This window comes from Lepidochelys kempii, chromosome 1 (genome assembly GCF_965140265.1).
Source record: "Lepidochelys kempii isolate rLepKem1 chromosome 1, rLepKem1.hap2, whole genome shotgun sequence".
NCBI classification, from domain to species: domain Eukaryota; kingdom Metazoa; phylum Chordata; order Testudines; family Cheloniidae; genus Lepidochelys; species Lepidochelys kempii.
In genome coordinates, this window is record NC_133256.1 from 320498413 (window position 1) to 320620154 (window position 121742).

The following is a 121742-nucleotide window of genomic DNA, read 5'->3' on the forward strand; positions in this document are numbered from 1 at the left end:
GCGGAGGACACACGGGCTCGGCCCGACGCTGTGAGAGCCCCGGGCGGCAATGGAAGGAAGGGGGCGGAGGACACACGGGCTCGGCCCGACGCTGTGAGAGCCCCGGGCGGCGATGGAAGGAAGGGGGTGGAGGGCTCACGGGCTCGGCCCGACGCTGTGAGAGCCCCGGGCGGCGATGGAAGGAAGGGGGCGGAGGACACACGGGCTCGGCCCGACGCTGTGAGAGCCCCGGGCGGCGATGGAAGGAAGGGGGCGGAGGACACCCGGGCTCGGCCCGACGCTGTGAGAGCCCCGGGCGGCGCTGGGCTGCAGGGGGTGGAGGGCTCACGGGCTCGGCCTGACGCTTGGCCACAACGGGGATCGCGCGTCGCGGCCCTTGGCCCCAGCGCCGCTTAGCAGCTTTGCACCCGGGCCCGTATCTTCGCCGCCGCCAGCAGAGAGACGGCGAGGCTCCACCCTCGGCGGTGATTTCCATACGTGCTGACGCTCTCGTCCCCCTACGCTAGACAATAGCCGGATAGCGGCGAGGCCGGGCCCCGTTAGCTGCCGGCTGCCGCCATCCCGGTGCCCAGGAGCTGGGCGGCCCCTTAGGCCCGGGCTATGCGTCGCGGGGCAGGCGTGCTCCGGCCCTGAGCGCCCATGGAGCAGCCCGCGGGCGGCCGGCGGCCCCGGCTCGTCTCCTCGTTGGCCTTCGGGCAGCGCGCCTGGGAGGTCACGTTAGAGTGGGAGCCGGGGCTGCTGTCCTGGCGGGATCCGCAGCCGCCCCGGGGCCGGGACGGCGGTGAGTGATGGGGCCTGGCGGGAGGAGGGGCTGGGGGTTGTACAGGGCGGGCTTGGAGGGGTTCTGGGGGTAGGGTATAGTGCGGGGCAGACTGCAGGGGCTCTGGCAGGTGCGGGGGACTGAACGGCCATGGGGGGTGGTGTCCTTGGGGGGGAGAATGGAGGGGGTGAGGGTATAGTGGGGGACCCTGGAGAGGCTCTGGCAGGTGCAGCGTTGTATAGTGTGGGGTTTTGAGGGGCTCTGGGAGTGGGGTTATAGTGGGGGACACTGGAGGGGCTCTGGCAGTAGTGGGGGGTTGGATAATGTGGGGTTGGAGGGGCTCTGGGATTGGGGTTATAGTGGGGGACACTGGAGGGGCTCTGGCAGTAGTGGGGGGTTGGATAATGTGGGGTTGGAGGGGCTCTGGGATTGGGGTTATAGTGGGGGACACTGGAGGGGCTCTGGCAGTAGTGCAGGTTTGGAGGGGCTTTGAGATGTGAGGGGTTGTACAGTGTGTGGGGGAGGTTGGAGCGGCTCTGGAGGTTGTCATAGAGTGCACCTGTTCCTGTTCTTGTCTGCTTGTGCCCTTGGCACGTGTATCACTGAAATGTGTGTGGGAGGTAACACACATACTGTAAAGATAAGGCACCACCTTCCTATGTCCAACCAGCTCTTACGAAAAGGGACAGACCAGTTAATAGTGCAAGCTGTTGCGCACAGGTCTGCCTTCTCCTAAAGGGCGTAAAGTTCCAAAGGTTCCTGCTCTTTCTTCTCTCGTTTTGGGTCCAGAATGGGGTTGAGAAATGTTCCTCTTGTCCCAGAGGGTTCTGATTCTTTGTGGTGGTGTTTAGCCTACTGTAGTATATTTGGTGTAGTATTTACTAGAGGCTTCTCGAGTGTTGCTGCAAAATAAATTTTAAAAATGTGTGCAATACAGATTAGTTTACACACCATCAGCAACTTTTTCTTAAAGCCATATATTTAGGGCAGGACTGTGGGGTCCAGCGTTTAAAATAAATTAAACAGCTGGTGAGAATTAATAGTAGGAAAACAGCTTTGCAAACTTCTGCTCCTGGGTTCATTCACTAAGTTTCTTCATAAGTATGGGAAAGGCTGCATGCATAGACTTTGGACCACATTGACAAGCTCATAATGATTTGACAAGACACTAAGAAGTGGTTTCTCCCCCCCCCAGCCCGAAGAGCTTGTCAGCAGATATAAAGCCAAGTGTGCATAGTCCTCTTTCTGCGCACTAAACATAAATTAGTAATAGCTAGAAAAAGTACTCATTTTGAGGATCTTGCAGGTGGCTTTTAGTCACTTGGAGAGCCATTGGAGTTAGGGGTTTTAGCTGGAATATGTTACAGCAATGAGCAGATCTAAAACAAGAATATTTATTAAAATATTCAAGCCACAATGTAATTTAGTACTTTTATCATGTAATGGATGTGCCATTTGAGATTCCAGAAAAACTGCATCTGTGAAATAGTGTGTTTGCAATTGAAATTGAAACTTGCAGTGTGTTTGCAGAACTGACTGCTTAATAATTCCAGCATTTCTCAGCGTTCCTCTTAAGAGTAAAGGTTGTAGTTGCATGGTGTTAGGAGGCCTCTAAATTACTACCACAGGATAACTGAGGGTCAAGGCCTTGTTATGCCGGTGCTACTTTAAGTCTTGGGACTAAATCTTGCTCGTATATCAGTGCAGATACCACTGTGCCTATACAAATATTCTTTGGCTTCATGGTAACGGGTAAGTGTGAGAAGGAGAAAATGAGGAAGGACAAGATAACAAGTGGAACTATCGTGTTTAGTATAATCAGCAGTCACAACACACCAACTGCTTAGCCAATGTATACTCCTTGACATGGAAAGAAATGGGTCTTAAATTAGTCAGTTAAAGTAATCCTAGGGCTTGTAACTGCAAGTAAGTACACTTTTCAGACCATATGATTTGAGCATCCTTTGTATGAATGTTGACTCTTTCTGTCTACCACAAGAACACATGCCAGTCTAGCTGGAGTACAAAAACACAGGCTAATATGTTTACACTATTTTCTGAAAACATCAAAGCCTTAAGTATTGTTTTAGTAAATAGTTGTTTTTCTGTTTCATATTCAAATTAATTGCACCTGGATATAGTAGAATAACTGTTGCTTCAAAACAGTGATGAAAACATTCCTTTCCTTTTTGTTTGTTAGCTGATTTCATTATGGTCGAGGAAGCACTTTAATGTTAAGCCACTATAGCTTTGGGCACTTATTGCCTTCCAGATAAGTTTATCCTTTGAGCTGTTGCATGATCCCTCAGCTGAAAAGTGAAACTTCTTTTGCCAAGTCTTGTGAAGTCTCCTAGGTCATATGAGATATCACTGTGAGATAAGGGAAGTTATTAACATAGTTAGAAAATTGATAGTGTATCTATTTGTATGTAAAAAAGCTTAACTTCAAACTTGGGATACGTATTCAACTCACTGGAAGAGAAATGTCTGACAAATTTGAGGAAATTTGGTATTAGAAATAATGGAGTTTATCTTTTGGAAACTTCCTGCATATGAATGATATCAAATTTTCTATTAAATTTTAAATAGTGTGCTTACTTAAATAGTAAGGCTACAATTTAGTCATGGGTATTTTTAGAACAAGTCATGGGCAATAAACAAAAATTCACAGTCCGTGACCTTTACTGGGGCACCGTGGGAGCGCCGCTCCTCTGGGAGGTGGAGATCTTCTAGGGAACATCATCCTGGCCACTATGGATGTAGAAGCCCTCTCCACCAACATGCCACGCAAAGATGGATTACAAGCCATCAGAAACAGTATCTGTCAAGGTTCCTCCCCCACTCTGAACTCTAGGGTACAGATGTGGGGACCTGCATGAAAAAACCTCCTAAGCTTATCTTTACCAGCTTAGGTCAAAACTTCCCCAAGGTACAAAATATTCCCCCCGTTGTCCTTGGACTGGCCGCTACCACCACCAAACTAATACTGGTTACTGGGGAAGAGCTGTTTGGACGCGTCTTTCCCCCCAAAATACTTCCCAAAACCCTGCACCCCACTTCCTGGACAAGGTTTGGTAAAAAGCCTCACCAATTTGCATAGGTGACCACAGACCCAAACCCTTGGATCTTAAGAACAATGAACAATCCTCCCAACACTTGCACCCCCCCTTTCCTGGGAAATGTTGGATAAAAAGCCTCACCAATTTGCATAGGTGACCACAGACCCAAACCCTTGGATCTGAGAACAATGAAAAAGCAGTCAGTGTTTTACAAGAAGACTTTTAATAAAAAATAGAAGTAAATAGAAATAAAGAAATCCCCCCTGTAAAATCAGGATGGTAGATATCTTACAGGGTAATTAGATTCAAAAACATAGAGAACCCCTCTAGGCAAAACCTTAAGTTACAAAAAAGATACACAGACAGAAATAGTTATTCTATTCAGCACAATTCTTTTCTCAGCCATTTAAAGAAATCATAATCTAACACATACCTAGCTAGATTACTTACTAAAAGTCTTAAGACTCCATTCCTGGTCTATCCCCGGCCAAGACGACTACAGACAGACACAGACCCTTTGTTTCTCTCCCTCCTCCCAGCTTTTGAAAGTATCTTGTCTCCTCATTGGTCATTTTGGTCAGGTGCCAGCGAGGTTACCTTTAGCTTCTTAACCCTTTACAGGTGAGAGGAGCTTTCCCCTGGCCAGGAGGGATTTCAAAGGGGTTTACCCTTCCCTTTATATTTATGACAGTATCCCTGATAATGTCATGGCAAACCTAGTGGCTGACCTTTGTGACTTTGTCCTCACCCACAACTATTTCACATTTGGGGACAGTGTATACCTTCAAGTCAGCAGCACTGCTATGGGTACCCCCATGGCCCCACAGTATGCCAACATTTTTATGTCTGACTTAGAACAACGCTTCCTTAGCTCTCGTCCCCTAATACCCCAACTCTACTTTGATGACATCTTCATCATCTGGACCCATGGACAAGAAGCCCTTGAGGAATTCCACCATGATTTCAACAATTTCCATTCCACCATCAACCTCAGCCTGGATCAGTCCACACAAGAGATCCACTTCCTGGACACAACGGTGCTGATAAGCCATGGTCACATAAACGCCACCCTATACTCGCTTACATGCCTCCAGCTTCCATCCAGACCACACTGCACGATCCATTGTCTACAGCCAAGCTCTAAGATACAACCGCATTTGCTCCAACCCCTCAGACAGAGACAAACACCTACAAGATCTCTATCAAGCATTCTTACAACTACAATACCCACTTGCTGAGGTGAAGAAACAGATTGACAGAGCCAGAAGACTACCCAGAAGTCACCTACTACAGGACAGGCCCAACAAAGAAAGTAACAGAACGCCACTAGCTGTCACCTTCAGCCCCCAACTAAAACCTCTCCAACGCATCATCGAGGATCTACAACCTATCCTGAAGGACAACCTCTCACTCTCTCAGATCTTGGGAGACAGGCCAGTCCTTGCTTACAGACAGCCCCCCCATCCTGAAGCAAATACTCACCAGCAACCACATGCCACACAACAAAAACATGAACACAGGAACCCATCCTTGCAACAAAGCCCGTTGCCAACTGTGTCCACATATCTATTCAGGGGACACCGTCATAGGACCTAATCACATCAGCCACACTATCAGAGACTCATTCACCTGCACATCTACTAATGTAATATATGCCATCATGTGCCAACAATGCCCCTCTGCCATGTACATTGGTCCAACTGGTCAGTCTCTACCTAAAAGAAGAAATGGACACAAATCAGACGTCAAGAATTATAACATTCAAAAACCAGTTAGGGATCACTTCGACCGCCCTGGACACTCAATTTCAGACCTAAAAGTCGCAATTATTCAACAAAAACTCTTCAAAAACAGACTCCAATGAGAAACAGGAAAACTGGAATGAATCTGCAAACTGGACACCATTAAATTAGTCTTGAATAAAGACTGGGAGTGGATGAGTCATTACACTAACTAAAAACTATTTCCCCATGCTAATTTTCCCCCTACTGTTACTCACACCTTCTTGTCAACTGTTTGAAATGGGCCATCCTGATTATCACTACAAAAGTTTTTTTCTCCTGCTGATGATAACCCTCCTTAATTGATTGGTCTTGTTAAGAGTTGGTATGGCAACCCCCATTTTTTCATGTTCTCTCTCTCTGTATATCTATCTATCTATCTTCGTATGTATTTTTTACTGCATGCATCTGGTGAAGTGGGCTTTAGCCCATGAAAGCTTATGCTCAAATAAATTTGTTAGTCTCTAAGGAGCCACAAGTACTCCTCGTTCTTTCAAATTATACACTGTATGTCAACCACAGCTACTGAGAACTGCGGGTTGCCATGCTTGTGGACTGTCAATGTAAATATTGTCTCGCGGCCCGCCAGCAGATTACTCTGATGGGCCGCATTAGGCCTGTGGGCTTCATGTTGCCCACTCCTGCTGTACATACATTTCCCACTATTTTGTGCACTCATAGTATTGGCTAACTTTACATTTACTCTTACTTAACTATGTTTACTCTTAACTCTTGTGTTAATATAAATATTTTGATTTGAATTTTAATTAGTTTTTGTGTAGATGCAATGACAGATTATGGAATACAAACTAATCCTCTGCAAAAATGGTATGCCTCAGTACAAACCAGGCTGCACTCAATGTAAACTTTACCCTTGAAATAGGTTTAAATGGTGAGTAATATTTTTCGGGTATCAGCTGTGTATCTAAGATACATTTTTTGTTTTGTAAGTGTCCCTTTAAATGTCCTAATTAAGAACTATCTGCATAATCAGTCTGTTGCACACTAAGAATTTTATTGTTACCAGTTCCATGTTTGCTCATGTAAACGTCCGACATGTCAACATTTAACAAATTTCTAATGTAAACTTGGCTTTAATTGCAGGACTGAGGATTTATTATAAATTCTTAGGAAAAGAATCAGTTTCAAAGAAGGTGTCCGGCAAAGTGTATCAGACTTAATCAGTACCGGATTTACCATGGCACCAGGTCCACGGTCCAAAGGGGTCCAACCTGGCCTGCTCTTCTTCACCCCACCGCCTCCCCTGATCTCTTCTGTGGGGGCAGAAGCAAGGCAGGCTCCGCCATCAGTCAAGCTCCTCCCCCGCCTCTTCCCCGAGTGTGCTGCGTTCTGCCCCTCCCCCTTCCACTTCCATGCATTTTCTCCCACTTCCATAGAGCCAGTGGCCTGTGCTCCCCACTGCCATGCTGGAGCCTCTACATTTATTTATTGACAAATAAGTTTGCAGAATTTTTATTTTTTGGCACAGAATTCCCTCAGGAGTAAGTTTGGGAAGTCTTTATAATGAACTACCATCTAATTTGAGAATTGGGCTCTCCATCTCTAGGCTGAGTCACATGGGCAGGAACATGCGCATATGCACCTATTCTGAGGATAATTAGGCCATCAATCTCCAGGGCTGTCAGACTATTAAAATGGAATTTTGCAATTCTTAATTTTTAAAATGGGATGATCAATGAAGGTGTCTTTGGTTGGTTGGTTTTCATTTTATTGTTGTCTGGCTTTTTGTTTTTGTTGAAGCTTAACATAAAATGTAGGTTTCAGAGTAAAAACAGACACACACCCCAGCCTGGCTGCTGCCAGCTGCAGAGCCAGTGAAGTGCATCCTCGAGGCTTGTGGTGCAGTGTGCTTCAGCACCCCCCAGGATCTCTTATCCCTACCCTTGCTGCACCCCTGGAGGCAGAAATAAGGAATCCTCGGGAGGCAGTGGGGAAGTTTTAGGGCTGGCTCCCACTCACTGCCCTCACAGTGCATGCTGCCTGGGTGAATCTGCACATGCAGCCCTGGGAGGAGCGGGCGGGCATAGTGGGGACCAAGGGACAGAGAGTGGAGCAGGGACTAAAGGGCTGCCCTGCAGGGCGGGGGAGGGGCAGAGCTCCAGGCTCAGCTCTGCAACCTCCCAACATCCTGGCAGCTGCCTCCTGCCTGTCAACTTTGCTCCCTGCTCCAGGCAAGCTCCATGCAGCAGTGAGGAGCAGCAGGAGTAGGAAGGGGGAGTGCACTCAGCCAGGCAATAACGGTAGGTCTGGCCTCTGTGCTTGCTACCAGTGGCATTGCTCTTCTTCCACCAGGAATTCTGGGATATATGCAGAAGACTGCCAGTGCTGCACGCACACAGGAAAGCAGTAGGGCTTGGACCTTTGGTCCTAGCTTAACACAGGCTTGGACTCTCCAGCCCTGCAGGATCTTGGACCCTAGGTCCGAGCCCTAGGTTAGTACAATTGGTGTGTGGCTAAAAGGGGAGGTAGGCTTGAGCCTGGGCTCATATTGCTGTGTAGATATACCCTTAGTAGTTAGCTGATGCATAGGTTAGAGTGGGGCTGCTTTTGAACTGGCGGCTTCTGTGCGGATGATATACTTCCTTCAGACCAGCACTTTTCAGACAGGGGTCTGAGGCCTCCGGGGGGCCACCAAGCATGGCCAGCATTAGATTCACTGGGGCCCAGAGCAGAAAGCTGAAGCCCCACCGCCCCAAGCCCCACCACCCAGTGCTGAAGCCTGAGCAACTTAGCTTCGCAGCGCCCCCTGTGGAATGGGGCCCCAAATTTCCCTGCTTGCTACCCCCTAATGCCACCCTGGTTTTTATATGCAGAAAAACACTTGTGGCACAGCTTGTGCCGAGGAGTTTGTATTGCATGTTGGAGGGGCCTCAGAAAGAAAAAGGTTGAGAACCCCTGCTCCAGACCATGAAAGAACCACAGAACCTACTGGATGTGCTCCCAGCACGCTAGTTTCGTTCGGAACCAGTGGCTGCTTATATGCTTGTATCTGCTGTTGACTATTTTCTGCTGAGATGGGATGTGGACTGGGTAAGATGGCTGCTGCAAAGCAGATGGTATCCCCCATAATCCTTTGCAAATAGAATGTTGTCTGGTCATTGTACATGCAAAAAATTGAGGTTGGCTAAGAGCTGTGAAAAAGCACAATGAACTTGACTTTTCTTGGTATGTCTGCCGAAGCACTAGGTAGGTTGGAGAATCATGGCAGTCCCTGTTATCAAATTTGGCTGCAGTCCTGCAAAAGTCTATTTAAGACACACTGGTAAATAAAGAGTAAAAACAAGGAAATATGGAAGTGCGCTTCTGGAGGCACAGCTACACTTTATGAAGAAAATAATTCAGTATCTGAAGTGCATCCTCCTTTTAACTGCTTGATGTGTGATTTGTGGAATGTGCGGTTAGCTACTAAGGCAATATTTACTAGAGCTTCACAGGTGACTCCTGTTGGCTTTTAGGTTCTCTGTGCTCTGGAGGCCTCAGTACAGTCTTTATAAGGACTTGGGAATATGAAAGAAATGTGTGCTGCTAAAATATAAATGAACACTTTTATGAGGAGGATTGGCAAGCAACCCAAAAGTACCTGAGTGAAGAGGCAGTAATTTGGTAAAGATTGATTGCCTTTTAAAAGTTGATCCTTCATGATCAGGGCGTTACTGTGCAGTATATCTAACTATAAATTTACCTGTGCACAGCTTATAAAATTATGTATTTTTATGAGTGGTTTGCAGTTATCATGTGATCATTAAATTAAAACAATCATTGTCTCAAACTTAGCAAAGGTAGCACTTTCTTGAGGGCTGTTGACCTTCCAACTATTATCTGACCTTTTGGACTTGGGCTTATCTTTTGTGAAAGTTATTTGGTACTTCTATAAAACAGGAAAACACTGGTGGGCAGGAAACAGGAAAGGACTGCTCATAAAGAGTGTTCAAATGCCCACTTGTCTCCTTCCTACCCAAATACAGAAACTGCTAAAGAGAATTCGCTCAAACTTCCCAAAAGGGAACAGTTCGCAAGGGAGGAGAGGAGAATTCATCCTACATGCAGAGATTAAAAATAAAGCTTAATCTGAAAAACTAACAATTTAAAAGTTTTCAAATTAGGAGGATTTGTGGAAAGTCTTGAGGCTTGTATGCTCACTCTGTGAAAAATTCCTTTTGTCAGGAAAAATGTTTTGACCTTCAGTTATATATGGTATTTATAAAGACCTCTAATGAACTGTTAGATATAAAGCTCATCTATATTCATACCGTCGTATGTAGGATTTAAATCATAGGCATTACAAATGAAAAAGCCTATTAGTTTCTCCTACCCCTGCCAGTGCAGGGTTATTAACTAGAATATATTTTCAAGAGTTTTCTTCAGTTTAGTTTAAATAAGCAACACAATGAGGCTTCCACTTTCTTTGGGAGACTACTATGGTCTAATAGAGTTCAGTGTTTAGGACAAAAATTCCCTCAAGTTTACCTTAAATATCTCTTTGCTCCTCCGTTACTTCATTACACTACTTCTTCCTTGGTGTATTAATACTCTTCAAATATATAAGGTTTCTTGCCCCACAACCACACCTCAAAATCACATACATAGTCCTTAGTCATTAATTACATTTGGTTATTGAGTAGCCAAGCTTCACATTTAATATTTTATCAGTTCCTCCAGGTCTTCAATCATTGTATTTTGAAAAAAAATCGCTACAACTTGTTGATCTCTTCCTGGTTTAAATGTCTGGAATCAATTCAGCATTTAGGTGTGGCTTTGCCAGTCAATTGTAGAGATGCTATAATTTCCCTGATGTGTAGTATGTTTTTTCCTACCCCCCCACCCCAGACTTTCTTGTTAAACCCTGGATTTGTGCTGGAAATGGCCCACCTTGATTATCATCCACATTGTAAGGAGGGTGATTGCTTTAGATAATCCCTGAGGGGGGGGGGGTATAGCTCAGTGGTTTGAGCATTGGCCTGCTAAACCCAGGATTGTGAGTTCAATCCTTGAGGGGGCCATTTAGGGATCTGGGGCAAAAATTGGACACTGGTCCTGCTTTGAGCAGGGGGTTGGACTAGATGACCTCCTGAGGTCCCTTCCAGCCCTGAGATTCTATGATAAGCTATTACAAGCAGGAGAGTGGGGTGGGGGGAGAGAAAACCTTTTGTAGTGGTAAATACCCATTTTTTCATGGCTTGTGTGTATAAAAAGATCTTTTTTCAGAGTAACAGCCGTGTTAGTCTGTATTCGCAAAAAGAAAAGGAGTACTTGTGGCACCTTAGAGACTAACCAATTTATTACTTTCCACAGTATGCAGCCAATGAAGTGAGCTGTAGCTCACGAAAGCTTATGCTCAAATAAATTGGTTAGTCTCTAAGGTGCCACAAGTACTCCTTTTCTTTTTGCTGAAACCTGATATCTAATATGAAACATTTGAGTTTGGCTTACCAATATAAATGTGTAGAGCTTTTTGACTGCACTTTCATAATAGAGAGCATCTTGTAGCAAACACGGTATCAGACCAAGCGTCTGGGTTCTATTTCTGGCCGTGCCAATGACCTCTGCTATGTGACCTTGGGCACATTTCTTCACCTTTCCTTCCCGCTCCTTGTTTCTAACTGTGTTTTAGGCCCAGTCTACACTGCAGGGGATGGGGGGGAATCGATCTAAGATACGCAACTTCAGCTACGAGAATAGCGTAGGTGAAGTCGCTGTATCTTAGATCGACTTAGAATCACTTACTTTGCATCCTCGCGGCCCGGGATCGACGGCCACCTCTCCACTGTCGACTCCGCTTCCGCCTCTCGCCATGGTGGAGTTCCGGAGCCGACGACAGAGCAATCGGGGATCAATTTATCGCGTCTACACTAGATGTGATAAATCAATCCCCGATAGATCGATCACTACCCGCCGATCTGGTGGGTACTGTAGACATGGCCTTAGATTGTAAACTCTGATATCTCACCTTTTATGGTGCCATATTTGGTGGGAGCCTCTAAGATACAAAGTAATACAGATATTCAATTTGCTGTCTGGTCTGATTTCACTTCCATTGTGACACTTTCAAAGTGTATGGGACAGTAGGTCTTTAGACAAAGATTAGGTCAGCCAATAAAATTCAAATGAATTGCTAATGTTCCTATGGGGTAAGTGAAAATTATGGGGAAATGTGGCAGCAGCCCCTGTATTGTTGCCCATCACTTACATAATTGAATAATCTAAAATAAAACTTGTAGGAAGTGTGTAATGAGAAGTTCTACAAGCTGATGTTTCTGTCAATCGGAGAAATTGTCATACTACGTACTCAGTGCAATATGCATATATATTCATAGAATCCTAGAAGATTAGGGTTGGAAGAGAGCTCAGGAGGTCATCTAATCCAATCCCTTGCTCAAAGCAGGACTAACCCCAACTAAATCATCCCTGCCAGGCCTTCGTCAAGCCAGGCCTTCAAAACCTCTAAGGATGGAGATTCCATCATCTCCCTAGGTATGGCATTCCAGTGCTTCACCATCCTCCTAGTGAAATAGTTTTTCCTAATACCCAACCTACACCTCCCTCATTGCAGCTTGAGATCATTGCTCCTTGTTCTGTCATCTGTCACCACTGAGAACAGCCTAGTGCCATCCTGTTTTGAACCCCCGTTTTGGTAGTTGAAGGCCCCTCACTCTTCTGCAGACTAAATAACCGCAGGTCAGCCTCTCCTCATAAATCATGTGCCCCAGCCCCCTAATCTTTTTTGTTGCCATCTGCTGGAGTCTCTCCAATTTGTCCACATCCTTTCTGTAGTGGGGGCCCCAAAACTGGACACAGTACTCCAGATGTGGCCTCACTAGTGCTGAATAGAGGGGAATAATAAAAAATTCCTCTATCTGCTGGCAGTGCTCCTACTAATGCAGCCCAATATGCCGTTAGCCTTCTTAGCAACAAGGGCACACTGTTGATCCCATATTCAGCTTCTCACCCACTGCAATCCCTAGGTCCTTTTCTGCAGAACAACTGCTTAGCCAGTCAGTCCCCAGCCTGTAGCAGTACATGGGATTCTTCCGTCCTAAGTGCAGGACTCTTCACTTGTCCTTGTTGAACCTCATCAGATTTCTTTTGGTCCAATCCTCTAATTTGTCTAGGTCACTCTGGACCCTATCCCTACCCTCCAGCATATCTTTACCTCTCCCTCCAGTTGAGTGTCATCTGCAAACTTGCTGAGGGTGTTATCCATCACATCATCCTGGTCATTAATGAAGATGGTGAACAAAACTGGCCCCAGGACAGACCCCTGGGGCACTCCACTTGATACCGGCTGCCAACTAGACATCGAGCCGTTGATCGCTACCTAGTGAGTCCAACAATGTAGCAAGCTTTCTGTCCACCTTACAGTGGGAGAGCATATCAAAAGCTTCACTACAGTGAAGGTATATCACATCCACCGCCTTCCCCACATCAACCGAGCCAGTTATCTCATGATAAAAGCAATGAGGTTGGTCAGGATGACTTGCCCTTGGTGAATCCTTTCTCTCCTCCAAGTGCTTCAAAATGGATTGCTTTGAGGACTTGCACTGTGATTTTTCTGGGGACTGAAGTGAATATTCTTTCCTATTACTTTCATCTCTTGTATTTTTCTTAATGTGAGTACATGTGAAGTATAAAGAAATATTTTCAGAGTACAGTACTCAGTTTGAATGAAAACAGTTCCACTCTTGCTGTCGCACATTTATAGCCCTGGTAGAGCTCCTAGGTTGATATTCACCGGTCTGTTGTGTTTGGGTCCCACTTCACTGGGATTTGGGTGCTTTAAGCTGGTGAATCTGAACAGAGTCCAGGCATTGCCCCTGGCTGGGGTCTCTAGGCACACTTTTATGGTACAGGTGCTCTGTCTAGCACCCATTTCTGAGAGCTGTAACCTCACAGTTCAACTGCCTAGCCTTTGGGACAAGTGCTTGCCCCCCCCCCACCACACCCTGTCAGGCTCCCCTGTAGCTGAAGCACACCCTATCCCAGAATTCCAGCTGTGTGGGTTCTCTGGGTTGGGTTTCACTCTTAGGGGCATGTGATAGTGAAGCCAACAGACACAAAGACTTTTCACAAGATTCTAAACATTAATCTTTATTTAGATACCAAAAGAGAGATACAGATGTAGACAGAATACCCTACCTCCATTTCCTTACCACTCCAGAGCATGTTTGGCTGTAGACCAGAGCCCTCTAAGGAGTCCACTGTCTCTCCCGCCATCTGCCTGTGTGTGGTTTCTTATCCAGAACATGAAGTCTTGCTCTCCTTCTCCCTTTCTCTCTCAAATGCTGATGAGACCTTCTTTTTCAGACACAATACACTGATTCTTCCACATGGTAATGTGATCCTGACACAGCTACAAAATGGGTAATATCAAGTTAAATGCTGAAAAGGATCTGCGGGTTATAGAATCATAGAAGTGTAGAACTGGAAGGGACCTTAACAGGTCATCTAGTCCAGTCCCCTGCAGTCAAGGCAAGGCTAAGTAATAACTAGATCATTCCTGAAAGGATCATTAACTGAATGTGTGTCAACAATGTGATGCAGCTGTGAAAGGCTAATATTTTACGATATATTAACAGGACTGTCATGTAAGATGTGGGAGGTAATTGTTTTGTTCTGCTTGGCACTGGTGAGGCCTCAGCTAGAGTATAGCATCCACTTTTGTGCACAACACTTTAGGAAAGATGTAGACAAACTGGAGAGAATCCAAGGGAGAGCAACAAAAATGATATAAGGTTTAGAAAGCCTGATTTATAAGGAAAGTAGGGCTGCCAAGCGATTAAAAAAAATTGTGATCGCACGATTAATTACGCTGTTAATAATAGAATACCATTTATTTAAATACTTTTGGATATTTTCTACGTTTTCAAATATATTGATTTCAGTTATAACACAGAATACAAAGTGTACCGTGCTCACTTTATATTTATTTTTATTACAAGTATTTGCACTGTAAAAAAAAACAAAAGAAATAATATTTTTCAGTTCACCTAATATAAGTACTGTACTGCAATCTCTTTATCATGAAAGCTGAATGTACAAATGTTGAATTATGTACCCAAAAAAAAGCTGCACTCAAAAACAGAACAATGTAAAACTTCAGAGCCTACAAGTCCACTCAGTCCTACTTCTTGTTCAGCCAGTTGCTCAGACAAACAAGTTTGTTTACATTTGAAGGATGTAATGCTGCCTGCTTCTTGTTTAAAATGTCACCTGAAAGTGAGAACAGGCATTCTCATGGCACTGTTGTAGCTGACATCGCAAGATATTTACGTACCAGAGGCGCTAAAGATTCATATGTCCCTTCCTGCTTCAACCACCATTCCAGGGGACATGTGTCCATACTAGGGTGCCCAGAGTCCCGATTTTTACAGGGACAGTCCTGATATTTGGGGCTTTGTTTTATATGGGTGCCTGTTATCCCCCCACCCCATGTCCCAATTTTTCACCCTTGCTGTCTGGTCACCCGAGTCCATGCAGATGATGGGTTCTGCTCAATAACAATCCAAAGCTAATGTACTCAATGCTTTTTTTGCCTCTGTCTTCACAAACAAGGTCAGCTCCCAGACTGCTGCACTGGGCAACACAGCATGGGGAGGAGGTGACCAGCCCTCTGTGGAGAAATAAGTGGTTCGGGACTATTTAGAAAAGCTGGACGTGTACAAGTCCATGGGGCCGGATGCGTTCAATCTGAGAGTGCTAAGGAGTTGGCAGATGTGATTGCAGAGCCATTGGCCATTATCTTTGAAAACTCATGGCGATCCAGGGAAGTCCCGGACGACTGGAAAAAGGCTAATATAGTGCCCATCTTTAAAAAAGGGAAGAAGGAGGATCCTGGGAACTACAGGCCAGTCAGCCTGACCTCAGTCCCTGGAAAAATCATGGAGCAGGTCCTCAAGGAATCAATTTTGAAGCACTTAAGGGAGAGGAAAGTGATCAGGAACAGTCAGCATGGATTCACCAAGGGCAAGTCATGCCTGACTAATCTAATTGCCTTCTATGATGAGGTAACTGGCTCTGTGGATGAAGGGAAAGCCGTGGATGTGCTGTTCCTTGACTTTAGCAAAGCTTTTGACACAGTCTCCCACAGTATTCTTGCCAGCAAGTTAAAGTGGTATGGGCTGGATGAATGGACTATAAGGTGGATAGAAAGTCTACCTCTCCTCCCAGTTTAGTGTCATCTGCAAACTTGCTGAGGGTGAAATCCACACCATCCTCCAGATCATTTAGGAAGATATTGAACAAAACCGGCCCCAGGACCGACCCTTGGGGCACTCCACTTGGTACCGGCTGCCAACTAGACATGAAACCATTGATCACTACCCATTGAGCCCGACAATCTAGCCAACTTTCTATCTAGGTACCAATGGGAGATTTCTAAAGACAGCTACAGCACTTGACCCAAGTTTTAAGAATCTAAAGTGGCTTCCAAAATCTGAGAGGGATGAGGTGTGGAGCATGCTTTTAGAAGTCTTAAAAGAGCAATACACCGATGCGGAAACTACAGAACCCGAACCACGAAAAAAAGAAAATCAACCTTCTCCTGGTGGCATCTTACTCAGATAATGAAAACAAATGTATGTCAATCATAGAATATCAGGGTTGGAAGGGACCTCAGGAGGTCATCTAGTCCAACCCCGTGCTCAAAGCAAGACCAATCCCCAATTAAATCATCCCAGCCAGGCCTTTGTCAAGCCTCACCTTAAAAACGTCTAAGGAAGGAGATTCCACCACCTCCCTAGGTAATGCATTCCAGTGTTTCACCACCCTCCATGTGAAAAAGTTTTTCCTAATATCCAACCTAAACCTCCCCCACTGCAACTTGAGACCATTACTCCTTGTTCTGTCATCTGCTACCACTGAGAACAGTCTAGATCCATCCTCTTTGGAACCTCCTTTCAGGTAGTTGAAAGCAGCTATCAAATCCCCCCTCATTCTTCTCTTCTGCAGACTAAACATCCCCAGTTCCCTCAGCCTCTCCTCATCAATCATGTGTTCCAGTCCCCTAATCATTTTTGTTGCCCTCCGCTGGACTCTTTCCAATTTTTCCACATCCTTCTTGTAGTGTGGGGCCCAAAACTGGACACCGTACTCCAGATGAGGCCTCACCAATGTTGAATAGAGGGGAACGATCACGTCCCTCGATCTGCTGGCAATGCCCCTACTTATACACCCCAAAATGCCATTGGCCTTCTTGGCAACAAGGGCACACTGTTGACTCATATCCAGCTTCTCGTCCACTGTCACCCCTAAGTCCTTTTCTGCAGAATTGCTGCTTAGCCAGTCGGTCCCTAGTCTGTAGCGGTGCATGGGGTTCTTCCATCCTAAGTGCAGGACTCTGCACTTGTCCTTGTTGAACCTCATCAGATTTCTTTTGGCCCAATCCTCTAATTTGTCTAGGTCCCTCTGTTTCCTATCCCTACCCTCCAGCGTTTAGTGTCATCTGCAAACTTGCTGAGGGTGCAATCCACACCATCCTCCAGATCATTTAGGAAGATATTGAACAAAACCGGCCCCAGGACCGACCCTTGGGGCACTCCACTTGGTACCGGCTGCCAAGTAGACATGAAGCCATTGATCACTACCCATTGAGCCCGACAATCTAGCCAACTTTCATGGCAAAGAGTTTGCTACTACAGTTCTTGAATGAGATGGATTGAAAAATACTATTTCTTTTGTTTGTGATTTTTACAGTGCAAATATTTGTAATAAAAATAACACTTTGATTTAAATTTACACAGAATACAATATATATGAAAATGTAGAAAAACATCCAAAATATTTAATAAATTTCAATTGGTATTCTACTGTTTAACAGTGCAATTAAAATTGCGAATAATTGCTATTAATTTTTTTTAGTTAAGCGCGTGAGTTAACTGCGATGAATCAACAGCCCTAAAGGAAAGGTTTAAAAAAACTGGGCATGTTTAGTCTTTAGAAAAGAAACCTGAGGGGACACTTGATAAGTCTTCAAATATGTTATGGGGTGTTATAAAGAGGATAGTGATCAATTGTTTGCTATGTCCCTTTAAGCCCATTACTACAAATCCTACCTTCATCTGCACCATGGGAGCATAAGGTTAGATATTAGAAAATGTTTCCTCATTTTCCTAATTCTAAGGGTAGTTAAGGGTAATTATACAGACTTTCAATCACCATCATTTGAGGTTTATTAACAACAGTTTGGACAAACACTTGTCAGGGATGTTCTGGATTTATTTGGTCCTATCTTAGCACAGGGGGCTGGGCTTGAGGACTTCTTGAGGTCCCTTCCAGCCCTACATTTTTGTGTCTTTATAGTCTTTAAAATTGCACTTCTTGTGATTAGAATACCACACTGACCTTCCCTGTGCTTGCTTTTCTTGTGTGTTACAATAAAACATCGGTGTTCATTTTTAATTTATATATAAAGGAAAGAGAGAATCCTAAGTATTGTCACTTGCCAATGTCACATAAAATGTATATTAGCAAAGCAACAAGTAGCATACTGTATGCTGAGACTTTATTTCTTTATAGATATATCCATTTCAAGAACAATCTCAACTTCAGTTACATCAGGTAATTATCCTAACATCATTCTGAAGAGCTGATGAGGAACTAAACAGTTAGAAACACAATATTAGCCAGTGTTTGTAGCATTTTTCTGGTACTTGTGTATTTAAATGTATATGTGTCACAGTTTTCAGCCAGCTATGTTCATATTCCCCCTCTGTGGCCCAGCAAGGGCTCCCACTTCAGGTTTCCAGCTCCCAGCCATCACCTCTCTTGGGAGAGACTGGTGTCTCTCTTCCTCCTTACCAGGGATTTTAAGGCAGCGTGGCTCCCTGCCTGACATTGTGATATCCCCAGCAAGCCAAATTGCCGAAGAGGCCAGTGCCTGCACTTTGCTTTCACTCCAAGGGCTCTGAGCAATGTATTGCCCCAAGTTATAAGTTACCACTGAGTTCCTTCTGAGCAAGTACATTTATTCTTAAGGTAAAAGAATTAAAGAGAAAACACATTTAAAGGAACCTACACACATGTTTCAGAGCTTACCAGAAGTCATCCCTCAACTCCAATTTACAGTAACTCCTCACTTAAAGTCGTCCCGGTTAACGTTGTTACATTGCTGATCAATTAGGGAACATGCTTGTTTAAAGTTGTGCAATGCTCCCTTATAACGTAGTTTGGCAGCTGCCTGCTTTGTCCACTGCTTGCAGGAAGAGCAGCCCATTGCAGCTAGCTGGTGGGGGCTTGAAACCAGGGTGAAGCGGCAGCCCCCCATCAGCTCCCTGCTCCCCTAAGTTCCCTGTGCGGCAGCTGCCTAGCAGGCTACCAATTGCCGGCAGTTCAGATGTCCCTCCCCCCACTGCCATGTGCTGCTCCTGCCCTCTGCCTTGGAGCTGCTCCCTGGAGCGTCCTGCTTGCTGTGCAGGGGAGGGGGGAAGAAGGGGGCTAATGTCAAGGTGTCCCCCTCCCCCCTATGCCTGCCCCCCACTTAAACCTTCTCCATATAGAGCAGGGTGGGGACACAACAGGGCTCAGGACAGAGAGAGCTTGCTGGCCGCAGCTGCTGTCTCAACTTCCTGATCTATTTAAAAAGGCAATGTACTTAGAGTGATGTCAGTGTACTTAAAGGGGCAATGTGTATCTCTCTCTCTCCCCTCCCGCCCACACACACAGGGTTTGTGTCTCTGTCTGCCATGCTGTCTCCCCTCCCACCATTTGTGCTGCCTTGTAGAGTGTGAGGCTACATTAACAATGTGTTAACCCTTGAGGGCTCAGCTGAATGCTAGTTCATCATTTAGCAGTAAGGCATTCCCTGGGAAATATCCCACCCTCTTCCACCCTCTAACTTCACCACCTCAACCAAGCTTCACAATCATCATTGCTGTGTACAATATTAAATTGTTTGTTTAAAACTTATACTGTGTGTGTGTATATGTGTGTATTATTTCAGCCAGGACAAACTCGTAGGGCTAGTCTACAGTACCGCGCTACATCGGTGCAGCTGCACCACGTCTGGTGAAGACACGCTTCGCTGACAGGAGAGCGTGTCCTGCTTACATAGCATGGGGAGGACATGCTTTAAGTTGATGTGACTTGGGTTGGTCAGGGGGGTGATTTTTTCATACACCTGAGCAAAGTAAGTTACATCGATTTAAGCGGTAGTGTAGACAGGCCCATAATGAGCTACACTGTACATATAGGGTCTGATACTGATCTCACACATAGAATCCTCAAATATTAGGGTTGGAAGGGACCTCAGGATGTCATCTAGTCCAATCCCCTGCTCAAAGCAGGACCAACACCAACTAAATCATCCCATTACACCGGTGTAAATAGCAATGAACTCCACTAACACATTGCAGTATAGTGTAAAACTATTATGGGGTTAGTAGTTTGGGTGTGTGGATTATTTTCAAGGGGAATAATTGCTCCACAAATTCTCTGAGAGAGTTGTCCTACTATTTACTTCTGTGGGTGGTTATGATATTTCAGGCTGTTGCAGATAAAGCCATCCTGTTTGGGGATGATTTTAGTAGGGTGCCTTTTGTAGCTTGCTCTATGCATTTGTATTTGAGCACCTACTTGTGGAAACTACCCGCTCTATCGGGGAAGGAATAGACTGCGGTGGATAAGGATCCTAGGCTACTGTTCGTTGACCCTACATTTTCACACAATGTTCTATTGGCAGAGTGAAGTGAGGCCCTACATTCATCTCGATGACATTTGTCCATCTGTATGTAACGTGACAACTTTTCAGAACCATGTGGGAATGTTCTCGGTATTAGTCTCACTCTTGAGCTAGTATTTGGACTGAGATTGGAGGAGGGAGAGCTGGAAAATTTACCCCTATCATGGAGTACATTTTTCTTAACTTGCTTAAGGTTGGGGCAGTCTTCTCCTGTGAAGACAGTAGACTTGTCTGGTGTCTGTACAGTGTCTAGCACTAGTACAGTAGGGCTTTGTAAGTTAGTGTAGTCATCCTAGATGGAACTGAGATTTCTCAAACCATGGTTTGAACTAGTACTCACCACTAATGAGTAAGTAGTTTCTCTGAAGAATGTGCAAGATCCTTTTCATCACTGGTTTCAGAGTAACAGCCGTGTTAGTCTGTATTCGCAAAAAGAAAAGGAGTACTTGTGGCACCTTAGAGACTAACCAATTTATTTGAGCATAAGCTTTTGCGAGCTACAGCTCACTTCATCGGATGCATACTGTGGAAACTGCAGAAGACATTATATACACAGAGACCATGAAACAATACCTCCTCCCACCCCACTCTCCTGCTGGTAATAGCTTATCTAAAGTGATCACTCATCACACACATTGTAAGGAGATCAAATTGAGGATTTGTGCTGGAAATGGCCCAACTTGATTATCATACACATTGTAAAGAGAGTGTTCACTTTAGATAAGCTATTACCAGCAGGAGAGTGGGGTGGGAGGAGGTATTGTTTCATGGTCTCTGTGTATATAATGTCTTCTGCAGTTTCCACAGTATGCATCCGATGAAGTGAGCTGTAGCTCGCAAAAGCTTATGCTCAAATAAATTGGTTAGTCTCTAAGGTGCCACAAGTACTCCTTTTCTCTTTTCATCACTGTCATTGGTGCTGCCCAGTCGAAGTCAGATGTGAAACCCATGACTGTATTGTGAATTAAGGTTACTCCTGTCTGGGGAAGGCTGTAAGCAGAGACAGATCTAGCCCTCAGCTGCTAGAAACACTCTACAGCAGCGGTGGAGTCAAGATGCTATCCTTATACTCTTTTAAATAAAAGTTAACTTTTTAGAAAGATTAGGCAGATTAGTGCCCATCATACACTCTAGTAGGCCCCTTAAATGTTATTTAACTCACCCAAAATCTTGTATAACAATATATAGGCTTGTGTGTAGGCTGCTTGAAAGCTTTTCCTAATTCAGAATATGTCTCTTGCTTTAGGGCAGGGTTAACTAGAGAGAACTATGTGACAGTTTGAGCAATTTTTGTGTCAGCTTATGAACTCCATTTTTCTTTTGAGAATGCCAGTTGTATTAGAACCTCTGTTTTGAATGTAATCTTAAGTGTAGCTTTGAGCATTCTTTGTGTACCAGGAGTTTGATTTATTAGCACAGAGACTGTCTGGAAAGTTGTGATAGAGCAATTAAGGGGTTAACTAGGGAACCAGAACTCCCACAGCCATTTAGACTGTAGGGAGAATGAGTCTAACATCTGGAGGCTCAGGAGGACTGAGGCACTGCTTCCAGGATCTAAGTAACATCTCACTGCCCAGGAAGGGTGTCTGACACACACAATCTGCTGCACCAGGAGAGATTTCCTGAGACCCAGATTTAGGAACAGTGATCAGTCGCTACCCAGAACCAAAGAGCTTAACTACATGTGTGATTCAGCAGTTGGAGCCCATCACAACAGAATGACGTTTGTCCAGAGAGTGGTACTGGTCTAGGCTGTGACAAACATATTGTGTTTTTTGCACCACACTTGGTACTGGCTGCCAGTCAACTTCTGGTTGAGTCAGTGTTTCCAGTTAAATCTATATACAGGTCCTAGGGCTTGGATACTTCTCTGACCTGCCATGCTGCCTGCTTACCTTTCTCTAGAATGCTTAAACTAAACTCCCAAGATTAAGAACTAAGGGGATTGTTGGACAGAGTATTTTTAGTAGCAGGTGTGTCTCTGGAATTTTCTCTTGCCAGGAATACATCTGAACCTTAGCCTGGCCACGATTCAGAAGGAATCGTGAAACTTGTCGGGCTAACTTTCTACCTGCTGCTGGCTCAATTTTCTCTCATTTTTTGATTAGTGAAATTTTCTTGATGTGTCTTTAAAATGGTGTTGGTTGTGATGTAGGATTACCTTTAATCTAAACCATGTAAAAGGAGCCCGGATACTTATAAATGCTTGCAATAATATGTATTTAAAAGTTTGTATGAAATTATTGTTACCTACGGGGTTAGACCGCTTTCTTTTCTTTCTAGTGTATAGAAAATGTGTAATAAAGCAATGTGCCTTCTGTTACTTCTCCTAGCAAACATGCCAATGAGTATCCTATCCAGAATCTTCGTTTATATTTTATCTAATTGGAATCTCTCATTTTAATTTTAACATGTCCAGGAGATAGCAAAATGAACAATCATTAAAAGTTTGTTTTTTGTTAATGCAACACAGAATTGCCCTTAATATTGAAGAATATCTGAGTAACTTATACAGTTCAGTAATAGAATTAAAAACACAAACAGAGCAGAAATTATATCTTTCTCCCTTTTGTTTCTTGTCCTCCTGCTCTTGACTGCTTCATGTCTAGCCAGGTCAGGCAACTACATTTTGAAATCCCCTTACATAAATGACAGGTTTCAGAGTAGCAGCCGTGTTAGTCTGTATTCGCAAAAAGAAAAGGAGTACTTGTGGCACCACTCAAATAAATTTGTTAGTCTCTAAGGTGCCACAGGTACTCCTTTTCTTCTTACATAAAAGGTTCTATTCTTTGATTATCAAGAGAGCTGACCATTATTATAGTCTTAATCATGGTTAAACTGCAGCTAGCAATATTCAATAAATTAAGTTACATTTATGCTCTAGAGTCTGTTTAGAAACAGAAATAGCTATGGTTGGCTTGCCACACACTCCTACTCTTTTTAGCCTTGATAAATTTAACAATTATTTGTACGGTGAAATCTCATTTTTTTTTTCATGTACTTCCCACTTTTTTAATATAGTCAGGCTTCTGAAATAACAAGATCATCACGGTGTAAGGGTGATGTAGAAATTAGATACCAGTAAGCTTTTCTTCAGTACCAGGAATAGGATTGAAACAACAACAACAATTAGAATTACAAAACACTTTATTTGAAGATTTATTTGCCCTTCTGTCATGACTGGGGGAGGGTCGGGGAGAGTGATGGGCTCATGGTTGGGCCAATTTTGAGTGAGTGGTGTTGTGACCCTGTATTCCTGATTTATGTCCTTGGTTGTGCATGGCTTAGTTCAAAGCTGTTTGTCTGATATTTACCTACATAGTCTTTACATTTGATATGAAATACACATTTTACACTTCTATGTTTTGAGGCTATTTTAATGTGTTTTGTATTGTTAATGTTCAGTTTTCATGTATGGATGTTGTGTTTGTACAGGAAATTATTTTGTGCCCGCCTCAGAGATTATTGTTGTAGAAGAAACTGAAATTGACGAGAAGCAATGTAGTAGTGGAAAATGGCAAAAAATGGGAAAGCCGCATGCTTTCACAGGTAGGGAAACTACTCCTATTTTCAGAATGCTGTAGTAATCTGTAGATATTGTAAGGGGGACTTGAATCTAAGAGCTGTACAAAGAGTTTTTTATAAACAGAACTATTGGTCAAGAGCCTGGCTTTTTATTATTGTTAAAGATGTTTTAATCAAATCTTTCCTTCATGGCTCATCTCCTTCTCTTTGGTCCCACAATGGAGTCATAACCCTTACTTACTACATCTCACTGTTGCGAAGTAAATATTGTGGCATCATAGATTCTGTATTACTCCACTAGAAAATCAAATAAGAGATGCTGTCCTCACGAAAACTCCAATCATTATTAATGATCAGACTGTGTGAGAAAAGATCTTTCACACATTTTTCGACGTGTGAAGACTTTCTTTTATGTAAGCACTTATGTACAATCAAGTGAGATACAATGGTACTCTAACCTGCTTAGTGATATAATGGCAATCCTCTGTACTGCTAACTGTGGAAAGGGGACTTGAATGTACTTGTCCAAGGCTTTATGGAAGGACTAAATGTGAGAAAATAGTCTGTAATGATTTGGTGGTTCTCTTCCACCCACACACATGCTTCTCAAGAGACTGAAATTGGCTTTCAGATTCTCCCTCTTCCTTTCAGCTTCCTGCAAGCTGATGTGATATTTAAAAGGGGGTACTGAGGACTGGGTGTTTTTTCTGACATGAACTTTGCAAGCTTTATATGGCATATAAATTTTTCAAAACAAAAGAAATTCAGGCAGTATGAATGCTGCAACTCTTGTAAGCAACCATGTAATAACCTATTGTCCTTTCCTCTGGGCATGCTGAGAAGTATCTTTAAAAAATCATTCACATTTGAGCAGTTACTGTAAGCTGAAATGTGTCAGGGAGGAATTACTGTTTTTTAAATTGTGAAAAATACTTGGAATGTTGCCCTCTTACAAACACACACACAAAGTTTTCCTATTAGAATTATGAGAAATAGAAACATTCCAGAAGGGGGTAGTAGTGTCTTTTGGTTCATTAATATATTGTCTTTTAAATATGTTGCACAGATTTTTAAAACTAGGCTTCAGCACACAATTAAGTATATTTCATTGTTGCAATAAATGTAGAATACATAAATGTCTTTCTTTTTCTTTTTTTATATAGTATATTACATGAAAAGAGCACAAAAACACCGCTGGCGGTGCAGCGAAGTAACATTTTCGTGCGTTGATGAGCAACTGTGTAACCAGTGGATACAGGCACTTAAAGAACTACTTGAGTTACAGAGTAAGTTGTTCGACTAAATTACTGAAATATACAACATTATTTTCATGGCACCTACAGCAGTTTAGTTAAGTTTCTATTAATGTGGCTAACTCAGCCCTTAAGCTCAGCTCATGCCCTCCTAAGGGAGAGCAGTTGGGGATAGGAGGTGTGCTGCATTTGAACTAGCAAGTATCTGATTCTCCACTGTCACAAGGTGCAAGGCAGCATAGTCATTAATACCTGTGGAAAGTGAATGTCAAACCCTAACAGATCAGAATAGTAGGGTTCTTATTCATTTGTCCAAGTGTAAATGACTGTGAAGAGCACTGGAGAATGTGGGGCCTGCAGACTTTCCATAGTATTGTGATTTGAATGAATGAGAGGAGTTTTTGGATACATTCATGCTGACAAGGAATCCCAGACCACTGCATAAACATTTGTATGTTAGCCGGGGTAATGCTGCTACAGAATAGCCATTCCATCCATAGTATCTCCTGCACCTTCCGAAACTTCATTAGATTCAAAAACACACTGCTGCTTAAGCTCTTCTTCCCCGCACCCCACATATCACTTGTATTGATTGAAAATCCTCTGGAGCATGGACTATGGGCCTGTCTACGCTTAAAATGCTGCAGTGGCACAGCTTCAGTGGTTCACTAAAGATGCTTCCTATGCCAGCAGGAGGTGTTCTCCTGTTGGTGTAGCTAATCCACTTGCCCGAGAGGCGGTAGCTAGGTTGATGGGAAAATTCTCCTGTTGATCTAGTGATCTAGTTGATCTGGAGAGGGGTTAGATCAGTTTATTGCATCGCTCAGGGGTGTGGATTTTTCACACCCCTGACCAGCGTAGCCTTGCCAACTTTATTTCCTAGTGTAGACCAGATCTATGTGTTTGTAAAACACCTAGAATTATGGGCCTCTAACTACAAGCCCGGTATAACTATTTAGTAATAGTAAACTTCCCAGAGCCTTAAGCACTGGGAACAAACATCTGCTAATAACTTTGTTAATGTTTCTTCCAATAAAACAAGTTACAGTGCTCACACCAGTGTCAGCTACTTCAGAGTGCTTGGTAGTTGCTGGCTGCATAGTTCCTGTTATACCAGTATTGCTTTGTTTTTGAAGTACTTTGTATGCATTACTTATGAAAGGAGGAGACCAAAGAGACACAATCCTCACTCAGTTTTCCTATTCTGCACCTATTGTGACTAGGCGTTTGCCTTAACTGGGAATTGCTTGCCTTGGGTATTTGTTCAGAATCTTAATGTTGCTTAAAACTACTTTTAAAAATAAGCTAGAGGGAATTATTGTTCAATGGTTTTAATGTTATTCTGGTCCTTATCAGTGAGCTGTCCAGAAGCTTGATTATGTGAACCCTTTGGTTTCATCGATTTTGAGGTCAGAAGGGACCATTGGCTCATCTAGTCTGACCTCCTATGACACAGGACAGAGAATTTCACCTAGTTACCCCAGTGTTGAGCCCAATAGTTTGCTTAAGGCTTATGGGATCTCTGTGTATGGCCACACATATGAATATGTATGATTTGATATCGTCTGGAAAATTTCCTTACTGAGTTAAGAGGTGCAACTTTCCTCTCAGGTATAACACATACTGATAAGCTCTTCAGGATATCTTCCTCTATCTTGCCACATCTACACAGTGGTGAAATTTTGCATCTAAGACATGAAATCAGGGCCCCAATCTTGATCAGGGCCAATGGACATTGCTCTAATAAAATACTAATTTATCAGATTACATTCAATACTATGCTAGAGACGTTGAGAAAGGTGAACTTGCCCTTTTTGTGGTTGGACCAAGAGAGTGAATTATACAGTTTTAAATCTGCACTTCTGGAATAGGTGTCTGAGAGAGAAGCTAGTGTGCCTTTTCTGGTATTGAGGACAAGCACATCTGAAATCATAATTTTATCAGAATGTCTTTTGTAAAAATTGCACTTTAGGATTTCCTCGTTTGTCTAAATAATTTCTGTATTAAATGTACTCAGTTTAAAAATAAATGCTATGGTCAGCCAGCTCTGAATGTCAAGCTGGGTGCTTTTCTTCTCATGCAATATCACCATTAATAAAAGCTCTGCTGGGCAGACTGGGCTCAAAATTATTTCTGCAGCTTTGTGTTTAGATTGTGCCTTCAGCAACGTATGTGCAACTCCAACAGTTACAATGGATTTGCTCATGTGTAAGTGTCTGAAATTTAGTAAACCATGGTGATGCAGAAAAAGGAGTATAATCCAGTTTCTTTCTTTCTCTCTCTTTTTTTTTTTTTTTTAGTTTTGTCTCTGAATAATCACACAGGACATATCTTTGTGTAAAAAGGTGTTTGCATAAATATCTCTCTGGTACAGCCTGTAACACTATTCTGTGATGCTGAAGAATGAATTGAACATTAGGTTTGCAGGACTGATTCCAGGGACTAGTGAATGAGTTGCAATATACAGCCAGTGCTGGAAAAAAGTCTTGTCTATGCAATGTCCAATTTGGCTATATATGAAACCATGTTACTATAATACGGATAGCCTTGATTCTTTGCAAAGACCTAGGTGATACATTCAGTATTTATCTTATATTCCTTTCAAAGTTGTCTTAATTCAGCCAACCTGGTGCTTTTCACCATGTTCCAGTGCAGATGATATTTGTGATGAAGCTGGTCAAAATATAGGAATTTTCTGTGAATTTTTTTTTTCAAAAATTTGTTTGTGTTTTCCTCAAAGATTTAAATTTTGGAATTTTCAGTCAGTCCTGTGTTGGTTGGTTGGTTGTTTGTTTGAAACATACGAAGCTGTGAAAAGCATCTCACCTTGAGTCTCAAAATTTGGGCTAACTGGCCTTAGGTTACCAACGGTTTTAGAAAGGGACAATGTGGTTGAAGGTCTGTCATGAGATCTAGATTCTATTTCTGTTTCAATCGCAGATTTCCACTTAGCTCTTGGCCAGTTTACTAATGTCTCTTTTCGTTAATCTTACCTTTTTAAATAGGGATAATAATCAGTACCTCCATAGAAAAACTTTGAATCTTAATTAATTAATGTTATCAAAGCACAGATATATCCTAAGACCCTCTAGCAGTGGAAAGCATTCTCATTTAAGGTGTCTAGTTGAATAGCCCTGTTGTGATAGGTGTTTTTGGTTCCTTGACTCGACTGACTTTGGGGTCAAACTGAAGTCCTTTCAGCCAGACTTCAGACAGTAATGGTAGATATTCTTACATTATATTGAGTTCAGATCTTCAGAGCAGTTTCCCGCAGTTCAGAATATGCTTTTACAAAATATACTTACCACTTTTCTATCACATGAAGGATCATTCAATTGCCTGTTACAAAAGCTATTTTCTAGAATTCTATTCATAAAATACCTTCTGTACAGACATATTTCTGTATTCATCTCACCCACAGGATGCATACAGTTACTATGCTCATTTTTTCCAAGAAGAAGATAATATGCCTCTTTCCAGTTGCCACCTTAGCTTGTATCTTATTGGTAGCTCTGATGCCATTGTCATTTCATTTAGTGGAAAGGCAAGGTGAATGCAGAACTGCCTGAAAGTAATATGAACTTTCTGCTGCTCTTTCCATATAATAAGGAACCCATTTAATCCTCACACTAAGGAGTTTTAATAAAATCTTTTATTCAAATTGCCTCTGTTCACTAACAAAATATTTTATAAGAGTATGTATTTAAATGTAATAACTTAGAATTAAAAAATACATTTATCAAAACTGGCTTGTTTTTATACTCAAGTGCCTAACAATGTGGTGTGTTTGTTTCCCCTCTCCTCCCCCAGAATCTAGACCAAAGCAACTGCTAGTATATATTAATCCATATGGAGGAAAACGGCAAGGGAAGAGGATCTATGAACAAAAAGTGGCTCCATTGTTTAGTCTAGCTTCCATCTCTACAGATGTTATTAGTGAGTAATGTTAATATTTTACTTCAATCTCTCATTAAATATAAAATGAAATCTTTAAAGCAACTCTTCCTTACAGCTTAAGAAAATGTCTTTTTAGAATTCTGCTTTCTGCATTAATAAGTGCATGAAATGGAACAGTAACTGATTTCTAGCTAATTTAGCTATAGCCCTGCAATTCACAAATGAGGGTGATGTAGCAATGTACCATTTTATTTCAGTGACCATTTTGTAGGTAGTGATGCATCCAAGCTATTTAAGCTCTTAATTTATAAAACATATATCCTTCTTTTTCCACTTAAAATAAATAAATAAATAAAACTTGCCATTTAAAACTGCATAGGTAGTTACCCTGATGAAATAATTACTTTAAATGTTACAGCGACTCACAGTGAAAAATACATGTATGTGACACTTACATTTACATTTAATTTTTTTGTTTTCTCAACAAAGAATTTTCCTCGTATGTAGTACATGCATTTCTCATTTGTTTCCTTGTTGTAAAATCCATTAAAATGAAACATTTTGGTAAACCGAGACATTGTAATGGTTTTGTTTTCTGCTTGTATGTAATGTAGTTGTAGGTGTGTTGGTCTCAGGATGTTAGAGAGACAGGGTGAGTGAGGGAATATCTTTTATTGGACCAACTTTTGTTGGTGAAAGGTCCAGTAAAAGATATTCTCTCACCCACCCTGTCTCTCTATCTTTTATTGGACCTCTCACCAACAGAAGTTGGTCCAATAAAAGATATTGCCTCACTACCTTGTCTCTTGTTTTCTGCTTGACAGCCACATTCATTTGGTTTTGTTTATGGAACTTATGAAACATTACTTGATAAGTTTATGAAACTTAGCTTAATAGGAAGGCTTGAGTGAATAAGTGTGTTTGTTTGTTCTCCATAGTAACTGAACATGCTAACCATGCTAAGGATAACTTATTAGAAGTTAATATCTACAAGTATGATGGGTAAGTGATTTGATTTGATTTTTCCTGGCATATGTAGCTTAATTTCTGGAGAAGAGACTATTGTAACAAGATAGTTTATGGTAATGTGATAACTTTGATGATGAGATCATTGTAATAAACAGCATTTCAAAACAGGCGTCCGTTTCCTGCACCTGAATATGGATTTATTCTCAAAGGCAAAAATAGACTGTTTCAGGGGAGTCCAGTTAACCCCCTGAATTAATATTCTTCTTTGAATGGTGGTCCCTGTTGTATTCCATGGTGGGATTACGCATGTGCACCATGCACCCAGAGCCAGAGAATTTGGAAGTAGTGTCCGTTGGTCTGTGCATGTGCACTGGCTCACCTCATGCCTCCAACCGAGGTGTTAAAGGCGGGGTGGACTGACTTCCTCTCCACTTCCTTCTCACAGTCGTATGGTCCAGGTTGGAATCCTTCGTGTCCACAGCCTCTCATCTTAGACTATATCTTGTCTTTGAAAATGTCGGGTCTATCCATCAGCTCCTTAGGAGTTTACTTAGCAGTGGTCAGTCCATACCATCTACCTGCTTCAGGCTACTTGATTATCGTACATCCTCTAATCAATAGATTCTGGAAAGACTTAATAAGGACCTTTCTGCCTACTCAGAAGATTCCACCCCAGTGAGACCTGAATCTTGTTCCTTTAGTACTGACAAGGCCCCACTTTGAGCTTTTAGCTACTTGTTCCATGTCCCTCCTTTCCATGAAGGTTGCCTTTCTGATAGCTGTCATGTGAGTGAGAAGGGTTGGTGAACTGGGAGCAATGATGGCAGACCCTCCATGCACAGTGTTCCATAAACATCAGGTTTCTTTACATCTACACCCCAAATTCACCCCGAAGTAGTTTTGGAATTTCACTTTAACCAGACCATTCACTTACCTGTTTTTATCCTAAAACTTCACACTTCTGTAGAAGAACGAAGACTCCACTTCCTTGCTGTTTGACAAGCCTTGGCCTTTTATCTGCAGAGAACAAAACTAATCAGAAAATCCCCAAGACTGTTTGTCACCGTTGCAGAGAGGGTTAGAGAGCATGCCATGCCATCTCCACCAAGAGAATCTCCAAATAGATATCTGGCTACATTCTACTCTCCATCAACTCTTGAACACCGGGGCCTCCCAGGGGTAAGAGCTCATTCCACTAGAGCGCAAGCTACAACTAAAGTCTCTTCAGGACATACCCTTCCTGGACACCTGTAAAGTGGCCATGTGGAGTTCCATTTACACGTTTGCAAGGCATTATGCCCTGATGCAAGCCTCTGCTGCTGATGCCTCCTTTGGGATGGTGGATCTCTGCTCAACCCTACTGTCCACACCGTCCTCTTCCTTAGGTAATGCTTGTCAGTCAACTAGAGTGGTCCCTATTGTATTCCATCACTCGAAGAAGAAGAAGTGGTTAGTTACATGTAACTGAAGATTCTTCGAGATGTATGGTCCCTAGCTGTATTCCACAACCAGCCCTCCTTCCCCTCTGCTTCAGGTCTTCTATTATTTGTGGTGTAAAAGGAACTGGAAAGGTGGTCAGTCCGCCTTGCTCTTTATCAACTCAATCGGAGGCATGAGGTGTGAGCCAGGGTGCATGTGCAGACCAACGGATGCTACTTTCAAATTCTCTGGCTCCGGACACATGGTGCACATGCATAAATCCGCAGTGGAGTACAGATGTGTGGTTCCTATCTCGAAGAACCTCCAGTTACAGGTAAATAACCTCCTCTTACACTTACGTGAACTTTATATGCTAAGTTAGTCTATAGTTTTATGTACCAAATAAACACACTAAAACACTTAAATTAAGGCCCCAATTCAATTAGCACATGCTTAAGTTTTTTGTGAATCAGGGCCTAAAACCAGATACAGTCATAAGCACGTTTCAGCAGAGTTCAACCACCACTCAATATTACACTTCATTCCAAATTTCTGTACTTTGTTTTAAAAGCTAAAACTTTAAAAAGTCTGGCAATGAATAATTACAGGATCCAGTCACTTTTTCCCCATTGCCAAGTAATCCTTTACCAGTAGGTACACCTCACCTGATTTAGCCACCACTCCATTTTAATTTTGCTCCTGACTTGTTCTGTAGTTGGGGATTATGCTTTTGGATGTATACTGGTGTCCTAAATTCCCTCTAAGCTGCACAGCCACGCAGCTGCCTATTAAACACCGTGCAGGTGCTCAGGGCTGCAGTAGGAAGAGATGCTTCTCCCCAAGCCCCAGACCTGCTGCGGAACCTCTCCCACAGCCCCAACCCAGCCCAGCCCCAGACCTGAGTGGGCCAGGTGACCTGGCCCGGGGAGAGGCACCTCTCCCACTCAGCCCAGGTGCTACTGTGTGGGGAGAGCGAGAGCTGGGGGGAGTCCTCTCTTCCCACCGTAGCCCCAGGGAGCCCCACTGCACCTGAAATCCCTCATCCTCAGCCCTCACCCTCCTGCACCCCAATCCTCTGCCCCAGCCCTGAGCCCCTCATCCCCAGCCCCACCCCAGAGCCTGCACCCTCAGTCAGAGCCCTCATCCCCCCACACTGCAACCTTCTGCCACACCCCAGGGCCTGAACCCCCAGCCAGAGCCCTCAGCCCCACGCAACCACATGAATTTTATGTGCACCAATATGAAGGTGATGTGTCATATATCACCTCCATATTGGTGCACATAACAAAATTCATTCCGCACATGGGTGGGAAAAATTAGAGGGAACACTGCTGTTGACTTTGTATTAAATGTATAGAATTCAAAAGGGGTGATATTCAATTATATCAGAATTCTGTTTTCTTACAGTGTGGTGTGTTGGGGAAATGAAAATATATTTTTAAATAGAATTGGAATGATCGATCTGTTTGGTGGTATGAAATACGTGGATTATTTGGTATTATGGTTTAATGGAAATGTATTCAGACCATGCAAGAACATTGTAAAGAACATTAATATTGAATATTGGCAGCACTCCACCAAAACTTGTCCTTACGTTGCTCTTTAACAAAGTGCTGCTGTTTTTGAATTGCCCAGTTTGGCTTTTTAAATGGGTACTAAAAATTCCGCTTCAAGTAGATGCAGATGTGTATTCCACTTAGATGTGTGTGTATCCAGCGCGCTGGAGCCAGAGACTTTTGCTTAGCAGTATCTGTAGAGAGGAGGTGCTAACGGCTTGTGGTTGTGGCCACTTCCTTGGCTATGTGCTGCGGCAGCACCACCCTGACGCCCCTCAGTTCCTTCTCACCACCTGTGGCTGGAGTCTGAGCTCTGTGTGGTTGTAGTCTCACATTTAGTCTTTGTCTAGTTGATTGTATGTCTTTAGTTAGTAGTCAGTGGATAGTGGTCCCAGTGATTCCCTCACCGGGGTTTAAACATTGTCCTTTATGTGGAGGAGTGATCCCCAATAGTTACTCCCACACATAGTGCTTGCTTTGCCTTGGCAAGGCCCAACTTGAAAAGTGTTGTTCGATCTGTAGGTCATTCAAGAAGTGGACTCAGGTGACATGGGACCTCCGCCTCATGCAGCACCTACTAGTACAGGCCAGGCAGCCTGATCCGGTACTGAGGCCCTCCTCAGGCCAAAAATCACCCTTGGGCTTGGAGAGCATTGCCGCTTCTCATTCCAGGACAGGCGCATCTCCAAAGAGTCAGAGGAGCTGTTCTGTTGCCAGCACTGAGGAAGAGGTCTTATAAGACCAATCATGACTGCCCCAGATCGTGGGGCAGCTCCTCTGCCTCCCCCAGGAAAAGCATGCACTGGTTCTGGCGCACAGAATGGCATGGATACTTCTGACCCTTCCCTGGTACCAAATGCGAAGGGTAGAAACCCTGTACCATCAACTCTGGTTCAGACTCCGGGTATCTGTTGAGTCCAGTACTGATGAGGGAGATGCTGGTACCATGTCCATGTCATCAGCATACGAGGCAGCCGCAGACGACCTCTGCCTTTTGGTCTAGACCTCCCTGTTAGTCCAGGACTTTCCCAGGGCTGTGCCACGTATAGCCCCTCCGATGGAGTGAACTGCTGAACCCTCGTGTCTGTTGGCAGGCATCCAGACGTTCCCCTCCCCGTGGTGAGGATGGAGCTGGTACCAGAATTGGTACAGGGGACCTCTGCAACAGGACTGTCTTCAGCCCTGCTGCATTTGACACTGCAGATTCTCCACTGGTGGCTTTCACCATCCTTGATGTCGATTCGCTCTGGTACTGCTGTTTGCACTTGGACCTATAGGCACTGACTTTTGTTTTTGCCAGTGTGTGCTTTTGAAGAGGAGTGTGGGGCGGGGGGAGTGGAAGGGGGCACTCTGCCAGTTTTGGGGAGAGGTTATTTTCTCCATATTTATACACTTCTTCCATATTCTAGTTATTGAATGTGTCATTGATATCTTTACTATTTTAATAATTCAATTCTTATGAATTACATAAATACATTATCATAAATTACAGTATATTAAAATCATTGCAATCACTTACAAGCTGTCTTCACTAATGTCCCAGTTTAAAGACATTATGTCTCATTGTAGCTTTCTGGATGAAACTGTCAGCAATCTTATTTACATCTAATTCCCTGGTATTGTCTTGATGCACGTTAAGGACAGCTACATTATTCAGTTGTGGCTCTCCCATTGATGACTGGAGATAATTTTTAAATCTTCTGAAGTTGGAGAATGAGTTCAGGATGATACAGACATGGTGAGAAGGATTCTTATAAATTTGCAGTACTCTGGAAACATAATGTTTCCAGAGTACTGCAAATGGCTCCAAGATCTTTCTCTTGATGGATAACAGCTAATTTAGGCACCATCATTTTGTATGTATAGTTGGGATTATGTTTTGCCATGTGCATTACTTTGCATTTAACATGGAATTTCATCTGCCATTTTGTTGCCAAGTCACCCAGTTTTATGTGACTCCTTTGTAACGCTTTGCAGTCTGCTTTGGACTTAACGATCTTGAGTTATTTTGTATCATCTGCAAACTTTGCCACCTCACTGTTTACCCCTTTTTGCAGATTATTTATGAATATGTTGAATAGCACTGGGCTCAGTACAAGCTCCTGTAGGACACCACTATTTACTTTTTCTCCATTCTGAAAATGGACCATTTATTCCTGCCCTTTGTTTCCTCTCTTTTAACTGGAGTGCCTGATCATGCTTTCAGGGTCATCTAAAGATCCTTTATTTAATTTAATAACAAGCCTTTTGTTATCTTAATCACCCTGCCTCTGTTTATAAACTCCCTTCCCCAAGAGCAGAAGTTGTAGCAGCAGAGAACTCATCACATTCCACACTCAAACTCTGGCTCCTGGGTGCTGAGCACCCACTATTGTTTTTTCTGTGGGTGCTTGAGCCCCGGAGCACCCATGGAGTTGTCACCTATGTTTGGACCAACACTACCTGTGCCATCAGCATGCTTGGTACTGCCACATCAGGAGTGCTAATTTCTGCCACTTTCTAGGTGATGGATGAATCAGACTGCCGATTGGCTCCCTTTGGTGTCACTCCACCAATGTTGCTGAGATCCTGAGGCTCCGATTCAGAGTCGGAGTCATCATCCTCCCACTCCCTGTCACCTGATTAACTCTGGGGGCTGCCAGTGGACCAGTACAGCTTCCAGGGTTGGCGTGTGTGCTCTGGCCATGGTGGAGGTCCCTGTCTCAGCCCCCTATTGGCCACCAATGCCCTACCCGTTTCAGTGGCCTTGAACTCAGTGGGATGCTACTTGTTCATGGAGATCCCATTCTTCATCCCATTCAAAGCCAGTCACCCACCAGGTTGACAGTGATGGCTTTGGATCAACCGCAAGCCTGGGCATTAGAGGTCTTCCTCCCCATGGAGGTTGAGTCCTTCCTCCCTTAGTCCTCATTGCTGGATGATGCTGAGCTGCTTGGTTCATCTTCTTCTGCTCCAAAGGATTTTTAAGGTGTACAAGAACCTTTTTCACTGCGCATCCATGTAGAGTTCCTCCAAGAAAATGTCTCATATTGTTTCCTCTCCATCCTGACCTGTTCACTTAGAACCAGAGCCACACCCTCCATCCTGCAGTCAGCTCCCTGCACCTCATGGTATGGCTGTTGCATGGGTAAATGAGGAAGAATAGTGCTTGGAACCTGTCCAACAAGTGCTACTCAACAATGGGAAGTCCTCCACTAGGATGGCCTACTTAGTGAAATGGAACAGGTTCTCAGTGTGGCCCATGGGACCCACCTGACAGAGGCCTCCACCCAGTACATCTTGTGATATTTGTTACATCTTCAGAAATCTGGACTTGTGCTCAGTTCACTGAGAGCGCGTTTGGCAGCAATATCAGTATTCTATCCCCCAATTCAAGGGAAGTCAGGTTTTTTTCTAATACCATAGTGACAAGATTTCTGAAGGGGCTTGTCCACTTGCATCCTCTGGTCTGAGAACCCGTCCATTGTGGGATCTAAACATGGTTCTGGTTGCTCTGATGGGCCCTCTGTTCAAGTCCATTGTATCCTATCCTGTCTCAGAAAACCACGTTCCTGATAACCATCCTTTTGGCAAGAAGAGTGTGCGAGTTGCAGGCTGTGGTGGCTGAGTTGCTTTTCACACAGTTCTCCAAGAACAAGGTAACGCTGTGACCCACACCCAATGTTTTTATCCAAGGTGGTTTCTGTTTTATCTGAATTAGGCTGCGTATTTACCAGTGTTTTTCCCTAAGCTGCACTCTTCCCCCAGAAGATCAACACCTCCATACTTGATAACAGGCAATGTCTAGCCTTTTATATAGACATAAGAATGGCCCTACTGGGTCAGACCAAAGGTCCATCTAGCCCAGTATCCTGTCTTCCAACAGTGGCCAGTGCCAGGTGCCCCAGAGGGAATGAACAGAACAGGTAATCATCAAGTGATCCATTTCTGGTCACTCATTCCCAGCTTCTGGGAAATAGAGGCTAGGGACACCATTCCTGCGCATCCTGTTTCATAGTCATTGATGGGCCTATCCTCCATGAATTTATCTAGTTCTTTTTTGAACCCTGTTATGGTCTTGGCCTTCACAACATCCTCTGGCAAGGAGTTTCACAGGTTGACTGTGTGTTGTTTGAAGAAATACTTCCTTTATTTGTTTTAAACCTGCTGACTATTAATTTCATTTGGTGACCCCTAGTTCTTGTGTTATGAGAAGTAGTAAACAACACTTCCTTCTGTACACCGGTCATGATTTTATAGACCTCAATCGTATCTCCCCTTAGCCGTCTCTTTTCCAAGCTGAAAAGTCCCAGTCTTTTCAATCTCTCCTCATACGGAAGCTGTTCCATACCCCTAATTATTTTAGTTGCCCTTTTCTGAACCTTTTCTAATTCCAATATATCCAATCCCTATGTATAGACGGGACTAAACTGTTGCATGTTTTACCTTGCCTGTTCGGACCACATGAAGGGACAAGCAATCTCTGCACAGACCATCTCTAGATGGATAACATCCTGTATCAAGGCTGCATATGAAATACTTTTCACTGCACGTCTTCAGCAGATACGGGCTCACTCTACGAAGCCACAAGTGATGTTGATCGTGACATTTCCGTACTGGACGTTTGCAGGGAAGCCACGTGGTTGTCGATACATACATTTATGGATCATTATGCTATTACTGCAGCTTCCAGACTGGATGCAGGTCTTGGAAGGGCAGTTCCGTAATCCCTATTGCAGCAGACTTCGAGTCCCGCCTCCGGTTTGGTGTACTATTCGCGAGTGACCTAAGTGGAATATTCATCTGCATCTACTTGAAGAAGAAGAAATGGTTGGTTACTTACTGTAACTGGTTCTTTGACATGTATTTCCTGACCCACTCTCCATCCCCTCTACCTTGGAATCTCCTCTCATGGGTTGTCAGTGGAAAGGAATTGAGCGGGTGGAGGGGGGAATCGGGGCAGCGCTGCCTCACATAGCCAGAGGAGGGGCCACAGCTCCGAGGCACGAGCACCGCCCCTTTACAGGTACTGCTAGGCAAAAGGCTCGGGCTCTGACACACTGGGTGCGCACACACCTAAGTGGAATATATGTCTGCATCACATCTCAGAGAACCACAGTTACAGTAAGTAACCATTTCTGGTCTTTTTTCCCCCCATTTTAATTGAATATTTATGTAAAGCATTATAATTTAAAATGACCCAAACACTATGGTGAAAGTTAGCATACAGAGGATCAGACTTCTATCGTTTGTATTTAATTTTGTGTGTAAAAGTTAGATTGGTAAAGGTAATAAAAATAGAGGTGACTGAGGGAAAGAAACAATCTAGAGAAGAAAGGGAGAGGGAAGGAGGAGTCATAACATGGCCTACCAACGTATTCCACTGTTTCTATAGAGTCTACCCATATATCAATGAACTTATCATTTTTATTATGATTGGAGATCCTTTCCATCACTGCCATATTGGTATGCCAATCATTGGACTGGATTTTGATTTCCAGTACTAAAGAACATATCTTTTAGCCAAAAGTAGTTATGTCACAAATTTTTAGTATTTAAGTTCTATATCTAGAAAAGGAAAGCATTAAGGAGGATAGTTTAGAATACAAATCCTCAATCCCTTAGGCTCTTTTGAAAATTTCCCCTGTAAAGTTTAACATGGATAAAAGACTCTGCTTCTCCTGTCCCTCTCTTCCACTTCAATGTTAGTGTGAACTATATGCATCCTATCACAAGCACTGTATATTTTTAAACTCTTCTACTACTACTACCACCAGTCATCACTCCATCAGAATACTAATATATTTCTCTTGAGGAAGCCCAGAAAAATAAAACAAAACCCGTGATTTCTCGGAAAAGCCATTTTGGAGAGATGAACCAAAATACTGAATAATTTTTACGATGGCAACAGGAAAAAAATTTCAACACCACAAATTTTTAAACTCCTTTTCTGACTTCCCAGAAAAATTCTACTCTACAATAAAATGAGGAATGTTAAGTTTAGGGAAATTGTGTGTTTTGGAGAAGTTATGGAGTGGATATTTGAAAATAGGTTTTGTACCTTAAAACTAGCTTCAGCCTTAGCTATGGACTGAATGGCTACCTTACCTCCAAAATAAAGGGGTGAATTTACAGGTGGGTTGAAGTGCTGTTTTCATGTTTGTAAGCCAGTTGTGGGGATAAATCTACACACCTGTAGAAAGGGAAACTGACCCTCTGAAAATGTAGTCTAGTATATGTTGTACCCAACAATCCTCACAATGAGTTTTCTCCCTCATGTTTTCTGGGAGGGTGTGGCAGTGACCAAATATAGTAGCTCTTAATGCAGCGCAAGACCTATCCTCCTAGAAAATCACTCCCAGTATTTTGTTCAAAGTCTTCCTTAAGAAAAAGCCAGATATCCCTGTGTGTAGTCTTTATTATTCCTGAATATCTCATTTGATCTCTCTAAGTTGATAGAACATTAGATTTTTAATTGGAACTTCTTTGATCTGGCTGAGAGAAAAATCTGAACTGTCTAAAAGAAACAACACCAAAAAAAAAGGCAAAAATAGTTGTCTTACAGTAATTCAGTAGATAATTCAGGTACAGTGAAGGTCTGATCTTTAGAAGAAATAGTGACAGTTATCAAGCTGACTGCACCTCTGACCCTTTCTGGTTCCCACTGCATACATGACTGCCACAAATATTTGTTTAGCTATTTCACATTTTCTCCAGTTAGAAAAAACCTTTCAAACCTGTCTATGTCTATTACCTACTCATTAGATACTTCAGCATAAAAATTGTCACTGCTACCAGATATCTCCATAATAGCCAGGCCCCAGGATGACAGTTCATAAGAATTTAATTAAAATGAGCAATAGCTCTGGAGGTATGAAAACTCTTCACTAAAGCACCATTTTTTGCATGTTGATATTCTGGTATTCACTTCCAGTTTGAGTCAAAGTAATATACCATGAATTTCTTGGTCTCTGTTATTGGCAATGGGGATTATCCTCAGAAGAGAGAGGCATCTGTTTTGTCCTGGCAATATTGAATTTGTACTTACTGTTAGTTGAGAGCGGGATAAGATTATCGTTATTTCAGTCCTACATTATTTCCAAACCAATTCCTTGCCTTCACAGTGCCATAGATCCAATCTAGAGTTGAGGCAGGAATATGTCAAGGGTCTGATTGGGTATAGAATATACTTAAGGAGGTGAGAAACTGGCAGCTGCTTTTTCTTTTGAGGTAGAATGTAGCTCAATAATATACAACTGAGAAACTGTATCTTTCTTTTAAAACAAGGTATTTGGCATAGAGAGCAAGTATTGAGCAGAAGCTAACATATATTTATAGGACTGTGACTCCAGTACTGGAGCAAAAATAGGGTTCTCTCAAAGGATAAATATCACTTGTGGATTGTCTATATGCAGGAGTTTCCCTTAACTGCTTATTTTTCTACTCTGTGCCAAGAGTTCGATCAGTTTTGAAAGTGCAGCAGTTCAGTGATGACAGAATTTAAATGCTTAAATGATCAACAAATAGCATGAAAAAGTGTATTAGCATAATGGTCTGTATGTTGAGAATGATGGTGAGAACAAATTCTATTCTGATCTGTACTGTGAGTGCCTATTCCCCATACTGGTCTGTTTCATACAGATGGTGCAGAATATGCAATAGGAGTATTCTGCATGAGAAATGGGTGCAAAATAGAAATAGGTTCTGCAAGTTAGAGTACACACTGAACAAATTAGAGAGTAATTGTACTAATCCAATTGTTTTCATATATAACTTTCTACTGCTTGTATGTGTATGTTAGGGATTTAATATGCAATTTTCTGAAGGTTTGACTAGGCTCATTCTCATAGTGCATCTCATTGGAAGATTTTTTTTTTAATTATAGCTCTGTGCCCCTTTAAGATTTTTAAGGGGGTGCATTTTGTTAATATTTATGCACAGACCAGATATTATTTACCATCATGTAATACTTTGTTTCTGGTGTTACTCTTGGCTACAGACTTTGAGTCTGTCCGTCCTGAGCTTTAACTATAGTTGCTACTTTAGCTAAACTGGATTAATTTTGCAAAACAAACTCTTGCTTCTGAAGACATTTAAAACTATTTGTTGTCAGATTGTAGAATTGTCATCTTGATCTATCCAACTCTTTTATGCTTTTGTGTAACAAGACAATTTAAGATTTCAGGATTCAGCCACGTTAAGAAGGATAAGTCACTTTAGCTAATATGTAAGCCTTTGTACTTTTGAGACTTGAGGCTCCAATTGTCTACCATTTTATAAACTTACATGGTTTTTAAATGTATAAATGTTCAGTTCAGGATTCAAAGTATGTCTTTTGATAGTAATTGTGTGTGATGTAGCAGTTGATTTAAAATTAATAGAAAAAACAGATTAAATGGAATTGCATATTAAAGGAATACAAATATCGTACTTCTTTCTGAAACTACATATGTTAACTTACAAATTTATTTATAAACATACCAATTAAAAAAGAGGGGAGGAATTTTTACTTTGTTTAATTTTGTATTTGAGGGCTTTTTGTGTACAGTCTGTTTCAGTGTTTTACTTGTATAGTTAGTTTCCACTAATGTTTGTGTCTGTTCACAAAGCAACAGGGGAAAGAAAAAGCACATTTTAAAAACACAGGAGAAAATTGTTGTAAAGTTACAAAATGAGGCAGGGGGACTCCTGTAGTTCCTGCAGCTATCTTGTTTTATTTGTTTGTTTGTTTTAAATATAATGTTTTAAGTTGACTGTGTCCCTTTTTTATAAATCATAAAGGTGAATAGGGAGAACAAAGTGATGACTGTAAGTGGCGTTTGTGCTAATTGGAACATTTAATGTGTTTTTTGACTGTTAGCATGCATTCTAACTTGTGTTTTCTGGCAGTATTGTTTGTGTTGGTGGGGACGGAATGTTCAGTGAAGTGATGCATGGTCTAATTGGAAGAATACAGAAGGATTCTGGCATAGATCAAAATAATCCCAAAGCACCATTAGTCCAGTGCAATATAAGGATTGGCATAATCCCTGCTGGTAAGAATGAAAAAGGGTTAACTTTCAGTTTACGTTATTTATTAATGTAGTAACTTTCTGTAGTCAGGCCTGCCTGTAGAATTAAATATGAACAGTAATGCTCCATAAAGCTATTGGTGAGCCAGCATAAATAGTGATGGCTGCAATGTCTTGTTTGTGGGAGAGGGAATTTACATGAGGGGGAGGAAGCAAAAATTAAAGTATCTGATAAAATTATTATTGTAGCGCCTAAGAACTGCTTTCTTGTTTAGTGTTCTGGGGCTTACATATGCTAATACAAATGTTATAAAAAAAGGAATGGTGAGGGAAAATTATAAATTCGCACTAACAAACACTCACTGAAAGCATTATCAGTTGAAACCCACTGAATAGAGGCTAAACACTTTATTCTGTACAGCGAAAGGAGCCCAATATTCTATCTGTTTTCATCACTGGCTAACTATGCAAGTGTTGAAATCCGTTTTGTGGGATAGAAACCACAGCCTCTCCTTCTATCTCAATGCTTCTGTCACAAGAAGCGTAGAACCATCGGAGAGCCAGTCCACAGGATCCAGATAGGGGTGCATATTATGTTCTTCTTCTTGCTCTGTAGTCATAATGCCTGCAGAAGCCCTGCTGCTAGCTTCCTTCAATATCTCAGTGAGGTGCTGGTCCATTCCAATTCACTATGATAGCCACCCTTTTCAGGCTAATTATGACCACTGCTAGTGAGCATCATTGTTCAAAACTTTTCCCTAAGTGAAGTCCTTTGACAAAGTAGATTTAACTGCCAAAACTAATCCAAAGAGCATCTTTGGCACTTGAAAATTAATGACCCATAGAGCCAAAAAAAGAGATCCCTAAGGTTCCATTCAAAATGTGCTCTGGGCTGGAGGGAGGGCTTCCTCTTCCAATACTGGAATTAATAATACTCAGGGGTATCTCCAGAACTACAGATGAGTGTGGGCATACAATTGTTCAGGTAAGGCACAGAATTATCCTGTGTTGACAATCACATGACTGCCTTTGAGTAAATTACTAAAATTTGAAGTTAGTCGTGATAAGCAACAAAACACTGAGTGTGCTGATGGTAAATAATGAAAAATTCTGAAATTTAGTATTTTTAGTGAACATAAATATTAAATTTCCTCATTTACTATTTTAATTGTTATTTACCCAACTCTCACGCCTGTTCATTTAGTCTTATAGTGTAGTGAGTAAAACAAAGGTACTGTATATCTGAGGAGCTTTATATAAATCACTCTGTGGAGAGATTTTCATGTGTTCCTCCTATTAATACTAATGAAGAGACACACTTGTATCCATTTGCAACTCAATTAAACTTATGGGAACAAAATCTGAATTGCTTTCTCATGCCTTAACTCTTTGCTTGGGCAAAATTTCCATTGACTTCAGTAAAGATTTTTTTTGTCTGAGTAAAGTATTCTGGGTTTGACACATGCTCATCTGAAAACATTCGTCTGTTTATGGTGTTAGTGATCTAAAGAAGGTACTGGTAAAAAGCATAACTCTAATGTTTAGGTTATGGCATAATTATACTTTTGTGGGGAGGAATAGGTTAAAATGGAGTTGAAATGCTTTTGCTTTTGTAGCGTACCAATTTGTCACCATCTGACATTTGTTAAATGTACATATTTGGGGTTATCGTTTTTCCTGTCTGTTTTTAAAACAATCTTCGCTGATGTTAAAACAGTATTAAACTTAAGTTCTTTTCTTGTACAATCCTTTATAGTCTATTTGTTATAAATGTGAGTTGTTTGCTTTTTGCTTTCATTTTGTCCACTGTACAGCCATTTGCTGTATGTGAATTTACATTGTATCCTTGTCCTGTATTTTGCAAGGTTTTATATTAAACACATTCTCTTAATATAGTCATAATTTTACTTTTGGATCTGAATAGTGATTTTGAAAAATATATTTAATGAACATGTTTAAGGAAGTTAACCTCTAAATTATGTTACACACTCTTCTGGAGAACAAATTTAAAATATAAATCCTTTATATATAATAAGTATTGGTAAAGTATGTGGTTTTTTTGTTTTGGTTTTTTAATGTTGGAAATAGGGGGAAAGGCAGGGAGTCTTTTCTTAATGTTTTATTCCTAAATAAAGATGGGAAATTGGTAAAGGGATACATACGTATAGTGTATACATTAATATTTTCAGTAATTTATATAGATCTGTGCACTGTACAAATCTTAAGGCTCGGTTTCAGGTCCTCTTAAATCATAGGCACCAGATGGCCACATGTGAATCAGTCAGTGACATACTTGAGGAAAAGTTGCAAGAATTCTCCCCTAATTCCTGGTGAACCCACTCACAGCGGTAGTCCTGGTGCTCACCTGAGTGCAATGTCTGTTAGGTTAGAGTTTCTGTAGTGCTGTCTTTCACTGATGGGACAGAACTATGGCTACAAAAATATTATACATTGTCATATTGCAAATGGAAATCTGTTTCTGTAATCTGTCATTTACAGAGTGCATATAGCTATTCATTTTTCCTTTTACATATTAGTAGACAAGTATTGAATTTTTATACTCAACAGTTCTCAATTTAATTATCTTAGTGGGTGTTTTGGGGGCAAGTGAGGGGAGAATTAAAATCTTAAAAGTGGCAGGCAAAGGCATACTGTCTAGCATCTGATACTTTTTGAGGGATCATAAGACTGGGAAGGGTGGGAAAAAATGCAACGAAGTTCTAAGCAAATAGGTTTGGGGGCAGCTATTCAACGCCATCTACAATTGGAGGAATAGAGCTTTGTCTCTGCAGCAACATGCCTTCTGTGGCCTGCAGCATGTCACAAGCTCCACGTGGAGGATGCAGGAGTGATGTGGCGAGATCGGGGAAAAGAGGAAATTTCCACTCCCCACCCCCTTCCTGTACATTGGGCAGCAGGCCAAATGAAATATTCTGGTGGGCTGGATGTGGCCTGTAGACCACAGTTGGCCATTCCTTTATTTTGGATCTGGTTGTTGCACAGCGGGGGGCTGATATGGAGGCACTGTGCAAGTGCACTGAGTGCACATTGATTAATCTGGGCCTGGTCACCCCCCATAGTTTTCAAAGTAGACTGCTAAGATGGAGCATTCATCTGTGAAAAGCCAACCTGAATACTCCGTTCCAGGAAGGTTGTGTTTGGAGGTGAGCCCCAAGGGGACTGCGGCATGAAAAAGTTTGGAAACTGTTGTGTTAGTGTATTAACTTGTGTATAGTGTATTGTATTGTGGGACAAAAGGGAAATTTTACAATATAGTCTGTCATGCTATGCCAACTTTCCAATTAATAGTAAGTAGGGCTGTCGATTAATCGCCGTTAACTCACGCAATTAACTCAAAAAAATTAATTGCAATTAAAAAATTAGTAGCTATTAATCACAGTTTTAATTGCACTGTTAATAGAGAATACCAATTGAAATTTATTACATTTTTGATGGTTTTCTACATTTTCAAATATATTGATTTCACTTACAACACAGAATACGAAGTGTACAGTGCTCACTTTATATTTTTTATTACTAATACTTGTACTGTAAGGATGATAAACAAGAAATGGTATTTTTCAGCTCACCTCATATAAGTACTGCAGTGCAATCTCTTTATTGTGAAAGTGCAATTTACAAATGTAGATTTTTTTTTTGTTACATGACTGCACTCAAAAACAAAACAATGTAAAACTTTAGAGCTTATGAGTCCATTCAGTCCTCCTCCTTCAGCTAAGACAAACAAGTTTGTTTACATTTACAGGAGATAATGCTGCCCACTTCTTATTTACAATGTCACCTGAAATTGAGAACAGATGTTTGCATGGCACTTTTGTAGCCAGCATTGCAAGGTATTTATGTACCAGATATGGTAAACATTTGTATGCTCCTTCATGCTTTGGCCACCACGCCAGAGGGACGTGCTTCCATGCTGATGGCGCTCGTTAAAAAAATAGTGCGTTAACTAAATTTGAGACTGAACTCATTGGGGGGAAATTGTATGTCTCCTGCTCTATTTTACCCACATTCTGCCATATATTTCATGTTATAGCAGTCTCTGATGATGACCCAGCACGTGTTTGTTTTTAAGAACACTTTCACTGCAGATTTGACAAAACCCAAAGAAGGTACCAATGTGAGATTTCGCTACAGCATTCGACTCAAGGTTTAAGAATCTGAAGTGCCTTCCAAAATCTGAGAAGGATGAGGTGTGGAGCATGATTTCAGAAGTCTAAAAAAGCAACACTCCGATGCGGAAACTATAGAACCGAACCACCAAAAAAGAAAATCAACCTTCTGCTGGTGGCATCTGACTTAGATGATGAAAATGAACATGCTTCGGTCCATGCTGCTTTGGATCATTATCGAACGGAACCCGTCATCAGCATGGACACGTCCCCTAGAATGGTGGTTGAAGCATGAAGGGACATATGAATCTTCAGTGCATTTGGCACATAAATATCTTGTGACACCAGTTACAACAATGCCATGCAAACACCTGTTCTCACTTTTAGGTGACGTAAACAAGAAGTGGGCAGCTTTATCTCCTGCAAATGTAAACAAACTTGTTTGTCTGAACGATTGGCTGAACAAGAAGTAGGACTGAGTGGACTTGTATGCTGTAAAGTTTTACGTTTATTTTATTTTTGAACGCAGTTTTTTTTTTGCACATAATTCTACATTTGTAAGTTCAACTTTCATGATAAAGAGATTGCAGTAGAGTACTTGTATTAGGTGACTTGAAAAATACTATTTTGTTTTTACAGTGCCAATATTTAATAAAAATAAATATAAAGTGAGCACTATACACTTTGTATTGTGTGCTGTAATTGAAATCAATATATTTGAAAATGTAGAAAACAGCCAAAAATATTTAAATAAATTGTATTCTATTATTGTTTAACAGCGCGATTAATCCCAATTAATTTTTTAATCGCTTGACACCCCCTAATAGTAAGAGAGAGTGTGCAATTAAAGTTTTGTTGGAAATTCAGAATATACCCCAGAGTTTAAACAAACCATTTAAGAGCAGATAAAAGTAAGATGATGCGTTTGTAGCAGGAACCATTATTCTAGTTGAAGCTTTTGTTCTTAGTTTCCAGCAAACACAGCGTTAAACTAAGTGTTCACACTACTTACAAACCTTTCATTTTCCCTTCCTTCCTTCACACAGCTTACATTTAAAATGTCCCATTCCAACTTAAACGTGTGTTGCTTTTGAAACAGTTTTTTCTTTCACATCAAATTCAAGTTTCTTGTCATCAAAACTCCTCATAACTTCATTCACCTATATCTTTGCCCATCACTCATCTTTCTTCTGCCTTGTGACCACACTTTTTTTTTTCATCTAGACAGAACATGCCCCTGTGTGTGCACAGAAAACTGAAGAAAGTGCTGTGGTGATAGCAGGATACCCTTAAGAAGGAAGTCAGTAGGGAAAATGTAATAGGAAGCAGGGTAAAATGTTCAAGAAAACTGGGGATAGTGTAAGTGAGAACCAATGAAGCAAGGAAGGAAAAAGCTATTTGATAACCTCCCTGGAGGGAAAAAAAAGTGATGACTCTGCTAGTATGAAGGTCAACTAAGGTAGAATTATGCTTCTTATGTGGGTCGTATTTCATGTTTTAAATCAATATATAAAACTGAATAATAGTTCTAGATAAAGATAGTTTGAGACCAGTTCAGATTCATTAGAAGTAAAATAGGGAGAGCCCTATTTGGCGATGGTAGCTGTACCTTTGACCTTAGTACTACCAGGGTAAGCACTTTTTTTCAGACAGGCTTCTTGGACTACTCTTCTCTCTTGCTTTGTTGGTTTCCTCTCTTACACTATCCCCAGCTTTATTGTACACCTCAGCATGCTTCCTATTACATTTTCCTTACTGACTTTCTCCTTTTGGGGTATCCTGCTTCTGCCAATGCACTTTCTTCCATTTTCTTCTCCATTCAACTACCTCTTACAAATCCAGAGAATCCTTCTGGCTCAGAATACCTTCCCTCCTTCTGTTAGACATACCCTATTTCACTGTCTTAGGAGTGTTCCAGCACTAGTAACAACTTGACAAAAGACTTTTATATTGCAATGCAGTAACAATGGATCCACCTGTCTGTAAAACGTCTCTTGAAACACTGGATTGCTTTCTGTCAGTGTCATCAAATGGACTGTAAGAAAGCAAATATAACACTACTTTGGTGTCTTACTATGTTCAGAGAGAAGTAGTATGAGTTCTTCTATGCCAACAGAGAACGGTTTCCAAGAATGTATCCAATCTCCCTTGTCAACTCACTAGATTGAAGAGTAATTTAAAAAGGTGTGTGGTGCCTGTGCACTATCTGTCTTAAAACACTTGTGTAGGTGCATGAAAGGGAAAATGGTAAGCTTCTTACTTTAGTTGTATTGTATTCTGTTTAATGCAGTGTTATCCTGTGGCTTCTCTTCACCTCAGAGTGGTAAATCTTTTTCTCATGAACTAGAGAGGACTCGCTGTGTTGCCATAGGGCTGCTGCCCCCTTTGTCCCCCTCCCTCCCCGATCCCTACAGGTGCAAGGTGCAGGAGCAAGACTGTGGTGTTGAGGGGGCAGAGCAGGGTCCTGGGGGGAGGGTGTCTCTTTTCTGCCCCATACCTTGCCCCTACCGGGAGCAGTACAGCAAGCGTTCTGCAGCCCTGCTGTCATAGGAATAAGTGAATGGGGCAGAGCAGACCTCTGCGTCGGAGGCTGCCAGGAGAAGAGAGAGAGAGAGAGCAAGCCCCTGGTTACATGGGAGGCTACCCTGCTGCTGAATGGATTCTGCCCCCTCAATTATCTGAACTCCTAATTATCCAGATAAAATCTGTGTTGCACATACTATTTGGTTAAGCAGTGGTATACTGTACCACATGAGCCTTGGATACTGAAGCCATACACCTATAAAATTGCTATGGAGCACCTTTTCATACAGGTGGCCAATTGTAGTACCCTGATCGAACCATGACCACAAGTAACTGTTCGGGGCTAGGAACATGTGGTGAGCAGTCATTCTCTCTCAAGACAGTTTACATACATTGTGAGCAAACCACTAAATAACACCCTCTGCAGCTATTTGACTCAGGATAGATTGTCAGAACATAGGTCAAATACCCCCAAATTCACCAAGCCAGTAATAAGAGTATTCCTGGATCACTACACTAGTTTTACCATGGAATACAGGCCCCTGTTTATCACCCAGGCAAACTGGACTTTATGATGTAAGGTTATTAAAACCAAAACCACTTCATATTAGGTTATTCCAGTTCCAAATACCAATCAGTCACCGCTGGTTACTGGATACTTCAGTATTTTACCCAAAACAATGGTGTTAGTTTACTAAGGATTGGCTAACTAAAGATTTATTAATTTAAAAATTGAAATGAGAGTTAAGAAATTAAAGCAAATAATATACATTACAGGTGAATTAGAGGTTGTAGTCCAAATGATAGCATAGATGTAGAAGCTGTTACAATCTTTTCATAAGTCCACAGGGCTTCCCAAAAATGAATTCTGAGGATCTCTGTCTGTATGCGTAGATCTCTCGCTGCTCGCCCAGAGTTCAGGCAGTCCAGAAATGAATCAGAGAGCAGGATCATTCCCATGGTCCAGTATTTGTAGTTGGAAGCAGCTTGGTAAAGGTTATTGGCACAGTATAGGTAATGCAGACAGTTAGAGTGTCTCTAGTGTTAAGCCAAAGACCCTTGGTTTGAAGTTAACTACCTACTTCCCATGCATACACAAATAATTCAATTACACTGATTTACATTAGGCAATGACTGGCCATTCATTAAAACATGGACAGATAAATGAGGACAATACAGGAAATATTCATTAGTTCCTTGCGATATATACACAACTTTGATCGTAAGGCTAATTAAGTACAGGATATAGACAGATCTAAGCATACAAACACCATTTTCCTTGATTTCTTGTCCAAACAAGTGAAGGAGCTGGTGTCTGCTAGCCCATTTAACATCCCTTTGATACTTACACACGATTGAATTGCAGTGCGTCTTGACATGCCTTTAAAGGTTACAGACAGGTGAACTGGCCTATTGATTCTAATCTGAGCTGGTTTGTCAGCATCACAATACCCTCTTGGAATGATGTGAAGAATTATTAAAGGAGTGGGCCATCCATGTGCTGTATCAGTGTTTTGTTTCTCTGTGATGGCTATACTCTAGTACCTGAGAGCATCAAATTAGTAATGCTTCACACTGCTGTTTACTGTTCAGACCTTGTGTGGCTAACTGACTGTTGGAGTTCCATCTGCTTAGACCAGGTCTGAATATGGAACTAAAGTTTCTGTTCAGCTACTGCAAAATCCCTGACCTAGATGAAGGCAGAAAGGCTAAGTGACAAACAAGGAATTCACACCTGAACGCTCAGATCCTATTCAGATCTTCAAGCAGTTATGATATTAACTAAGAGGATAACTAGAGGGTCATCTGCTTTCTTCCCTAACTGAACCAAGATATGATAGAGTTCATGCATGCATCAGGGTCTTCCACAAACTGCAGGCAAAATTAAATGGAAAGATTTGGTATAGCATTTCTACATGCCAAATCTCTGAACAGCTATTGCTACTACGAAGCCCCAAATTTGGCTCCTTACCATCTGCCATCCATCATGTTTGTCACCACCTTAAAAGAGAAATTGGAGTTCTGTGTGCTGTGCCAAACCACTTGCCCATGACAATGTGTCCTGAACTATGCGCTGGTCTCACAGAAAAGTCCCTCCATCACACTTACTGTTTCCTTTGGAGTGTGATTCCATTATGTGTGTTTGCCTCCTTTTGCTGTCAGGGCCTTACTCATTAAAACCTCTTGATCACTGTGGCCAGCTTCTGCAAAATGTTCATATGAGATGGAGCAGCCTCCTCTCTTGTGTCCTTAAGTGGAAGTGGTGATGACAGTCTCCTGGACAGTGAGAGATAGGGAAGGATTTTCCCTGCCCCTGTCTACCAGCATGTATTCCCTGGTTTCCTCTGAAGTGATTAAAAAAAAGAATGGAGAGTAGATTTGAAATCCATGAATCATTCATCCTTTGGCATGTTTCTCAGCATCTGAATTGGCCTTGTGAAAATGGAGTAGTCTGACTTGGCCTTTGTCCAGTTTGTCTGTGCTGTGTCTGAAAACGGGCAGGTGGACAAAGGTGTTTTTCAAGGCTTATGCTATCAATTTTGGAGGAGTTTGGGGAGGAGAAGGGCCTACAGACCCTTAGCAAGTCTCACCTAGGTGTTGGTTCCTCGCAAGATCTTATCTTTGACTTGGCTAATTTAATCTTCCTTGATCTTTCTCAACGCACATTCCTAACCCTTGTTTGGGCTCCCATAGGCAAGTTTCCTCCTGCTCAGTCTGCATTAAAAGCTGGTTCTTCACCTGAAGGGAAATAATCACAGTATTTTATAAGCTAAAATTGGATGTATCTTATACATCCTTTATGTTATGGTTTTAAATTAATCCTGTGAAATACTTCAAACAGCATAAAATAGCTTTCCTTTATTGAATAGATCTTCTTATGCTTTTATCTTCTAATGCTAAATGTGTTTTGTATGTTAAATATCTATACATGTACATAAGAGAGGCTGAAAATTAAAGGGATGCTGTCACATAAAAAAATCATTTTGAATAAAACCTCCATATCTGTGCTGCAGCAAACACCTTTGGTTATTAAAGATGAAAAAATCAGGCGTACTACTCACTGTGTGTGCTGGGTTTCTTTGCATTAATGAGGAGACTGAAAATAAACTAGAGTCAATTTCATTTCTTTACACTTTGCTTTTCTAGTCAACTTCACTTGCAGGCTTACAGGTGTTTGTACAATACTGAACTATTTGAGTTTTAAACACAACAGGGGCTTACTTTAAAAAAAAACAACCGGTCCTATTGGAATCTTAAAAATGCATGGAAACAAATCTCTTGGGCTTAGATTTTGTAAACATTTGTTTTTATAAAACCTAAATATTTAGCAAAAATTCACTATATCCTTTCAAAATAGCAAAACCTATTTACACAAAGCTAAAATTATTCCCCCCCCCCCAACCCTCCAGCCTATGTAGGGACAAAAATAGAATATGAATTATTTGCTCTGCTATAAAGAGCAAAATTTAGTTTTAACAACTGTAATGGTTCTCAGGGTATCCAGAATTGAGAGTCACCGTGTTACCCACTGCCTCGAGCATGAGAGAGTCTTGCCTGTATTTAGTTGGGTGTCAGCTCCCCAATGCCACCAGCTTTTCAGCCACTCAAGCACTTTCCTCTAGCTTGTGACTTCACTTTACAGACTAACATGAGGTGCACCCCTTGTCCTTTTGAGTTGTTTCCCTGTGATATCCAGCCCCTGCCACTGGCTACTAACAGAAATTCCAGGAGCAGTTTACCAGTTTTATCTTAATCTACTGCCCCTGATTAACACACAGCACTTGTATGGTTTATTTAAGAATAAAGATTCTGCTGGAAGCAAGAGAGAGTGATGAAAACAAATGATTACAATACAAAATAATAAAACGTGAACCTGAGCCTACACTTATTAATAGTTACCTTCGTTATCTAAAAAGTAGATTTCTGCACCCACCCCCCAAGTTCAGTCTGTGGCTGGCTTCACGTGAACCAGGATCTAATTTTTCATGAGAACACCTTGCTTCTCTAGGTGTCTCCACAGCGAAAGGATTCAGGGTACCTTCCCCTCCTTAGTGTTCTACTGAAACAGTGTTTTATTTCTGTTCATAGATAGGGTGAACCCCTGTCTTGCTGTAACATTTCTTTTTTACCCTCAAGAGGTTTAGATTGATTGCTGTTGCCTCTGATGGTTTTCCATTGAAAATCTTGGGGTTGAACAAGCCCAAACAATTGAGCTTTGTATTGTATCACCAGCAAAATAGGCAGAGTGGTAACTCCCTCCTGCTTGAATGGGCCATCATCAACACACATTATCCCCTGGTGACTAATTTTTACTCCAAGTCCATAAAGCATGCTTTCAATATAAGTAAATTATTCATTAAATATTACTTGTACATAAACCTCACGATTATGAATCTTGACAAGTTATTAGTTTTCTGTAGGTACCTTACATAGGTTAATATCCTGTAAGACATGTTTGGTGTAGTGAGTTTGTCAGATCTGAGGTGAGAGTTGTTTGCAAAGAACAGGGGGGACCTTTTGACCACGAACCTCTGTCTCATACCAACTCTTTTCCAGTATATTGGATTTATCACAAGCTGTTCCTCTTCCAAACAAAAGTATGTATTAATAATAAATATGCTACTTTAATACAAAGGCACAGGTATATCTACTAGTTTTTGCAGTTTTTGTTGTATCTTTACTCCAGACAAACATTTGTGCAATCCAGATGCTTAGATAAAGTTACTGACTAATTATACAAAGTCTAGAAACCAGTAATTTTGTACTGTGGTAACAAATTTTTTTTAAGTGGGAAAGAAGGGATTTTTGTACAGAAAAAAATAAGATTGCAAGTATTTTCTGTAAGGACCCAATCAAATTAATGGGTGAAAATATAAGTAACTTAAATATATTTAATACATATTCAAGGTCTTTACACAGTCTATTTGCCCCAAATCAATTTGCCCTTTCAAAAAAGAGTGAGGATTGGTGGACTAGGAGGATGATGCATGCAATAGTCGTTCATGTGTTAGGGTATGTCTGCACTAAAAACTTAAGTTGACCTATATTAGATTGACTTACAGCCACGGCAGCGATTACTATAGTGGTGCATGTACACACTATGCTCTTTGGGTCGGTGGTGTGCGTCATCACCAGGAGTGCTTCCACTGACCTAAGAGGGGCAGTGTGGGGAGCTGAGAGCCTGGTCTCCCAGCTGGAAGCCTGGATGCCCCACAGGCTCCTTGGCTTTCGGCGAGCTGCCGCCTCCCACTTCATCTCCCCGTTCCCCCTGGGAGTGGGGGTAAGCCACCCAGGGCTTCTCGCCTCTCTGTTCCCCGCCATCAGTGTGGAAAGCTGCTCGGGGCTTCTCGTCTTCCTGTTCTCCACTGGGAGTGAGGGAAGCCAACTGGGGCTTCTTGCTCCCTGTTCCCCACTGGGAGCAGGGGAAGCCGCCCGGGGCTTCTCGCCTCCCCATTCCCTGCCAAGACGGGGGTCCAGCTGCCAGGGCTTCTTGCCCCCTGGGAGTGGGGTCCAGCCGCCAGGGCTTCTTGGCCCCTGAGAGCAGGGCCAAGGTGCCTGGACTTCACACCCTGGCTCCCAGCTGGGAGCAGGGTCCATTCTCACCCGGTTCCCAGCTGGGAGTGGGGTCCAGCCAATTGGGCTTCTCACCTCGGTCCCAGCTGAGAGCGTGGTCCAGCTGCTTGGGATTCCTTCCCCATCGCTCAGCCGGGAGCAGGATCCATTCTTGCCCTGGCTCCCAGCTGGAAGCAGGGTCCAGTCACCCAGCTCTCCAGGGAAGAGGGAGGGCAGCTACAGCCTAGCTGCCCAGCTTTCTTTTCAATTTCACAGCTCCACTGGGCAAGAGAGCTAACAGTGATGTAAGTAACACAGTATCTACACAGACACTGCGTCGCCCTAACTACACTGACATAAACCCTACAACTCTTGCGGAAGCGGAATTATTATGTCGGTATAGTAGCGCACTTACATTGGCAGGACAAGGCTGTAGTGTAGACACTGACATAATTTGGTCAAGGTAAGCTGCCTTACATCGACCTAACTCTGTAGTATAGATCAGGCCTCAGTGATGAAAAAGCAATACCTAAAGGTGCATCCCTATGTCCTAAGGAATTGTGCCCTAATGCTGTGAATTGACTGGTATGGAGTGGATTGCTTTATCTTTTTTTTTTTTAAATGAGGTTCCAGTGAGCAGGAATTTCTGAACTTGGGGTGCAAAGTGGCAGAAGCTGCCACTCCTGTCCATAGGCTGAGATAAAGACTGTGCCATTGTCCTTTCGCTGAGGTAGAATCGGCTTCTACCTCCCCAAAACCAGCATTCTTCAGTGCATAAAATGGAAGTATGTGGACTTTGTTCAGAGAGGAGTAAATTTCACTCAAGGAGGAAATCAGTATTCTAATTTATTTGTTATAATTTTCCTATCCATATTATTGCTTGGTTTTATTCTATTTCCGCATTTAGGAAAAGGGAATAAAAAGTGATGAGAGAATAGAATGTTTTTAGCTGAACGACTACATGTATAGAGCAGTATTCTCTCTATTATTAAAAGATAAAAAATGAAAAGCATTTATTTTTTACAGGTTCAACAGACTGCATATGTTATGCAACAGTTGGTGTCACTGATCCAGTAACATCAGCACTACATATTATTGTGGGTAGGTTTTCAGCTTACAGGTCATTAACTTCTTTTCAAGACCTTAACATATCCAGAATGATCATCATTTCTGTTGTGTAAGAATATAGTTTGATTATAATAGATAAATAAAGTATGAGCTGTTTGCTAGTGAAGTGTGTGTGTGTGTATCTCACTAGCAAACAGCTCATACTTTAGCATCAGATAGATAGATAAATAAAGAGAGCTGCATTAAGATTGGATGAGCATTTCTGTTTTAACCGACTGTTTTCGGATGAGCAGAACTTTCTGAAACTTTAACTTTTGGTAATATTGTAAACAAGAAATAAATGATTATGTACTTTAAAATTATTGTAATGCAGAAGTATAAAGAGCAGTGTTAAGATTTTGCATGCAACCTTAATTTCAGCATTTCTCGGCTTTCGAAAGCTTAACTGTTGTAATCCTAAAACCTGATCTTGCAAAGATCTATGCAAATACTTAACTTCATGCACTGTGAGTAGTCCCACTGAAGTGAGCATAAAGTTAAGCACCTGTGGACACCTTTGCAGAATTGGGGCCCTCATGTGCTCTGGACATAGTGTTTGGCCTAGGATATTAAATGTAGGTGTATATTTGTATTTTTTTAAGTATTGCTTTTTTTTGCTTATGCTAAAATATAGAATTAGCTCAAATACATTACATTAAGCAACTTCAAAAATGGTAGGATTCAGCAAGATGCCGCTATTGTCTCTGCCCGCCCCCCCCAGTACACTGGCCAGTACATTAGTACACTGGCCTCCTTGTGTCTTCATTATTTTTCCTCATTTAACAATATATGGCATCATTAGCGTTGCAGAATGTTTCTCTTTTTCTCTGTTGCATATTTTATAAGGTTGTTCTCAATAAAAAAAAAATGTTTAATGTTAAAAATTAGTATCAGGTTTGAAACAAAGAAACTTTTAACTGAGATAAAGCCTGGAATTTCTGTTAACAGGTGATTCTCAGCCTCTGGATGTCTCCTCCATACATCACAACAATACATTTCTTAAATACTTTGTGTCACTGTTGGGCTATGGTTTTTATGGCGATATACTAAAAGACAGTGAAAAGAAGCGGTGGATGGGTACGATCAGATATGACTTTTCAGGTAACTTTTGTGTAATTACTATATCTTTATGTAGAAAATCTAAAGATAATGGAGCGCTGGATAACTTCTCTCTAAGTAAACTTCTGTGAAGCTTTTCAAAAATAGCAGCCAGACTGCATCAGATGGAAATTCCCTAAGGCACCACCAAGCACATTGGATCTCATTAATAGACTAGGAGTATTTGTGGCACCTTAGAGACTAACAAATTTATTTGAGCATAAGCTTTCGTGAGCTACAGCTCACTTCATCGGATGCATGCAGTGGAAAATACAGTGGGGAGACAAAGTAAAACTATTTCCCCATGTTTATTCCCCCCCTCCCCCCACTGATCCTCACACGTTTTTGTCAACTGCTGGAAGTGGCCTACCTTGGTTATCACTACAAAAGTCTTTTTTTTTTCTCTCCTGCTGGTAATACCTGATCACTCTCCTTACAGTGTTTCATGTTCTCTGTGTATATAAAATCTCCCCACTGTATTTTCCACTTGATGCAACCGATGAAATTAGCTGTAGCCCACGAAAGCTTATGCTCAAATAAATTGGTTAGTCTCTAAGGTGCTACAAGTCCTCCTTTTCTTTTTGCGGATACAGACTAACACGGCTGCTACTCTGAAACCTGTCATTAATAGTCTAGCCTGTTGTGAATCTTCATGCACACGTAGCGCATCATAACACAGAGGCAGCCTAAATAGCTCCAAAATGAAGGTTACACTGAGTTTCTGGTTTAACTCTGGGCTTCAGTCTCTTTATTTCTTAACATTTTATCTGTGATAAAAATAAGTGTTTCAAATAACCAAAATTGTGGACAACTTACTCTGATTATACCAAATTAATTTCCTGGAAAGTTATAAATTAATATTTTCAAGATTTTGGGAGCTGGAAGGAGTTTAAAAGGACTTGGTTTTTGAAATGTTACAACTGGTGTCTAATCTGTTTTTCAGACTATTGTGATTAACAAGTGGCTTTGTTTTAACTCTTGAAGTTGTATATAGATATAGTTCTTCAAGTGGTAGTCTCTGTTGTATTCCACTCTGGGTTACACATGTGTAACCCAATGTGCCTGGAGTCAGAGAAATTGAAATTAGTGTGCATTGGTCCGTGCAGGGGCATGTATAAGGGGGGACAAGCAGGGGCATAGCCCTCCCAGTAATCATCTTCACCACCGCTTCCAGCTTCTTCTCCAGCTCCCTTCCTCCTCCCCTCCACCCACCTCAGGATTCCCTAAACTCTATCGTGGCATGGGCATATTTGCCCACAGACAAATTTCAGGCAATGAACAACATCATAGTTTGCATCATGAACAACCCTTGTGTACCAGCCAAGACTTGTCTTATCTCTACTTGGCCATATGGTCTTGTGCACTTATGTGACCCCATTTGGAAGACTTCACCTTCATTGCCTTCAGACAGGGCTGCAGTTTGTGTACTCAGTGAGTCGCCATTCCATGAACCTCATGCTGACAGTCCTCTCCAAGGTACTGTCCTGCCTCCTGTGGTGGACAGACTCACATCACATACGCTTGGGAGTCCCCTTTCTTCCCTCTTCCCCAAACAAAACTATCATCACCGATGCATGCCTGCTAGGCTGGAAAGGCCATTTGGACAACCGCACAACACAAGGGACGTGGATATCTTGAGAATCCAGGATGCACATCAATATCCTGGAACTTCGAACAGTAAGGAAGGTATGTGAACTCTTTCTTCCACTCTTTCACTCTCATCCTGATCATTTCAGACAGCATCACCACTGTTTTCTACATCAACAAACAAGCGGGAGCGAAATCTACCGCTCTATGCACAGATGCAGTCAGTCTGTGGAACGGGTGCATCAGCAATCAGATCACTCTATCCATAGCCTATCTTCTGGGGACAGAGAATGTGATCACAGATTCACTCAGCGGACACTTTTCAATCGACCATGAGTGGGAACTTCACGAAGAAGTGCTATATGCATCTTCACGCAGTGGGGGACCCCAAACAGAGACCTATTCACTTCTCAGACAAACAGCAATATATTGCTCAAAGGTGCCCTCAGTTACTGCTCCTGGGGCAATTCTCTCCTTCTCTCCTGGTCAGACCAAATAAACTACACCTTCCGTCCACTGCTCCTTCTATTTCGGGTTATACATAATATCCAGTGAGACAAGGAGATGGTCACTCGGATTGCCCCCTTCTGGCCCAGATAATTCTGGTTCCCCAATCTCCTGCATATGTCATCCTGTCCACCGATTACCATCCTGAACTTCCCTCATCTTCTCACCCAGTACACCATCAGGATTAAGCATCCCAATCCACAATCTCTCCACCTCAGGGCCTGGTATTTGATGGGCATCGACCTTAGAATACATATGTTCCTCAGCAGCAGAGGACATTGACTTTAAAGGTAGGAAAGACTCCACTAGACAATGTTATTGGACTTAAATGGAAATGCTTTTCGTCTTGGGTACAACATAAAGGTGTTATACCAGAAACTGCTTAGTTTCCCTAATCCTGGACTACATTCGATCTTTAAAGACATTGGGTCTCTCCCTCAGCATCTTGTGAGTCCACCTGATGGCGATTAGCATGTCCCATCCTTCTGTGGAGGGTTACTCTTTTTTATGCTAACGCTTGATTTTGGAAAGGCCTCCTAAGAACCTTTTCCCCTCTCGAAATGATCACGCCTCAATGGGACCTGAATCTGGTACTCTCCGTATTATGAAACCCTCATCCTTTGAACTAATGGTGTCTTGCTCCATATCCCTTCTCTCCATGAAGGTCTCCATCCTATCTAATCACTTCAGGGAGAAGTATCGGTGAACTTGGAGCAATCATGGCAGACACACCTGTGATGGGTTCCCCTTGGGGTGCTGCCTGGAACTGGGGTACCATTGAGCCCCCTGACCCATCAGCCTGGGCTCCCACCCTGTAATGCTGTGATAAGCTTCAGACACACTCCCACTTTCACCAGCACACAGGTAGGGACACACCCAGCTGTAGTAACATGCAGACAGGCTTTCTGACCAGCCCCTGCATGGGAAAGCTATACAGCTTGGGCACTTACCAGCTTCTCAGGTGCATACCCTCTCTTGAGGGTAAACCCAAAATTGTACCGCGTTGCACTGCACAGAGAGCTGTACAGCGTAAGCTCTTAAAATTCGCCCTGTCCCTCAATCTGGAGAGGGATATGCAGCAGCTTTCTGCTCTGAGTTATATTTCCACACACTGATTTTAGACAAAACAAAAGCAAGTTTATTAACTAGAAAAGATAGATTTTAAGTTATTATAAGGGATAGCAAACAGATCAAAGCAGATTGCCTTGCAAATATACAAAAACACAATCTAAGTTTAATATACTAAAGAGATGGGATATGAGGAGTAAATTCTCACCCTAAATGTTGATTTAGGCAATTTGCAGAGATTCTAGAGGGCAAACTGCACTTGCTTTTAGCTTAAAACCCCAGGTATTCTTTTCACAGGCTAGAAATACCTCTAGCCTGGGTTCAGCCCTTCTTCCCAATTCAGTCCTTGTTTCTCAGGTGTTTTTAGGAGTTCTTGGGCGGGGAGTCAGTGATGAACCACGATGATGTCATTCCCCTGCCATAAATAGCTTTTGCATATGGCGGTAACCCTTTGTCTCCAGGCTTAGTTCCCACGCCTTTCATTTGAAAAACAATGGTATTTCAAGATGGAATCCAGTACTAGGTGACTTGGTCATATGTCCCTGTAGGGTCATAGCAGCCATAACTCAGAGACTGTTTGTAGCGTCCTCAGGAAGGCTTCCCAGTGGGAGATTAGCATTTTCTAAGTCCTATTGTTCTCTCTTTCCAGCCTGCCATCTAGACTGACTACATTCTGCCTAGTGGGCATTCCCCTGGTGTAAACTCATTTGTAATAGCTGCATAGACAATATTCCTAATTTCAGATACCAAAATGATACATGCATACAAATAGGATAATCATATTCAGTGAATCATAACCTTTTCAACGATATCTTACATGACCTATCTTGCATAAAATACATCATAGTTACGTCATAATGATATCCTAATAATATCTCTATGAAGAATATGGGGCATAGTGTCACAACGCCATTCACAGTATTCCACAAGGATACGGTCTCCTTATGCCGACGCCTGAAATTTTTACCAAAAGTGGTCTCCCCGTTTCATATTAACCAGTCCATTCACTTAGCTGTTTTTCTTTCCATAACCACACACATCTGCAAAAGAATGTAGACTCCATTCCCTCGATGTCCAACAAGCTTTGGCCCTTTACCTGCAGAGAACAAAAACAATTAGGTTGTCCCCTAGACCAGTGGTCCCCAGCCTTTCTGTGGGAATAGCATATTCCTATTCCCAGAAGACTGTGGCAGGTGCTGGACACACCACCGCCGAAATGCTGCTGAGAAGCGGCAGCAGCAAGAAGCGTCACCGCCAAAATGCTGCTGAGAAACGGCAATGCTTCTCGGCAGCATTTTGGCGGGCGGCTTTAGGGTGGCCGCGCTCTGCGGCAGCATTTTGGCAGTGCATTGTCCTGTGGGGGCACACAACTGCCTTGGTGGGCACCATTGTGCCCACGGGCACCGTGTTGGGGACCCCTGCCCTAGACTGTTTATTGTGGTAGAAGAGAATTAGGAGACAGGCCTTCTCCACCCAGAGAATCTCCCATGTGGAGTTCTGCCTACATGTTCGCAACACACTATGCCTTGGTGCAAGTTGCAGTGGCAGCTGCCTCCTTTGGAATGGCGGCCCTCCACACAACCCTTCTATCCTCATCCTCGCACCCTCCTCCCACTTGGAATGCTTGTCAGTCACCCACAGTGGAATACAATAGGAACCATCACTCAAAGAAGAAGAGAAGAGGAATTTATTTACCTGTAACTAGAAGTTCTCTGAGATGTGTGATACCTATCTGTATTCAACTTCCTGCCCTCCTTCCCTTCCACTTCAGATCTGTCAGATTCATGGTGGAGAAGGAACTGGATATGCAGTCAGTCCACCCCACTCTTTATCACCTCAGTCAGAGGCATGATGTGAGTCAGGGCCCATGCGCGCAACAACCAACACTACTTTCAAATTCTCTGATTGTGGGCCCATGGTGCACATGCGTAACCCATAGCAGAATACAGATAGGGACCACACATCTCAAAAAACCTCCAGTTACAAGTAGGTAACCTCCTCATCTATAACTAAAATTTCATTGATAAGCTAACTCAGTGAGTAAAGTGAACAAAGTTCCTAGTATTATTCATCACAACTGTTTCCATTCACACTATGGAAGCTGACAGATTAAGCAAAATTTGTTAAATGTCAACATCTGATAGTTTCCATGATAGTTATTGTCCAGGTTTTACTAATAGCACTGTTATTGTTAATGTGCTCTTTGTAAGAGTGATATCACATATCAACCTTAACATTCAGTAACCAATTTTAATGGGAGAGCTTGGGAATGTTTTTTGTCTGAGAACAAGTAATGTTAGTGCTACAAGGAGTAAGGGCAAGATGCAATATTTGAGGGTAGAAAAGGAACCAATGAACCCAAGTGTTCCTCTTATAGAAAATATATTAGAGTTTCAAGGAGAAAAAAAAATGGAGCCAGGTATTGGATTAACTGTAGAGAATGAGGCTGTTGCGCTTGAAAGAGCAGTGGAACTACAGTGATGTGCAGGAAGCATCCATACCTCCAAAACATTATTTTCCTAAATTCTGTAAATCATATTGGCCAGAAAAAATAAGTTTTGGTTTGATTTTTTTTTAAGGTGGGTGAACTAGTGATCTTCAAATATTTCTATCCATGTATTTCTTACTCCTCCCCCTTTCTTAAGACTGTTTGCCAAAGTGCTTGTAAATCCAGGAATAGACTCATTCAATTTTGTATTTGACCTTCATATTGTGCTTCTCACTTCCACAGAGAGTTTTGGAAATTAATACTGAATTTTAATTTTGGTTGTACTCTCCATTCTTGAACCCTATAAATCCAGTTATTATGCTCCTGGGAAGTATTGTTTATGTCCCCTCTCCTTTAAAAAGAAAAACTAATGTTTTTGCCCCATCTAGGCCATTGAAATTCACGGGAGTTGTATAGCTAAGTGCCATACGCTTTAAAAATCTGGGCCACAATTTTTTTTATTCAAGTAATAATTAAGGAAAATGAAGGAGAGGTATTTTTCACCTTCCACCTATTCTAAAAGTTCCAGTATAGCAAAGAGATGTGGAATTGAGAAGAGCAACTGTTCTCTTGCAATTCCTGGTGGAGGAAATGGAACAACAAGGGGATGGATGAAATGCACGATTAAAACAACTAAAAGCTATGTAATTCTGCTGTTGTTTTTTTGTTTTGTTTTGTTTTTTTAAGGTTTCAAGACGTTTCTTTCTCATCATTACTATGAGGGAACAGTTTCCTTTCTACCAGCAAAACAGACACTGGGATCTCCAAGAGATAAAAAAAAATGCAGAACAGGGTAAGTTAATATATCTCTATTGGTAATTACACACAAACTGTTTAAAAAGGGATCAGAACTAAGATCCCTTTATTTTGATAAACTATTCACTTCCATTTTCTGCATGATCTAACAAAGAAAAGTAATACAGAACACTTATGTATTTATTTATTTTGGGAACAGATAAGGGCAATTTTGTTTTTTCCATATCCAGAAACATACTATGGAAGAGATGAATTTTGTAAAAAGAAGTGCAGTTCCTTGATTATCAAATGGACCACTTAATTTTCCTAAATCAGTAGACAAAGTTAACTCTTCAAAACAAAAAAGAAACACTAGAACTGGTTTGCATTACAAAAATGTGTCTATTGACCAGCTGATGTGTTTCATCCTCCATTACTAAAGGAAGCAAAATAAAGCAATAATGTAGTGCTCAGTTACCAAAGAGACACTCAAGTACACATGTCATGTAAACACGAGCAAAAGACCAATCCAAAAGCCTTCTAGCTTCTACAAACAAGGAAGTAATTACACTATGAGGCTTCAGATCCTGGAAAGATGTAAGCATGTGAGTAGTCCATTGAGGTAAAATCTTTTCAGTTATCACAATATGACTCTTGAGGTTAATGTGACTACATACATGGTTCAGTCGTTTCAGGTCTGGGGACTTGTTCTTTTCCCATTGAAGTAAATTGCAAAACTCAAACCCCACATTAACTGGAGGCAGGGCCCCCTAATACAGCCAAATATATTTTAATTAATCACTAGTTTCCTTTTTTCCAATTCTATTAATAATTTTGCTCTAAGGTAGAACTGTCTTTGTCAGTAGTCATTGAGGTGTAAGAATCTGTTCCTTGCTTTGAGATAATGGACCTGGGTCTTTGATTTCAGACAGTAGAGGCTCATGGCTTCAGATCCAGGCATCCTGGGTCCAGTCCCTGCTGCTGAAGACCTACACTGGGAGAGTCCCATCCCCACTCTACTAATGTCATGTCGGGACCTTATGAAATTCCATAATTTTGTACAGATATTTTTCTTTCTACTTACATTTTAAAGGTGTTTCACTTTTTTCTATTTAAAAATGTTGAACCTAAAAATAATTATGAAATTAAAAAACCTTGTAAAAGCTAAACAAGAGTTTCCAAACAAATATTTAAAAAAACAAGTCATCTGAATTGGGGATCAGACTTTCCTCAGCCCTTGGTACTGCTGTTAATGTGCCCCTCTCAACAGCCCTGGTCCTGCAGTCCAATCCAAGAGGACAGATCATCATTGAAATCAGTGATGGTCTACATGGGCACAAGAATCCATCTGCGTGGATCCAGTTGGAGGAATGGGACCATGGTGTGGATGTGGGGAAGAGAATCATACTGCACTTGTGCTCACAATCCTATTCTGTTATCTGTACTCTGTTGTAGACTCTTGGGTGTGCATTACAGGTCTCTTGGAATGGCAGCTCCGTTTGATTCTGATCACTAGCAGAAAATAAAAGTTTTAGTGTGACTTTTGCATAGTTTAGTACTAAAATAATCCATTACTGTGTATGTATCCCTTTTAGGGATTGGGTATTTCTTACACAGATTTCTTTAGTGTAAATCCAAGCACTGAACTCTGTTTGAAGCACGTGGAATCTTTATATGCTAAAGAACAATGAATGTAGGCTGTGGTAAAAATAACATTTTCCAAATGTAAAATAATTTAAGTAACTTATTTCAATAGTTGAGAAAAACATACTAAAATTAAACTGAACAATATTCTTGTTTTTCAGGTGTTACATTTGCAGGCAAAGTAAGCAACAACCAGAGGAGCAACAGAAGAATTATGGATTAGAACATAACGGTAACATATTGAAGTGATAAATGTGAAGAATGTGTAATGTTTCATTTCAAAAAAATTCTTGAACACCTAGATCAATTTCACTTTGTTTTAATTATTATAAACTAGGATTCAAGTTGAAAAGAAGAATTTAAAGAAAAACCATAAGAAACGATCACCCTCCAACAATCCTCCTAATAAATATACTAATTCCTTGAATAGTTTAGTGGATCAGGCTTCTCCTGCCTGAGAAGAAGAGTTTATTTTGTGGGCTCAACTAAATCCTAAATCATCTGAACTCTTAATCACAAAATAACAATTAATTGGCAAGCCCTGAGCTAGTGTGGAAGCTGAATTGCCTCCTAGATAGATTTCTCGGCAGATAGCAGTTAAGGTTTTGTACTTTGTCAGAGCTAAACTTCATCCTAAATAAACAGTTAAAAATTGTAAGTATCATGCTGTGAACATGGACTGTTAACAACTACTTAACATCTTTCTCAGTGACACCCTACCAGTTCTCTGTACAGATTACGTGGTGTTCCTCATCTGGTGCTCCAATCATGTCAACCCCCTCTACACACATACACAACTCCTTGAATTCCTGCATTGACTTTCAGTCTTCTTTCTCAGTACCTTCAGACTACTGCTCCTTCCCTTCAAGGCTCTGTGCAGCTCTGCTCCTGGCTGCATCACTTCTCCTGGAGCCTGTTATTCCCTCACTTGTGCTCTACCATCTTGGCAAACCTCGAGCCTCTAGCAGAGCCAAATTCAGACTAATGTAAATGGGTGCATTCCATTTGACTGGAAACTAGCCCCGCCTCAATCTCCTCATGGAAATCCTTCTTCAGTGTTCTCGTCTTTTGGACAGACTTCCAGTGCAGACCTCTACTCCTGTTCTTCTTTGTTTCCTTAGAGCCTGATCCAAAGCCTGACTTCAGTGGATCAAGGCCTTAAACATAGTAGACCAGAGCATCCAGTATATTGCAGTCATTTTGTGCAACATCGCTGGTAGATTCTGGTCATAAAACTAGCATATTTAGCACCAAGAGTGTCAACTTATATGACAGGCCCACCTCCTGCTGCCAGTGTAAGAGTTGGGATGTTTTCAGGCTGCACTGATCCCCAACTGCTATTTCAACCCCTTAAGATAGTTAGCAGCTGTAGTAAATTAGAAGAACTCTCAGGTTGCTTTGACTTATGCCTAGGAACCAACCCTGCTCAGAGTACCTGAGCCAGTGCTTGTTGAAGGCAATAGGAGTCTTTTCTGGGCACTGGATCAGGCCCAGAATCCCCATGATCAGGAGCGAAGAAGCATTTTTAGCAGTTTTTCATTCAGTATCTCGTACCACTGCTCTTCCTATGGACATGCACCCCACATACAGCTGAAACCAAGGGCACAGGTTTTCTTGTTTCTCTTTATGGTTATGTAACTTATTGTAACATTGCCTAGTCCCTGGTAAGATGGAATTGCAAAAAATGTGTCATGATATTGAGGAAGTGTTTTATTTTCATCAGTTTTAGGAGCTTATCATACTTTATTAAAGTTCAGTGGTTGTTTCAAATTTCTGTTTTTCCTTATAAATCTACATTAACTCAGCATCTTTATGTGCAGAAAGAAGTGGGAAGATGATGGTAATGTGTCATGTCACACTAGAAGAAAATTATCTGATGTGTTGATCAAAGACTCAACCCTGCAAGGGTTTAGAAGACAGTTGTGAAAGAGCAGTTCAGGGTCATCATGAAGGCTGCTAAGCATGGTGCTATGTTAGTTATGATCCAATAAACACTGGCTCAAGAGAGTGGGACCTGCTAGCTAGTGAGCCAGGAATACTGTGGCCAGCACGTGTCATGAGGCATTAAGCTTCTGGTTGTGCAGATTACTATTTTCTTAGAACACAGATACTGTCAGCAGCTGGTCCTCATGGCTGTCCCAGCTCTTCTCTAAGCGAAACTAATAAGCAAAGTAGAATCATCTGCTAGTCTTGGTTTGCAGTAAAAATAACTAAAAAGATTTACAAAAAGAAAAGGAGTACTTGTGGCACCTTAGAGACTAACCAATTTATTAGAGCATAAGCTTTCGTGGCCACTGCACACATGCTTTGTATTCACTGGATTGCTCTCCCTACCCTCCGTCATGCTCGCTTCCTCCCTGCTCAGTTCAGCACAGGTTTAGAAATTTGCTCATACTGCTGAGCACTGAATGCATTTCTCAGTTCTATGTAGAAGTATCTGTGCAGGTGCTGAGCAAATATTGAGTACTAGCACTTCTTTGTGTCTGCACAAGTAATTTCAGCAGCTTCCAGCAACCTGTGGAAGGCCCAAATGAATATTGCAATCAAATACTCTGAAACATCTCCATGTTTAACACTCAGTCATCCTGTAGCTATGTCTCCCTTAGTTCAGTTGCCAACGAATCTGGTGAGTGGAAGATTCAAAAAGTGGAAAATTCAAGTGAAGTTAGAAAAATTCATTTGCTTTCAAGAAATATCTCCCTCAGGCTCTCGCTGTCTCTCTGTTGCTGTTTAGATTGGAGGAAGATCAGTTCAGAATTAATCCAACACACGCAACAGATACTGCTTTTGCTTACAAGCTATTCACGCTGCATGATCAGGCTAATTCTTCTCTAAAACAAGCGTGGCACCATTTGATCAAATTGTTCAAAGAATATCAGAATTATAGTACAAATGAAGGTCCTAAAATACTACATTTGAGGCACAGAAAACCAACTCAGAAAGAAAACCATTAGCTATTGATTTACCAAAATGGGTAGAGGGGAAGAATATTGTATTGCAGAATCCCTACAAGTAGATATGTCGCATGGCTTCCATCTCCCCCCTTTTCATTGATACAGAATATTACTGAGCTTGATCATCCAAGTTTATCTTCTTTGTTGGTTCCTTAATATTTCCTTTAATATACTGTACCCTAATCATCTGTAGTGCTGCTTTTCTGTCTAGGTAGGCTCTTAAAACAGTGCTCATTACCGTAGTCTCCAAGCATCTTTTGACTGGGTAGATGGTTGTATAGAGGAGTCTCTCTTAAATATTTGAATCGACTTATATTTGGAAGGGATGTTTAAAAATGCTTTTATGGCCTTTTTAATTAATTGAGGGGATAAGGCAGAAAAGATGTAATCTTAAAACTAAAACATGCAATTTAACTTATTTTTCTCATGTCTGACTCTTTTTCCTTACATTTTTTTTAAATGCCATTTTTATGCAGCGTTTCCAGCGTAACAGTCCACTGTGTCGGGGGAAAAAAATACTGCTACCTGGTAGTGAAATTGATGCATCCAGACATTTAAACTGAGTCTGGTTATAATCTGTTAATACCCAGAGCTTGGTCTGGATGAAAACAAGCTTCTCTACTATTTTTGTCTTTCAGTTACCTGGGCAGGTTTATTATACCACACAGGGACCAATTCTGCCCTCAGTTAATCCCATGTAACTGCCGATGCCAGAAAAACGTTCAGATTTCCTTCTTTCCCTCCTCAAAACTTCAGCCGTCACTGACCCCTGAATCATTTATCCTCCCTCCCACATTTTTTAAATTGATTTGAATACATTTTGTGGCATGGGAAAAATCAAAACAGAAGGGAACAAGCAAACCACCACATGCACACATCCTTAATTTTCCTGGATCAGCATCTTAATAAATAAATATATTAATAAATTGAAATTAAAACTGAAAAAAATTGCTGTCTCTCCCCTTGCTCCCTTTTTTCAGTTGGCACCACTTCTTTTTGGTTTTTTTTTTTTTGCTTTGATGTGGGTTAATCCCATGACCATGAATGTGGAGTATATGGAATCTGAATTTGACGTTCATGTGGTAGAAGTGTCAAACATTTATGATATAAGGGAGAAGAGCGTGTACCATTCTGGTGCTACAGACTCATAAAAGAATGCTTAGTAGGAAGAAGTATTAAATATTACAATATCAACTTTGTGTATGAATTCATGGTAAAATATACAAAATACATTGTATTACTTACGTTAGATACATATCCCTAATGCATTAAAATTTGTATTAAATAGCTGAAACTTGCTAAGCATGGTTGTATCTCACTCCTCCTGTAAGTATATTGGTAATAGTCTTAACGACATGCTTGACTTTGTGTTTCAGAAGATGAAGGAGGAGAAGATTGGAAGGTTATTAAAGGAAAGTTTCTGGCCATCAATGCAGTCAATATGAGCTGTGCCTGTCCACGGAGTCCTAAAGGCCTTTCACCAGCAGCTCACTTGGCAGATGGCTCTATTGACCTCATTCTAGTTCGCAAATGCTCCAGATTCAATTTTCTGAGATATCTCGTCAGACATACAAACCAAGATGATCAGGTATGTATTCTCTCTTTCTAACACCATGTACTGTTCAGGGTGTGAAGGGGATCTAAATGCTGGTAAAACTATCTGGCACAAAAATCATTAGTGGTGGAACTGATAAACAAGAGCATTTATGCATTTTAGATGAAATATTTTGTCCACGTGACCATCGAAGATCTTGTGACATTTTACATAAGAGAAAGGACTTCACCCAGGGTGTCCTAAGCCAAATTCCAATTTTGGTAATTACATTAGGCCTTTGTAAAATTTCCCTTGTAATTTCTGTTGAATACAGTTAGTACTTGAAATCCTTTCATCCCCAAATGCTTGTAGGCACATACCTGTTTGTTTGTTTGTTTCACCAAACACTGAAATGCAGGAACTTCTGCCCCACAGCAGTATCACACAACTGTTCAGAACCTGAAATGAAGAGGAAGAATTTACTCATTGGAAACTGCATAATGTATGTAAATTGTCAGAATGTAGTTAGCAAAACTGTAATTTGCGCATGACACAGGCTTCTGAAAGATCTTCAATGACCAGACATGATTAGAATATGAGCTTTTCCTGTCCTACATCAAAATTTCTCTCGCATTATGCTGTTACATTTTTACAGGATTAATTCCAAGGGAAGTGTGCCTGTCTTGTTTAGAATGTACTATCAGGTGAAATCTTAGCTCGGGTGCTGAGATCATATCTATGGCTGCCAGCATGCCGACTTACCTGGAATGATTGCCAGACAAATGACTTTAATGCCATGTGTGGATGATTGACTAAACAGTTGATTAATGGTGCACCTCATTGTAAAATGCTTATTTAGGCCCACCTTTTTATTTCTATTCCCACTCCTCTCCCCAACGTAAGTGGCTAAAACTTCTTGCCCTGTACTCCTTCATACCATTCTCCCTCTCTTCCTTTCCCACCTCCATTTGTCCACACCCAGATCTTGCTTGTTCTTTATTTTTCTTTTCTATTCTCAATCATTTTTGCTTGTTCCTGCCTCCCTGTCCCCTTGCTCCTTGTCCCCGGTTGCTCCCCCTATCTATTCCATCATTTATCACAAGGCTATGTGCTGCTCAGGGTGGGTGGGTGGGCATCCATTGGTGGCTCTCTGGCCATGAATACAAGCTGCTCACTGTACTTGTGGGCTGCTGCTGTGGCTTGCTATATTAAGGAACGCAGCATGAGCAGGGAGAGAAAATAGGCTTTGAGAAGCTTCCCACAGCTTTCCCCACAGGAACATGTTTGCAGTGGGAAGTCAGAATGGATCCAGGGTCATGCAGCTATCCCTTCCCACCCCCACCACCTGCTCTGTTCTTTCCTCTGCCTACCTAGAGTGATATGCTCCATATCACTGTCTGCTCATCTTCTCTGTCCTGGGCAGTCCCTGGATTAGTCTAGCATTCCTCTGTTGAGAAACTCTGATTTAGGTGCTTAGATGATACCGAAACCTAGATACATTGAGATGTCTCTGCATTAATATAGACTAGTTAACAGGTATGAGTTGATATTTGCTAGCATGCATTTTATTGGGTGTCCCTTTGCTCACTTTTATTGTTTCCCCCGTGTGTTGCAGTTGCTAAACTGAGTACCTTACATTAGCCTGACTTTTAAACATTTCAGACCAGATCCTGTAAGTTGCCTCCTGGGAGTGGAGGACACTCAGCAGCTTGATTGGTCCCTTAATGTTTTATACAAAGCTTATTTTAAACAACTTTGTGAAATAAGTGGTTGTATACCATCACATAGTAATCCTCTAATCCTCTGATAATTAAGACAATCTCTTAATTACCACATTTGTTTTCAATTAGGTTAGCTAGTTAAGAAGATTTTACTTCACTGGAAAATAAATATTACTGTTCCTCCCACACCCTTGACATTCTCAGCTCCCTCACAGTGCCTCTACTGCCATGGACTTCTCTAGATATGGCAATCACTGGACCCCGCCCTCAGGGGAAGGTTACACAGCACAGAGGGAGAGGGTTGCAGAAAAGTCAGTGCAGTTGTATAGGGAAGTTGGAAGTTGAGAATCATAGGCTGGTATGGCAGTGGGCCTCAATCTTTTTCATATTGCAACCCTATGACACAACATAAAATAATTTTGGGACCCCCCTCCTATGGATAGTTTCAGGATCCTACCCCATTTAGCCATAAAGAAGGGCAGGGTTTTGGAAAAAAGGCCCTTGAGGACCCATCTCCTGGTGATGAAAGCAAAGGCCTGAAAGCCAGGAGGACCATGTGTTTTATGTGAAAAGAACTATTGACTTGTTGTGTAACATTAGGAAAATATCACTTGTACTTCATGCCACAATCAGCCCTCTGGAAAATTGGAGAGCCCAGTGAAAATTAAATGCCGCTTTCTGTGTTGAGCTTTACTGATTAATTTAAATAAAATACTTAGTAGAATGCCTGTTTTAATTTCTCTTTGTAGTTTGACTTCACATTTGTAGAGGTGTATCGGGTAAAGAAGTTTCAATTTACATCAAAGCATTTAGAAGACAGTGTCATTGATGTCAAGGATGTAGGAAAGAAACGCTTTGGTCAGTTCTGCAGAGACCATCCAGCTTGTTGCTGCAATCTTAGTAACAGCATCTGGAACTGTGATGGAGAAACTTTGGATAGCTCCACAATTGAAGTTAGGTGAGTAACTGTCAAGGTGTATATTATTTGTAGCAAGGTGATCCTTTTAAGATATCTGCTTTTAAGTCAGTCCGTTTTAAGAAGTTAATAGGTAGTAGATAACATTATATTCCTAAAGAATTCCGTGATGCTTTTTAGAATCTTTGTGAAGAGTTCCTTTGAATGCTAGCCTTTGCTTTTTACCATATACTTTCCAGGAAAATATTAAATGCATCCTTTCTCTTTCACTAGAATACACTAAAATGTATCTGAAAGCAGTTTCAAATCACATCCTGACAGGAATTTCGATGATTGGTTGGCTTCATCAGGGATCATTTGCTTTTCTTCATGTGCCTTCTTGTTTGCCAAGTAAAACTAACTGTAAATATCCTGTATAGCAAAGGTTGGAAAGGAAGATGGTTCACTCCCCTTCTTCCTGCTTCATCTAAAAGCTTATATAGCTATTAGTTGCTTCCACAATTCCCAGGATTCCACAGTGAAGATACAGAGTGCTCGTTTTGGCTAGTGAGGAACTAGTTCCATGCAACATCACAAGTTTGCCAAACTTCCGGTTAGGTTATATAAGGGTTGAGAATATCCTCAAAATATTGGTGTTTTATAGTTTTCATTATTTTATGCCACATTTTCAGGCATAGAAATTATCTTAAAATACCCTTCAGTTATTCTTCATTTTGAGGGTTATCATTCATATACATCTCAAAGTTACCAACATTCCACACAAATTCATTATCCCTTAACTTTTATTGTTAAAAATTACTTGCATCAGAAATAAAGGATCATAAAACTAAGATGATAGAAACTACATTCTCTAAAGGAGTGAAGCCCATATCATTTTACTTAACCTCCATGAAGACACTTTGTACCCTGATTTTGGGTCTTTGTGACTTTCAGGCCTTGGCAAGTACAGAAGTATGTTTACAACTAGGTAAATGTTCAAGTCAGATGGGAGAGGGACTGTGGAAGGCTGGAGTTTGTTTTTTTAATTGGTAAAAGGAACCAGAAATACACTACAGAAGTCTGTCCATAGAACAGAGTTCCATTAAACAGTAATCAAATGATTAGATAATCACCATGTCTCTTCTGGCCTTGGAATCTATGAATCAAATATTATTTCATAGAGACTTGAATAAGCAGATGTGATCAATCAGATGTAGTGTGCTCATGCAAAACTCCCATTGAACGCTCTCTGTGAGGAGTGGTGGTCGCAGGGCTGGTGAACTTGTGAATATGCACTCCACCGTCCAACATCCTCTGCAGAAGGGGAGTGTCCCAGCAGGAGGGGGCCATAGCTTTGTGCTGCGGAATAAAATGTTTAGCCCAGCTACGTGGAATGCACAGTGATTCCAAATTAGGCCCATAGCAAATGTGATTACTTCTTAGTAAAAGAAAAATTAAAAAAATCTTCAGTACATAATTTTTTTATTTTGCAGAGTTCACTGTCAGTTAATGAAACTTTTTGCAAGAGGAATAGAGGAGAACTCTAATGATGAAGCTATCTACAACCAGAGTACAGCTGAGCAATTACTATAGATATCCTTCCAGGCTGTTTAAAAAAAAGTTAAAGAAAATTACTTGAGTAAATATGAATTTCATTCAAGTTAACAAATATTTTAAAATTGGAAAGCATTTTGACGGTTAAAATATAATTTTATAAATATTTTATTTCCTCTGTATACATTTTAAAGGATTTTAAACCTTCTCTGAGTCATCAGGAGATATTTCAGAGAAACAACCAAAATTATGTGTGTGGCAGGAGGAGGATTAATTGGCTTACATTTTCATAATGACTGATGTTCATTCCATTTTTAAATAACTAATTGACTAGCTGTGTTGCAGTAATAATTATAGATGTGTTAAAGTAGTGTGAGTACTTTCCTTTGAAATTACACCATTGGAGTAGATCAAAATGAGATATTTGCAATGTCAGTTTGAAACGATCTGCTTTGCTAGAATTATTCTATAGCTGCCTGTGATTAAATACTGGAAAGTAGTGATATATCTTCATTTACTTCATCTTCATCTCTATTTTTGGTTAATCTTTCATTACTTGATTCTGACTGTATCTTGCAACTTATCAATGCAATTCAAATATACATTCCTGGCTTTAAGTAATAATTTTAAGAGTTTAGAAATATTTTAGTAAATAAAAGGCACATCTGTCTATAAAGCATACCTGATCTTGTGTTTATAAACACTTATAAAGTGTTTGTGGAACTCTGTGGGATTATAAAAGGCTTTCGTGAACTGTTTGGATGATACCAATTACCACAAGCTGAAGTATCTCTCAAGCAGCTCATAGGGGCATTTTATAATACCAGAAAGGCATAGGCAAGAGAAAAATTATAAATACATTATAAAGCACCAGCAAATTCTACATTTTCTAAGTATTTTAAGTTAATACACAAAAAGGTTCCCTCCTTGACAATGGCACAGTCCTTTGGAGAGTCCATTATACAAGGTGAACATGGGGCCACAAGTTCATCTTAAATGTGATTTAATTGACTGAAAGATTTTAGGTACTTTTAATTAGTGAAATGTGGAAAATAATAAAATAAAACTTAATTTGCTGTGTTTTGTATGGGGAAAAACTGACCTTTGATAAATCACAAATTCACTGTGTCAATAGCTTGCTATTTTAGCAGGGAAAATTGATGATCCTGTACAGATATGGAGTGATTATTTACATGTGTATATTAATTGGCGTATTAATACTTTTATGCTGAAATCTGAAGTCAATATAGATTTTGGCCTGAATTCTCTTTTATCCAGTCTCACACCTACATAATGAAGATCAGAGTTTAGCACCCTCTCTCTATGTTGCCTTTTGATGAGCATATGCTTTGCTATAAAAGGTTTTGTTTGTGTTTGTTTTGTGTCTGAACGACTAACAGTACCATATTTAAATAACTTATTGAAACTTCTGTTGTTTAGCTGCAGTAGTTTTGTTTTTCCCACCTGTTTGTATTGTTTAAACTCTGATAATTTTTCATTGTACTGCTGAAGCACTTGAAGTACAGTTATCATAGATGGCTGGGTTTTTTTGCAATAGAGGCAATTACGTTTAAGTGTAATTACTAAATGGTGTGCTGTATCATTGCTATAATGATATTCGTACTGCAGTGTTCTGATCAAACATATGCAAATAATTTTCCTTTAAAATACTTTTCTAAAATCCATCTCAATATGAAAATTACAGATGGGAAAACTAAAAGATTAACTTTTAAAATCTTGCTGGCTTCAAGATTAGAAAAGTACATTTTGTTCTGACACATTGAGGTGAACTCTTCTGAAAAATAAAGTTATGTTGTACACAATATGGCTGATTTTCTTTTGTCATAAGTTTCTGCTCCAGCAATTCTGTTCTTTTTCCACAGATTTGAGTCTGAGCTATTTTATCAATGCTAATTCCCCTACTTTTTAGCTGCTCTGATCTGCACAGCAGATCTTCAAAATTCAGAACAAGTTGTGTTAAGTGAACTATAAAATACTTAGTTCTGACCTGTAGCTGACCTGTTCACCTACCCACATTCTTTCATCCTCCAAAATGTGCTCATCACCAGATCTCTGTCCTGTCGGTTTGTGATAGCAAGAGCTAGCTGGCACCAACATAAGCAGATTTAGCCAAACACAGAATTAATTAACAGGCTTCCATCTGGGAGATCTACATTCAAAATAGTGAGTAGAACTATGTTACTATACAGCCAGTTTGATGCAGAGCAACAAATACAGAAGAATATGCATCATCCTTTATGCATGTGAGCAAGCCAGTGTGAGATACAGTTGTTTGCAGAAGTAAAGGAACAAGGAACTGGCAAATTAGTCAGTGGATTTTATTTTTATGGGTGGTGACTCTGAAGGTCACAGCATATTTTGCAGTCTTGTGATATTGCTGAAAAAGTAATTTGATCATGGCTCATTCCGTACAATCCTGACATCTGTCCTTCGCCATAGCCATCAAGATCTCTAAGTCATAGTTTGGGAGCTGAACTATGTTTGTATAGGAAATAAAAAGGATGTTCTACATTTAAACTAAGTAATTGTACTGATGATTCACCCTGGATTAATCATCCGGAAGAAACATGGTTGAATTTTAGCTAATACAGTTCTCAGATCATTTGTTGGTCAGTGATGCATCTCATGAAAAACTGACTACAGGACTTATTTGGTGCCGAGTAACAATATTGATTCACATTGGAGAAAGAAATGAGTATAACAAATTCATAAAGTTTGAGTTTACAGGATGCCTAGATTACAAATGACGATATGAATTTGTCCAATAAAAGATGTTAACGCACTCGCCTAGTCTCTCTAATATGAAAGTAATACATGTGAATAACAGTAACTCTTTCCAAAACCCAAATATAAGGAAAATGTGCACAATCTGGTATAAATTCCATTACTAAGACAATGTACAGATATCTACCAATTCTTTGAGTTTGCACACACTGTTGCCATAACACCAATAGCAACTTCTAGCAATTATCTTTCCAGAACTTAGTCTGCGACTGAAAATAATTAGATGTCTGTTTAAATAACTGATTTATAAGATACAGACTGTAAAATAGCAAACAAAGCTTTAGATACAGTGCAATTCAGTATTTGGGTGCACTAACTGTATTGTACTCTAATTTATAAAACCAAAGTGAACCACAAAACTAGTGAACACACAAAATATCTTCTAGACATCTGCCTTAAGCAAAAACATGGATTTTTAAAATGTCAATGTAATAAGTAACTCTATCTCTGTTTAATACTAGGAAATGAAACATGTTTTCAGTATATCCCATATGGAAACACATTAAGCCTAGAATGAGAATAGGTGTCTCAGAATTCTTTTTGAGAGAGACACCATCTGTTCTCTTGGTATTTCCTTATTTCTCTCTACTATCTGCTGTATTTCCAAGGTGCCTATCGCTGCAATATCTACATGGTATTTATCTGTGTAGTTTATATAAACAAAGGTCAACCTGCTCAAACAAAAAGAAAAAAGTGCTAGAGCAGAATCAGTAGTAAGTGAAAACAGCTTGAAGCTAAGCAGTATTATGCCACCAAAGAAGTGATCCATAACTCGATTCACAATTTACCTGGCTGTTGCAGAAATGGCAGTGCACATTTGCATAGGGTCTTCAAATAGATCATACACTGTGCCATATTTTCAAAACTTGGGGTCAGAACCTCGGGTGTGAGATGCAATCACTTTCCCTACCCAATGCCCTATGCACAGTAGTAGTGGGATCAGGGGCCTATAAAGAGCTTTTAACCCCCACCGTCGGCCAAGATGTGCTCCTTGCTCAAGGTCTCCATATGTACGTGTGTGCAAAGCTGCATGCCAACAAATGGAAGTGGAGTTGGGGCCTCTTCGATAACTTGGCTGTAACTGTTCTGTTAGTTTACTTTTCCCCAGGCAAAGATTTTTCGGTCTCAATGGATGAAACTGATCCTCTGGCTGAGGGTTATCACAAGATGGTGTGCACTATGACAACTCCAGCATGAGACTGTATAAGGGGGACCCATAGGCAGAGTGGCTGGGCTATAGTCCTGCACTTCCCCAGTGCATTGAAAAGGGAATTCGTTGCCAGTTCTGCATAGGCCCATGCACAAGAGGGGTTGGGCTGGGCTGAGGGGATAAAGAATCTGCAACTGTGCAGATCCTGTGGTCCAAACTCCCTTCACAGAGTAGTTGTTCCAACCTGTAGCAGTCAAAGAGTGGTTGAGTTGCAGCCCTGCCATTTGCCCATGAGTTTGGGGGCAACTCCCTTACACCCTGCCCCTGTTCAATTTGCTGCAGACAGCCTGATGCTCAAAGATTAACCAGTCACTGGACCTTTGTGCAATCACTGGTGAATGGCACCTGCTCCAGGTAAACACCAGTAACTTCTCTAGGACTAGATTGTGCTAGCCTGTGCATAGGCACTCTAGGAGGGATTGGGAGCTGGTAAGGAGGCAAGGAAGCTCCCCCATCCCCCACTCTGTAGCTGCACAGGGATCAGGCACCACAGCAGTCCTTGCACTTCAAGTACAAGGTCTGTGTGATGCTAGTCCGGCTGGGGCTCACTTCTCCAAAGGGCCTACGTGAGGCTGGTGAGAATGCAGAGCCATGGTTCCAGGCCCCTTCCTTACTGGATCTAGCTGGGTGCCGAGGGAGGGGATGCTGCATCCTTCAAAAAGGCTGGACTCTCCGTGGAGCTCTAGGCCTTCCTCAGACAGGATGCCTGCCAGAGCTCCCAACAGGTCAACACTTCCATATCCCCTCAGTGCCAGGAAGTGCTGTAAGGAGCAACAAGGTGGTTGAACATTTAATCTAGCCTAACATCATAATTGAGGCAAAGAGTCCTGTGGCACTACAGATCCAGACTAACATGGCTACCCCTCTGACAACATATTGCTGAAACACCAGAGCTGGTCTAGACCAGATGGTGGTGACTATCTGCCTTCCAGCCTCCACTAGGGGCCCCTCCATATTTAGTCTCCGAGTAGGTCTATGCTGTAAAGAAGAAGTGTGTTCTTAACTTGGGTTAGCTAACCCATGTCAAGTAACCTGGGTTAAATAGCAGTAAAGACATGGCAACTTGGCTTTTATCTTGGATTAGCAGGTTGAGTTCAAGCCCAGGGTGTAGAAATGTGAACTCACTGGTGGGGTGCCCCCTCGTGGTTGGGCATGGCATAGCAGGCCCTGCCCCTTTCTGGCACTCTCTATCCACAGCCGCTTCTGCCCTGTGGTGGTCTCCCGTCCTGAAATTTAGCCCTCTGGCCCAATAACTTGAAAGTCTCTCCTCTTCCAGAGCAACAGAAAACCCAACACAACATATAAACAGTCCAATGTCCTTATAACAAATCTTTAGCCCTGACACTGGGCCCTGCAGTCCTTACACCCTTCTCTCAGGCCAGGACTCAAGGGTGCTCCCCTGGAATCTCCCAACAAAATCCCAAACTGAAAGTATCAATGTAAACCCCCTGCTTCCCTTCTCAGGTTTGACCTTTCATTCCTTTCTGTTCCTTGGCTGAATGTCTCCCAGGGTCCTGCTGTGTTAATTTAGAGGAACATATGGGACCAAAGAGTTAAGGGTGTCAACGTGAACCTGAAATTGTTTAGTACTAAAGAGTTTTTAAACAAGGTTTGGGGTTTGGTGTACAGAGACCTCAATCTACATAGTACATAGTACACCATTAACTTTTTATCAAAGATATAGAAAAGAAGGAAAAGCAGTTAAAGCAATTACAATGTAAAGTATTAAGGCTTTCATTTTAACAATGTCCCTTGTTCCATTGCCCAGTAGCCAGAGAGCATTTTTAGAAATAAACCCCCCTGGTTGGGTGTCACTTAGTTGGAATTAAAGATGGTACTAACTGGCCTTTGGTGAAAAGAGAAGTTAGTTGGGATGGGATGGAGCTGTTGTTGGTGTCGCTGTTAAGGTCCAGTCCCGTTTCCTAGAAAACAAAACAAGCCAAAAGTACACAAAAGTGGAAAGGAAAAGAACATTAAAAATAGAACGATCCCCAGCTCCTGTCTCTGGTGTTGACTCTCACTTGCAGCCTCTCTGCTGGAAAAACTACAGGCATGGTACACAGACTTACCAGCCACTTCAAGATCTGGCCAATTTGTACCGGTGTTGGGGCTGTTTAGGGCATTGCATTTAGCATTCTGGTCGCAGGCTGACCGCAGTGTTGCAAAATGTACAGTCTTTGCCAGCTAAGACAGACTCTTATTAGAGAGAAGGGAAAAGAAGAGGGATAGGAAAAAGAAGAAATAGGGTATTTGTGGGACAAAACGTTATATCCCCGGTCAGGATTTAGTTGTAGCTGGTGGAGGTGTCATCTGGCTCCCTCAGTCTGGTTGTGACATCTCCAGGATTAGGATGAAGAAGGTCCAAGGTCGCAAGAGACAGTGCAGGTAGCAGCTGTGATGGGAACGCTTGCTCCTTCGCCTTCACTCTCTTTCACACAGCTCCATTTGTTCATATTTCACTCACACACACGGCACACACTTTTTTTGAGAACCCCAGAAGGGAGATATGGGTGGAATAGCCCACTCCTTCATTATTGTGTTCACTAATTTGACAATAGGGAAGCCACGTAATTTGCCACAAAGCTCATTTGAGATAAGTCTTTAAAGTCTCTTTATGCAGCTGCAAAGGAGAAAAGGCCAAACAGATAAATCTCCAAGCAGATAACTAGACTGAACATGCGCTTGGATGTGTTCTGCTATCTGTGGGAAACTGGATATTTTGCTTTAACCTGCTCTTCCTCTGAACGAGCACGTGCCACCCCCTTGGCTTTTGATATTCCCTAAAGCACTTTGGCAGATAAGGCTGCCTAACATTAGGACTGGCTGCAAAATGGGGAAATGTTGGCAGTTGGTCTATACTAGCTGGCTGGCTGGCATATTGCTAGCCGTGGTGGAGCTGTGCTAGTAGCAACAGCGGGAGAATATGACCAAAAAAAAATCGGAAATGTAGCCTGCATTTGAAAAGTAGCCATTTATAGGAAATTGCACCTACAAAATCTGTGCCCTGGAATACCAGCAGATTTTGTGGTCCTATAGAGCCCTCTACTGAAAGTAAATTATCTTAAAATACTGTCAGGTTTCAGAGTAACAGCCGTGTTAGTCTGTATTCACAAAAAGAAAAGGAGTACTTGTGGCACCTTAGCGACTAACCAATTTATTAGAGCATAAGCTTTCGTGAGCTACAGCTCACTTCATCAGATGCTGTCATAAATATAAAGGGAAGGGTAAACCCCTTTGAAATCCCTCCTGGCCAGGGGAAAGCTCCTCTCACCTGTAAAGGGTTAAGAAGCTAAAGGTAACCTCGCTGGCACCTGACCAAAATGACCAATGAGGAGACAAGATACTTTCAAAAGCTGGGAGGAGGGAGAGAAACAAAGGGTCTGTGTCTGTCTGTAGTCGTCTTGGCCAGGGACAGACCAGGAATGGAGCCTTAGAACTTTTAGTAAGTAATCTAGCTAGGTATGTGTTAGATTATGATTTCTTTAAATGGCTGAGAAAAGAATTGTGCTGAATAGAATAACTATTTCTGTCTGTGTATCTTTTTTGTAACTTAAGGTTTTGCCTAGAGGGGTTCTCTATGTTTTTGAATCTAATTACCCTGTAAGATATCTACCATCCTGATTTTACAGGGGGGATTTCTTTATTTCTATTTACTTCTATTTTTTATTAAAAGTCTTCTTGTAAAACACTGAATGCTTTTTCATTGTTCTCAGATCCAAGGGTTTGGGTCTGTGGTCACCTATGCAAATTGGTGAGGCTTTTTTCCAACATTTCCCAGGAAAGGGGGGGTGCAAGTGTTGGGAGGATTGTTCATTGTTCTTAAGATCCAAGGGTCTGGATCTGTAGTCACCTAAGCAAATTGGTGAGGCTTTTTACCAAACCTTGTCCAGGAAGTGGGGTGCAAGGTTTTGGGAAGTATTTTGGGGGGAAGGACGCGTCCAAACAGCTCTTCCCCAGTAACCAGTATTAGTTTGGTGGTGGTAGCGGCCAGTCCAAGGATAACGGGTGTAATATTTTGTACCTTGGGGAAGTTTTGACCTAAGCTGGTAAAGATAAGCTTAGGAGGTTTTTCATGCAGGTCCCCACATCGGTACCCTAGAGTTCAGAGTGGGGGAGGAACCTTGACAGATGCATATCTTGGAAACTGCATATTGTGCCCACATATCTATTCAGGGGACACCATCACAGGGCCTAATAACATCAGCCACACTATCAGAGGCTCGTTCACCTGCACATCCACCAATGTGATATATGCCATCATGTGCCAGCAATGCCCCTCTGCCATGTACATTGGTCAAACTGGACAGTCTCTACGTAAAAGAATAAATGGACACAAATCAGATGTCAAGAATTATAACATTCATAAACCAGTCGGAGAACACTTCAATCTCTCTGGTCACGCAATCACAGACATGAAGGTCGCTATCTTAAAACAAAAAAACTTCAAATCCAGACTCCAGCGAGAAACTGCTGAATTGGAATTCATTTGCAAATTGGATACTATTAATTTAGGCTTAAATAGAGACTGGGAGTGGCTAAGTCTTTATGCAAGGTAGCCTGTTTCCTCTTGTTTTTCCCTACCCCCCCCCCCCAGATGTTCTGGTTTAACTTGGATTTAAACTTGAAGAGTGGTCAGTTTGGATGAGCTATTACCAGCAGGAGAGTGAGTTTGTGTGTGTATGGGGGTGGGGGGGATGTGAGAAAACCTGGATTTGTGCAGGAAATGGCCCAACTTGATTGTCATGCACATTGTGTAAAGAGTTGTCACTTTGGATGGGCTATCACCAGCAGGAGAGTGAATTTGTGTGGGGGGGTGGAGGGTGAGAAAACCTGGATTTGTGCTGGAAATGGCCCACCTGATGATCACTTTAGATAAGCTATTACCAGCAGGACAGTGGGGTGGGAGGAGGTATTGTTTCATATTCTCTGTGTATATATAAAGTCTGCTGCAGTTTCCACGATATGCATCTGATGAAGTGAGCTGTAGCTCACGAAAGCTTATGCTCTAATAAATTGGTTAGTCTCTAAGGTGCCACAAGTACTCCTTTTCTTCTTAAAATATTGTATATTCCAATGTGGGGTTTCGTTTCTGAAAGTGGGCTGGAAAAGCCAAGCCAATTAATTGTTAAGAAATGACCAAGAAAAGAGCTGTCAATTCATAAGCTTCAGAAAAAAATGCACTTTTATTACAAACTGATACTTTCTGGTTTTTAATTTTCCTTGCAGTGACAATTGAGTGCAAATAATTCTGGAAAGCTCATATAAAACTATGTTGATCTATAGTTGTTTCCTTTCCAATTACTTACTTTTTTTAGATGAACGAGTTGGACAAGGTTTCTGATTTCTGGCTTCATTAGAGATGTTTAAAAATGTCATACAGACATGAGAAAAAAATAGTTTTTTGCCACTAGATGAAAACAATTTTGCAGCTCTTTTGTGTCTGGAATCCATGGGCTCTTTATATGGCTCCTGTAGATTTAGTCTGGCTTGGTGACTGGTAATGGGATGTAATGTCTTCTCTCTCACCAGGTCATATGTAGTGCTGGCGGTTTGTTAATGAAGGCCATTTTCATCAGACTGCTATATGATGACTTATGTGAAATGAGCCTGTGAGCTCAGTCTAATTTGTATTTGCCAAGTGTCCACCCACTAGCGCCCCCCCATCACTCCTACTAATTAGCGCTTTTGTTGGCAGTTGCAATAGAGAGGACAAGAAATAAACAGAGTCTGAAGCGGGGCTACCATTTCATCCTTGATGGTGGTTCCTCCTGAGGCACATTGGCAGAATGTAGGTAAATAGTGGTGATAAGTTTCTAGTTCCCTCACTCCAGCACCTTTCAGGAAACCCACTGTAAAAATCACTCCCTCGCTTTTGCATCATTTGAAGTCACTTTGGCAAACTTGTCTGAAATCTGCCACTTTAAGTACAGGAATTCCAGAAAGTCCAACTCCTGCTTTCTTCTCTCTGTAAATTCCTGGCTATGCCCTGCCCTATGTGCTCATTCATGCCGCAGATCATTTCTGAGTGCTACTGTTCTACCCAGCCTTTCTGAGAGCTTATCCAGCCTACATCTGGCCCCCTTCTTTTCTGTCTGGCTTTTCTGTGCAGGTTTCTCTTCTTGCTTTACTTCATGCTATCCTTACCTTTTATTTCTTCCCTTGCCCTCTTCCAGTAGTCCCTGGGTCCCATAGTCCTGTCCTCACCACCCTTACTCTGTACTCCTTTATGCTTTTTTGGCCCTTCTTTGATATTCCTGTGGCACAGTTCTCTGCCACTCACTCTAGCAGACAGTCTTTCTAGTCCTTCTCTATGCTCCCTCTGTTCTGTATAGTTTCTTCTCAACTTTCTGAAGATAAAGATATTCCAAGTGCTGATGGACCTGAATTTGGTACAAGGGGTATACTCTTATAATCCAGTGAAGGGGTATTATAATTGTTTGGCCTCTGGAAGTGTCCATGTGACAACGGTATCTTTTTTTTATAATGGTACGTTGTCTGATCCAAACAATAATTAAAATAGACAACATAACACAAATGTCACAGAGACCAAGCTTTTATCTGTAACTATGACATGTATAGCTATGTATATAAATCAGTACAATTTACCTGTTGAAACCCCTTTGTCAGGTAGAAATATTGAGGGTACAGCATCTGAGTTAACATAGTAATATGAAAACAATATTGGGTGTAAGGAATTCAATAGACAAGGTGGTAGATGCTACCTTTGAGAATATTTAAATACCTGAATATTGAACTGTCCCTAGGTGGTCTAAGATTACAGAACATTACTGTAGGCTTAGTGGAATGTTATACTATATTATGCTGTTCAGCCACAAGGTGGCGCTGTGTGTAAAATACCTTACTTAAGGTAATTTGGAGCCAGACTGGCGGAACATTAAAGGACTTTATGATGAGCATATCTTGTCTCTTCAGAGTGTAAGTTCTTTAGAGCGGGAGCTCTTACTATGTGTCTTTACAGAACCCAGCTCTGTAGCCAGTCCATAGCTGGTACAGAAGCACAGGGCAATTGCCTTTTTAGTAAAGCATTGGCATATTCATACTTGCATTGCATCTACCTAATGTGCACTAAGAGAGGGTTAACAGAAACTTCTGGTTCTTATACTGTGAACAATAATGTTTTCTTACTTGTTTCTAGATCTAAGAAAGTCTCCAAGGAAACAGAAGTATCACAGGGTACTGCTAAGATGCTTGTTCCCACTCTACTTAACCTTCCCACAGCCAGTCTTTATTGAAAGCCTTTACAAACCACAGTTTCTTTATGATGTCTAAGTGTATGGATAATATGAATGTCAATATTCATGCTCTATATCTTGTTTCCTGTATAGCAAAGCAATGATATATACATAAAAACAATTTTGCAGAAAATAGTATAGAGTGATTACAATGCAAATATTCCTAATATTTATTGCCATGAGGTGGCTTGCTTACAATGGGATCCCGAATCTACACAATACTTGACTGAAGAGCATCCCAATGGTTGTAATGGGATTTTGTCAGCGATCATAAGCTATCAATAGGAAAATGGCTGTTTATACTGCCAGAAGGACTTTGTGAGCGTGGACATTATTACATTTGGATCTATAGTGGGAATGCTGAGGGTGGCTGTCAAAAAGGTAGGGAGGATTACTTTTCCTTCTGCCCTGGAGGAAGCACTAGAATAAAGATATGCAACAGAAAAAAGCTGCCAGTCAAAGGCAAGGCTTCTCTGAGTTTACTCAGATTTGCCTTGAAGGTTTGGCCAGTAGCATGCTGATTATAAAATCCAAACTGACTGTGCTTTGAAGCCTTTGGCACATGACCACTCTACTTTAACAATCTTACATAAAAGTTTGAAATCCAAGCAAATCTTAACACAGCCTCTTCAGTCCACTTAAATGTTGGTGGTACTGAAACCAACCTGGTTTTCTCTTCTTTTACAGATACCATGGACAAAAACAATTGAGTGTTAAGGGCCACATACTCAGCAGATGTAAATCAGCATATCTCTGTTGATTTAATCAAGTGACACTCATTTACACCAGCTAAGAATTTGGCCCAATCTGTTTTGGCCAATATACATCCTACCCAAGTGCTTTTTCAAACTTCTTTTCACCAGATTTGTTTTGTGTAACAGTCATTTGTAGCTATTATATTACACATAGAATAGTTTTCTGTTAATTTTACCTGAGAACTAATTTTTCACTTCTCTCTTGATGTTCTGTGACCCCCCAGTTATTAAATCTGATGGAAGTGTTACTTTAATCTCCAGGCACTGTCTTGGGCTAGGCATAGCTCCATTTTCTAGGGAATACACAATCTCATCTCAACAGAGGAAAGGACAAGAAAATGTATTGACATTATGTTAAAACAGCATATCTGTTTAAAGGGTCCCGGTTGCTCAGAAGAGAGTGTGAAGGATACTATTTAATTACCTATCTAGGATTGACAAAGATAAACTCCCTGACATTATTCTATGTATTTGCTTGTAACTCAATTAAGTGTGTGTACTTAATAGTATCACCAATAGGAAGAAATAAAGGATGAAGTCTTTAAATGCTGAGGGAAAAAAGATGCATGAAAGATGCACGTGTGAAAGAGCTAGGAAGCATGGAATTATGGCATTGGTACTTAACCAAGATCAAAAGATGAGGGGCATGTATTTCTGAACTCCTAACGCTAGGGTTCAGTTGAGGAGCGAGGTAAGGCAGAGTGGCCTCTGAACTACACTTCCCCTGGTGGATGGAGCCAAGCCAGCACCCCCTCATCCCACACATACGCACTGGAAGCAGAGGTATGGGACAGGAAGTATAAGACACGGGCCCTTCAGCTCAGTTGGGAGTGAACCGGTGAAGGAAGCAGATGTCTTTAGCCAGCTGCAAGACTCCAGCCTTGCTACTGAGTTCTGTAGTACCCTGTCCCACTAGAAGGCTCAGGCTATACATTGAGTGGTGCTCAGCCCCACGCAGAGAGCCAAAGCCCTAGCCTAATAATTGACTATCTGCTGTGTGATGGAGTGAGGCAGAGTGGCCTCCCTCTGAGCTTGACGGGGAGGGATGACTGCAGGCCACTACAAGGAGTTAACAGGTCTGAGACAGAAAAAGTACAGACTTGCCAGCTCAGAGGGACATGAACTACGACAGCTTTAGTTGTTTTATCAGCAGTGAGGTACAAATGATTTTCTAAGGAGTTTTATTCTGCTGCATTGATTCTTTCTAGTTGAAATGACAATATTTGCCAGCTTCCACATATTGCACTCTCTCGAGTAACACGTGTGGAAGCAGAGAGCCAGCCCACTTCACTGGCTGCTTTCTGTGTAGTAATTTTACTATTTAAAAAAAATATACAGAAGCAGTGAAAAGTGTGGTCATCTTTGAAATTGATCCGATTATCTCCCTACAACTTGTTCTCAATGTTATTTTGGTTGGATACTATTATGATATCCCCATGGTGCTATGCGATGTACAAACACAGGACAAAGGAACTCCCTGCTCCAAATCCAGGCCCACACCACTGCTATGGAGGATGTATTGGAGGAATGGCTGCAATGCAGCTGGGAGCGAGCTTCCCAGCCCAGGTAAAGAGCCAGGCACTAGCAAGGCTCCAGCTAGTGTGCTAAAAATAGCAGTGTGGATGTTGTAGTCGAGGCGGCAGATCAGGCTCTCAGGCCTACCTGGGTTTGAGATCAGGTGGCTAGCCTGAGTCTCTGCCAAAGCTGCTATATTTAGCATGCTAGCTTGAGCCCCGCTAGTTGTTTTATCAGCGAGTGTGAGTGTGTCTATGCAGGCATTATGCTCACTCCCAGATAAAACAGACATACCCTATGGTGCTCCCAGACATACCCTATGGTGCTGCTGCATGAGGGTGGGAGAGTGAGGGAGGATTCAGGAAAGGGGTAAGAGGATTCTGGGAGTCTGCCTGTTGAACTCAACTTGAGACTTCTCCTGCACTGCTGAACTGGGAATGGGGGTGAGGTGAAGTATGGGTAGGACCACTGGACCCATGACTGTGCAGATCTACCAGACATTTCCCATCTTGGTTGGATGGAGCAAGCAGTGTGGAAGCCAGTGAAGCCCTAAGAGTTCAGTTGTAGACAGTTCTCTTTCTGCTCTGTGGAGCCTTGGGGCGAGGATTTCTTCTCTCCAGCTCCAGGATTGTTCCCTTGCCTCACTCCTCTATACCTGGCCTTGGCACAGGGCAGGATTTGCCAATAAAGGAGTACATCTGCAATGAAGTAATAGCCTCTTTATTGGTCTTAGGTTGAGAGGTGAGACTATGGGCCCACTATTTCAGGGGAGATCTGATGGTATGGAACCGTAGAACTAGAAGAGACCTCAAGAGGTCATTTAGTCCAGTCCCCTGCACTCATGGCAGGACTAAGTGTTATGTAGACTAGTGGTCCCTAACCTTTCTGTGGCCAAGAGCACATTCATGCCTTCAGAAGAGCGTGGCAGGCAGTGATGCCTTGGCACCATTTCAGCCACAGCTTCTCTGGTGGATATGCTCCTCTCCTCTCCATTCCTTGGTGCCGGCCCTGATGGTGGGCGCACATAAATGCCCCGGCGGATGCCATGGCGCCTGCGGGCACCACATTGGGGACCACTGATCTAGACCATCCCTGACAGGTGTTTGTCTAACCTACTCTTAAAAATCTCCAATGATGGAGATTCCACAACCTCCCTGGACAATTTATTCTAGTGGTTAACCACCCTGACAGTTAGGAAGTTTTTTCTAATGTCCAACCTAAACCGCCTTAGCTGCAAATTAAACCCATAGTTTCTTGTCCTATCCTCAGAGGTTAAGAACAACAATTTTTCTCCCTCCTCCTTGTAACAACCTTTTATGTACTTGAAAACTGTTATCATGTCCCCTCTCAGTCTTGTCTTCGCCAGACTAAACAAACCCAATGTTTTCAATCTTCCCTCATAGGTCATGTTTTCTAGACCTTTCATCATTTTTGTTGTTCTTCTCTGGACTTTGTCCAATTTGTCCACATCTTTCCTGAAACGTGACACCCAGAACTGGACACGGTGCTCCAGCTGAGGCCTAATCAGCATGGAGTAGACGTGGACACCAAGATGGAAAAAAACAAACCATGAGGGGAAAGGGTTTGTGACAATTCATAAACTTTGAAAATACAACCTGTGTGGATGATTCAAGGAGTCCTCCAAATGCCTGTAAGAAACACCGAGGTATTAAATTCCATCCCACCGGCAGCATGCTTTCAGTGCTTCGAAAATTCTTTCTTCATTTGCCATTCGTTTTCTGGCCTCCAAAAGTTGCTGTGGGTTTTAAATTACATGGCTATTGCTTATCCAGTATAAGCCACTCTGCTTGTTTACTTAGGAAAAGAGACTTCAAGTCCAACCTGCTATTGATACATATTCTTATTTACGTAAGAAGAAATATTATATTGGAATTGCAATCAATTTCCCTGTGAACTCTTGAACTACTTTGCCATGTGAAACTTGCCCTTCAGGAGACAGTTGTTCCTGTCAGTGTTTGACAAGAAACTCTGCTACCACGGGTCTCAGTCCAGCAGAATCAGGACAATGGAGAGAGAGCAGGAACAGTAAGAAAATGCGAACAAGCTACAATCGGCATTGCCACCAGCTTGTGATACTGGAGAAGGCTGTTCAATATCAGCTGCTGTTGCATAATTACACAGAGGTCTGTTATTTTAAGGACCTGACTCATTAGAGCAAAATGTTAGAGGACTGCTCACTGATTCTGTCTGGTTTTATCCCTTCTACAGTAGTGAGCATCCTTGATTATCATCAGCACAAGTACGAGGTAGAGAGGTAGCAGCGAGCAACCAAGGGACATAATTTATATATTAGAGAACTGGGGAGTATGCCTGCAGGAGATGGTACCTTTCTCTCCAGTCCCCTATCATTAAAATACCTTTCTATCTAATCTTCCTGCAGTCACACTTGACAATCTGAACGTGTTTATCAAAGCCCCAGGAGGCCTCTGTGGCAGCCGTTTATAAGTGCAAATGTTTGTTTAAATTTAATTGTGTTCTTTATATTTTTATAACATTACCTCACCATTTGAAGAGGGGCCTGCTTCTTTTTATTTTGTCTGCATATCTGACAGCTGATTGTTAGTTTGTAACAGCATCCAACACAGCTGACACCACTGTTGTTCCTAGCATAAATTTCTGCCACTTTTGTTTAAAAGTGTGATTAAAGCTGCTCTGCATTCTGCCAGCCAGCCAGACCTGCAGGAATTATGATAATAACAATGCAAACTCCTTCCTGAGGAGAATGCCACTTCTGTAACTGGTTTCAGAGTAGCAGCTGTGTTAGTCTGTTTCCGCAAAAAGAAAAGGAGGACTTGTGGCACCCTAGAGACTAACATAATCATCAGTTATGATCATAATAATGATCATAAGCTTTCGTGAGCTACAGCTCACTTCATTGGATGCATTCCCGAAGCTATAGCTGTGTCAGACAAGTACCACCTTTTAAGACTGATTGCTGAGCTCTAAATGACATTTTTGGTTTTTTAGAGAAAGAAGCCATTTATTTTCCCCAGGTACAGAGTAAAGAACACTTGCATCCCTAGAGAACAATCTGGTTTTTCAACAGCACAGCAATTACTCACAGGTGTAACAAGCACCTGGTGTTTAAAATTCTGCATGACTTCATGAGTCCAAGAATGGCCTTTCTATTAGGGACTCCTTCCCTAGCTCTTCCGCACCTCCCCAGCCCACTGGCACAATTTCAGAGTTAAAGAATTTCATGGTCCAATAGCTATCCAGTGTTCCACTACCCATTCACTGTTTATGAGAAATGAATTAACTGTACAGACCCCTAACAAGTTTATGTGCGTACTAACAACCTGAGCTCAGAATTAGTATGGAAGACGAATTTAGCCTTGGTTTTGCCTCGTTGAATGTGCTCATGCATAAGGATGACCCTTCACCAGCATGGCAATTTTTATAGCTATTGTGAGCTATGTTTTCAAAATCCTGGTCTCCCTCCTTGTGGGCTTGGTCTGGTGCAACACTTATTGTGTTTGCAATTTTCTGTTGCAAGGTTGAAACTGAAGTAGGGCTAGTAGTCTTATGTAATACTGACACTGTGATAATACCAGTGGCACAACCCTAATCAGAATCAGGGATCCTTTGGACTAGGATTTGTATAAACACTTAGCAAGTCTATGCTTAGAAGACATTTGCCTCTAAGAAAACAAGTGACATACAAAGGGGTAGGGTGGGATGGTAGGGACAGCCATAAAATCAAATGTAGATCCCATGCAGATGTATCTATCTATACATATACAAATTCATTTTCCTGATACTTATGAATATAGAGAGCAAGCACCCCCATATCATTATTAATTTTGGAGGAAGGGGAGATAAAAAGCAGGAGACCAGCAACTGCACTGAGAGGGAAATCAATGTTTTCAAACTTGGGTGCCTAAAGTTATGCACTTAAGTCCCTAGTCATCACCCAAATTAAGTGGCCTGGTATTTTTGGAAGTACAGCTCCATTGAGAGAGACATCAATGAAGTAGTAAAAAAGTTGAAGATGGGGAATATGTCCCCTAACTCCCCACCACCACACACATACACCACAAGTTCTGTGTATGCAGATTAGCCAGCAGCATTTGTACCACTGTGTCTTCTAGGTAGGGTGACCAGATGTCCCAATTTTATAGGGATAGTCCTGATATGTGGGGCTTTTTCTTATGTAAGCGCCAATTACCACCACCATCACCCCCACACCCCCTGCCCCCCCGCCACACCCTGTCCCAATTGCTATCTGGTCACCCTACACCTAGGCCTTCTCTGAGCCAGCATAGATGGGAGGGTGCTAAGAATGCCAGCAGCAACTCTGCACATAGACACAACTACAGTGCAGCAAAAGTAATTTCCTTAATATTGTCATCTCTTGTGACCAAGAAAAACAAGAACTGTAGTACACACAGCACTGAAGGCACAACACCCTATCAACAATGTGCACCTTTGCTATTAGCTTGTGTTTGTTTCTTACCACATAAATCAGAAGTTGTACTGACTGCACAATCCACTGAGAGAAAATATAAAAGTTCAACTCATAAAAACAGAAAATAATAAATAATAATAATAACTATATAGTTCATACTTAGTGGAAGCTTTTTGACACCCAAATGATGCTTTACTGAATAATTTGTGATAGGTAAGGGGTAAATAATGTACAGGATGTATATTACAAGACAGAAGTGGAATTAAATGCATCATACCATGCTATTCACAACGCCCCAAACCCTACATTTAAATAAAGGTAGACCTGGGGAAAAATTATAAAGGAAAAAAAGGGTCATTCTTAAGCCTATGTAGCTGCATAGTCACATGTGTGCGCACACACACACACAACTCCAACAAGCAGAGCGCTGTCTTAATTCCCAGTCTGACTTCAGAGGCAGTGGACCATGATAGAGACTAACCTTTGCCTTCCTAGCCTTGAGCACCACTCCTGTGTAACATGGATATGTCATCAGAAGCCATGAAGTCTCAATCAGGTGAAGAGCTGGGAGGGGGCAGTTGCTGCAGTACTGTTGCCAACTCTCGCCATAGGTGGTATTTTATTTATGTGATTAGGTGAGAATCTCAGCTTTCACTTTAGACAAGTGTAAGTTATTTTTAGTCCTCATGGCTGTGGAGCAAAGCTTGAAAATGTGACCTGAGTGACCCTCAAAGATCCCAAAACCAGACATCAAATAAAAAGCAGCCCAAATTTATTATTATTTTAAAATCTCATAAGTTTTAATCTTATGATTTTTGGGTCCTGAGTCATGATTTTTGAACATATTATTATTGTTTGTATTCTAGTAGTGCTTAGGGGCCCCAAGAGAGATCAGGGTCTCACTGTACACACATATAGTGTTAATACACACTGAGATTTCATGGAAATCTAGAGAGATTGCTAGAAAACTTTCATGGAAATACTTGCCAAATCCTCTGCCTAAGGTTCCAAGGCAGAGCTGCTTTGTTCCTTCCCCCATTGCAGGAAACTTTCCTCCACCAATCGGCAATCACTTGTGCTGGGACCAAAGCAACACACAGGTGAGCAGCATAAGTACCCAGTCTGAAGTGACACACATGCAGGAGATGCACATTTGCATCCTTGCTTACCCGCAGGAGTGAGATATTGGTTTTGATGACCCCCCCCCGGCCTGTGAAAATGGTGGCAGAATTTACAATATTGTCCCTAGTCACTTGCAGTGATCCCCTTAAAAAACATCAAGACCCTTTGCCCCCTATTGAATCCGCCTCCTCCGCCGGGCCGAATTTACCATGTTTAGGGCACTTGCTGAGCTGTGTGCTTGCCAAGGAACAATGATAAAGAGGTGTATTTTACTATTATAATTCGATGCTGTGAGTGCACTAACAATCATGCTTCTGCTTATTGTTTCTTGTACTTCTGCAGATGTGGCCTTCTGGGGAACTCCCTACACACTGGCAGAGTGCCTCTGCCAGCTAAGGAAGCGACTGAGGAGGAGCAAGGAGGACATGTTTCAGAAGGTGCAGATCAGAATTCAAAGACCCATGTTTGGGGCTTATGTTGTGCTTAGAGTGCATGGGACTTCTTTATTAAAGCCCAAATTTCCTTGTGAAATTAAGGCTAATTCTTTCAAACTTGATTTCAGTGGCAGCTGTGAAATCCACAGCTGGAAAATGAGGCCACTCAGTGTAATTGTCTAATGTGGATTTAGATACCTAACATTAGCTACCCAAGACTGATAAAAGAAATTGGCCTATGTGACTTGGTCAAGGACCGAAAGGAATTCTTTGCCAAGCCAGGTATGAGGTTTCCTGCCTTCTAGCCCTGTTCTTTCCTCATTTCTCCCAGAAATTATCTCCCATGGCTACACAATGTAAGTGGAAGCCCAGCTGTTGTGAAACAAAAATAACCAATGTCCTCCACAGCACCCTTCAATAACAGGTCTTACCTTTATTTTCTATATCCAAGTCAGTGCAGACCAGAGTTTTAATTAAAAGGCCAACAGGGGGAAATACCTGCTGGGAAATTTCAGTTCTTAAACTTTCATTCAACACAGCAACATAAATTTAACTGCCAATTAGCCTTGGTGCTATAGTCTCTCTGAATAAGCTTTCACACAGCTGCTCCACTTTTTAGACAGTTTAATCAGTTCATTCCATCTTGCCACTGAATGCCAAGAGCTTTGGTGCGGTCAGTCAAAATCCTACATTAGCTTGTTACCATGTACGCTTGCAGAAGAAAAAAAATCCAGAGGGATTGAGTGGCTACTTTCCCCAAGCTGCCTTTCTTCATCTTCACAACTGCACAAGTGCTTGCTGTCTTTTTTTTTTTAAGCGCTTCAATTACTTTTCAGAAACACTTTTTTAGAAAAAAGATGGGTTTTCTTTGCAAGAAATGTTAAGTCCAAGCTTATTAGATTGTGAGATTTTTACACACATTGTGCTTTTGTTCTGGAAATGGCTATTTTGCCAGATTTATTGCTTTATCCTCATAAAAAAAGAAAGCTAGACCAAACAGATCACTTGGGGTGATGAACCAGTGTAAGTTATTAAACTTCATGCAGCATTTGTTAAAGATGAATGAACATAATATCCTAAAATTAAAGCACAAAGGCAGTTAGATGTCTAACTAAATCTATGTTTGTGCACCCAAAATGTGTGGGTGCAACATTTAAAAAATACCCTTTACAAATAAGAATACTATCCCATTCCAAATGTTTAACCCCAGACAGCTTCAACTCAAAACAGTATGAACACAGAGGTTCCTTAAGAGGAGCGTGTCTTCTTACAAACATCAGGTACCTTGCGTGTCTTTGGCAAGTTTTAAAACATATTCATATTGAAACATTGAATTTTTTCTCTCTCTGCTGCAGTCTATGATCTCTTGGGTGGAATCCTGTGAAATGATAATAAAGACTTTAAATATTGTAACAAACCCCACAGCCACTTACAACTCAGACCTCCCAGTTTCCAGGCCCATATTCTACGCACTGACCCCCCTGTCCCCTCTTCAGCCTGCAACAGTATCATTCAGCTCTCATTAACTTTCAGCTCTTGCCCTACTGCCTTTATGCATGTGCTAAAATAACTATTTTAAACTGTTCCTGAGGCTCACGTCTGAGTGTACTGCGAATCCCACTCCTACTGACCACGGCAAGGGATAACTGCTGAGGGAACCACCATTTTACCAGAGGAGTGACTAGATACTGCTACATTTTTGCCAGTTGCATTGTAAAACCAAAGCCTGTCACCCCAGCTCTTTAGCCATTCTAAAAATTTCCCCATATAATTATTTTTTAAATCATGTCCTTAAATAGTAGCTACCATGTTATGCTGTGATGGCTTCACTTTACTCTGTAACTGGGAAGGTAAGAAATGTCCACAACCTGGCACTGGTATCCAGTAGTTGGCGGTTGGTGAAAAGTGCTAATCACTGTGTCTTTCCTCTTGCGCTCTCTAAAGACTTTCCAAGCCCTAGCAAAAATGCTGAAGTTGTTTCAGAGCCCAAGACTCCTGTGTGCAGGCACTGGGCCAGCTAGAGTGTATTTAAAGAAGCTAGTGTTTCTCTTCACTTTCTTTTTGCTAGTTGCATTGCATTTGCTACTTTACCCTTCTTTATTCATTTTTATGCTTCTTTAATATTTTTTATCTGGGTTCTTTTCCATCATGTTCCTGCCTTGATCTCTGTGCCAATCATGTCCTCAAACATCATACCATGAATCTCCTTGCTTATCCCCATAAGCCTCTTTTATCCCTACTTTATTTATTACCGTCTCACGCAACCGTTGAGCATACATCAGTATTTCCACAAACCCTTTCCTCTGCCTCTCCAGCAACACTAAACATCAGGTTAGGATAGAAAGTGAATGCTAATAGCCAACTGAACACACAGGGAAAATGTAGGCAGGTCAGAACATTATTATCTGACCTGAAATCTTGTGAGGTCACCCGCCCAACATCCTTACTCTTAAAAAATGGATTCCCTGCGACCTCAAAAGTATAGGCGTGTGTGTTGGTGGAGGAGGGGTTGCTCTTTTTCTGATAAGCAGGAAGAGGTGGGTTGTGGCTCCTTTAAGGGTTCCCCACTGCCCTTGGGTGGGCAGAGGGAGGGTGGTTGGGTGAAGGGGAGAGGCATCAACTGAGCTGGTGGGCTGGCTGAAGGTGCTCAGGTAAGCTAATGGCCCCGGGCCTCTGAGGAAGGGTATATAAACCCTATCCCTCCAGATGGAGCCCTCCCAACTGAATTAAGTTAAAGATGAGGGCTAATTAAGTCCTGTTCCTCATATCTTGTTTTCTTCCTGCATGTCCACAACGAAAGTGACATGGAACCTTTAATGACCACAAGAGGTTCAGCACCTCACTTTGGGGTCTCATCCAATAGGATTTTTTCTTGTCATCTGAAAACAGTCACATTATTCCTGTGTCATGCAGAAATGGTCCTTGGTAAATGATTGCTGTCTTGCCTTATTGCATGTTTGACATTAAACTTCTTTCTTGAGAGTGAACCTGTTGGGGCCCATCCCCTTCCTGGCTTTTAATCCTGATTCCACATCTTCCCTTTGACAGTTATGGTGCTTGGTAATTATTAATTGTTCATTAATATATTACAGTAGCCTCAAAGGCACCAACTAGGAGCAGGCTCCCATTGTACAAAACCTTAGGGAGACTTGGCCCATACTCTGAAGAACTCACAGTCTAAGAAGACAAGGAACGGATGAAGGGTGGAGTATCCAAATATGAATTCTCTCTCTCTAATCCTTTTTAAGAAATACACATTTTGTTGCCTCTCAACTGATCCACTATCATTTGGCCAATTTCTTGTTATTAAATAATAAGTGGCCACAAGAGATATTTGATATCATCTTGTCAATGCAGGACTATACTAAACTGTACTGTAATGTAATATCAAAGCAGAGCTTTACATCAGCCTTTATATGAACTTATAAATCCTCTGTTCACCTTGTTAAATATTTTTAAAGGCACTTAAAGTCACCTCATCTGTAGGGTAGATCACATTATATGTGTACTGTACATCAGGACAAAAGGGTAATGACAGTTATCAGCTTGACATTTATTCTGTAATATTTCAGATAAACTTCAAGTCTAGCCACAGCAAACTTTCAATATCTGCTGCCACCTAATGAGCAGCCGTTGCTGACAGCTCATTAACAGCCAATTAGGAATGATGGAAAAACTACTGACAAGAACAAGCCCAGTGCAACAGGATGGATGGAGGGCCTAATTCGACCCTATCAGAATCAGGTGCAATGCCCATTGACCTCAAGAGGAGTTGTGCCTGCTTCCACCCCGCTCAACTTTTGTGTGAGATCTCTGCTCATGAATTATTCTAAAAATTCATCCATGTTTCAAAAGGACAGGTCATAAGACAAAGTGATGATTGTGTTAAAGGTGAAAAACAAAACAAAAACCAAATTCCTTTTTACTGCAACAATATGTGCTGAATGCCCTTGTGCTCAGAACAGGGGCTCAGCACACACACTACTAACTATCTTTCTTTCTTTCTCTTCTCACTATTTATTTGTTTAGAAAGTTTTAACAAGTTTACAAATCATTACCGTGTAAATTTCAGAAACAAAACAATACTCATTACAACATAGTTTATAATCTTTTTATTGAGAGAAACATTGTGCGGTAACATAATCATTCTATTAGCTCTGTGTCACCATATTACAGAGTGAGCCTCTTTTGCACCATTTAAGAAGTGTTGGTTCCTGTGATTCCATTACAGAGTGAAACTACTGACTCTAACCAGCTTTGTCAAGCAAGGTGTATCTAGCAAACATCACTGTTCCAACAAATATTCCTTTTGAGTGACATGAAGTCGTTCCAGCCAGCTCTCCACCATGAGAGTGCCCCAGCATGCAGCATTCCGTCACGCCTCCGGTTCCAGAAAACTTGGCGCGACTGTCAAGCTGATCAGCAGTAACAGTATTGACTCTTATATTGTCATCATGAGGGTTCAGCATCCCATGAAGCTGTGTGGGCAGCTCTCCCCTGTCAGAGCTCTTGTATGGGACTGTCTGCAGAGTCTGAAAGACTGCATTGCATAGAACTGCACTGGTTTTGTGCTTGGTTCACATATGGAGGGCTTTCTTCATAACCAATCATAACATGGTTTGAAATGAAAGCTTTAGTGCCTGAAGCACAGTTCTGTGGTAAAGGGGGATGTCAGGGGTCCCTCCCCACTCTGAACTCTGGGGTACAGACATGGGGACCCTCATGAAAGACCCCCTAAGCTTATTTCTACCAGCTTAGGTTAAAAACTCCCCAAGGCACAAATTCTCCCTTGTACCTTGGGTTAGGTAACGCTGCCACCACCAAGTGATTTATACAAACTCAGGGAAAGGACCACTTGGAGTTCCTACTCCCCTCAAGCCCCTGCACCGCCTTTCTTGGGGAGGCTTGAGAACAAACAAGATGAGCACAGACCAACCTTGGGTTTTTTCACGACACTAAAAAAAACCCCAATCAGATTCTAAAAGAAACAGAACTTTATTATAAAGAAAAAAGGTAAAAGTAGCACCTCTGTAAAATTAGAATGGAAGATAATCTTACAGGGCAATCAGATTAAAAAAACACAGAGGATTTCCCTCTGGGCCAAACTTTAAAGTTACAAAAAGAAAACCAGGAATACACCTTCCTCTCAGCACAGAGAAAATCACAAGCCAAAACAAAAATAAGCTTAACGCATTCCCTTGCTAGTACTTACTAATTCTAATGGAGTTGGATTGCTTGCTTCCTTGATCTGTGTCCCCAAGCACACAGAACAGACAGACCAAAACCTTTCCACCCCCACCCCAGATTTGAAAATATCTTGTCCCCTTATTGGTCCTTTTAGTCAGATGCCAGCCAGGTTACCTGAGCTTCTTAACCCTTTACAGGTAAAAGGATATTGTGCCTCTGGCCAGGAGGGATTTTATAGTACTGTATACAGGAAGGTTGTTACCTTCCCTTTATGACAGATCTGCAGTAAATTCTGGGGCTGTGTATTACATTCTAAGAGAAATGAAATGAAACATATGACATCATATTGTATACTTCTTCTCTGGGCCAAAGAACACATCCTCTTACCACTAACATATCTATTGCTGACAGTAAATGTTTTTAAAAGCACACTTATTAAAACTGTTTTGCAACTCACTAAACTTCTTAGCTATTCACCCATTAGCTTGTGAGGTAGTAAATAATTAGACTATTAACATTTTGTTATTATCTTACCTTTTGAGTTTATAGACTGGCTTTGACTTTTGTCAGCTAGATAACGTCCGAGTAACTTATTTAGCTAAGTTCTGGCAGCAATGACAACTGGCAACTCTAATTACACTTGACAGCATATGGAATACAGGACATTTTTTCTTTCTACCAGATGCTTCCACTGCTTCGGGCTCTCTTGTCTGTTAATTTCTACCCCTGGTAGAGCTTATTAAGATATGCACCTGTCAGTTGGGACAGCACAAATATGCAGCAAGACATGTAAGTGTAACAATGTGCAGCAGAAGTGCCACAATAAGCAGCCACTGCCTGTCACTGCAGCCTATCTTCAAAAGTGAAAAATTACATTAAGTAGATACTTGTCACTAAGGCAACATGACGGGTTCTGCAGCTGTGGTCGTTGAGGGTCACATTTGAAAAAGTATCAGGATGCATCACTGTCCAACTGTTTTAGTGTTGATATGCTCCTTTAATCTTCACATCGTCACTTACGTTTCTTAACCACCCGGGTGGTTTCATGGACTCATGCTTGATTAAGTAGCTGAAGCAGACAAGATGATCTAATGACTGCTGTGATATGATCCTTCAAGGTACACTGGTTCAACTTCTTCTGTTTTCAATAAATCACAACATAACAATCTGTCAAAATGCAAGTACACATTTTTATGTTTGTTTGATTTAAGGTTTTTTTTAAAGTTTGCATTAATTTACCTTCAATGTTTCAAAGGAATGACCTAATTTTTTCCTCTCAGTCGTGCAAGGAAGGTAGAGGTATTCTATTGGCTTCGTCACATTCAGTACCGTGGAAAGAAAGTTTTGTGGTGTTACCGGAAGTGTCTTCCTGGTACAGAAAATAGTATCTTGAGGATAAGGAATAGCTAAATATCGATATGGAGTTTCTACTGAAAAGAACTAGAAAGTTACGAAGACACAATATTTTGAAGCTTGAAACAATATCTCCCAAATATCTCCTTCTTATGCCTAGCACCCGCTCTGCTCTGAAGAATTGGAATGGTCACTTTTTGAACTAATCAAAAACCAAGGACTCTTACCTGAGGGGAGTGAAGAGTCCTGGAGGAAAGTCAAGGAGAGGCAGCCCTGTGTTAGGTAGTCACAAACAGCAGATCTGGAGGGAAACTGAGGTCTCACGAGGAGTCCTTACAAAAACACTCTGCAAGCGCCTTTCTGAGTGGGTCTGTCTGTGGTGACCTCAGGAACATTTCAGGACAGATGATTAGCTGAACCTGATCACCTCAGATGCACCTGGGTCCTTGCCAGAGACAAGATCCTGAAGCAATCAAGGACTGACCTTTAGCAGGGCAGAAGGGCTGCCGGGTCTTCAGTCTACATACTTCTTATGTGCCCCACATCACCACAGTATCAGGGCTGCTCTTGCTTTTGGCTCCTCAGATGGAGCATCCTGAGACCGATGGGCGAGTTCCCTTAGACAAGGGCTTGGTAAATCACCTTTGCCTTTTAAATATACTCCCTTTGCAGTACAGTCCCCGGTTGGGTATCAGAATGACCCTGCCCACCACAGAAGTAGTGGGATATAGAAGGCCTGAGATGGAGAGATTTTCTTAAAACCAGGGTGTTTATTGCACCATAAGACACATTAAAGGCTAAGGGTTGGTCTAGATAAATACGGCAAGCTGGAGCATAAATCTACCATGCATTAGCCTGCTGAGCACTAAATGTCCACATGGACCCTGTACCACACACTAGAAGTTCTGTAATGCACTTTCATTTACCCCTCTTTGAAACAGGAACAGTCGATTGCCACCCCACATTGCTGCAAACTATGCTGTTCATGCAGGCAAGACCTAATACACAGAACCGTTCCTCAAAGCAATCTCAGCACAGTGCAGCATAGTAGGGTGATAGCAGGAAGGAGAATCCCAGAGATCTGGTCACAGGTTCCTGGCTCTTTGCCCCAGCCATGGCTCTGGCCTAGTTTAAAACAGCTTGGGTGCTTCTCTACCTTGTGCCAACTGTCTACAGTCCCCAACCACTGTGCTCCTTCTCTTTGCCCCAGCAATCTACCTGCATCTCAGGGCTGCAAAGTGAGTTTAACAAAACATAAAAGCAGCCTCTATGTTTCCTAGAGCTTGAAGCAGGCTGGTGTGCGAGGGTAGTTGATATAGAAGGTCTCTTATTAACCTTTTAAATACATGTAGCGTGTGTTCTCCCCAGCACAGCCTCCAAGACGATGCTTACATGCTATCTCAACCAGAAAAACCCTTTGTGGTTCACTGAGCAATGCAGTCCGCCAGTTGGAAATATTAGAGAAGAAAGAAGCTCTCTAAGACACTTGGACTTCAGCAGCCATCAATCTGTCATATGCTGATGGTAGTAATGATGGAATGAAGGTAGCAAAATAACATTAATCCATCATCAGAACCTTTCTTGGACATCTCCTCTTGTCTGACTTTCTTCCCACATATAATTCCCAGTCAGCCTTTCCTGACATTACTTTTAAAAAAAAATAAACTCACATAATTGCAAGAACCTCCCTAATTTGCTCTTTGACAGATCTACATTTCCCATTGCTAATTTTTCAAGTGGCTAGCAGCACATTACAGCTTAGACATGTATTTCCAATGTTATGGAATATTTATTAAACAGAGTCCAAGTATTGATCACTTGTAGAGATTGCCTGAGCAGTCAGTACCATTTTTGGCTTGTAGAAGGTTTATTGGTATATTGAAGCCTGATGCCTTGTTCTGTATTTCTGTTTTTCAACACAATGCATAATTTTCTGGGTTTCAGTTTTGTAACGATATTGCCTACTTTTCAGAATGGCTGCCCTTGGTTTACTTGACTGTTCTCTTTTTTAAAATCAGGACAGCCTGATCCAAGTAGTTAGTGTCAGAGGAGATAACTGTTATTCCTTTGCAAAGATTGTTTTAAGGCTGTAGGGCTAACAGGGCTGGCCTTACCATGAGGCGAACTGAGGCAGCTGCTTCAGGTGCCAGACTGTGTGTGGCGAGTGCCACTAGGACCCAGAGTGTAGAAAATAGTGTCTGCTGCTGGTGCATCTGTATTCTCTCTGTTCTAGATGCACAGAGATGGTGGAGTGCTGTACTGGAGGAAGGAGGGCACAAGAGACATAACAGGCAGGCAGGAGAAAAGGTGAGAAGGAATAACAGAAAGCAGCAGGAGCTGCAGGGAGAGAGAGGAGGAGGAGCCTCTTATGTACCTCTCTAGCACCTTCAGGAGCCTGGACTGATTAACACCAGCCTCTCAGGGAGCTTCCTGTTTCCTGCTGCTTCCCTGAAGCCCACTGAGGAGACCAGGCAGTCAACTGAAGTAGTAGGAGCCAGTTAGGCCCCTAAGACGCTGGTATCTTCCCTCACTCAGGCCCTGCTACCAGCCTGCTGATTTGTCCCCTTCCACTGAATGCTGAGAGCCACTATAGCTGGCACAGAACGGCAGTCATGAGTGAAAGAAGAAAACGCCCCTCTGGGGCAGCATTCAGAAAAAGAAAGAAGCAGCAAAGGAAGCTTTTCTATCTTAGCAGGAAGGAGCTCTCCTGACAGACAGACACAAATGTTCACGGTGAGCCTTCCAACCGCAGTGAGGATCTGAGTGGTGAGGAGATGCCTGATCTTCCAGTCAGAGTGCAGGTGACCTGGCAGCTACTGCAGCATCCATATCTCCATCTCAAATGGATGTAACTGTGCACATTCCTGAAGAAAAGTGTAGATCAGAGAAGAGTGTAGTGGAGGCACTAGAAACAGCTGCTGCTGAGTTTAGTTCCTTAAATCTGTATGATCCAGGACTGTGGACCCACTTGAGCAGTAGCCTGAGGAACTTCCTTGTACTGCATGGGCCACAGCAAGTGAAAAACTTTGTGTTTCCCAAAGACAATGAAAGTAGAAGTTTCCATCCAACACATTACTGGTGTGAAATCCCCAATAGTGACAAAGTGGAGAAGCCATGGCTTATGTACTCAAAAACCCAGAATGCTGCATACTGTTTTTCTTGCAAACTCTTCCAGTCTAATGTTCCAGCCACATTGGGTTCTACAGGAACAAAGGACTGGAAAACTCTGGCTAGAAATATGGCATGCCATGAGAAGGCAGGAAATCACCAGAGAGCATTCCATAGGTAGAAAGAGCTTGAGATGAGACTAAGATTAAAGGCCACCATAGATGATCAGCATGAAGAGAAGATTACATCAGAGTCTCTTTACTGGCAAAATGTTCTGAAAAGGCTCATTGCCATTGTGAGAATGCTTGCTACCCAAAACCTAGCACTGTGTGGCACTTCAGATCAGCTGTATGTGCCAAACAATGGAAACTTCCTTAAAATTGTGGAGCTGATGGCTCAGTTTGATGCTGTACTCCAGGTGCATGTAAGAAGAGTCACCACCCAAGAAATGTACACACACCACTACCTTGGAAAAACAATTCAAAATGAGATCATATAGTTACTGGCAACAAAAGTCAAACAGAAGATTGTGGCAGATCTGAAGTCAGCAAGATATTACTCTGTTATTCTGGACTGCACACCTCACATCAGCCATATGGAACAAATTACTTTAATGGTGCATTTTTTAACAACAGAACGTAGTGAAAATGTCCCTGCAATGGTGACTGTCAGAAAGCATTTTCTAGAATTTATTGACATTGATGATACCAGAGGAGTTGATATGACAAATGTGCTTCTTAAAAAGCTGGAAGATATGGGAATTACGATAGCTGACATGAGAGATCAGGGCTATGATAATGGTGCCAACATGAGAGGAAAGAACAGAGGAGTGCAGACACAGATCCGAAAATTAAACCCTGGAGCTTTTTTTGTCCCATGCAGTTCTCATTCATTGAACTTGGTGGTCAGTGATGCAGCATCAGCTTCTAGTGAGGCTGCTGAATTTTTTAATGTAATTCAAAGCATCTATGTATTTTTCTCTGCATCAACTCATCGATGGCAAATTTTGAAGCAACATCCTCTCTGACACTGAAACCACTGAGTGCCACACGATGGGAAAGTCAAGTGGAGGCAATAAAGCCTATCAAACACCAAATTGGGAAGATAGATGATGCCATAGTTGCCATTATGGAGAATAATGCTATGACAGGAACTGTTTGTGGGAGGACAGCGGCAGAGGGAAATGGAATCACCAGAAACATACATAACTTCAAATTTCTGTGTGGCTTAGTATTGTGGCATGACAAACTGTTTGAAATAAATGTTGTAAGCAAGAGACTCCAAGGCGTTGACCTTGATATATCTGGAGCAATGGAACAACTGGACAAAGCAAAGTCATACCTACAGTCTGGCTGGTCAGATGAGGGATTTCAAAATGTTCTGAAGAGTGCACAGAAGTTGGCAGAGGAACTTCACACTGAAGCTATTTTCCCACCCATTCAAGAATACAAGCGTCATGAAGAAGACGACGACATTTTGTTTACGAGGCATGGGATAATCCCATAAGAGACCGCAAACAACAATTCAAAGTTGAATTCTTTAACCAGATACTAGATTGTGCAATACAGTCAGCTGAAGAACGTTTCATGCAGCTCAAGGAACACAGCAGTATATTTGGGATGTTGTATGATATTCCAAAACTCCTCACTTTACCTGAAGAAGACCTACACCACCAATGCAGGGCACTAGAGACAGTGTTGACATATGATAACATGTACTATATTGATGCGAGTGATTTAGGTGATGAACTGAAAGCCCTTTCAAGTTACATTTCAGCAGGATCAACTACAAAGGCTGTTCTTATTTATGCACATATATTCCAGATGACCATCCTCTTTCCAAATGCTTTTGTTGCTCTGCGCATACTTCTAACACTTCCTGTAACAGCTGCCAGTGGAGAACGCAGCTTCTCCAAGCTGAAGTTAATAAAAACACATCTACGCTCCACAATGACACAGGAGAGGCTGGTTGGCCTTTCAGCCGTCTCAATAAAGCATGAGCTGGCCCAGACTGTGGACCTTCAGAAAGCAGTTCAAATCTTTGCAACCAAGAAGGCATGGAAAGCACCACTTTGATTATTCAAACAGATAAAATGCCAGTGTTTACTATGAAGACAAGAAAAGTTACATTTGCTGTTCAGGCATTTGAAAGTTAAGTGAAGGAGTACTTGTGGCACCTTAGAGACTAACCAATTTATTTGAGCATGAGCTTTCGTGAGCTACAGCTCACTTCATCGGATGCAGGCAGTTTCCACGGCATGCATCCGATGAAGTGAGCTGTAGCTCACGAAAGCTCATGCTCAAATAAATTGGTTAGTCTCTAAGGTGCCACAAGTACTCCTTTTCTTTTTGCGAATACAGACTAACACGGCTGCTACTCTGAAACCTGAAAGTTAAGCGTTACTTAAAAATTTTGAACAAGGCATTTTAAGTTATTAGTTCTCCTTTATTGGGATAGGAAGCAGAGCAGTACCATGAGAGGAGTAGAACAGGAAGAAAGCAGAATTGAGACCTTTCAAAGTTTTGGCCCAAGCAAGGGGACCATGGGGCATCATTTGAGCTCCCCGCCTCAGGTGCCAAAATCTTGTGGGACGGCCCTGAAGGCTAATAACATTTTTCACTTTTTTCTTTTTGCTTTCAGATGCACACCATCTAACGTTCAGCCAGCTCTTGTTGCTATAGTCCTGGACATCACTTGCCTAGAGCATCCCGCTGCTACCAAAGACCAAGATTTGCTTCCCAGCAAGATTTGTCAGGTCTAACATTGCACAACTAATAACAAGCAAGGTGATTCATGGCTTGATAGACACCAAAAGGAATCTCTCCACATAGCAGCTGGCCTAATAGGCAGTCAAAGACATTAAATAATCCTTTCCACTTCCATAGCATTTCTCACCTGAGGCTCTTAAAGACCTTTGAAATGTAATAACAGTTATCCCATCTAACTCTAACTACTTGGGTCTAAATTCAGGAAAAGCACTAATGAACTGAGCCTCACAACAGATCTCTGTGGTAGATAAACATTATTATGCCCATTTTACAGATGAAAGCACTCAGGCCCAGAGAGAGATTTATCAAGTTCTTTAAGGCCACAAAGGAAAGTCTGTGGCCGAGCCAGGAATAGAAGCTAGTCTCCTGACTCCTGGTTTTGTATCTTAGCTACAAAACTATCATTTCCCACTGCTTTCAATACATACTACTACTAATGACTACTACTGCCTTCATGCGTAGAGCACCTTCCTTCCTGAAGGACCCCAGGTGCAGTCCTTACTGCTGCAAGTCATCATACTGATATCAGTGGAAAGTGCCTGGTTATATTAAGCCTGCCAGATCAGGCTTAATAAAGCCAGGACTTGGGGGCAATGAAAGGAACAAAAGTTACTTTCTGCAATATGTACTTAAAATGTGCTGCTTTGGCAAGCATGCATGCCAGTGACTCCGTCTATCAGAATGCATGCAGAAGCAGAACTTGAAAAGGGAGCAAACACAGTGAATTCATTAGACATTTCAAATGAACATTGATGGGTTGGTAGTTTTATTTTTCCTTCTTCAGAATTTTTGCAGTCATTTTATGGTTGCAAGATTCATAAGGAGAAACTAAATATAAGCTTCAGCAGTAGTTCTGAACTGTGGTAGCTGGTTTGTCACATACTGCTGACTCTTCCTCCTTGTTTCCACATGCTAATAATGCATTAAATTCTTTCCTTATTCTAATTGTTCATGTTAGTTGCACAGGGATGTTATTCAATTGCCAATGGGGGGTTACGTGGTCCACATAATCACAGATGGAAGGGGAGGTGGGCCACACTATCAAAAAAATTGAGGGATCATATAAACTGGAGATAGAAAAAATAACCCAGTATGTCTTTTCTATACTCCTGACAGTATATTTGAAAGTACTATGTCCAGCCTGTTTTTAAATCATCCAAGAGATGGGGCTTCCACCACTTTACTTGGGAAGCTATTTCACAATCTGTTAGACCTCACTGTTAGATATTTTGGCAACATAAATCTCCCTTTGCTCAATTTCATCCTAGTATTCTTAATTATACCCCTTAGAACCACTCTAAACAACCCCTTTGCCTCCTTGCTGTTTACAGCTTTCAAATACTTGTAGACAGTTATAGTTCCTTAGCACTGTTCGGGGCAGTTTAAATATTTAGTTTTTTTTTAATCTTGCTCCATAAATCAATCTCTCCAGTCCCTCAGTTATTTTTCATTGTTCTCTGAATTCCCTGTAATTTGTCTTCATTGTTCTAAAAGGTAGATGTCCAGAACTATATGTAGTCTATAATTTGTACAACAAAGATTTCATATTCATAATGCTTCTGGGTTGCACATAATTTTCAGTTATGTTCAGTGCTATTTTCCCTCTCCAGTAATTATATCTTTTCCCCTCTTCTATAAGAGAGAGAGAAAGCAGCATTCCAGTTTAATTAGTTTAGTTTCTGATACTTTAGTGTACAGCACTGTAAGATTTGCAAGGTTAAAAGAGTTTCCTGGTGTCTACAGCATATCATGGGAAATTTTTTTCTTTTGCTTAAAACAACTAAAGACATTTTAGGTGGGATATTAAAAAAATAAAATAAAAAGCACAGTGCTGTTCATTTTACAAAACCAGACAGAAATATAAAATTGTCATCCCACTTCCTAAAATAAACCTCATCCACAAATTCATATTGCCAACCAGAGATTCCTTGTGACAACATGTCAGTCAGATGTCACAAACAGAATGCTATCTGCTAATGTCCTTGACATTAGGTGTCACTGCATGGTAGAAGGCATTTCCTTGTAACAGGCTGCATGAGGGGTTTATAGATGTTGTTGGTTATGACATTTTGGTAGCAGTGTTTGTCTGGTGAAGAAACTGTAAATGGTGCTGTTTCTCTGAAAATATATATATCTGCACGGATACCAGTTATTAATATGGATTTGAGATGGGTCTGGGCCATAATACTTAATGCAAATACCCTTGAAATATGGAGGATGTGTTCCAAATCTGCATGTAGATCCAGATGCAAATTTTACAAATGGATTCTTTCTCTAGGACCAAACATTCCTGAACTCAAAAATTCCAAATCAGGATCCGATTGCAGAGTTTGCAGATTGAGCCCCTCTTTCATTTTATTAATAATAGTTACTACTAATATAAATATAATACTAATATAAATAAATACTAATACTCATGCATTAGTCTGCGGCTCCATTGGGCAGTACAAACACATTATCATCACCCACATCTCACAGGATCATTGTTACCAATGTGATTCTCATATTAAATTTCTATCAGGAACTAGCATAGCTATTTTTGTTCCTTTGGACAAGCAGTATTTTTGAACTGCTTCAAGCACAGCAGGCATCACATCCATCTGCTCCCCCCATTCAGTACTTTGAGTTAAAAAAAGATGAACAAGCTTGCAAGAAAAAAAAAATATGAAAACCCCAGATGAGATCTTTTATGAATAGCATGATAGAATCAAACTTTTGAAAAGCCATCTCTTTATTACCTCTTTCTACTGTACTTTAACTTGAGAATGTTTGAACCGCTGACCTTTTCAACACAATTTCAGTCTCCTCAATATTCATTTTCTGCTGTCTGGATTCTGTCTTGTTGAGGTGCTGCTAATGACTGACATTCAGAATCTAAAATCCTCTCTGAAAATTCCAGCCCACTCAGAGTTACTGATCTGTCTTAATTTAGTGCACCTTCCCCCTTTCACCCAAGCCCTTTTTCTTCCAAATAAGGTAGGTCACAGAGGAACACAACGAAGATTTCTTCAGCTGCTTCTTGAATTAACCATGTGTTACACAACGGGAGCCGACTACAGCCCACATTGTGATTTATCACCAGTCTAGTCAAGGGTAGACGGTAAAAGCTGCTCCTAGAAAAAGATGAATAAAGACCATGATTTCAGGAGACAATCTGATTAAAGCACAGACAAGTCTTTCGTCTTCATTCTGCTGACTTCTCTTAGAACATGGTACACCAGGCTGCCAAGGAAGGCCTCTTGACACCAGGGCACCTGAGGACGGGAGGTGGGAATTACTTTTAAAGCCAAAGCTTATTTTTGAAATGGGAGCTTTTTCCTTCCTATCCTTTGGGCAGGTATGACATTCTGGGGTACAAGCCAGACCAATGAGGGCTGTCACCCCTGCTCTGCTACCTGGAGTATCTCACAATGCTCTGCTACTGTAGTTCCCAACAAGGTACATCCTTAGTGTCTGTGTACAGCTACTGCCCTTGTCCAGCAACCCTGACCCCAGCAGCCAGTTAGCAAACATCAGCCACACTCTGGCTTCCAGCAGCCTTGGTTACTACCTGCAGGATGACTCCAGTGCATTCCTAGTCCCTGATTTTCCCCTCAAAACATGTGTTCTGCACTGTCCAGCCCTCTCCTGGACAGTCCAGATATATTAGGTCCGTTGCCCCACTAAGGGGATCAATATAAAACAGTCTGCTGCCTGCTATGAAGTTATTCAGACAATCCACAACACTGGATTAATTTTAATTAAATAAAATAAGTTTATTTAATGAAAAAGAGACAGATTTTAAGTGAGTATAAGTATAAGGCATTAAGATCAGAAATAGTTATAAGAGTAATAAAGACAAAATGCTTTCTGAACTTAACAAACTAGACTTGGTTCAAGGTGAAGTTCTTTACCACGTTACCTCTAGCATTGCTGACCAAACACTGAGGCCAAGATCTGCTCCCAAAGTCCAGTGAAAGTTTCTTTTGTCTCTTCGGCGACTAGAGAGAGATGGATAGGGAGAGAACAGTTGGGGCATTTTTGCCCCTCGCTTTTATTGTTCAGTTACCCCTTGAAATGTATTTTCCTCAGGGTTACCCCTAGATAAAGTTCCTTCTAGCTGTGAGGATGGAGGCAGGGGATCTGGTAGTGGAAGAGGTTGTATGCTGTTTCTTCTCACCTGTTTGCTGATTTCCTTTGTCTCCTGTCTTCCCTTTCTCGTTGTCATATACATGACATATATACATATTGTAAACAGTTTACAATGTATATGTAAACTGAGATAAACATATATTCCTTTGTCTAAGGCCTGCTTGACCAGTCCTGCCTAGTCGGGGCTATGTGGACTTGAACATGGGCTACCAACATCATTTAGAGGGAATTCATAACTTGCTACACAAATTTCATCATGATATTATTGACCAGTGAGTTTTTACTTTTCAAATGATACCTCACAAGGGATATTTTGTACAAAGATTATTACAATAAGAACGGCCATACTGGATCAGACCAAAGGTCCATCTAGCCCAGGATCCTGTCTTCCGGCAGTGACCAATGCCAGGTGCCCCAGAGGGAATGAACAGAACAGGTAATCATCAAATGATCTATCCCCTGTCACCCATTCCCAGCTTCTGGCAAACAGAGGCTAGGGACACCATCCCTGCCCATCCTGGCAAATAGCCATTGATGGACCTATCCTCCCTGAATTTATCTAGTTCTTTTTTTAACCCTGTTATAGTCTTGGCCTTCACAACATGCTCTGGCAAGGAGTTCAACAGGTTGACTGTGCGTTGTGTGAAAAAAACTTCCTTTTGTTTGTTTTAAACCTGCTGCCTATTAAAGCATGTCAGGTGTGAGTACAGGGGTGCATTCAGTTACAGCAGGATATTGACACCACTCATCAGCTATCTTGTAAACATAGGAATGAGATTCACAGAGTCCACGGCTTCAAGTTCTATGTTAACAGGGAGGCCAGACTAGCCACTTCTCTGAAAGGCGAGCACCACTCCATACAAATGGGTAATAGGGTGACCATACATCCCATTCTGGCTGAGACATTCCCCTTTTTAAGCTCTGTCATCCCCATCCCGACTTTTTTGACAAAAACTGACATTTGTCCCATTTGATCTTCCCAACTAATAAGTTGGGAAGAGCAAACGAACAAATGCCCAGTTTACCATAAAAGTTGGAATGGGCTGGAGTGTGATGTGAGGTGCCAGGCAGCAGGGTTCGGGGGTCCACCCCAGCCCCAGGCACCATGAAACCCAGGGATCAGTCCCAGCCACAGGAAACATGGAGCTTGGGCACTCAACCCCAGTCCCAGCTCCAGGCGGTGTGGGGCTTGGAAGGAGGGGGTCAGCCCCATCCCTGGGCAGTGTGGGGCTGGTTAGAGGGTCAGCCCTAGCGCCGGGCAGCGCAGGGCTCAGTAGAGGAAATCAGCCCCAGCCCCAGGCAGCATGGGGCACAGGGGCTCAGCCCCAGCTGCAGGCAGCATGGGGCACAGAGGTGAGGGTGGAAGGGTCAGCCCCAGCCCCAGGTGTCTGTGGAGCTTAAAGGGTGTGTGCGTCAGGGTGCGGACCTTGCGGGAGGTGGTCAGCCCCAGGTGACTGTGGTGCTCAATGAGGGGGTCAAGTTGCGGAGTTCAGGGAGGGAGGGTCAGCCGCAGGCCATCCCATTTTTACTTTAGGAAATATGGTTACCCTAATGGTTAAGAACTGACAAGAATAACCAAATGAATGATCCTATATTATTTGTCTCTTTTGAATGGAATTTTCTTGGGTGCGTGTCTTTTTTTATCCTTTCTTTTGATTTTTGGGTAACCAAAAGAAGTTCACTGGACAGCTATGTTCTTGACTGAAATTTTCTTATCTGAAAAGATTACAGATGTCCCCTGCTGTAATGAGTGAAGCAACAGAAGATTAGATGATTATAATGTGAAGCAATAGGCCTCTCCCTCCTAGAGTATCTCATAGCTAGGATTAATACAGGACCCTTGAGATCCTTACCGTTTGAGACCAATGACTTGTATCTAGAAGATCCAGTAGTGACTACAGATGGTATACTCAGCAAACCATTTCCCACAAATACTTTTTGTAATTTTTGAATGAATTTCCTTTTGCAAAATTCCAGCCCCTTTTCGCTTGCTTTCCACAAACCTTTCAGATCTCTCTTTCCCCCTTGCTGCCTTCCAGGATACAAACTCAGGATGCGCAGGGTATGCTTTACCTCCTGAGGTCCTGGTCATTCTGCCCAGGTGGGTTTCCCTGCTGAACTCATGATTCTGCTGACTGGATTATTTGAACTGCTACACTAATGGCAGTGCCTCCAGGGAAATAATGGGTAATCTACCTTAACAGTGGATACTGTAGTCACATCATACATAAGGACACAATTCTCAAATTACTGAACAACTCCAATAAACTTTATATAACCAATAGAAATTATAAACAAAAAAATGCAAAGAACAAGTTATACTAAATAATAATATGTCAATATTTCTAGATTTTTAAAATATATATATACACACAGCCATCCATAGCGGATGCCATACATTTCTTTTTTCTTTTTCCAGTCACTTAACACACCCACTCAAAGTCTCCCTGACTCTAGTTGCTAAGTTAACCTTCTAACATGTTAGTCCCAAGTCCAGCCCCTGTTGGTGGTGCACTTAGATGTTGCAGACATTGTGGTCCAGTGCCAGTCTTTTCTGAGGGGTCGAATGATTCGCAGAGCAGTCTGGGTTTTAGACATAGATTTCCAGCTCCAAAGGATGGTCTGAATGCTCCCACACTAGGGTAACCAGTTTAGATATAAGCTTTCTGCTTTTCCTCCTGGCTGAGGTAACTGTTTGATCAGGTTGCAGGCTGAGGCAGCTGAGGGAGTCAGCTGAACTGTCCGTCGGACAAAGAGAAAAGGAGTACTAGTGGCACCTTAAAGACTAACCAATTTATTTGAGCTTAGTCTCTAAGGTGCCACTAGTACTCCTTTTCTTTTTGCGAATACAGACTAACACGGCTGCTACTCTGAAACCTATCCATCGGACAGTCACTCCCTTCACAGTGGTGTGGTAGGTTCTGTGGGAACCTAACGCTACCACCTGAGAAAATTGAAAAAAACAGTCACTCTGTGAGGGAAGCTGGAGCTCCCCGCTCTCTGGTTCTGTTTGCTGCCCTCCCACTCTCTTCCCATTCAGCTATCTCCTCTTGCCCAGGCATCCAGTCTCTGGGATACCGAACCAACCAGAGATTCCCTCTTTTGAGACATCTGGGGCTGCTGCTTTAGTTCCATCCTTCCAGCCTCCTCTCTGCTTAAGGGAGAGTAGCCTGACAACAGGACAACAACAAATCTTTAGCCCTGGCTGGGCCAAGGAAAATTTTACAGCCCCACCCTCCCCTTATGGCAATGGGGTTAAGGGGTTTCATAGCAAACCTGACCAATGTGAATGTTTACAGATAGCAAATTTCAATGTCTATGCTATTCTATACAGGTTCTTGTACTGTGCTCATCACACTAATATCTGCATGTCTTCCAGCAGCACATTAAGCTATGAGACTAACATCTGTTTGGACGGAAAAGTGTGGACACAGTGGAAAAGTGTGTGCAGTGAGAGTGTTTTGTTTGGGACTTTTTTAATTATCTTTATTTACACATGTGTTGCTTTCCGTTTATTTTAGACAAGGCACTTTACTTTACCTTTGATGTAGAAAGTTCTGTTCTGCCTTGTTGACACCGCAGAGAAACTATGCTAGTAATAACCATGCTTACACATATGTGAATAGAAATAGTATCATTATTAATTTGATATGATATGTTTCTCCGTCAGTGTTCATAAGCATTCACAGTGTAAGGAAATGGTCTGATGCTACTTCCATTGTAGTTATTGCGAGTTTAACAATACTAATGGGTGAAGGAACTAGCCCTAAATCAGACAGACAATAAACAGCACACTAAATTTCTAGGCAAAAGGTAACTTCTATGGTAGATGCCATTTATTTAAACTACATTTACCCACTTATTTCCTCAATAGATTCAAGGGAAATGAGTAGCCAGACTACAACTAGCTTGCTGGTTGATCCTCAAAGCAGCCATTGCATGCTTTAAATATCTATCACAAATTTAAACAAGTGGTCCTTTTGGAAGTAGATTTGCCTATACAGGGACAATGACCATCAGCCTTAGAAACCAGTTATTGAAGAACACAAACTTCACAGTACAGCAATTAGGGATACAAAAGTACTTGACAGATAATGTGGTCATCTAAAAAGGAGGGATGCGCTGAACTGAAATAGCAAGACATTAAAGCCAGTAACCTCCTGGAAATCAAGTAGCCTGAAATAAAGCCTGGATATTTCAGGCTGTGCTTTATTAATAACTTACTGTCTTCTGAATGTAACCTCTCTACTCCAGGAAAGAAGCTGCTGTAGATGAAAGCTCTTTCATAAAACTATAGAAAAGGCTGCACAAACAACTCATAATGTCACCCCTAGAACCAGTTACATATTGATCGACCACAGTGTTAAACAAGGCTGACCCTCTGTGACACCCATTAAAGTCAGTAGAGCTGTAAAGCTAAGAGCTAACAAAAACCCTACAACTCTTTGGGCAAACTCCTGCTCCATATGGCTCTGGCCCAGCAAAGCACTTAAGAACAAACTTGACTTCAAGCACACAGGTATCCTGTTAACTACAATGGAATTATTCATATGCTTAAACTTTGCTGAGCCAAGGCCTGTGAAGTCATTGGGAGTTTTTCTGCTAATTTCAAAGGCAACAGTGTTAGGATATAGATATTCAGACCTGTCTGTAAAGGCCTATACTCTAAGAATTGAGGTGTATTCTTATCACTTAGCTAGTTATAGAGGTATAAAAGAGAGAATCAAAATCCCTGCCTGACAATGTAAGGGCCTTCTCTTACTGTGACAGTGTGAAGCCGTGTTCTTAGGCTAAGGCCTTTGGCTAAGCAGCACAGGCAGCAATAAGCTGGGAAGTGAATGGTCACATCCTCACATTCCAAACTAGTCACACTGATAAGGAGCTATTGGGCTGTTAGGAATATAGTCCTGTCCTGATAATGCCTATCACCTCCAGAGAAAGGGAAGTGACTAGAAAATATAAAAGGAAACTTAGCCTGATAGCACCCTGTCTGGCAAGAACTCACTTATCAATAGCTGGGATATGAAATCCTCATTTCTGTGTTTTTCTATCTTTGTAGTCCCCATTTCCCTATTGTTTGTCTGTATAATCTCTGTCTGGTTCTGTGATTGTTTCTGTCTGCTGTATAATTAATTTTGCTGGGTGTAAACTAATTAAGGTGGTGGATATAATTGGTTAAATAATCATGTTACAATATGTTAGGACTGGTTAGTTACATTTCAGTAAAATGATTGGTTAAGGTATAGCTAAGCAGAACTCAAGTTTTACTATATAGTCTGCAATCAATCAGAAGGAGGGGGAAATGGGAACAGGGAACGGGGGTGGGGAAATTGGAATCATGTTTTGCTAAGGGGGAGAATTGGAACAGGGACACAGGTAAGGCTCTGTGGTGTCAGAGCTGGGAAGGGGGACACTAAGGAAGGAAACTGGAATCATGCTTGCTGGAAGTTCACCCCAATAAACATCAAATTGTTTGCACCTTTGGACTTCGGGTATTGTTACTCTCTGTTCATGTGAGAAGGACCAGGGAAGTAAGCGGGTGAAGGAATAAGCCCCCTAACAAACAGGACCACCCCCTGATACGCAAAATTCAGGAGCTTATTTAAAGATCTAATTATGCTGTACCTGGTAACAGTACATTGCATAAAAGTAACTCTGCTTTTGTTCCTACAAATATAATCACCCTAATCACATATGGGCTTATTTCCCCCTATTGTACAGCTTTTGTGCCCAGGGCGTCCCTCCTAAATGTTAATCCTTTGTGTATTTAACAGGACTTCTGCCACCTGTTGCCCTGGAGGATAGTTAATGTGCCTTACAAACCAGTGATTCCTGCACTGGCTTTCATTATTGACATAAACGATGCTGTCTCAAAGGTCCATGCTATTACCATCATATGTCTTTATGTGTACAAGGACACAAGCACTTGTAAAATAGCTTTAAACTCAACCTGAAAGTTTTTAGCAGCAACATTGTAAATCTGATTCGTTGATAGTGTAGATAGATTACAATTGCTTGTCAAATAAGCTCTGCCATTTAAAAGATGAACACCTCCAGTCCACACCTTGAGGGGGAGTTTAACTTGCTCTTTCCTTAAACTAAGGCTGCTCTGCCTCAAAACTATACTGGAGTGTCAGCAGGCACATTCCAAAGTGACTGCGCTATAGATCACTTGTTCACTGTGTGTCCCGAGGCACCCTGTATTCACACCCTACACACCATTGTAATTATCTTTGTACAGAATATGCCTTGGAAGGTATCCTTTGAAAACTAACAACTCATTGCTCATTAATACTCTCGCAGGATGTATGTACATGATGTGTATTAAGAGTTTTGGATATGTGTTGGACTTATGACTAAAGTATGTTTAAACCAAGCATGTCGGGGTTGTTAAGCAGGTCTAGCCTAAACAAAGGAATGTGGGTTTACCTCAATATACATAGAAGCAGTAAACTAACAATAGGGGAGACTGCAGGAAACAGAACAATTTTCATTTCAGTTCAGTTCATTTCAGCAAACACCAGAGGTGGGAGAAAGAGCATGGAGCTTCCGTCCACATGAGACTCCATGTCACCTTCCTCCCAACTTGAATAAACTTTACTTTGAGGGGTAACCTTCAGAAGAATCCACTGCAAAGGACTATAAAAGAAAGAGGAAGAAAGCTCCAAGTTCTCTCTTTCACCTAAGCAAACAAAGGAACCAGCACTTTGGGCTGAGATCCTGACAAGGGGGAGGGGTCAGCCACTATCTTGCTAGAAGACTGTGGGTGAGAAAAGCTGTCTTGATCAAAGTCTGTATGTGGCTAGATTAAGTTTTAGACTTTTAGAGCTGTGTTTTCATGTTAATTTGCTTGTAACCATTTCTATCTTTATCTTCTTGTATTAATAAACTTGTTTTACCACTGATCTAAACCCAGAGCCCTGTGTTTGAATTAAAGTGAATGTTAATGCCAGTTGGGTTTTGTCACTTTAAAGGAGCAAATGGACCATATTATTTCTCTGAATGCTGCAGGAGAGGGCTGGACATTGCAGAGCACATGGGTTTGGAAAGGTTCAGGACTGGGGACAAGGGTGTTGGGATCACTTGCAAACATTAACCAAGACTGGTTAGGGTTAGGCTTAGGATTAATTGCTATTGGATTCAAAGTGGTTGGATCAGAGTTGTACAGCATACACAACACAAAGTGCATGCTGACTGCGTGTGTGTGTGTCCCTCAGGCAGGGAGCCACGCATAGCGGAAGCATTTGTGGGGCACTCAGTTATAACCCAAGTAGTGACACAAGCTCTCACTGGTCTGGACTGCACCCCAGATTGTGACACACTGGTTCTCTCTTCTCTTCTGCCCATCCCCCCAATGTAGACTCCTGCTCAGAACAACAAAATTATGTGCTCAAATTGGTGAGCTAATCTTTCATTTCCATAATCTCCAATCTGTGGGACTGGCTTTTACAGCCTCTGCAACATGATTCAGCTCTGTAACAAAAAAAAACAGGACAGGTCCAGGTGTTGCCTCATATCGTGTGTCGGTTACATGTCCTTTGTCAAAAGAGTGGATTTGGGTTATGGCAGTTTCCATTTCTGTAGCAAGAAAAAGCTACAGATTTTTTCTGCCCTCTTGGAAAATTAGTAGCATAATGGATTGAAATTGAAATTCCTGGTCCTGATTGCCTGGCTTGGTGAGCAAACCTAACAGCTCTGCGTTGTTGAGCGTAACTGCCCAGCTGACCATGCCAGCTACATGCTGCAGCTGTGCTCTTATCTGTAGTACACAGGAAGTATTGGATCTCCTGGGCCTGTTTGGAGGGTGGTGCCCATTTCCACTTTGCACACGTTAGGGAAGCTTTAATAAGAGGATAGTTGTAATGAACAATCACTCATCGGAGGCATTGACAATCAGATTGCAGCAACTAAGATCACAGTGTCTTTTCTCCCACAGACATGTGGATGATGTACACACATAATTTCCATGACCACTTAAAGAAAGTTTATGTGTCTACTTCACCTGCATAGATGAGACAGACTGTATGAAACCTACATAGCTTGGATTGCAATGGGATTTTGTTTACAGAGGCTGGAAATAAACAAAGCCTAGCGGGTTTCCCAGATGACTTAAATCTGACAAACCTTCAGGGACAGCCGCCCATAGTCAAATTTGGTGTGCGCAGTTCTGTAACCATTATTATTTTAACTTTCTTAGATGAAACATGTATTTTGGCTAGAACATCTGGTTTATGCTACATAATACTTTTTATACACATCTATTAAATCCAGCTCACCTAGTTACTATGGCAAACATGAAACTCAGCACTCTGCAAATGTCACATTACCACCAACTTTAAGTTACACAGCCTTTTCTTGGGGTGGTTTTCAGTACATTTGCAGGAAAATATTTATCAATGTTAGGAATGTATATTTAAAATTCACCTTTTTTATTAAGCAGAAATGAGGGCTGGTAAAAAACAAACTGTTTTCCACCAAAATTCTCAAAGACACAAAGGGTGAGAGTCTATATTGCAAAGCACAGCCCAGAACACACAACCCAGCAAACTATAGACTAGGGTGCCTAGAAGGTCTCTTTGCAGTCTTCCACTCTCAGGCTGCTCCTGGGACTAGAGCAGATCTCAATGAAGTATAGATAGTTGAGGGAAAGGGGTTGTCTAAGGGCATGTCTACACTAGAAACTTGAGTCTACCTATGTTAGACTTCATGTCCACACTACCCACCTTCTGCTGGTGGTGCCCATCCTCACCAGGAGTGCTTCCACCAATTTAAGAGGGGCAAGGTGGAGGGCTGAGAGACCAGGCTCTCAGCTCCACACGTGACTCCTCACTGGGAGCCTGGCTGCTGCCCCCTGGGCTCTCAGCTCCCCGCCACTGGAAGTCCAGCTTCACCACCCCCACACCCCCGCGCCCGGGCTCTCGGCTCCCCACTCCCAGGAGCCCAGCTTGTCCCCGCCCCCCCACCGAGCTCTCGGCTCTCCGCCACTGAGAGCCCCGCTGGCCCTGGGCTCTTGGCTCCGTGCTCCCAGGAGCCCAACTTCCCCCCAAGGCTCTTAGCTCCCCGTTGCCAGAAGCCCAGCTGTCCACACTGAGTCCAGGTGGGCAGCCCCGGAGCCTCTGGGCAGCAGCTGGGCTCCCTGGGGGGAGCCTCCATGCAGCTGAGCTCCCTGACAGGAGCCATGAGCCCAGGCATCAGCCCAGCTGGAAGTGAGGAGCCAGGCAAGCTCAGCCCAGTGGGGAGCCCAGGCAGTAGCTGGTCTGGGAGCCTGGGGGGACAGCCCGGCTCCAAGCAGGGAACTGGGCTCTAGCTGGAGCCCCCTACCACCCATCTTCCTTGTCAGTTTTAGGCTCCAGCATGGACAGGCCCGCCGACAGCAATCTGGGCCCCAGGGCAGAACAGTCAATGGGCCCCCTAGAAAGGGATGGCTGAGGTTTTGGGGCAGTGCTGTGCCTGCTCTGGCTGGTGCCCAGTGAGCTGCCGGCTGCGCTGCTGGACACGCTCTTCCGGTACAGCCAGTGTTTCCTCATGCCCGCCCATTTGCTTTCGTCGCTGCTGGCACCACCCTATGCATGCCTAGGAGCCCTGTGGCCTGCCCAGGTGATTTAAAAGAGCCCAGGGCTATGGGTGATGGGTATCAAAGGCAGGGGGAGGCTGTACCTCCCCAAACAGCCTTGCGTGGCCCCGTTCATGCTCCACACCCAGGCCCCTTCCTGCTTCCTGGGCTATGCTACAGGGGGCTCTTCCCCCTAGTGGCTGGGGCCCCAGGCTGGGGCTGGGGAGCTAATGGGAGCCGGGCTGCACTCTGGGGCTGGGGGAGGGAGGCTGTGCCGCGCCGCCCGGCCCGCTCACCCACCTGGTGCTCTGAGGCTGGTGGCACTTGAGCGGCTGGGGGAGTGCTGGCTGCCGTGCTGGGAGAGGGAGACTCCGGTGGGAGAGGCAGGGCCTTGGGTAGAAGGGATGGTCCAGGCCCAGGGCTAGCCTCCCCAAACCTGGGGTTCACCCACTTCCCATGCCCAAGCCCCTGTGCAATTGCCCCCTTCCGTGCCCCCCCTCAATCAGCAGGTCTGAGCATGGAGCCATGAAATTGACAAGAATGGGAGCCCACAGCTGAAGTAAGTAACCCACAGTGTCCACACGGACACTGCATTGCCGTAACTACACTCACATAAACCCTTTGTTTCTCAGGAGGTGGGGTCATGATGTTGGTGTAGTAGGGCACTTACATCGGTGGACACAAGGCTGTAGTGTGCACAGCAACATAACTAGATTGACGTAAACTGCCTTATGTTAGGACACCTTCCCTTGGGCAGTCCTCTGGGCTGCAAAGCTGCCCAGCATCCCTCCAGAACAGCCCCACCACTCCTACCCCCAACTCTGCCTCGGTATGCCCCTTACAACAGAGTTTTCCTTTCTTTAAAAATGTGTAACGAATATTTTAGTTTCACTAAATGAAAAAAAATCATTTTGTTTCACTATTCCATTGAAAACTGAAAATTTTTAACCAAAATGAAATCTGGTCTGAACCTGGCCCCTGTCAGGAGATTCTGTTGTCAGGAATGATGTAGTTTTGTTCCTTCACCTGCATGGATATTTTATTATATATTTACTTAATCACATTCTCATTGGTTTCTGGTAAATATTTTTTATTATCCTTTGTTAAGGAACCTAGGGACCTTTGGGAATAAGGTCTCCATGTATGTATATTATTAATAAATATTTTAATGACACAAACCAAATAGTTAAAGGGACTGGTCAATTAACAATTATATTTTCTAAATAGGATCTACTTCAGCTTTTGACACTGTAAAAGTTTCTAAGGGGGAAATCCATTCTGATTTGGAAACACTAAAAGGTAAATCCATCTGTCCTTCAGTTTGCTTAATGCTGTAAAACTCAACAGCTCTGCTCACTCCTGCCTGGTTTTAAAATCATTAGGAAGTAAGTAAGAAAAAATGTAAGAACATTTAAGTAAAAATTGGCATTACTGAGGTTTTTGTGTTCCCCGGCTGCTGCTCAGGCACAGAGCAAACAAAGACATAACAGAGCAGCAAAGAAAGATTACAGAAAAGACAAGGAGGCTACATATATCAGGATGTGGGTGTAGTGGCTTCTTCTCAGAAACTTTATGGGTACTGTGCAGGTTCATAAGTAGAAGGAAGAGTTGGGGCACAGGTAGGCCAAAATCAGGCAGAGAATCATAGGACTGGAAGGGAACTTGAGAAGTCATCTAGTACAGTCCCCTGCACTCATGTCAGGATTAAGCATTATCTAGACCACCCCTGACAGGTGTTTGTCCAACCTGTTCTTAAAAATCTCCAATGATGAAGATTCCACAACCTCCCTGGGCAATTTATTCCAGTGTTTAACCATCCTAACAGTTAGGAAGTTTTTCCTATTGTTCAACCTAAACCTCCCTTGCTAGAATTTAAGCCCGTTGCTTCTTGTCCTAGCCTCAGAGGCTAAGAAAAACATTTTTTCTCCCTGCTTCTTGTAACAATCTTCTACATACTTGAAAACTGTTATCATGTCCCCTCTGAGTCTTCTCTTCTCCAGACTAAACAAACCCAATTTTTTCAATCTTCCCTCATAGGTCATGTTTTCTAGACCTTTAATCATTTTTGTTCTTCTCTGGACTTTCCGTTTTCCCACATCCTTCCTGAAATGTGGCTCCCAGAACCGTACACAATACTCCATTGAGGCCTAATCAGCACAGAGTAGAGCTGAAGAATTACTTCTCGTGTCTTGCTTATAACACTCCTGCTAATACATCCCAGAATGATGTTCACTTTTCTGCTACAGCATTATACTGTTGACTCATTTAGTTTGTGGTCCACTATGACCCCCCTATTCCTTTCCACAGTACTCCTTCCTAGGCAGTCTTCCCCATTTTGTATGTGTGCAACTGATTGTTCCTTCCTAAGTGGAGTACTTTGCATTTATCCTTATTGAATTTCATCCTATTTACTTCTCACCATTTGTCCAGATCGTTTTGAATTTTAATCCTGTCCTCCAGAGCACTTGCAACCCTTCCCTGCTTGGTATCATCCGTGAATGTTCTAAGTGTACTCTATGCCATTATCTAAATCATTGGTGAAGATATTGATCAGAACCATACCCAGAACTGGACCGGCATGGCCAAGGTGGATCTTCAAGTGGAAGAAAGCTGATGAAAAACAGCATAAGAGAAAGCATCCTCTACTGACATTAACAAGTCGAACATGGTAGAGAGGATGTTTGCCAGCCACACTTAGGTCCCACTGTCCCAAACCCAGCAAATTCACACTTGAGGCAGTGGGGCCATTGGAAATATAGTGAAAACCCATAAATCTGATCTGTAGATTATGCAACAGAAGAGGAAGTTTACCCACTAATATGTTGTAGCATGTAGTGAATTAAAATGAGTTTTTCCCCAAAGATGAATTTATTGGGAATCTTCTTTTAATAAAAAAAAAGCCGTGCTTGAATAAAATTGATCAGAATACTGAACTGCTTAGTGAAACTGAATATGCACAGGTTTAAAGTCAATTCCTTTCAGACAGTTACAGGGGTGATATTTATCTATGTACAAAAAACGACAAATTGCCAAAAGACAATGTAGATTGTGCTTTCCCACACATGTTGAACAAGATCCTCAAGTAATCCTTGCACATTTTTTCGTTGATTTGTTTGGGAT

The 121742-nt window shown here is 41.9% G+C and overlaps 1 protein-coding gene across 8 annotated transcripts; it reads left to right on the top strand.

Moving 5' to 3' along the window:
* The first annotated feature begins 200 nt into the window (after positions 1 to 200).
* On the top strand, positions 201 to 74822 carry CERK (ceramide kinase). 8 transcript variants are annotated; one of them, XM_073328359.1, is made up of 14 exons: positions 320 to 781; positions 18132 to 18173; positions 23728 to 23841; positions 24981 to 25103; positions 28881 to 29006; positions 29906 to 29969; positions 41780 to 41925; positions 55134 to 55208; positions 56163 to 56315; positions 62650 to 62755; positions 64503 to 64573; positions 68672 to 68883; positions 71300 to 71508; positions 72939 to 74822. In XM_073328359.1, the coding sequence occupies exons 1-14, from the start codon at positions 640 to 642 to the stop codon at positions 73036 to 73038; spliced, it is 1683 nt and encodes a 560-aa protein (XP_073184460.1). In that variant the 5' UTR covers positions 320 to 639; the 3' UTR covers positions 73039 to 74822. The 8 variants fall into 8 exon arrangements, with proteins under 8 accessions (XP_073184467.1, XP_073184466.1, XP_073184460.1 ...); XM_073328361.1 differs by having other exon boundaries at positions 68675 to 68883; XM_073328366.1 differs by lacking the exons at positions 320 to 781; positions 18132 to 18173 and adding an exon at positions 201 to 219.
* The last annotated feature ends 46920 nt before the right edge of the window (positions 74823 to 121742 follow it).

Bases quoted from the DNA above. Each gene is read 5' to 3' on its own strand.
- CERK (XM_073328359.1), top strand. From the start codon at position 640: ATGGAGCAGCCCGCGGGCGGCCGGCGGCCCCGGCTCGTCTCCTCGTTG. The intron at 29,970-41,779 runs GTAAGTGATTTG...GTTTTCTGGCAG, and splicing joins AATATCTACAAGTATGATGG to TATTGTTTGTGTTGGTGGGG. The intron at 68,884-71,299 runs GTATGTATTCTC...TTCTCTTTGTAG, and splicing joins ATACAAACCAAGATGATCAG to TTTGACTTCACATTTGTAGA.